General features: G+C 42.5%; 4 protein-coding genes across 10 annotated transcripts in view; 3 read left to right on the top strand and 1 right to left on the bottom strand.

Moving 5' to 3' along the window:
- The first annotated feature begins 3,680 nt into the window (after positions 1–3,680).
- Positions 3,681–31,655, top strand: nherf1a (NHERF family PDZ scaffold protein 1a). Its single transcript, XM_061708554.1, has 6 exons — positions 3,681–4,286; positions 21,896–22,066; positions 26,153–26,306; positions 27,687–27,724; positions 29,653–29,763; positions 30,839–31,655. The coding sequence occupies exons 1-6, from the start codon at positions 3,804–3,806 to the stop codon at positions 31,013–31,015; spliced, it is 1,134 nt and encodes a 377-aa protein (XP_061564538.1). The 5' UTR covers positions 3,681–3,803; the 3' UTR covers positions 31,016–31,655.
- Positions 31,656–34,523: 2,868 nt separating this feature from the next.
- LOC133419391 (caskin-2-like) lies at positions 34,524–111,912 on the bottom strand. 5 transcript variants are annotated; one of them, XM_061708549.1, is made up of 22 exons: positions 111,623–111,912; positions 106,417–106,899; positions 69,585–69,636; positions 67,169–67,266; positions 64,391–64,536; positions 63,848–63,943; positions 61,978–62,111; positions 58,262–58,370; positions 58,057–58,165; positions 57,869–57,963; positions 53,997–54,114; positions 51,699–51,821; positions 51,391–51,468; positions 49,793–49,920; positions 49,649–49,706; positions 42,899–42,972; positions 42,217–42,327; positions 41,310–41,411; positions 41,064–41,202; positions 37,291–39,357; positions 36,976–37,207; positions 34,524–35,629 (listed from the first exon to the last, which is right to left on the bottom strand). In XM_061708549.1, exons 2-22 carry the CDS (start codon positions 106,508–106,510, stop codon positions 35,536–35,538), a joined length of 4,257 nt encoding a protein of 1,418 aa, XP_061564533.1. In that variant the 5' UTR covers positions 106,511–106,899; positions 111,623–111,912; the 3' UTR covers positions 34,524–35,535. The 5 variants fall into 5 exon arrangements, with proteins under 5 accessions (XP_061564533.1, XP_061564532.1, XP_061564536.1 ...); XM_061708548.1 differs by having other exon boundaries at positions 37,285–39,357; XM_061708552.1 differs by lacking the exon at positions 51,699–51,821 and having other exon boundaries at positions 37,285–39,357.
- Positions 111,913–120,146: 8,234 nt separating this feature from the next.
- mettl9 (methyltransferase 9, His-X-His N1-histidine) lies at positions 120,147–127,362 on the top strand. Of its 3 annotated transcripts, none has more exons than XM_061707795.1 (6): positions 120,147–120,436; positions 123,142–123,309; positions 125,470–125,660; positions 125,747–125,956; positions 126,624–126,808; positions 127,094–127,362. In XM_061707795.1, exons 2-6 carry the CDS (start codon positions 123,208–123,210, stop codon positions 127,321–127,323), a joined length of 918 nt encoding a protein of 305 aa, XP_061563779.1. In that variant the 5' UTR covers positions 120,147–120,436; positions 123,142–123,207; the 3' UTR covers positions 127,324–127,362. The 3 variants fall into 3 exon arrangements, with proteins under 3 accessions (XP_061563779.1, XP_061563780.1, XP_061563778.1); XM_061707796.1 differs by lacking the exon at positions 120,147–120,436 and adding an exon at positions 122,869–123,015; XM_061707794.1 differs by lacking the exon at positions 120,147–120,436 and having other exon boundaries at positions 123,127–123,309.
- Positions 127,363–132,599: 5,237 nt separating this feature from the next.
- Positions 132,600–144,179, top strand: part of kdelr2b (KDEL endoplasmic reticulum protein retention receptor 2b) — a 12,368-nt gene continuing 788 nt past the window's right edge. Inside the window, exons 1-5 of the mRNA XM_061708427.1 lie at positions 132,600–132,889; positions 137,959–138,059; positions 139,020–139,178; positions 139,399–139,651; positions 143,669–144,179. The exon at positions 143,669–144,179 is cut by the window's right edge and continues 788 nt beyond it. Coding sequence (XP_061564411.1) covers positions 132,799–132,889; positions 137,959–138,059; positions 139,020–139,178; positions 139,399–139,651; positions 143,669–143,703 — 639 coding nt within the window. The 5' untranslated portion in view covers positions 132,600–132,798 and the 3' untranslated portion in view covers positions 143,704–144,179. The remainder of the gene's footprint in view (positions 132,890–137,958; positions 138,060–139,019; positions 139,179–139,398; positions 139,652–143,668) is intronic.

Here is a 144,179-nt window from a genome sequence, read left to right on the forward strand (position 1 = left end):
AAAATACAAAATACTTACATAAACACAGTCATCAAAGACTGCCAAGATTAAGGTCTAAAGTTGCCACTTATTTTAGACCTTTAAAGTTTTAAAAAAGTCATAGAAAAATGGCAGGAAATAATGAGTCATCACACCTACAGCCAGACTTGGACACAGTCTTTTTTAGACACTTCTTCTTTGGACGCTTCTGAAGAAGACTGCAGCCGAAACATGTAAAATTAAATTAAATCATCTCTCTAAAAGAGTCTTTCAGGGAACCAGAAGCAATACATTACTCATTAATATGTCTCTGACAACATATTATTACCTCCGTCTGAAGGGAAACCTGCCCATGTCAGTTCAGGTGTAAACCCACGTCATTTCTTGCCTTCAACTTGTCAACACGACTAACTAAAACCATCATGATAAAGTTTCAAAGCATTGAAGACTTTAACAATAAGATAACTTTGCTCCCAGTGAAAGTGAAACAGGTCATGACCACAGTATGAGGCTTAGCCTTGGGCATCTTTGCGCTCCTGACGGTAGCAACCACACAACCGTCACTGGTATCTTTGGGGAATATTGAGGTCAGTGTGGATTTGTGCTGAGGGTTCGTTGAAATGAGACCAATTACAGTGCACTTAACAATTTGAAAGAGATTTAAAAACCCTGGTTATGGACCCAGTTTAGATCTCTTTTAGCTCTGAATTGAAAAAAAAGAGAAAAAAAAGCTGCATAAAAGATTTCTAGCACAAAAGACAGAAATAATATTAACCTAATTTATTTATAAAGCAATTTAAGAACATCTATATAGAGCACCAAAATGACTCTTCTCCAGGGGGGTCCGAGCTCTCTCTTAGAGACGGAGAAGACCCAGGTGAGGTGGCTCAGGCATCGGGTGAGGATGCTTCTTGGACACCTCCCAGGTGAGGTCTTCTCTGCACGTCCCACTGGGAGGAAACCCCGAAGAAGACCCGGGATGCACTGGAGGGACTATGTTTCTAAGCTGGTTTGGGAATGCCTTGGGATTCCCCCAGAAGAGCTGGATGAAGTGGGCAGGAGAGGGAGAGGGAGAGGGAGAGGGGGAGGGAGAGGGAGAGGGAGAGGGAGAGGGAGAGGGAGAGGGAGAGGGAGAGGGAGAGGGAGAGGGAGAGGGAGAGGGAGAGGGCTGCTTCGGCTACTGCCCATGCACCTTATCAAGCAAACACCAACTCAAGCTGCTTTACGGACTGAAAACTCAAAATGACAATGTAAACATGCTAAAAGCTAAGAGTTTAAAATCTTACTGCTGCTCTACAAAGACCTGAATGGTCTTGGACCAAAATACATGGTTGATCTGTTAGTTCCTATGAAGCTCCCAGACCCCTGAGGTTCATCTGGATCTGGTTTGTTGTGGTTCCCAAGAACCAGAACCAAGCAAGGTGAGGCAGCGTTCAGTTATTCTGCTCCTCACCGGTGGAACAAACTTCCTGTAGACCTGAGGTCTGCTCCAACTGTAGATCCTTTAAATCAGGCCTAAAAACATTACTGTTTACTGAAGCGTACTCCTAAATTAAATACTTACCTGCTGTACTCTACTGCCCTTATTTTTTAACAACTTGTGCTTTTTATTATTTTACCTCTTTTCTTATTTTATTTCATTTTATTTGTTATTTATTAGGGCCCGAGCACTGACAGTGCGAAGGACCTATTGTATCTGTAGGAATTTTTCTTCCGACGAAATGAGGGCCTTTTTGACCCCCTAAACGTGCCCCAAAAGTCACCAGCCAGTCACCAGCCAGGCCTGGCGAAAAATTTGATATTTAATGGTTTGCATTAATGGGCGTGGCCTAATGGCTCGACAGCGCCCCCTAGAAAACTTCGTGCCTCAAACCCCACAATACGGTTTGACGTACATGCACGAAAATCAGTACACACCTGCGCGAGGGCACGTTCATCGCTGCTTGCAGCTTTAATTCTATTTTATTTCATTATATTGTATTATTATTTCTTATTTCTATTTCTCTTTTTAATTGACTTTTTACTGTTTAATTGTGTCTTGCTGCTTTTAATTTTGATGTAAAGCACTTTGAATTACCTTGTGTTGAATTGTGCTATACAAATAAACTTGCCTTGCCTCTGATGAACTCTCATCACTCACAGAGTCTCAGAGTAATCGATCACTGTGCGATAATAATAATAATAAGAATAAGAATAAGAATAAGAATAAGAATAAGAATAAGAATAAGAATCCAGAATCCAGAATCTGGAATCATTGGCGTATCAGCCTTTATGTAAATATGATGTGATATGTGATTACTGTGGATTTTATCCTTATTTTTTGTACCCTTTGTCTGTTGTCTGTTGTGCTATGGACCCTGTGTCCTTAATAAAGCTTATTATTATTATTATTATTATTATTATTATTATTAATAATAATAATAATAACCACAATCATATGCTGTAACCATGCACCTTTCAAAAACCATGACTACATCATACTGCTGCACCTTTCACTTTTAAATTGTATATATGTTAATAAGAGCCATTAGTCTATTACTGTTTGTAACTATGTTAATCTGGGTTAAGTGAGCGAAAAAAAAAAAAACGAAAACAAATTCCTTTTCTGGCATGTTCATACCTGGCCAATAAAGCTTATTCTGTTCTATTCTATTCTTAATAAACACCAACTCAAGCTGCTTTACAGACTTTAAACTCAAAATGACAATGTAATCATGCTAAAACAATACAAAACATAATGTTGAATATGGTAAATGCGCATTGAAACAATCTGTGTATACAGTACTCGAGTTGTAAAAAAAAATCAGGGGGGATGGTGGATTTTATCATATGGGGACAGATAATTTGTGCTGATTACAAATAATATAATATATTACAAATAATAGCACTGACCAAAACACCTGCAGAAATACTGCAGGAATGACATAGCAGCAGTTAAATGCAGCCTTCTGTAAGCTTTAAATATCCACTGGGCTTACATCAAATACATCAAAACACAACAATAAAAAACAGTTTTCTGAACTTATCAATATGACTCTGTCCTTCACAGGATAAGTAAAATGGATCACTGCAAAAACTCAAAATCTTAACAAGAATATTAACAAGAATATTATTTCTTATTTCTAGTTAAAATGTCTAATTTTAGTAAAAAAAATCTCATTACACTTAAAACAAGACTCATCACTGGAAAAAACAACATTTTCTCGTGTTTCAAGTAGATTTTCACTTAAAATAAGTAGAAAAATCTGCATGTGGAACAAGATTTTATTGCCTGTAATGAGAAGATAAATCTTGTCCCATTGGCTGATTTTTCCTATTTATTTCAAGTGAAAATTTACTTGAAACAGGTGAAAATGGTCAAATAAATTATTTTTCTGGTATTATTTTTCTGGTGATTACTAAATGTTGAAATAGCAGTAAAACCACATTCATTGATGAAATTACATAAGGGATGGAAAGGGGGGATGGCAGTTTTACAGGGGGGATGATTTTGAGCGTTTTTATTTCAACTCGAGTACTGTGTGTATAACAATTGTTTGATATAATTCAATTTGAACAAATTGACCTGAGCTCTTATTTTGAAAATCTTAAGAGACGGGCTGTTCTCTTTGCGGGGATTTGACGGTTTCACCTTCGGGACGCGTCGGATTGGAGGTGAGACACAAGATTGCAACACAGGGGGGAGGATCCGACAGAGAAAGCGCAAATTTAGCGGCGGAAACTTCACTCCGACTCAGTTCAGCGGAAGTGGAGCTCCGGCGCGCAGCAGGTGTGACTTTTCCGCACTGACTGAGTGAAAGTTCACTTGTTGGATCCACGGCAACATGTCGCACCTCCGACCGAGGCTGTGTGTGCTGGAGAAGGGCTCCGCCGGCTACGGCTTCCACCTGCACGGAGACAAGAACCGGAGCGGCCAGTTCATCCGGCTGGTGGAGCCCGACACGCCCGCGGCCGAGGCGGGCGTGCTGGCCGGGGACCGGCTCATGTTCGTCAACGGGGAGAACGTGGAGGGCGCCAGCCACCAGCAGGTGGTTGCTAGGATACGCGCCAGCGCCGGCGCGCTGGAGCTCGTCGTGGTGGACGAGGAGACGGAGCAGCTGCTGAACAAGCACAACCTGCGCTGCCGGACGGAGTACGTCACGGAGGGGATCCCCGTCCCCGGCGGGGACAGCGACTCCGACCGCGGGGACTCGCAGAGCAACGGCACCCCGAGGGGCTCCACGCCGGCCCCGCGGGAGGACCTGCGGGAGAACGGGGACGCTGCCTCGGACAAGTCCGGGAGGCTGAGCGTCAGCTCTTCCACCAAGGTACCACAACTTCACCTAAAATACAATAATGTAAAGTAAAGTAATATACAATAATGTAATATAATATAAAATAATTTAATATAAAATAATTTAATATAATATACAATAATATAGTATATGAAATATCATAATATAATGTAATATAATGATATTATGTCATATAATATAATGTAAAATAATATACGATAATGTAAAATAATGTAATATAATATAGTCTAATATGAAATATTGTAATATAAAATAATATAATATACAATAATATCATATGAAATATCATAATATAATGTAATATAATTATATTATGTCATATAATATAATGTAAAATAAGGTAATGTAATATAAAATATAATATACAATAATGTAATATAATATACAATAAATGTAATATAAAACGATATAATGTAATATAATATACAATAATGTAATATAATATCATATGAAATAATATAATATAAAGTAATGTAATATGATATAATATGAAATATAATGTGATATAATATGGGGTAGAACAGCCAGTGAGGTTGACCTCTTGCCCTCGGAGGAGAAGCTGCATCCCTACTTTCTTATTGGGGTTTTAGCAGAGATAATGCCAACACATTTTATATTTAATTTCTTTCTTTTTTTTTAAAGAGCTATTGAAGTGTACTTTTGGGCTTGACATCCTGGGACCGGATCCTTGCACACTATTGTTATTTCATAGTGGTTCATTTTTAACTGAAACACTTCCTTTTTGGCCAAATGTTCGGTAAGAAATGTTACATTTTGTCTAAGCAGGCACATAATATACATAAAAGTGAACATTATTGGTCACATTATAGCAAAAAAAAAAAAAAAGAGTTTCTGGAAATCCCCTAACCATGTATTGATTTTGTTGTACATCAACTAGATCCAGAAATATTGAAGTGGCACAAAGACACTTTGATGTGTGGACATCACATTTTGGACTGTCTTTACCTGAATAGTTCATTACAGTATCTCTAACAGCGGCCGATGTTCCCTAAACACCAGCCGGCGGTGGGAGTTTCTAGTGCAGCACTTGGCTCCCTCTTGTTTGCTTCTTTGATGTAGCTTAGACATTTCAACTGTGTTATCTTAGATGAGGTGGAGCTGATAAATGTTGAGCAACAGTAACTTTTACTGACATTGCAACAATCTGTTATTATTCTTGAAAGCCACAAAGAACCAGCAGACCAATCACATTTGAGTCATTTGTATCGATGTGGGCTCAGTCTGAACAGTCTGGTCGCTCAAATACGGGATTTTAAATAGTCCGCAGCATCAGCTACGTATACCAGAGTCCTGGAAGTCCGTCATCTACTCTCTGTTGGCTGTTCCGGCCTCCTCCCGAAGACACACAGAACCATCTCCGTCCCCAGTCGGTTGTAACTTCTAGAAAGTTTGCACCGCAGCTGCACATAACCACATGACCATGTGTGACAGTAGCAAAGGCAGTTTTTGGTTTGTTTACATCCCATCCATGTGTGTAGGGTACCATAGCAACCATGTGGATCAGTAAACATCAGCAAGGATGCACAGATCAGCTCTATCAGTTGCACTATTTAACATTGACTGCGAAAAAGTTCAAATTCACGCCTTGTCGATAGGAGAGACGGGTCCACGAGAGCGAGGTGACATTTCATAAGGATTCCTTCAAGTTAAATTGAAACTCATATTTTAACAAGGAGAAAATCTTTTGTGTTTCATTAAAGTTATAAAAGTGCATATTGTGCACGTGTGCCTGTGAAAATGTCTTATTATAGTGTTTTATGTTTCCTATTAGTGAGGATGTTTTACTGTAAAGCACTAAGCTTGGCCCGAGGCTTCATATGTGCGATATAAATAAAGCTGACATGGGAAGTACCTGACAGGTCGCCTCCTCCGGGAAGACGGAGCCGTGACTGACGGGTGACGCAGATCACTGAAACACGTCAGCTGGCAGTCTTTGTCATGCAAATATGTTTTGTTTTCTTAACTTGCTGTCAAGAATTCCCGTCAGGTTTGGCTCGTCGGACGAGACGCTTCTCACGGTTAAAGCAGTCGTGATCAGCACAAAGACCTGGCTGCTTTCTGAAACCATATTGACTTTTACGAACTGATCTGAGGTACCAGAGTTGTTGCACATTGAGTTCATCACCATCTCTGTGCCAGAATATTTCTCAGATTTCTTCCTTTTCTGTCAAATACATTTAATTCACGGTTTGAGGATTTCCACCTACTGAAAATAAGACATGTTTGTCTCTGGTTCACTATAATCCTGCTTGTTTGAACGAGAAAAGCTTTTCTGCTCTGATTTTGGACTATTTTTACGAGGTTAGTCTCTCGCAGGGTAAACAACCCGGGGAGGATTTGGAGGCTATGTAACTGCTTTAGCCAGAGCAAAGTCTGGGCCCTGACTTAAAGGTTGTGTAACAGAAATGCAAACTAGCCTCATTGTGGAGGTGTTTAGTTGCACCGAGCTCTCAGAATGAGAAGTAGTTTTTATTCAGGTCTCAGGGAAATAACAAAACGCTTGAATGTTTTCGACTTGTGTGGTGGGATATTTTGGGTGTTGGATCATCGGCAAACATGTTTCCAACGATCGCAAGTGTGTGAGCTTTGTGCGAGTATGAATGTACAGAGGAATGAACTTTGGCCCTCAGTTATTAACACAATGATTGACTTCTGCTTTTGTAATCATGTTATAACACACACAACACTCTCCTTTCAATAATGACCTCAGAGGCTTCCAATAATCTGAGCGTGGCAGTATTTTCCTTTTAAGTGCAAGTTACGTAAGTCTTGGAAATTGCATCTGTAAATATACAGTATGTTTAGATTTTGATAGTCACTGTGTTGACGTTAACTTCAAACCTTCTAACCTGTTCTGCGGCTAAAAATGAGAATTTTAGGTCTTTGTTCCTGTGTGTTGGGTGGCCTCTTCATTATTACAGTTTCCAGACCTTAAAGTGGGCAGAGATGGATATTTCTGGCTATTTCACAAAAGCACTTCTGTTTGCAGCTGTGTGTCGTCCATCTGGCCCTTATTCTGTTTCTTTCTGAATTCTCAGACTTTTTTATTTCAGGTGCGACCAAGTGCAGATAAGGAATTTAGAATATGTTGAATTGTTTTGAGATGACGCTTGTCATGATTTTGCACGACAGGAATTAATTTAATTATTGAATTGAATTGAAGCTGAGTTAAACAGCATGATGCCCCAAGTGTTTTCTGTATTGGTTGAATGTCTGGAGGTTCTTGTGTGTATCCTGATTGGTTGAATTTCTGCAAGCTTTCCATGAGGGTTGGGGTTCTTCATGAACACAACTCCTCCTTTCGCTGGTCAAGAAACTAACTCAGAACTCCAACTAAGCTACGATAAACAAAGATTTTAGTGATTATTTACGTGCTCAACAACAAGTCCAGATATCCGGCAGCTACACATGTTTAGATCAGAATCAGATCTGGGTTGTAAAAGCTATCAACCAGAGGAACCACGACAACAAACACTACAGACCAGTGTTTCTTTTGGGGAGGCAGCTAAAGCTGGAAGATGATTGATGGGTTCTCACAGAACCTAATCACACCTTCCTCAAGTGGTGTCCAAAACCTTTGTTTTTAAAACGAGCCATCTGTCCGTATATGAATCTTGACACTATGTCGGCTATACTGCAAGTCCCACATTGGCTAGACCGACAACGTCGGAGTTGGAAGATGTCCTTCTCATGTGCGCTAGTAGAATCTGACCGGTCAAGGGAGCCTCCACCGTACCATATGATTTAAAGTCCAAAAATTAAGTCTCATACCAGAGAGTTCACAAGACTTTGATACACTCTTGTTTTTCTTTTCTTTTTTTCATAGAGGTACAACCCCTGTTATATCTTCTTTTTTTTTGAGCTTATGATTAGGTCAAAGGTAAGAGTTGGATAAGACTTGAGATAAGACCAGAAACATGGGGGAGCACGTCAGCTTCACATAGCTCAGAGCTTTTCACAAGGACCTTTTCGCATTTCCATTTAGGTGTAAGGTTCAGGGGAGATAATTAAAATCATGTCGCACACGTCTACGAAGTTCGTGCCTACCTTTTACCTTGGAACGTAGTTGGAACTGAGGTTGCATCAATCTGAGTTTAAATAAATTAGATTAGACAGAACTGTATTAATCCCTTGGCAGGGTTCCTGCAGGGAAATTAGGGATGATATCTGCTGGATTTATAAACGTTAACAGCCATTACTGAGTAAAGCATGACGTTTTTATGAATATTAGCACTTGGGGTGAACGGTGGGGGAAGTCCACCAAACATAAATGAACAGTGCTGCACAACCCACCCCGAAGGTTCAGGTTTGCCCCAACGATAACGTCCTGTTGTTGAGGGTGAAGTCTCTGCCTTGTAACTTTGTTTAGGACCTAAAGGAGGAAAGAAGACGGAAAGAACCACATAAATACCAATTGTTCCTGGAAAGGGTTCCTGTGGTGGAAATGCAGCTTGAGTTTGGAGGCTGTATTGGATGGTTGGCAGCTGCAGACCTCCAGCTACCATCCTACTAACTTGGCATGGCGTCAGTGTTGGTTTGATACTGGCCACTAATGCCAGTGGGATGGACTTGAATGAGCCGGCCAGAGAATCGCATGAAACCATCCCGGCATGGTTAAACAATAGGCTCTTTCATGTTGTTTTTTTTGGTTGGTCGGTCTTTGGCTTGACATGCCATCGCGGTCCAACACTTAGTCCCTAAACCTTTTCATAAAATCATCGGGAAAAAGAAAAACTATCATAAGAGATTGCCTGGGCCTCGCTTCTTCCCCGCACCGAGGGCTGTCTACTGGTCACCATAGAGATCCCCAGCAGCAGGGAGATGCTTTGTCCACAGTGTTTGCCTGTGGAGAAAGACTTCTGGGCCAGATTGGAAAAGAGAGAAGGCTCTCACGCCTCAGAAAACCAGGCCACGGTGACCCTGAAATACATACTCCCTGACTTAACACAGTCCCTGTTAATAATGCTGGAGTGAAGAGGGAATGTAAGTGTTTGTAAGAAGGGGCTGGCCTGGGGATTAGGCAGAAATTTGTTCTGTATTTGTAGATGTGGAAATGTCGCAACACAGAGAGGTCCTGACTCTCTTTCGTCCTCATTTTTATTGTGAAGTAAGCCGTTGTTCCTTCTGTTTGTGTGTGTTGACGAAGCTTCATTATAAGCTTTAATAAAGCATGCTCAGCTCAAAGTGGGCCCTTAAAGTTGATATATTTCACTGCTGTGAGGTATTCAAATAGAATTGAAAAATAACTGAATCCAGAAAATTTGTTTTATTTTTTCAGTCTGAAATGTTGGTAGTTTTTTTTTTTAAAGATCTGGATCACTTTCAGGCTGTCGAGTCCGGAGCTGCATTCGTCACAAAATTAAGCGGTGATGAAAGTAAAACTGCTCACTCTGGTGCTTGCTCAGCACGAATAGGGATCAAGATTTAACCTGCTGGTCTTAACTAAAGCCCAAATGTCTCAGAAATCGTGTTGGTAATCTTACGGACGGCGATGATGTTTCACTTTAAAGGAGACATATTGTGCTGTTTCTCACAAGTTGACACAATTTCCTGAGGTCCTGATGTCTCATGCTTTGGTCAAAATACCACAGGATCACTCTTTTATTCTTCCTTGCTGGTTTTCCGGGTGATTCGACTTTAAGTCCCCCCCCTCGTTTGCAAAGTGGGCCTAATTTGAGTGTGGAAGCAGAAATTACACTCTATTCCCCCTAAAGCACATTGTGATGGTGCACGTTAGCATACAGCAACTACCCTGGGAGAACACATCAGACTGGACTGGACTTGAATTGTGAACCTCGAGTACTTAAGTTATTTCTCTTCTTGTAGTTCAGTCCAGGACAGTTGGTACTGATCCGATTGTTTAGGCACCAACTAACCCTGAGTCATTTGTTGAACTGACCCGTGCAGTTGACACCCTGCAGACGGGAAAGCTTAATTAATGTAACGGAAACCTGCCGGTAGGTGGACAAGTCAAAGACCACCCAAGAGTCTTGATAAATGCAGAACTGAAGATTAAATCAAAGTGAAGATTAGATGCATTAAGTTTCTTTCCTTTGTTTGGCTGCTTTTCATAACGGTTGTATTAAATTGGATTATTTATGTATCACAACAAATTGGATTTATGTGGAGTTTAATTGGACTTTATGTAACTGGAACTTATTGGGTTTTGTTTATTTCTCTCTAAATTGTCCTTGTGAGTCTTTTATTGTGAAATTGTGCCGCACAAATAAACCAGCTGGAGATCAGTGGAGTAAATCTGGTGTCGTACCATTTCTCTGCGTTTTGGTCAAGTTTTTAGATGCTAAAAGTGCGAACTATCATTAATGTACTTCTCACCTGAGACAAACAATAATGGCATCCATGTATTCACCGTGGACCGTAGGAGATCTTCTTTACTGACATGCCAGGTATTTTAACCCTTCATTCATAGAGAAATATTGTTTTGTAGCTAGGATGCTTGTTTCCAGCAGACGGGAATATTGTAGCGTTGTGACCGGCGTCAGGACCTCGATGGGGTTGCCGGGGGAGCGCTTTTCCAGCCCCTGAGTTTCTACATAGATTGATATCCAAAACAAACATCATAAAAGTGCAGCTGGTGTCACCTCACTGAGCTCCTCTTTGCTTTAGTCGTGACACAGTTGAAATAAACATGCACCCGTCTGCAAAATAGCCTCCCGAACTTCCGATGTTGGCTTTCCAGCCTTTTATTGCTGCCCTGAATTAACATGTTGAAGCTTAATTTGATTTCAAGTTTCCAGCGAAGGCTTTATAAATACAACTCCAGATATAAAACAACACACTACATACACCCTGTAATTATTTATTTGACAGCAATTAAGAAAACAAATCTACTGTGCTTGACAGTTGGTACTTTCTGTGCTTTGTTGTCAAACTCGTATCAGATGTTTGTGACGCCGGTCTTGATGTCCAGTCCTGCACGGTCTGACCTTGGGTTGACCTAACCTGGGAAGACTGGCAGCTAGGGCTGGGCGATATGGACCAAAAGTCATATCTCGATATTTTTTTTTTTTTTTTTTTTTTTTTTTTAAGATTTTTTTGGGCTCTAGTGGCCCTTTATTGAAGATGCAGATATGAAAGGGGTAGAGAGAGAGAACGGGGAAGACACGCAGCAAAGGTGCGCAGGCCGGGATTCGAACCTGCGACCGCTGCAGGGAGAGGACTGTAGCCTCAAGTACATGAGCCGCTGCTTAACCCACTGCGCCACCGAGCGGCCCATATCTCGATATTTTCTAGCTAAATGGCGATACTCGATATATATCTTGATATTTTTTCTGTGCCTTAATTGGGGTTTACCCCAAAGCATTATAGCATAGCATCTCTGTTAGCTTCATTTTTTTCTGAGGCAAACCCTGCATATATATAATAAAAATGCTTCTTGAATAAAATAAAACAAATATCCCTTTCCTGCATAACAATTAAATTAAAATACACTGTGCAATTAATACAATGTAGACAGTAACAGGCAGCCTTTTCCACTAAGGTTGACAGTTGTGCAAATAACAAAACATTTGTGCAAATCTCAAATAAAACATTCAAGTCAATTTGTCACAAAATAAGCTATATCAAAATCATAAAAAAAAAAAAAAAAAAAAAATTTCCCCGATATAAACGATATTGTCTCGTACCATATCGTGTTTGAAAATATATCGATATATATTAAAATCTCGATATATTGCCCAGCCCTACTGGCAGCTCTCTTGAACGTCTTCCACTTATGAATAATCTTTCTTACCGTAGAACAATGGAGTCTGATGTCTTTTGAAAATGTCCTTATAACACGTCACAGCAAAAACCGTCTTTCAGAGCTGCTGATATCGTTCCCCCTCGTCACTGTGTTAGCACACACTTTAATGCTCCAGACCAGCAAACTGCCAAAACTTGTGCTTTGCTAGAGATAACCAATCCTCCTCATCAAGTTCATTTGATTACCAGCACATCTCTGTTTGGGTCGGGCATTTAATCAAAAATCAAAGCAGACACACTAATGTGACTTTATTTGACTTCATTACCCTGTCTGCTACGTCCTCTCGTTGTTCATTTATGTAAGGGGCTGCTTACTTTTTCACTTTTTGGCTTGGTTTTTGTTAGATAAATAACGACCTGGAGTAATAACCGGAGGGTCACCTGATCGATCGGGGGGAACGTGGGGAGGGTTGTGTCGGGGAGGGCATCTGAAGTCAAAGCAATCGGACCAGATCAGTGTGCAGAACACGGTGGTTCAGCTGCGGTGATTCCCACAACGAGAGAAGCTGAAAGAAGCTGCTCTGGAGTCGTATGTCGTTAATCCGAGGTCGTCCTTGCGTGTTAAACTGTAGAACTGAAAGAGTGCATCTTTTTCACATCAGCTTAATTGCAGTTAATTATGTGAATGTCTTTGAAGTGTTTGGCCCTCTTAAACCCTGAGTGACATTTTTTGCACCACTAAGTGCATCATAATGACATCTCATCAGGAAGCATGTCTTAAAATCTTTTGCAAAGTAAAAACAACCTTTTGAAGGATGTACGACTAAAATGAGACAACAAACTTAAAGGAGCTTGAGGCTCCTTTTAAGAAATGAGACTTTCTATCGCCACCCTTCACCACGACGGCCGTTGGGGGTACTGCAGCCAACAGTGAAGCCGGCACGGGAGAACGGGGAGAACGCGCATGCAGCGTCATGTGACGTCACATCTGCAGCCCAGCGCGGGAAATTCGGGACCGAATTGCAGCACATTTTGCAGCACACAGCCTGTTCAAGGCAAAGGAGAGATACACTAGAGGGCTCATTCTTTTGGGTTTGGAACGCTTCATCTGACATTATTACTAGAAAACTTAAAATGTATACGGATTTCTTTCATAAATCCTGCCACAATCCGGCCTCAAGCTCCTTTAAACAGACGTTTAAGCATCTGAGCATGACGCTGAGGATGAAGCTGGTATAGCGCTCTGCAGCCCCTGCAACCCCTCACTGCTTAGTGATGACTCTGGATGTTGCTGATTTATAGGTCCTACAAAGTAAATCATACGCTTCACTCATTAATTTGTCTTAAAGAAACATTACAGAGTTAGAAAAACCCGAGTTCTGTTATTATTATATGGGAAGGAGCACAAGTTATTTTGAGGAACCAAAGTGACTGAACTGAAGCAGTTTCAGTTGAGTTCATGACTTATGATGCTATGACAACATAGCAGTGACCAGTCAGAGTCTGCTGATCCTACGGCCTGTTTTAGTCATACAAAGTTAAGATGACTTGGGTTTATCTGCAGAGACCCCCGCCCCCCACACCCCCACTGTGAAATTACACTTTTGGGGCTCCTCCCTTGATACCCTTCCTTTCTTACTCAAAACTCTCACTTTAGTCCTTAAACACTGCACAGTGCTCAAACTTCTGCTCAGAAGCAGAAGTTTGATTTTAAGACGTGCTTGAGCATAATTTGATGAAGCTGCTGCGTTCAGTGTTAGTCGGGACTGAGTAGCAGCTAGAAATATAAGATGTGCAAAGATGATGTATGGTTGAAAAGAAACCTGAGTTTCTCAGTAAAAGACGTTGTAACCGCACACACACACACACACACACACAGAGCTGTTTCTGCTGTCAGAAGTGTTTTCGGGGTGGAACTACTGAGAAAACCACTTCCTGTGCCGTCCTCTTGTTGCTATGGTGCAATAACTTCATGGTTTGGTTTTATCTCAGCGAGTTATTGATCATCTTTGTGTGCAATGTGTAGCTTTAATTGTTGTTGATCTTTGTACGCGAAGAACTGCCTCCGGCAACGCTGAATGTTTGCACTTTAGTCACATGGGCCAACAAGAGCTTATTGGTGTAGCTCAGCAGAACTTGGGACACATGGTCGAGGCGTGGCTTCTCCTCGCCGAATCGTGCTCGTAGGTGGCCATAAAATGCTTTCAGATCATAGAGTCCCTCAGTTCAAGGTCCTCCCAACAACAAGTCATCCTTCATGACAGACTGGTTTGAAGCACAGGATCTGATGTTTGACTGCAGCGAGCTGTAAAACCATTAACCTTTGATATGGAACAAGCTCACAGCATGTTTACTGTGGTTGCTCGATGCCTCTCGTACCGTCACACTTCAACTTTGATGATCACAAAGCAGATGCTTTTTAGTTTTTGAGGCCTGTGGAGGGTGCCAGGGCCCTTCCACATTGTTCTTCATTGGTGTGGGGGTGACGGTGGTTCAGAGTTAGGCAGCTGAAGCAGCGACCAGCCGTCAGGCTTATCCAGCTGCTGCCTCAGCTCTCGGCCAGATGCTGAGAGCCACTGCTCCCCCCCCGAATCCTTCAAGGCCAACCCAGAGCCAGTCCTGGTAGTTTGTTAGTACAGATAAAAGAACAAAAATTCATAGCCTCTGTAAATTAAGAGTAGGGGTGGGCAAAAATATCGATATGGCAATATATCGCGATACTTTTCCAGCCGATTCAATATCGATATTCAAAATTTGAATATCGATTTTTCTTTTCTTTTTTTTCTTTTTTTTTTTTTTATCCCCGATTTTTTTCCCCATTCTATCACCCAGTGCTCCTACCTAAGTGACAGTCCTGGGCATTGCCACTCTCTACCAACCCTGGGAGTTCCTGCACTGATCTCAGGTTTTATTTCACGTTTTATTTCATTTTATAATTTATTTTTTATATAACACAATTGCCTGTCCTTAAAAAATTAAAAATAATGGACAGAGGTTTATTTATTTATGGATTTATATCTATACTGACTGATCACTGTGCCTGTCCTTGGTTTTAGTACCCATCTTTCTTGTGTTTATTATCATTTGCCACATAATTAAAGCAACCTCATACTAAATTTAATGTTAATTTCATATGATGTAAATAATATGAAAAACATATACAAATATGTTGTAACTTTAGCTTGTATAGTTATAATAAAACATTGTTTTGACTCAGTTTGTCCCATGAATTGTCACTATAATCTGATGAACGTGCAACTCGGATTTTAAGATCCATCACTATCATCTGATGTACATTTATACAACTTGGATTTTAAGATGTGTAATGCATTTTTAAATTTTTCGGTGAACTATGTAAAATATAATAATCAGGATATCGCATAATCGGGATATCGCAATGTGTATCGTATCGTGGCTCAAGTATCGTGATGCGTATCGTATCGTGAGGTCCTTCCCAATACCCACCCCTAATTAAGAGTGATTATGATCCCCGTTAAATCTTAATTTACTGCTCAGATGTCAAATTCACCACAAATGCCAACATATCATAAACTCCAGTTGTCACTCAAAAATATGCCCTTATTATGCAAAATTTGTCATTGATGGGAATCATTTGTGCTGCACTGTAAGCCTCTTTAACGCCTCAGAATGATCAATAATGTTTTTCTCCATCTTTGAGCAGCAGAACTGCAAAAACCAACTTGGTACAAGCTTTCCCACCCGCTTCAGAAGTTGTGACATTATGCTGTGCTTCACGGTTCTTTCTGTTTGTCTACTTTTGACACGGTTGAACGCGAGTTCAATCAGCCCGGACTGCAGTGTGTCGTCTTTTTGGTGGATTTCAGACCATTCTTGCCGATAGAGACTGACAAAGGAGACAAGAGTGAAGGAGTGATCGCAGTGTTTGCAACGTAAACCTCAACATTGCATCATTTCGTTGCTTTGAAGGAGCGTCTTTGCACCACAGATATTGAACTGCTGGTTATAAGTTTTCTGTGAGTTGTTGCCAGGATACAAATGCAACACAGCAGTGAATGCGCTGTGCAACAGTGCAAACTGGTGCAGCAGTACTTGATGTCCAGTACAACGTACACCCACTAATCCCACAACAGGACACAAAGAACAACTTATCTTCCTGAAAGAGCTGGGTGTGAAGAAACGTGGTGCCTTGTTGAAAGCTCATCATTATGAGTAAGTGTAAAACATTTTTATGGTTGTCTGACTAATTTTTGCTCGACGTTCTAAAGTTTCGATCATAAACAGATCATCGCCGCCCACGCTGGCGCTTCACCATCAGCAGATACAGTAATCCTTCCCCTGGGATTGATTTTGATGCATATTTGGAACATGCTTTGAACATATGTGACGCGTTTGCACTCGGGGAGATGGAAAGGCCTGACACGAGTCTGTCGTTGCATAGCAAACAAGATGACAATAATATTTTAACATTTTTCATTGTTTTATTGAGTAAATGATTCATCCACCAGGTGAGCAGATAAGGAGGAAGTTAATCAGTGTTGAAAATCCAACTTGGGTAGCTTTAACGAAGACTTTTGCAGGACTTTATCAGCTGGTGGTAATAGTTCAGCTCGCTGGCGGGCTGAAGTTAAACTGTGTGCCCACTTTATCAGAGGAAACCACTGACGGGCTCTCATGCTCAGAAGAATCTGCATGTAGTTTCATGGGCTCCAGATTTGTTATACAGAGACGAAGAAGACAAGAATTACCTTCACAAACTGCACACGCAGACGTGTGTTTACGACCATAGAGTCGCTTCTCCCCTAAAATGAGCTGATGGGAATTTGACACATTCCCTGCAGAAGCGGGATCTGTTTTTTCTGCTGTAAAGGGAGTTTAGCTTGACATTCTTGCCCAGTCGCTATCACTCCTGCGGCGTCCTGCTGGGAGTTGGAGCGGTGCCAGACCTCGGCCCGGTCACGTGTCTTCTAGTCCAGTTTGACAAGAAACAGCAGGGTTGATCCCTCAGGGCTGCAGAGGGAGCTGAGCGGCAGCACATTCCTTACCAGAGATGCTCGACCTGCGGGAATCACGCCGGTGGTGGGACCAGGTTACTCAGAAAGATATGGAGCAAGTGTCCTGTTCTTTCTGTCACAGGGTGAATTGGATGTAAACGTACCTCTGTCACCCTTTTGCTTGATCCCCTGCTCCCTGGGAATTGTGGTGCCATCTCTTCCTGGTTCACGCACTCATCAGCCTGTTCTTGGTCCGTCTGAGCTCCGCTCAACACTGCTGGAACGATTCATACAATGATACCTTATTTATTACAAAAAGGGTCATATTGTTGAATTGTACATTACTTGGGAATATATATATATATATATATATATATATATATATAAACAAAAGTAAAAAGATAAAAGTGTGAAACTTGGATAGTAGGCATGGTTGTAATCTCCAGACAGTGGAGTGTTGCGTTTGTTGCCTGGCAACAGCTGCGCTGAAGATCACACATGCATTAGGTGTCGGCATGAGTGGGGGTGAACATCTGGGGTGCAGAGGTGCTGTTTCACAGCTGCGTGTCCAGGATGAGAGGATCCCTGCCTCATTTCTGTCAGCCTCTCGGCTTCCTGCAGCCTCGTCTCCAGAACAGGATACCCCCGTTGTCTCCTGGCACCGGCTCATCCATCCCACCTCCCAGAGGCCTTGACCTCTGATCCTCAACCCATCTGCAGTGTCTGCTGCATCTGTAAACTTTAGATTTTCCTGGAAAATCAGGAAATCAGTTCACAAACCAGCACTGAAACGATAATAGTTTCAATATAAAAAAAGAAACTTTAGAAAAATCAGAAGAAGATATGAAGAATGACAGTTTGACAGTCGGCCACTCGGGTGGTTCGTATTCTAGAATAAAAGACTTTCATATTGAAAAAGACAGAAAAGTTTGCTGCTGCTGTTTTGTGCTTGTTGGATGGAAACAGTTCAACACCCCGACCTGCGATGGATTGATGGCGTCTTATTTGCAGATGTCTCGTGATGGCGTTGGCGTTTCCTCCTTGGTGTGCCACTAAGCTTTGACATATGTTGGATTTGACGTCACGCTCGTAAAGTTCAGTAACGCGAGTCCAAACTGCTGAACATCTCGCTTTACACCCGCACGGATACAAGACGGGTTTCCTGTCCTCCCATACGTACAACAATGATCGATACTAATAGCAGTGTTGTCATGATAAATAAATAAATAATTCATCATATCAGATGTTTTCCATTCATCCTTTTTCTTTTGCCATGTTTCCAAATTGGCCGGTCAACATTTAAGATAGTGATGCACTGAAATGAAAATTTGTGGCCGAAACCAAAACCGAAAATAATAATAAACACTTGGCCGAATACCGAACAATACCGAACATGGTTCTTCAGCAGTTTTTGATTTATTTTGCCAATTTTTTCACCATTGCATAAATCAAATAAATTAGATTTAGGCATGCTTTTCAAAGAAAAAAATATTTTTCAAAATTACAAGGTAGAAAATATTTATTGAACATAAAAAAATTAAAATGTTTTAATTTCCCAGCATGATGTTTTGGTTCCACCTCCTGGTGAATGTTAGGTAAAATTCTTATGGGGTTAGTTTTTGGTTGGCCAACGATTTATGTAGTGCGCAACGTTACGGGACGGAGCGGCCAGTCTATTTCCTTATTTTACAACGCCGTTATTAATTGTTCGGTTTTTTTCCCCACTTATTCCACCGAACACGAAAGTGTTTTTTTGCCATTTTCGGCCGAACAATTTCGGTTACCGAACAATCGGTGCATCACTAATTTAAGATTTTTAAAGTGTCTTGTTTCTGCAATTCAGCTAATAGTTTCAGGTCCATTTGGGTACTTTGGTCCGCACAGAAGTCCGTCAGCGAGATAACGACAGTGTCATAAATGCTCGGCTCCATCCGAAAGTCCAAGGGCCACCACACCCCGGGTCCTCCCTCCGTCACGGCCCGTGCCAGGTGTCTCAGCAATCATCAACCCGCCCACTTTCTCATAAACCCGCCGATCAGCACGCAGTTGGCTGTGTGGGCCGCTCCGAGGGGGACTTTGTCTCGAGTTTGCGCTGAGGTTGCAGGCCATCATCTTTAAACGGCCACCAGGCAGGGAATCATTGACAGATACCTGCTGATAGCTGGTGATGTTGCTCAGATAGCCCCGGTTTTTATCAGCCGGGGAAGGTGTAGCGAGAGGGCGGGGGGGCCCACCATGTTGGTCTGAAACAAATCTGACCGTAAATAACAGAAAGTAAGGGATAATCAGATTAATACCACCTAATGGTTCATATATTTGCTTTGTTCTTGTGTAATCTACAATGAAATTCTTAAACTGACCGTAACAGTTCAAGTGGGTTAAATATTAATACTCTGTCTATAATAATTTGGCTTAGTTTACATTTTCTCTCCCACGTCACTTACTTTGCAGATACACAAATATTAGATTACACTTTAAGCAGATTTAGTGAGATGTTTAAACGAGGGGGTTTATAAAGTATCCAGCCTCGTCAGAGGCCCAAACCAGAGGCCTTTGGACCTGGACTTGTTTTTCTTGGTTCTGAAGGATGTTTCCAGCTTTCGTTTGTGTCCTGAAAGCAGCAGCAGAAGCACCAATGACCTGGATGACTGAGAAAACCAACACCAGCAGAGTGTTTTTAAACAATTTGGCCTTAAATGTGAGATTTGAATGCATCTGATCACTTAGGTGGTCTCCAAGTCACAACCCTTGGAGTCCATAACCAGGTCTTAAATAAACTATATGCTCATTTCACTTGTGCACTCTCGTGTCTCCAGCATTTGGAGGAGTAATTTTGGTCGATGCCAATGGATCCAATGAAGATGCACTCAACTGGATCGTAACTTATCGTAGGAAACGGCAGAATATGTCGGACATATAAGGATCCTGGTCCTTATCGTGGACGGGTCTAAAGCTTGAGTTATGGTTCTGCGTCAAAACGACGCCGTGCCTACGGCGTGTGGTACGCGTCGACGCGTACCACACGCTGTCACTGACGCGTACCTCCCGAAAATTGTAACTAAGCCAAGCGTCGAGGCGACGCAGACCACACGCAGACCGAGAGGGCTGTGATTGGTTCGCTTGGAAGCAACGCATTTCCGGTTTCCGGTTTGAAGCAGTCGTGAACTTTCAGCGCTCTTTTCTTCGTGTATGTGATTTTTTTTTTTTTTTATTTTTTTTTTTGTTTTGTTTTTTTGCACAATAGTTGTCCTTATCTCTTTGATTCACTGTGACCGGAAAAACCATTCAGGAAAAGATCGCTAACTAGCGGTCACGGGGGGTACTGCACCGCGGCGAAATGGAGTGACGGAGAAGTCCGAAGGGTTCACGACGGCGTCACGGTGTCGATTTGACGCAGAACCATAACTCAAGCTTAAGTAGTTAATGAATAACGACGGCGCGTGTCATGAAGTGGAAGTTTTTCCACTGAGATACCCAAAGTTTACAATTTGTATGACCTATAAGGTCAGAAATCACCCACGGATGAGCAGTTTCTGACGAGTAGAAAAAGAAACATGCCGTCGTCCTGCCGCACCCAGGTCTGCTAGGTCTGCTACAGTAGGTCTCCCGGGTCTGCCAGGTCTTTCAGGTCTCTCAGGTCTGCTAGGTCCTCCAGGTCTGCTAGGTCTCCCATGTCTCCCGTAACACCGATGTGGCTCCTGTTTCAACCGCATGTGTGATTACTTTGTTAAATGGATGAAGCAGCGACCCTTCACCTGAAAATGGATTAGACACTTATCCCGGCGAAGCACCTCTGCAGGACTTAGCTCTGCAACAGACGCTGCTTCACTCAGCTGCTAATCAGCTGAGAAATACCCAGGTTTATTGAGAAGCGTCCGTCTGCAGAGGAGGGAAGTCGCCCATGTGAAGGTTAACGACACTGAGAAGGTGCTAAACTACTGAGATGGCGCCGGTTGAAGAGGCCAGTTGGCGACACGTCCTCAGTGACTCTTCATGTTTGGTTTCTTGCTCCCTGACTGGCTGATTTAAACAAACAAATTATTAACCATTCTTTAATAATTTGCATTAACCAGTCCTTGAGGACAGCAGATCAGATGGTCCTACGTTGTTGATCATCTCACATCAGCCCCTGAGTGTATTTCTTATCTTTCAAACCCTGTAACATTTAATTTATTACACAGGACGTAAGTTAACCCAAGATATCAAACAAAGAAGTGAACCATCTTAAATTAGCCTTCAGCTGCCCACAGTAGCAAAGATCTGATCAAAAATGTCCCAACTGGGGTTCAGGTAAACTGAAAATTAACTTTCTCAGCCTGGTTTCAGTAGATTCAGTGTCCTTGTCACTTGTTTGGTCTGTTTGTTGTCTTCAGAAACCTCTGAGGGACTTTCCCGCTGTTTTTATCTACTTAGTTTAATGAGTGGTGACTTTTTTGTGTTCCTGATTACCTCCAATGATCAGTCCGGTGTTTATTCAGCCTCCCGGAGCAGAATCATGGACGTTTACGGGCCTGTTTAGCTCCGAGTCTTTGTGACAGTTGCACGTCTGTAGCCGGCCGTCCTCTTTTCTAAATGTTGGAGCTGTTTTGAATCTTCTTTGAATAATATTGGCTTTATTTTCATATGTCCTGTCGCTGTCACAGGGGCCTCTGATTAAGACTTGCTGCCAACGAAACTACGAGCTGGCGCTAAGTTTTATGTGCTTACGTTTATGTCGGATAAATGGAGCAAGAGATCAAATCAAATGAATAACATCAAACATAACAGATACATCAACCTGATACGAGTCATAATTGTGAGATGAAGCAGATAATTTGTGTACAACTATTCCCAGTATTCCTGTCATATGCTGTCAGCATGGACACCAGAGAAGTCTGGATGATTTATCTGATTGATCTAATTTAAGTATGTGTGTGTTTCCAGGAGGAGAGAGACGGGCCCCGGCCTCGTCTCTGCCACATGAAGAAGGGCGCCGGCGGCTACGGCTTCAACCTGCACAGCGAGAAGAACAAACCGGGCCAGTTCATCCGAGCCGTGGACGAGGACTCTCCGGCAGACCGGGCCGGCCTCCGGCCGCAGGACAAGATCGCCCAGGTCCGTGTCACACGCTCGCTTATAACGGATCGCTGGCCAAAGCCGTGTTTGTGTCCGTGTGTGTAGCAGATGTAATCCCATTACAATCGCCGGCACACGGGAGATCCCAAGTAAGCAGGTGGAGAGTGTGCAGAGCTGCTGTGTCAATTTGGGATGTCAAGGATGAATCTGCATCACCTTTTCAGCCCCTCTGGCCTCCCGGAGGCCGATCCACTTCCACGCAGCAGAGGATGGAGACGGGTTCATTCCTCATGTGTGGATCCAGGATTCATGCACTGATTAAAGCGTCAGATCTGTCACCTGAATACTTATATAACTTTACTGAGCTGTCTCCGTTAAGTTTAATACTATTGATTTATCCTCCATCTTATCCTTAAAGAGACCAACAACCATTTATCTCAAACTAACATAATAATGACTGTTGTCCCTTTTTTTTTAAAAAGCCTGGATTCAGATTTAGGTGGTGGCGTCATGCGGTCGTCCTGGTGAGAACCAGATCAAAACAGAACCAAATGAAAAGAATCGTTTGTGATGCACCAACCTAACTGCAGACTTTAGTGTCGGTAGGGATAAATCGTCAATAGTCCTGTATGATTAATGCACGGAAAACCCTAAAATGTGCTTAGATTCAAACACACAGCATCTTCTTCATGATGTTTGACCATTAATGCGGTTGGAAGTGTTGCGTTTTGGTACGCTTGGTTTTCTCTCCGTGAAAGAATATGTTGTATATGTTTGCGTTGAGCTTCATCTGAACATAGGACCCCTGGTGGTCATTCAAGGAAGTGCACGTCTACGTTGGCTTCGATCAGGAGATCTGCAGGTTCTTTTGTGGTGAAAAGGAACCAAATAAAGTTTCAAATTCTACAAGTTTCAAACACATGAAATAACTGGGACCAGACACAGGGAGAGCTGACGTCAGTTCTCATTTGCAGATTTTAGAAAGAGAGGAACAGAACGTACTTGAACTCATCACTCAGTCAGGAGAGCGCTTGAAGATTAGGTCAGCGGAAATCTCAGTTTCATGGATACGGCTGGAGACCGATGACACGGACGGTCCCGTCTTTACAAACGCCCCACCCCGTTTATGGAGGTTTCTGCCCAGAGCGGTGGGTCCCACCTGCTGATGCTGGTATCTGTATCTCCAGTCTTCCTCCCACAGGAATTCCTCCCCGGCCTTATCATCGCAGGCAGCTTGAGTCATTCCAGGTCTGGGAGTGTGTTTGTGCACCAGGATGTGCACTTCCAGCATTTCACAACATTGATAGGAGCTAGTAAGGCCCCGTTAGGAGACGTGCCGTGCCGGCATGTGTCTGATATTGATATCGACTCAGAAACCCTCCTTCTGAACAACATGGACCTAAAGTAAAGACACACCCCCATGCAGCATACCTTCTGTGTTGAATCATTTCATGATAATGATTTGACCTTTAGTCGTTTATTGCTCTATTTATCCGTCCATGCATCTATTTTTGACCATTTATTGTCATGCGTTTCCCAATGTGTTAAACATTAACTCTAAACTATCCCCACCTTTACGCTTGCTTTTTGTCCATCCTCTGTAAATAAACTGATAATCTGCTGAAAATGGAGCTGATGGACTTTACAGACTGTTTCCGCTTTGCTACGTTGTTTGTTTGCAGTGTTGAAGGAGAAATCCTTCAACACAGGTCTGACAGTTCTGACACTCGGATGTTGGCCGCTCTCGTTCGTTTCTGCGTAAGGCTGGGCGATATGGACCAAAAGTCATATCTCGATATTTTCTAGCTGAATGGCGATACTCGATATATATCGATATTTTTTCTGTGCCATAATTGGGGTTTCCCCCAAAGCATTATAGCATAGCATCTTTGTTAGCTTCATTTTATTCTGAGGCAAACCCTTGTCTTAAGACAGTCAGTTTTAATACAAAACCTCGTGCCAAATGTCACACAGGTTCCTTTATTAACAGAGGTCTGCACAATATCAAAATGTATAAAACAAATTAAATAAAAATAAACTTCCTGCATATATAGAATAAAAATGCTTCTTGAATAAAATAAAACAAATATCCCTTTCCTGCATAACAATTAAATTAAAATACACTGTGCAATTAATACAATGTAGACAGTAACAGGGAGACTTTTCCACTGAGGTTGACAGTTGTGCAAATAACAAAACATTTGTGAAAATCTCAAATAAAACATTGAAGTCAATGTGTCACAAAATAATATATATCAAAATCATAAAAAAAAAAAAAAAATTTAAAATATTTTTTTTTTAATCGATATAAACGATATTGTCTCATACCATATCGCGTTTGAACATATATCGATATATATTAAAATCTCGATATATCGCCCAGCCCTATTTCTGCGTTTGCCGTCAGAAACATTCGGCTGAGTCTGAGCCCAGACGAGCATCAGCCGGGTGACGGTAGTCAAACGAGCACATTATCAGAAGACTTGACGTCACAGCCTCTTCTCCTGTGACAGAGATCGACTTTTAGAAACGTGCGTAAACAGACAGCAGAGTGTTAAAGCAGTGTCTGTAATCCTGAATCCGTCGTTTGTTTCTCAAAGCCGAAGCCTGCAGAAGTTAAGAAGTTCACCTGCAGCAGCTGCCAGCTTGGCTTCTGGGCCACCAGAGTCTTCAGCCTGCGACGAAGGTGGCGGCTGCTCCTTCAGTGTTGGGCCACCGCTGCAGGGGAACCACCCTGGCTGCCCTCCCAGACCGGCCAGCTGCAGACCGATCGCTGAGCCGCCCGGCCCGGGGTCGGATGACCACAGGGGCTCGGCCGGGCCTGCAGCAGTCCTAGTTTCAGCACTCGTTTCCGTAGAAACATCTGAAACAAAGACATTTGGATGTGATCAGTTCAGTTTAGCGCCGATGACGACAAATGTCTTCTCAAGACATGTCAAGAATGCAGTTCAACTCTCAGCTTTGCCCTGAGCAAGCACCAGGTGAATGTGGGGAAAAAAAGCAGAACCAGACTCAGGAAGGACATCCCACCGCCCGGACGGGTTGGGGGTTGAGAGGACGGGAAAGAGCAGATCAGGAATACCTGCTGGGATGAAGGAAGACTGGCTCATAACAACAACAATGATGTCAGCTGGAGAAGAAGAGAACAGGAAGTGTTGGCATCAGAGTAAAGTTGCTTTAGTCAACGAAAATGATGACTAAATATCGTCGTTAACAAACCTTTATCACCCGAGGAAAACGAGACGCAACAAAAATAATAGTCATGTGACTAAAATGTAGATTACAAAATAAAAACTCTGCTAAAATGTGTCTTCATTTTCTTTGACCAAAACGAGACGAAATGTTCAAACAAAGATTCTTAATGTCCATGTTTTCAGTAGTTTCCTCTGGTCTAGTTCTGCTGCTGGGTGACGTCACGTCCTCAATCAGAATCAGATCCAGAAGATGCAGCTGCAGGTTAGAGGCTGATGCCGTTAACACAGAGATCTAGGGGCTGGGAGAAGAAGAAGAGACCATCTTTGGATATACTTTCCTACATAGACGTGGAAAAGAAAACCCAATGTGTCGTCGGAAAAGAAAAAGATGGGGAGAAATGCGGAAAAATAAATATGTTGTAAACTCAAATTAGAGCGTCTTCTGTATCTGCAATGAATGTATTCTTGAATCTATAAGGTAACAATAATATAATAATATGATAACCTTGTTTGAATTGTAAAATGGGTTTGGCTAAATACAATCTTTGACTAAAACTAGACTAAAATGGTCCTGGACAATTCTGACTAAAATAAGACTTTTAGTCGACTGAAACTTGACACGACTAAAAGGAGAATGAACGTCACGAAACTAATAAAAACTAAAATGATAGCTTGACCCAAAGACTAAACTAAAACTAAAATTGAAACAGTCTAACAAAAACAACACTAGTCACAGGTTGGCAGGAGTTGAGCTAAATCATCTTGTGGTAGTTGAGGTGAGACGGACTCGGTGGTGACGTGTCACGGATGTGCAATGAAGAGAGGATGTCACGTTTCCTTCGCAGCCAAAAGCCTTGAAAAGATATGGGTCAGTCCTGGTGTCACATGACCTGCCTGGTCCTGATCCAGGTCTCTCCTGCTCTCTCCTCAGGTAAACGGCAAGCCGGTGGCCGGGCTGCAGCACTCGGAGGTGGTCGCCGCCATCAAGGCCGGCGGAGACGAGACCACGCTGCTGGTGGTCGACGCCGAGGCCGACGACTTCTTCGCCAGCTGCGGCATCCTCCCCACTGAGGAGCACCTGAGCGGTAAACAGACACGCAGACACCTGCGGCTGTCGTTAATGATGAGCGGCGTGAACATTTGTCGGGGACCAAAAGCATTGAAGACAGCACACGCGCTTGAACGAGTAACCAACACGAAAATAAATCCATATTCCCTCAATTCTGATTCCAGTTGAGTGACGGCTCAGCTAGGATCCCGACTCGCACACCAAAGTATTTACAACCTCGTACAAGTACAGAAAGACAACCGTTTGTGCTGGAGTCTCCCTCCCATTGCGAGACATCATCACAAGTAGGGGTGGGTATTGGGAAGGACCTCACGATACGATACGCATCACGATACTTGAGCCACGATACGATACGCATTGCGATATCCCGATTATGCGATATCCCGATTATTATATTCTACATAGTTCACAGAAAAATTTAAAAATGCATTACACATCTTAAAATCCAAGTTGTATATATGTACATCAGATGATAGTGATGGATCTTAAAATCCGAGTTGCACGTTCATCAGATTATAGTGACAATTCATGGGACAAACTGAGTCAAAACAATGTTTTATTATAACTATACAAGCTAAAGTTACAACATATTTGTATATGTTTTTCATATTATTTACATCATATGAAATTAACATTAAATTTAGTATGAGGTTGCTTTAATTATGTGGCAAATGATAATAAACACAAGAAAGATGGGTACTAAAACCAAGGACAGGCACAGTGATCAGTCAGTATAGATATAAATCCATAAATAAATAAACCTCTGTCCATTATTTTTCATTTTTTAAGGACAGGCAATTGTGTTATATAAAAAATAAATTATAAAATGAAATAAAACGTGAAATAAAACCTGAGCTCAGTGCAGGGCCCTCCCAGGGTTGGTAGAGAGTGGCAATGCCCACGACTGTCACTTAGGTAGGAGCACTGGGTGATATAATGGGAAAAAAATCGGGGATAAAAAAAAAAAAAATCGATATTCAAATTTTGAATATCGATATTGAATCGGCTGGAAAAGTATCGCGATATATTGCCATATCGATATTTTTGCCCACCCCTAATCACAAGTGGACTTCTGAATGAGATCCAAACATGTTGGGTGTCTCTGCTTCTCATACCTGGATATTTAGTCATAAATGCATAGGAGCTGATCCAGTCTGATGAAGCGGTGCTTCAGTACACTTTGGTTTGTCCCCCGGGACTCCGTCGGAGGCTTGAAACACTAACTTAAATCCACATCAGTTCACGTCATTTTGGTCCTCAACAAAAGTTAGATTTTTTTATTTGACTTGGGTTCACTGAACTCCAGGATCTTCCTGTGATCTTTCGCCACCTGGCAGACCGTTATCTCACTGTTATCTCACCGTTATCTCACCGTTGTCTTGTTTCTTCCCTGCAGGACCTCTCCCTGAGCCACGGTCAGCGTCGAGGGTGGAGGTGAGGAACACACAAACACACACACACACACACACACACACACACACACACACACACACACACACACACTCTGTCCTGGTAAGATGGGGAAAGACAAAAGTATCAGTCTGGAAGAAACTCCTCACGCTCCCTGGTGTTCATACGTCTGTCACCGGGACCACCGGGGGAGTATTAACGAGCGCAGTAACTTTAACCATCTTTAAAGGGATGTGAGGACATTTGATCTTATCTCTACTTTTTTCTAAAGCTGTAAAACCTGTAAATATGTTTCATTCCTGAATCGAAGTTGAAAGCTTTCACATAGATGGTCTGTGGATCCACTCACTTTAGCGGCCCGCCCCTAGTGGCCGCTAGGTGAAGTGCAGGCTCCTGCTCTGAGTTGCTTTGATACGACACCCCAACACTAAGATGCTGCATGAGTACCAACATAATCAACATGACCCGTCACGTGGACTGATGGTTTGCAGCTCCAGACACGGGGAGCAAAGATCCTGTAGCTTTTACTTTTTACAAGTTTTTTTTTTTCCTCCAGTTCATTGATCAAACTCTTGATCAAACATGGAGTTGGTTGTTGTTCCTGGAAGAGCAGAATAGCGGACAGCGGCAGGTCAGAGGAGCAGCCAGAGCTGCTCTCTTGTTGTTCACAGGCTGCTTAAATCAGCAGAATGTCCCTTTAATTGGCTCGGAGCAACGAGACTTTATCAGAAAGTAAATAGTCGTGCAGAAGCGCAGCACACACACACACACACACACACAGACACACACACACACACACACACATCGTGGGAGTGAGTGGATTGGCCCCTCTGGTGACATTGGCGCTGACCCCATCGCCATGGCAACGGGAGCCAACCATACAGGGCCTCCCCCCTTCTCCGGCTCTTGGAGTGTCCTGGAGGATCACGGGATTGCGCTGGCTTTAATTTGAGGATTATGCTAATGAGATGACTAACGGAGGCCGCTCACAGGCGGCCTCTCCTCTCCCGCTGCAAAAACAACCCCTCATTCATCAGCCGTTGCGTAACGCAGCCCCGGGCAGGACGGCGGCCTCGGCGGTGCGTGCCACCAGGTTGTTTGCATCCAACGCATCGTCTGTGCAGGACGGACGGCAGCAGGATCTGTGCTGATGCTTGGAGCCGTCAGACGAGCGCTGACGGCAGTGATGAGTGAGACGGGACGTGCTGCAGGCTCAGGCTCTGCTGCCCCCTGCTGCAGCAGCGCGCTTCCAGCTGGACGGACGCAGGGGCGACCTGGGAAGATCACTCACACTTAGTATTTTTCTCATTTACAAAAGGAAAGCATACTTTAGGTCCCGTGGCTGTGAAACGCAGCATTACAGCCAAACAACTCCACTCTGGTGGCATCTGTCCACGGGACAATGTTCCTGAGGTCTCGTAGTTCAGTCTTCTTCAGTCTTGTCCCTCTCTACACTGATGCGCAGCAACAACTGCTTCTCTAGCACCATTTCTTATGTCTTTTCCTTTTGGCACTGAATGTTCCACATCAGAAAGTTGCTTAAACATCTGCTTTTATAGATGTCTGAACATCTGCAAGTCAATTCTTAAACTTAAACTCAACTAAGACTAAATCCTTTGAATGGGGGGGGGCATTTGGGATTTCCCAAATTTTTATTTTGAACTTTTATTTGTTGTTAGATACATTTTGGCATCTTAAAACCATCTAAGATCACAGAGTTAAAACAACCCTCCCTCTGTTAAGGGGACGAGGCGTTTAAGGCTTCTGCTTTTATCAATAAAGAAGGTTATAAATATGGAGGCAGAGGCTGTGAACCCTCCTCCTCCTGCATCTATAGACGGGTTAATAGTCTGATAGAGCTGGGGTTGTTTTAGCTCTCGGACGTTAACTAGTTGGACCTGACTGACCTTTTTAAGCATGAACACTGTGGTCTGCTTGTTTGTGTCTGACAGGAGGAAACGGTAAAGCCTAAAGTGTCTGTGAGCTCTTCAGCCTCCAGCGCCTCGTCCAACTCCTCGTCCCACGCTCCCCAGGCGGCTGCAAAGAGCTCTCCACCTCCAGAGGTAACGCCAAGTCAAGTTTATTTCTAAAGCACAAAAAAAAACCCTCCGTTGACCTTTTATGTCGTACAGGCTACAGGAAAGTAAAAAATCCCCAGATCAACAATAAAATTAGCAAATATATGTAATAAAGCAAAATAACAGCATGAAAACAGAGCAAACATGTCTACTAAAGGGAATTATAAGACGATATGATTTATTTGTATGTATGTATGTATATGTGTGTGTGTGTGTATATGTATATGTATATGTATATGTATATATATATATATATATATATATATATATATATATATATATATATATATATATATATATATATATATATATATATATACATACACATACCCAATAAAATAAATGCCAAATGAACACGCTCAAGTCGGAGGGAAAGGCAGGGCAAAAAGGTGTGTTATTAACAAAGATTTAAAAGGATCAGTCAGATCAATCAATCAGATCTGATCGGCGGATCTCAGAGCTCTGTCAAGACCCTGAAAGTTCAAAAGTTCAGATAAGTAAGACTCTTAAAAATAAACCATAAGACCTGGAAGCCAGCACAAGGGGGACGTGCTCTCGCCATTTCTTCCCTGTCGGGAGGCGAGCTGATGCATTCTGGACAGTCTGAGCACCAGAGTTACAATAATCCAGTCGACAGGTAATGAAGGCATGAATAGCTCTCTAGGTCTTTAGAGGGAAGGCAGGCCTTTACCTTAAGGTGAACCTTCATGAGCATCTTAAACTGACCAAAAACAATTTTCTGCCTCGTTCTTATTCAAACTGAAGAAATGTATCTCCAAACATTAGTGCACATCCTTAAGACAGTTCAGCAAAGGTTGAAGAGACTCTGTCTGTACGGGCGAATAAATATGCAGATCATCAGCATAATGGTGAAAAGTAATGCCATGCTTTTGAAAAAAATCAAGCCCAAAGGAAACGTGTACAATTTAAAAAAAAAAGAACTGGGCCTAGGATGGAGCCTTGTGGTACTCCACAGTTAAGTGGGGTCTGCCTGTAATGTGAGGAGTATCTCTGAAGCTCTGTGTCAAAGACACACAATCCTAACGGTGTTTGTTTGCAGGAAGAGCCCGTGGCCCGAGCGGTGGCCCGAGGGCCGGCCCCGGCCCCGGCGGGCGACAAGCTGGGTCTGGGCATGTCGCTGGCGGAGGCCAAGGAACGAGCCCATCAGAAGCGCTCTGCCAAGAAAGCTCCGCCCATGGACTGGAGCAAGAGGAACGAACTTTTCAGCAACTTATAAACTTCAACTCCACGCGTCCCTGCGCTGCCCTCCGGCGGACGATCCGGACACAATCGTCCTCCGGCCGTCCCCCGTCGGCCGCCGCGGGGATCTCCTCATCTGACGGACACACAGCTCCTTTTTAACTTCCACGTTCAACAGTATTATTCCATGATTTTATTGTTTTAATTTAGGGATTTGCCACTCTTTCTTTTTCGTTTAATGATGTTTGCATGACCCACAGGAATGAATGTTAATATATGCTGCAAACTAGTGATGTACAGTTTATTCAGAGAAGAAACAGAATACTAGGGCAGATTTAAGTCTCGAAGTTAAAGTGTAAGAAGACGTTTCCTCCCGCCGGGACCAGAACAGCGCCGAGAAACTCCGCCGGTCCGTGAGGCCTCTGCGGAGTCAAACGAAGAGATTATTTGTTCTTGTTTCCTTTTGATAAATTTGTACATACATGAATGAGTGATTTAAGAGCAAATTTTACTTGGACCGACTTGAGGGGAAGTCTGGAGCGGTGACGCGTTGATTCTGCTGAAATCATCTGATGTTTTTTTAATTTTTGTTTTAAAAGCTGCGCTTGCCGGCGCGAGTGAAGACGTGGCTCTGTGCTGTACCATCTACCGATGACAAATACAGAATCTGGATCAAATGAGTCTGTGTCGCCTTAATCTATGTCCGACTGCCAAAGCTTCAGTTTCTGAGTCCATCGCAGCACAGAGCTGTAAAAATATTCAGGAATTATAACAAGAGATTTTTCATGTTTAAATGCCAGTTTCTCATATCAAGGGGTGACCTTTGAGCGGGTCATGTAGATGTGGGACTCTGTTAGAGGCCAATCGTGGGATTTCAACAATAAAATGACTTCAAGACTTCCGATTACAAAATTAGTCTTGTAATCTGAACAGCACAGCAACTCTGAGACTGGCGTCAACTGTTTGGAAAAGCTGATGAAAAATCTTAACTTGCCAGCCTGACTAAAAATTATCTGGATCTTGAATGTTTTGAGTTCAGCCCAAACAAATAGAAAGAAATACATTTAATAGTGGAATTAGCCAAAGGGAGATACATGTGTTCACCAGTAAATACATTAATGAGTCAAATATGTTCATGTGAAAATACAGAATATGTATTTGATGAATTTAACAAAGTTTCTGCAGTTTTGTTTTTCTTAGATGTTTGAATCTGCTTCTAATCTGAGCTTTGAAGTACTTCATTTACAAATGAAAATGGGAAAAACTCAAAAACAAAATATTGCAATTTTTTCTGAAGCACTAAATTCATCACAACTAAATTTTTGACAAGTTTATAAAAAGCAACTGTGATGTAAGGGTTAAGGTGTGTTTGAACACACTCTGATCAACGCTCCACTCCCTGAGTACAAATTCTCTTTTTAATACTTTAGAAAACGCCACGATTCATTTGAGAGCAGAAATAAAAAACACAAACATCAAAATAAGACAGAGGAACAAACATAAATCTATGCATATTTTTCTTTTAATGGGTTTCCTTTACTGGCATCTTTGGAGGAGGAACTGCAACCCTATGATATTCAGTAAAAGAAACAGCTAATAAATAGGCTTGTGAAGTGAATCTGTGCCGCATTACCACCTCTGACCACACGGGGGCGTACAGACCTGCGGCGCCACTGCCGGACTCAAAAGAACACTTTTATCCCAAGCTGTTTACAAGTGAGGAACAAAACCAGGCTTCAAAACAGTCAGAGGACAATCTTATAAACCCATTTTGACAAGAGGTGCAGGATTGTGTCTCTCTGTCTTCAAGAAGCTCTTGATGACACCTTTTTTTTTCCCCATCTTCATCTTTTTCTAACAGAACTGACAAAATCCAACATCGCTCTTCTGTATTGAACCTGTTCACCCTAGGGATTTTGGAGATGAATTTCGCCTGAACAGGCCTATCCAAATTCAATCAATATCTCCACAATTATAAGGACAATATGCATAATGTTCTCAATGGATAACTAAGACCTCACAACACTATACACAATACATTTCCAGTGTCAGAAAAATTGTGAATGTTCAAATGCCTGAGCAAATCGTGATAAACCAAAGAAAAATAAATGACATTTTTAACCTTGTCTAATTTTTTTTAGTTTGCACAGTGGAAAACACCATGATAGCAATGCATATAATTATAAAGATACCACTGCCTGGATTCAGCAACTCCTTGACTACAACTGTACCAAGTTACATGAGAATAGCTTAAAGCATATAGATTTTATAAAGGTTTTAGTGTTGATAGTACCAGGCGGACTCTCTATTTGGGCACTTGGATACCTATACTGGGCCAAAATGTGCCAAATGTGTTTTTTACCCTTTTTGAAGAGAATATGGCTATAAAATACTTTGATGATTTGATGATACAATCCTCAGCAGAAATCTTTCTACAAAATGGCAAGATATAAATCTACACTTTTTACACAGAATGGAGAAAACACAGTAGGTTTCGAAATATCTAGCTCCCATCGGTCGTTTATATCGTTGAGGTTATAGTAGGCTACGTGAAAAGGAATTCTTTGTATCTGCACTCGATTGCTCTTCCTCCGGAAGACCCGGATGTCTCGCACAGTAAAATTGAAATTGAATTGCAAGAACTGAATTTGAATTGTGAGAGAATGTAGATTCAGTTTTTCAATGCAATGATTCAAGTTGGCAATTCAAATTCAAATATAAATTATTCAAATTCAATTTCTAGTGGCACATATTTCTGCCCATATACAGGTCCTGGATAGATGGGAGGTTAGTCCCAATTATCCTCTCTGCAGACCTAATTGTCTGTTGCAGTCTGTGCCTGTCTAGTTTGGTGGCCGATCTGAACGGGACAGTGATGGACGTGCAGAGAACAGACTGAATGTAGAGTGTAAAAGAATGTAGAGTAGAAGGTGATCAGCAGCTGCTGTGGCAGGTTAAACTTCCTGAGTTGACGTAGGAAGTACAACCTTGGCTGAGCTTCTTCCTGACAGAGTTGATGTGGGTGGTCCACTTTAGGTCCCGGGAGATTGTGGATCCCAGGAACCTGAAAGTGTCTGAGGATGGTGGGGGGAGGCAAAGTGCATGAAAAAGAGCTAAGTGAATTACACTTTTTTTTCTCCGATAAGTTTGGTTAGTTCATGTATTCATTCCTATATGGAATCCAACAGAATAAAATAAGTAAAACTGTGTCAACTCAACAACCGCCACTTGTGCTTTCCAGACACAGACGGTCATATGATCCGCGTCACCAACATATGTCGGGTGAAATCTGGACACTGACACTCTGACATCATCACACTGAAAACATGACACGCTCAACGGCATAAGAAAATTGTTTTTTTTTTATCCTTGTGGGCGCAATATGAAAAAAAATTGTTTTTGGGCATCTGAGGTGACGACTAAAATTAAAACTTTGAGATAACAAAATCGTTTCTTTGCTCCGACATCGAAGACACCTAAAAAAAAGGCACGTCCCTGTGGCTCCGCCCCCCCAAAAAACACAAACACGTCAGTCAGGAAATACAGACTATTTTTATAAAATATTTTATTATTAATTCAAAAATGTATCAATTTCTTGGAAGACGGTGATTAATACCATCATTTGGAAGTTTCCTTTCCACGTTTTCTTTTTAATCTCAAATAACTTATTTACCGTGGACTTTCATACACGAGTCCTCAAATAGTCTTAAAACTTTGGACACGTTTCAGACGCTGCAGGTACACAATCATTAAGCATTCAGACACTTAAACACACAAAAAACAACATGTTTCTTGAAGAAACACTCCTCTGAAATGCGCTGGCTGCTGTTGAAGTGTACGCAGTGGAAAGGTTATTTCCTGTTCTTTGGAAGTTCACTTCAACGCTCCCTGAGGCGGCTGGATCGTCTCCAGACAACAAGCTCAGCCCGCAGCAACGATGCACGGCGGGTTTCACCGCCGGTGACACAAGTTCAACCTGCTAAAAATCCAACTGGATAAAAGACTTTGGTACAAACATGTCGAGTCTACTTTGCTCTTGTGCTTTTAATACATCAGTGTTCTTCTATATTACAGGAAATAAGCGGAGAAATATACTTTTAACACAGTAATGCTTATATACAGTAGATTGTCTTAAACAGAAGCACAATTTGTTAAAAAACAAACATATAGAAGTATAAATATAGCTGTAAATCAGTATATTCTGGTCAAATATGGACTACACACATACACAGATCTGTATTTATTTAGAAAAAATAAATGTTCCCTTTGGAGATCAAATAGCGAGCAGACATCTGGAAGCTGCAGCTGCTATTTGACGTCGCTCCAACAACTCTCGCAGGTGTTTGTCCTGAGGTGAAGTGCTCGCGTTGAAAAGCTGGACCTCACTGAGACGCTGGGAAGAAACCCAAAGTCAGATATGCTCTCACTGATTGATGTGGAGTCCCGAGGAGGCGCCGAGCTCAAAGGTGCATTAAACTGGTGTCTTCTAGCACCTGACTGTCGGTTTCCCACCGCTTGATCACACACGTGTCCTTCTGCATGAGCCAAGCCGGGACGTCACTCCAACATGGCGTCCAGCTGGTCCGCCAGGTCGTCGAACATGTTGCCGATGTCGTCCAGAATGTTCCCGGCGGACTTCACCGAGCTGGTGCTGAAACAGACACCAGGGATTAAATTTGGCTTTAAAAAACCTCTGGTGAGACGTCTGAGGATGCTGGACTCGTGTTCTTACGCACACTCATCCGCAAAAATTAAAACGCCATTTAATCGTATGTTACTAATTTACTATCATTTGAAAAACCACAAAAATCAACCTCAGACTATGACATATAAAACTCTTTACTCTGCTATTATTTATTAAATGCAACAAAAAGTGGGCAACATTAAGTACCCCCTTACTGCTTGATATCATTGGGGGTGTAGCCCTCTATAAAAGTTGAGCTTTCAGGTATCTGTTAACACAATGCCAAGAGGGGAAGACATACTGTAAGCAAGGATCTTAAATAAGCCACCGTTGATGCTCATCGAAAAGTTATATTCATGAAGAATGAAGTTTCTGAAAAGGTCAGAGTCCGAACCTCAGCCTGACTGAAATGCTCTGGACGGGGGTTCTGTGAACGTCGGAAAGAAGGACGGACGAAAAAGAGCCACGAGAAAGACTGATTTAGTTTAGTTTAGTCACGACTTATGGGGGTACTTAGTGTTGCCATGGATGTATTATAGAAATGGATGGTACATCGATAATGGCCGCGCATTCATTTCAATGCATTTTACTCACTCAGCGCATACGCTGAAAAAGTTCCTGACTTCCAGGTTTACTTCCACATACACGGGCCCATAGAGCATGCGCAGTTGAGTCACCTCCCATCATGCCCCGGGGCAATGACGCAAATATTAATATAATATGTATTAATATAATATATGAATTAATGTATATTATTACATGTATAGTATTACATATATTATTAATGTATTAATATAATATAATTACATAATATATATTAATATAAACATCCGTGGAATGCACGGTCACGGCTGACGTCACAGCCGTGACGTCACGCCAGAAAGAGACTTTTCTTTGACTTTTCTGGCCGTTATAAAACATTTTTGACAGATATAAAGTCCATGACTTAAAAATATAGAATACGAAGATTAGTAATTGCCGGTGATTACAGCTGGAGGTGTCCTGTGAACAGTTTTAGAGGCTTCTCTTTTACTATTGCGGTCTATGGGAAAAAGCTTTCTGGGCCCCATGGGATTTTTTGTTGCAGTACCGCGGCTGGCCACTGGAAAAAAATCGGCGTGCCTTCTGAGCGCGAGATTCGGGGGCTGAGTGTTGCCCATGTTTGCTTTTCGGTTTTATCTTTGAAATAAATTATTAGAGGTTAAAAGCCGCTGGAGGTCGTACGCTCTCCAAACTTCAACCTGCGTTCTCGCTGTAGCGCTTTAACAAAGGGCTCTTGGTCTCAGCGACGCGAGAGCTGCAGGAGTCCTTACCTGTCCACGGTGCTGCCGTGAGCCAGTCTGGTCTCCACCACCTTGAGCGCGGCCTCCAGCGACGTGCTGGTCTGTTCCAGCCTCTTCTGGGCCAGGACCTCCAGCCCGGCCACGCCGGCCGGAGTCGGCGCCGCTTTCCCCGCCTGAGCCGGCGGCGGCGAGGACAGCGAGCAGGGCGTCGGGGAAGACGGAGAAGAGAAGGAGATCCTCTGAACCGCGCAGAGGTTTGGTCCTGAGGAACAGGGAGAGCACATCAGAAATAAGCGCCGGGAACCAGGACGAATGTTTGAACGGGGAACGTCTGCTGACCTTTACCTGCCGGGGCCGTGCTGGGCTGAGGGAGTCGAGGCGCCGCCGCTTTCTGAGGACTCTCCGGCTTGGGCGTCTGCGTCGGTGGGAGCTTCACGGGTTTAGGACTCGGGATGCACGTCCGGGTGTGAATACCGCCGCCAAACGTCGGGGAGACGGTGTGGATCTGCACGCCGGTGAGCCTGGGGATGGACGTCTGCGGACTGGTGGGCGTGGAGCCGGCGGGCTGCTTGTGAGGACTGGCAGGTTTGGAGGACACCGGAGGCTTGGGGCCTTTCCCCAGCGAGCCGAACCGCCTGAAGACGTGCCTGTGCTGCTCCTGCTCCTCCTGGCCGCCGTCCCTGACCTTCTCGTTGGGGGCGGGAGCTTCCTCGGGCGTCCCGGCCTCCCTGTCCTTGGGTCGGTGCCGCCTCTTCACCGTGTCCGACTCCTTCAGGTTGAACTCCGGGAGCTCCAGACCGCCGGGGCTCTGCTCCGACCCCTCTGAGGGGGTCTTGGAGTCGCCGTCCGCCTGAGTGACGGCGCCGGCCCTGGGTCGCTGCTTGATGGTGAGGTTTCCCTCCTCGGCGAAGGGCAGGTGCTCCCCAGAACTCCTGGGGGTTCTCTCGCTCCTCCGAGCTTTCTGCTTCTCCTCAGACGTCGCCGTCGGACCTTCGTGTCTCTCCGAGTCCTTCTCCGGCTGCTCGCCTCCTGCTCTCCTCGGACCTGAGACTGGCGCCGCTCTGGGATGCTGCAGGACGACGTGGGCGGGGACGACGTGGGCGGGGAACCCGTGCGCGATCGGGGAGGAGAGCGGGCTGAAAACAGGCGTGACGGGGATGTGTGTCGGCGGTATGTCTATCCTCCTGGACGGGCTGCTGCCGCTGCCGCCGCTACTGCCACTGCCGCCCTCTAACCTGGCCGCGATGCTCCTCACGCTGCCGGCGGAGTCCGTCTCCACCCCTCCCTCCGCCTCCGCGCCGCCCCTCTGCTGATGCGTGGGGCTGCTGCTCACCGAGCTCATCCTCTTGGGCGGCGGCGGCGGCGGGCCTTTGTGCCGGGAACGGGCGGCGAAAGAGTGGCTGCGGTTGACGTGGCGCTGCGCTCCGCCGGGGCGCCCCGACTTCCGCGACAGGGTGGCGTAGGACGGCATGGCTGCGGAGGACGCCGCGGCGCGGGGGAAGACGGGGTCCTCGTCCTCGTCGGGCTCGCCGTCGGACAGGGCGTAGCGGGTCAGGCTCTGCGTGCGCTTCTTCTGGGCCGCCCGCTCCACCTCCCTCGCCGGGATCTGCGCCGGGGGCGGCCGCAGCACCGGGACGGCGCCGGGCAGGGGCTTGGAGAGCGTCCGCGGAGGACCGGGGACGGCCTTGTGCGTGGGGGACAGGGATGGGGGGGCGGGGGCCTGCTGGGGCTGGTACAGGCGGTGAGGAGACGGGGCGTGTTTGGCCTTGGCTGGGACGGCCGGGTAGGCGAAGCGGGGGCTCCTGCTCGGGGTCAGCGGGGGAGTCCCCGGGGTGCCAGACCAACCCGGGTGCTCCCACGGCTCCATCTTACCCCTGCCAGGACTGCCTCTCCCCCGCTTCCCCTCCTCCCCTCCCCCGCTGCCCAGACTCTCCTCGGACCGCCGCGGCGTCCTAGACGAGTACGGGGCGGCTTGGTGGTCCTGGGAATGTCCCGGATTTGAATTCCCGGAGTTCCCGGAGTTACCGGAGCCCCGCGAGCGCTTGCTGATGCTCTCCTGGCTGACGGACATGGCGGCGAGCACCGCGGACGAAGACACGCCCCTGATGGCGAAGGCCTCGGAGGCCCCGCCTCCCAGCTTGCCCATCATGGCGCTCTGCAGCTCGGCGCTCAGGTCGCTGTCCTGGAAGGAGAGCAGGGCCCTGGGGGTGCGGGGGGAGGGGCAGCAGGGGTCGGGCTGCGCTTCAGCGAGGGGATGAACGCCGCGCGTGGGCGTGTGCTCGATGACCACCAGCTCCAGAGCGGCCGGGGGCTTCCCTCTGGGGGTCTTCGCTCCGTTTCTGTCGCCGTGGTTACGGGAGCGATGGAGGTCACAGAGTCGCTTCACCGCCAACATCAGCTTCTTCTGGTGGCCTGGAACACAGATGATGAGGCGGGTTGATGTCGACACGATCACAGAGACTCAGCTCTTTAAGGAGCATTTCTGCATCTAGTAAACTTTTCTGCTCATCAGAATTAGTTAGAAAATCCAGCTCTTTGCAGGACACTGAGTAAGCTGCTTGCACTTATGACAAGATGACATGATGGTGTCTTTTTAGACGTAGCTTTCTTGTATAAACAGGGTTTATACAGCAATCCTTATGTTAAATTTAATACCAATTTAATACATTTTTCACTACCTTCAGATTTAAAAAAAAAAACTGTCACAACATTAAGTGTTAATCACGGACCTTTTAACATTAATACAGATTTTGACCTATAGAACACTATACAGAACAGATTTATAGACTCATTGATGTTGACCAGATGTTTCACATTTATTTCACTTTGTGAATGACAATAAAATAGACTGATTAAAATGTAAAAGGTAAAAAATAATACCAATTAAAAAAATAATAATACCTCTGACAATGAGTTTAACACTTTTAATGGCCTTAAATTTGGCAATTTTCATTTATCACCTTTTAATACTTTTTAAAACCCCGCGGAAACCCTGATAAAGGAAAAAAAATAAAGATTCTAGCATTAGCATGGCAGCACCCGTGTCCAACTGGACCCTCCTATGTGATTTTGTGCTTGTGTTGTTCTGTCAGATGTGAGTCGCTTTGGATAAAAGCGTCTGCTAAATGACAGTAGTAGTAGTAGCAGTAGTAGCAGTAGTAGTAGTAGTAGTAGTAGTAGTAGTTGTACGATGAAGTGCTCTCAAGGCCACGCAGTGATTCCATCACAGCATCACGTCTGGTTTTAATGCGCTGCTGCCTGACCGCCACCGAGATTCATTTTCAGCCTTTTTCCAGATTCTTGAAATCATGTTTGTTATTATTAATTATTATTATTATTATTATTATTATTATTATTATTATTATTATTATTATTATTATTATCATCATCATGTTCTGTAAGTGCTGGTATTCAAAGTCTTGTGAGCGTAGTTGTCTGTAGGCTGGTGAACCTCTGCACATAGTTACGCTGCAAAAACTCATTTCTAGAAACTTTTTTTAAAGAATCCTGGTTTCAAGACAATTCTTCTTCTTTGTCTCGTGTCCAGCAACTATTTCACTCTTTTAAGATTTCTAGTCAAGAAAAATTGTTAATTCTATTAGCAGAGTGATTTTTGTTCGAAGACATTGTCTAGATTGCTCTTATAGGATTTGTTTTTGCAGTGTAGAGACTCAGGTTTATATTCAACCAAACCAGCTGGATAATGTTTTCTTCATTTTTCCAGCCATTCGTTGCTCATGGCCCAACGTTTTAGTGGGACACGGACGACAAAAGGCTGACAAACAAAAGATCCGCTGCTGCCATCAAATTCAAAATGAGTTAATATTGTTAATGAGAGAACAAAATGTCTCACTAACAAGACTTTGAGTTTTTTTTCTACGTTTTATTGTGTTTTCTTGTGAATAAAATATGGGTTTATTAGATTTACATTCAGTTTTATTTCCATGTTACGTAGCGTGAGAGTTTTCTGAAGTCTTGGTGCAGAAACATGAAGTGTGGTCTCGAGTAAAGCTGTCAGATCTGTTGAAATCCAACTAAACGGTGACGCTTTTAGGATAAATTCATAAAATGCAGAAAATGCAGAACTGAAAGAGGAGACATCTTTGAAATGTTCTCACCCAGCTTGGTGATGCCGATCTCCTGCAGGTCCTCCCAGGTGATGTCTTTGATGATGGGGATGGAGTCGTAGCCGTTGTCACACAGCCTCTTCTGGTACTGAGGTAGTCCGATCACGCTTAGCCACTCCCCCAAGTCCGACTGAAACCACAAAACACACGCAGGCGTGGCCAAGGTTTTTAAAGCTACACAACAAATCAACTGCTAATCACTGCTGATGGTGAGACGGCTGTCGGACGGTTTCTCACTGGAATGTAATCTGGCAGCCACTCGGGGATGCTCAGTTTGGAGATCTCCATGGAGATCTTCTTCCTGTGGCCCGGTTTGGTCACTCCGATGGCCGTGAGGTCCTGCAGAGCACACCACAGTAAAAGAGCTGCTTAAGCGTGAGCCGTCAACGTTTCTGGCGCTGCTGCAGCTGCTGGGGCTAGATGGAGCAACGCTGGAACGTTTCTTACCTATAAACTAACCCTAGATGATGAAAATCCACTTTCACATGACAGACACTTAAATCCAACGCGTCTTTAGATTCAGGTGAACACAATCGAGCCAAAAAAGTAGAGGAAGGCTCGCTTGATTTTAAAGCTCTGAGAACATGAAATACTTTCAAAGGATTGTTTGTTGTATTTTCTGTAAAACAAGTGTATAACTTCATCTATTCAGAGGATGGTTGGGTTTTTGTGATGAACGCTAGATGGACATGAGATTTAATGTTGGGCTTTTGCTCATAATACTGCAAATAAAAGCTGAATAAAGTCATCATGAGCTGGTTTCTGAAGCTGAGGCTTTGGATCTTAGCCTTCGAGTCATCTTTATTGAGCCAGAACTGATCATATTTGGACAAAAATGCACCGCTGGGGAGGAACTGAAGACAAATATCCACTTTTTTATTTAAAACTAGTACCACCGGTGCACCGACAGCTAAAGGACTTATTTAGTTCCAGCGGGAGTATATTGAAGACAGATGTTTTGGTTGTAGTAGCCAGAGTTAGGCCCTAGTGGTCAGTCGAGGAACTGCACTTTCTTGGATGTGAACATGCTCATCACACTTCAACTACAAACAAACTACAAAAACATCTGTACGTCACTTTTCTACATCTGGGTGTTCTGATCTGATTTGAGGTCCCTGTTCCCCCTCAGATGTGCGGCTGGTACCTCGGGCGTCATCCTGCTGATGGTGGGGACGTCATATCCGGCTTTGATGAAGCTGGAGGTGTACTGCTCCAGCTGGAACTCGCGCAGCCACTGGTAGATGGCTTCAGAGTCCTGGAGACACACGAGGAACAGACTTCATTTCATTTTATTCTTTATTTCATTCAAAAAACAAAACAATTTAATACAAACACAAATACAAATGTTCCTAACTTATGAATGAAAAGGGAGCAGAAAGAAGAAAAATCTTATCTGATCTGCCCCTTTCACAAATAACATAAATTAATAATAATTAAAAAAAAAAAAAAAAACTAAGTGAATAAAAACAACTAAAATTAAATTAAAATAACATTAAATAAAATTACCACCGCCTACGGGTATGTCAATCAAACTCAACATTTTTCTTTATATTTCCTTAACATACAGGTTTTAATTGTTCTTTTGAATGTAATGTTTGATTTGGATTCAGATTGTTCCATAAATTGATTCCTTTCACAGAAACACAACGTTCCATCAATTTTGTCCTGCATCTTGGTTTTATAAAAATCTCTGTTCCTTTTAAGTTATACTTGCTTTTTCTTTTTTCAAATCTTTTCTGAATGTTGACTGGTAAAGTTTGTGAACTTGTGACTTGTGAAACGTCTCGCTCACAAACAAAAGCCCGCCCCCCTCCTCCTCCACTCACCTTGCCCTCCAGGAGCTCGTCTGGCCTGACGAAGCCTCTCTGGGGAGTGCTGTTGGCTTGGCGACGGGAACCACCTGAAAGACACACACGGCGGGTGTTAGAGGGCGACGACCTCAGGCGACCTCCAGAAGACGCCCGGACGGAGAGTGGTGTTGCACGGGTCTGATCCGAGCAGCTGTCAGAGTCTGAGCGGGCCATTGAAGGAGTCTTATCTACCTGATCTCAGCAGCCGCCCCACTCATCCCTCACTTATTGCCTCAGATCTCTCAGGAATGCACCTCCTCCTCCCCTCCGGCCCACCTTTGCCTCGGCTTCTGCCCCGAAGCCAAGCGTTCAGCTTTAATCGCTCCCCGCTTTTCTTCCCAGTCCTCCGCCCTGTCAGGAGACGCCCATCCTTTAACTCCTGCAGCCGACCATCACCTTTAACCAGGACGCACATTTCCCCTCACAAAGATAAACGCGAGTACGCAACGGGAGAAATACCGTATTTTCTGGACTATAAACCGCTACTTTCTTCATAGGTTTTGAACCATGCGGCTTATACAAAGGTGCGGCTATTCTGTGGATTTTTCTTCCACCGCTAGGGGGTGTGCTAACCAGAATTAGAATAAAAACTAAGACAAAATAAATGCAAAGAAGAATACGCCACTTCTTCTTTAGCAGATAGAAGTAGAAGCAGATTTCAAACAGATAAATAGATAAATAAATAGTGGTTATTTTCTCTTGGTTCTGTCCAGTTTTAATCAGCAAAGTTGCTGCCGTGTTAAAAGACACTGTTAGTAAAGGATCTATTTAGGTACAAACATGTACATCATTTACAGTTCAAAATCCTTCTGTACATGTAGTAAATATCTAATCTAACAACATAAAAATCTGCGGCTTGCATATCTTTTTTTTTTTTTTAAATAGAGCAGATGCGGCTTATATACAGGTGCGGCTTGTATATCTTTTTTTAATTATTTAAAAAAAAATAGAGCTGATGCGGCTTATAGTCCAGAAAATACGGCACTCGTTTTATGAAATATTATTCTTTTATTTGTCTAGATTAGCTTTTTTTCCCCCACGGAAACATTTGTGAGACTCACAGCCCAGATGCTGCACATGTTACCGTGACGACGCATCTGCCCCAGCATGTGATATTAAGTACTGCAGAGAGCAGGAGAGGCATCTGTCCCCGTTGGAGCACAGACGCTCCCACAAGACCGACATCAAGTAAAATAAAATGCGTGAGGAAAGAAACTCACGATGCAATAACAAATACATGTCTTTTCTGTTCTGATATTGTTCGAGAGCTGATCTAAGTACTGATCATTGATCATTTACACATCCAGGAGCAGAAATAACACGAAATAATCGGAGGAAGACTTCTTACTCTTCAGGAGGAATGTCAGCGGCGAAGCTCTGATGCCTGACCCTTCATCCTTCCTCATGTCTTGTGTTTAAGTCAGCTGCTCACTCCTTTTCCTGCCTTCCACTCTGTCTCTCCTTCCTTTAACTAACATGTTTTACTCCCTCTGCTCCTGATCTTGACTCCACCTTCAGATCCCTCCCATTCAGCCAGAGGTCAGCTGAGGTCAGCAGAGTCCTCGCCTCCTCTCAGGATGACGTCTAAACATCCGTGAGAACTTCTAAGCACACAAGGAAGTTTTCGTTACACCTGACGGCGTTAAACCTCCTCATCTCTGCAGGCGGTGGAGGTTTCTTAGACGAGGATGCTGGGTGAGCGGTGGACAGATAAGGGTTTTTAAATCGCTGAGGTTCCTCTCTCTGCGTCTCAGTTCGGTTTAGACCAGCGGTAAAATGGCCCAGTGTGCAGAACAAGAGCGCTCCAGCTCCTGATAAAAAGGCGGCGCTGTGACGCACCGAGGGATAACATGACGTTAACTCTTAAACGCAACTCTGTTTTTTTCCCAATATTTTCTTTAAACAGTCCAATAAAACTTTAAAATCAATCTGATTCATAATCGTCTGACTTAAAAGGATTAAAGTTATCCAAGTTGATGTCCTACATCATCAGTTTGTCCGTCTTCACAGAGAGATATTGATGGGATTCACTTATATCTGTTATTTTCTTCTCGTTATACATCGTGGTGCTGTTTTCTATTTCACCACTAGATGTCGCTGAAACGACTGAACGAACCAACGCCGGAGACAACTGCTGAAGTGGTTCAGAGCTGGTTTGATGATTCATTTGAACATCGTTACTAAACTGTCTTGTTTTAGGTGAAAATATGTTCACCAATGGGTGAGAAAAATCTTAAAACGAGTAAAATATTCTTCTAATTTTCTTGAAACAAGCCTTGTTGTGAGGGCAGCAGCCTCAGTAGAGGTCCAGACCGACGGTCTCAAGTTGGAGGTACTGATTTATGGGCAGAAATATGTGCCACTAGAAACTGAATTTGAATCATTTATATTTGAATTTGAATTGCTCAACTTGAATAATTGCATTAAAAAACTGAATCTGAATCACATAATTTGAATTTGTATTGTTTAATTTGAATCATTGCATTGAAAAACTGAATCTACATTCCGAAAAACTGAATCTACATTCAGCTCTCACAATTCAAATTCAGTTCTTGAAATTCAATTTCAATTCTACTGTGCCAGACATCCGGGTCCTCTGGAGCCGTGATTCCCAACCCCCGGTCCCCGGACCGGTACCGGTCCGTAGAGCCGTTACTACCGGGCCGTGGAATGGCTTGTGTTCCGATCATAATTAGGGCTGCAACGACGTTGTCGACAAAAAGCGATAATCAAAATTGTCGGCAATTGTCACCAGACGGTTTTTTCCCAATGGAGTGAGGCATCTCACTTCACTTCACCTCATACAATCTCTGCCCAGAGCCGCGTGTCAGCGCAGCTTTTTTTTTTTTTTTTTTTTTCTTTTTTGCGTCTCCCCGCACCAGACAACTGCGCTCACTGATCAATACTCCAGATGCTGATCAATGATGAGCAGGGGTCCGTTTCACAAAGCAGGTTTAGTGAGAACTCTGAGTCTGTTAACCCTGAAATGAGGGAAACTGAGTTTTCCGTTTCACAAAGGGAGGTAACCCAAACCAGAGAAAGAGAGGTAACTCTAGCCTGTTTCACAAAGAGAGGTAACTTAAGCTCTCGGTCAGTTACTGCAGTAACAGACTCTCTGAACCTAACCTGGACCAGGTTTATATCAATGAACCTGGAGTTTCTCTGCGTCTCCGCCTCTTTCAGAGCCGCACGCACATTTGATTTCCTCATTCATTCAGTCAGCAGGCGAGTTTTGGCGAAGTTCTGCCGTCTGTCATTAAAAACAGAGTCAGTATTTTAGAAGTCCATTGTCACGAACATGGCATGTCCTTTTGATGAAGACACAATTGATGAAGGTGCAGAATTAATGCGCAGAAAATTAAATATTCGTCGGGATATGGTTATCAAGACCACGTAATACATGTATATTACAGTACATAGTCTCATTACAGGCAAAGCAATATGTGTTAATCCTTTATTTGTTATAATTTTGATGATTGAATTGTTTATTGATTTCATAATATATTCAAATTTTTTGAGATTTTTTATTTGGGGTTTCATAAACTGTGAGCCATAATCACCAAAATTATAACAAAGGCTTGAAATATCTCACTTTGCATGTAGTGGGAAATAATATTTGTTTCACCTTAAGTTGAATTTACTACGAATGAAGTTTTGCAATATATTCAAATTTTCCGACCTCCACCTGTATATTATTACATGAATAAATAAGAGCATAATACAGGGGTCTCCAACTCCGGTCCTGGAAAGACCTATCCAGCATGTTTTAGGTGTCTCCCTGCATGAATGACAGCAGCAAAGTTGAATAAAATATCTATTTTTCATTGAAGTACCCATCTTTCTCGTGTTTATTATCATTTGCCACATAATTAAAGCAACCTCATACTAAATTTAAGAAAACAATTTTTGCATTTTTTTGTCATATAATTTCATCCAAAACTTGTCGAAATGTGTTTCTTTGAGTGGCAGCCCTGTCATGGCTTGGCGGACAATAAGTTCTGGTACCCGACCGGACTGAACAGCGCCATGCACAGGTGCTGCATGCAGGTTAAGTTCAGTCAGCTGCAGAGATGAGCGGACCTCAGCAAACCTCCATGAGCCGTTTCTTTACTAGTTGTTCGAGTAAAAGAAATAGTGATGAACAAGTGGAAAATCCTACCAAAAAGAAAAGCAAACGCTTTAATCGCAAGTACGACATTATGTATATAAAATACGGATTTGTTGCAACGGGCGATTTGGAGGCGCCAAACACACTTTGTATTTTATGTGGAGAAACGCTCGCCAACGAAGCAAAAGAAGCCATCCAAGCTTCAAAGACACTTAAATACAAAACATCCTTCTCTCAAAGACAAACCAGTGGAAGGAAAAAACGTGACTTAGATTTGCAGAAGCAAGTTTTAAAGGCCACAACATCAGCTAACGTCGCTGATGATAGCCTGCATTTTAAAATGCATTGTTTTTTTCTAAAATGTTTATTAAAATTGACATAAATTGTCAACCGGTCCCTGAGCTTTTTGTTTATACTTCTGCTGGTCCTTGGCACAAAAAAGGTTGGGAACCCCTGCTCTGGAGGAACAGCAATCGAGTGCAGATACAAAGAACTCGGGTATCAGTCACGTGACGTTTTTTGTTGTCAGCGCCATCTTGAGGACCGACCGGGGACATGTGTTTAATGCGTGTGTTTTATAATAGATCCATGGTTTAATGGTGCCTGTACTGCTTAAACAACCTTAACTTGCTCAATTCTCAACAGATTTTCAAACAGTTTGGTTTGTTATGAACGTCAGAGATGTAGTTATGACACTGCATACTTGTGAATAATTATAAACATTGAAAAACGTACTTTTGTATGAAAATAACCAGAAACAGATAGCTATGACATGGTATTTATATTAAATGAACATTTCTATAGTATTCTTAGTAATATTTATATTTACATTATAACACATATATGATTACCTTATAATATATATATATATATATATATATATATATATATATATATATATATATATATATATATATATATATATATATATTATTACTACATTATAACATGTTTATATATTATTACATTATGATGTTTTTATATTATGACAATGTGTGTATTATATGTGTATATGTGTACATTATAACATGTGTGTGTGTGTATATATATATATGTTATAATGTAATAATATAAATACATGTTATGTCATTATATATATATATATATATATATATATATATATATATATATATATATATACATACATGTTATAAGGTAATAATATATGTGATAATGTAAATATAAATATTACTAAGAATACTATAGAAATGTTCATTTAATATAAATACCATGTCATAGCTATCTGTTTCTTGTTATTTTCATACAAAAGTACGTTTTTCAATGTTTATAATTATTCACAAGTATGCAGTGTCATAACTACATCTCCGACGTTCATAACAAACCAAACTGTTTGAAAATCTGTTGAGAATTGAGCAAGTTAAGGTTGTTTAAGCAGTACAGGCACCATTAAACCATGGATCTATTATAAAACACACGCATTAAACACATGTCCCCGGTCGGTCCTCAAGATGGCGCTGACAACAAAAAACGTCACGTGACTGATACCCGAGTTCTTTGTATCTGCACTCGATTGCTGTTCCTCCAGAAGACCCGGATGTCTGGCACAGTAGAATTGAAATTGAATTTCAAGAACTGAATTTGAATTGTGAGAGCTGAATGTAGATTCAGTTTTTCGGAATGTAGATTCAGTTTTTCAATGCTATGATTCAAATTAAACAATACAAATTCAAATTATGTGATTCAGATTCAGTTTTTTAATGCAATTATTCAAGTTGAGCAATTCAAATTCAAATATAAATGATTCAAATTCAGTTTCTATGATTCAAATTCAGTTTCTAGTGGCACATATTTCTGCCCATACTGATTCTCATCCTCGCTGCTTCACACTTCTGTTTAACTAATACTAAATAAAACCTTGCAGTTATGACGCGAGTATCATCCCATCCATCCAACATCTGCCTGCTTTCTACACCTGCTGCACCTTGATCTGGTTCAGAGGAGGCGGGGTGCTACCTGGACAGGCCACCAGGGGGAGTTAGGTATTTGGGGGGGGTTATAATAATAGATGGATGCTAGGAATGGGCGATATTTTACCGTTCACGATAAACCGTCAAAAAAATTCCTCACGGTAAGAATTTGTATCTCGCGGTAAAAATGATAAATTCCCGTTGATGACGTTTTTGTGTAAAACTGGTTTATGGTTCTGTGTTAAATCCACGCACAACGTATGTGAAGGAAGGAAGGAAGGAAGGAAGGAAGGAAGGAAGGAAGGAAGGAAGGAGGAAAGAAGGAAGGAAGGAAGGAGGAAAGAAGGAAGAAAGAAAGAAAGAAAGAAAGAAAGAAAGAAAGAAAGAAAGAAAGAAAGAAAGAAAGAAAGAAAGAAAGAAAGAAAGAAAGAAAGAAAGAAAGAAAGAAAAATTCCTGTTGATACATTTTTGTGTAACAAACATGGCGGATCTGAGAGCGAGATAGATTTATAGTTACAAAGGTGGAGTTGAATTGGTATTTTTTTTTATCGTCATTTTTATCGTTATCGGGATAAATGCCAAAAATTATCGTGATACATTTTTTTAGTCCATACCGCCCATCCCTAATGGATGCACCCCAACTTTTAGCTAAAACAAGAAAAGGAGGAAATGTTCCCGACTGCGACTCACCTGCAGATCCGTCAGCATGTTTACTTTGGTCTCCTGTTTCTCCAGCAGAGGGCGCCATCTGCACACACAAAACACCATCAAGCCCCCCTGAAGAACCATCTCATTCTCCAAGTATTCTTTCACAGATCTATACAAACAGCAGACCTTGCCAGTGTCAGCATTTTGGCGATTGTGAGCGCCGTTCTGTCGGTGGCCGCTCTCCGAGCTCTGGCCGCTGCCGGCGCTGCGACTGCTGCCCACACTCCCGGTGCTGCCCACGCTGCTCCGGTCACCTGAGGGGAGACGGGCAGCGCCATCAAGGACGGGCAGCAGTTCAAATGACAATCAGGGAGAGTTGGAGGGCTGGGAAACAGGGGACATGGGTTAATGTGTGAGGAATTAATTCATATTCCTACTTAAACTCCTTGAACTCTTGCAAATTTAATGAAAATGTCAATTCCAATTTTCTGGTTGTGGACGAGAGACGAGTCTGGCAGGAAAACACGTCCAGCTCACGAACCGCCTGTGATCGCAGCATGTGCTAACAAACCTTCCCCGCTCCCACATCAAACAGAGAGACTTTGTACCCTCAAAAAAGTTATGTTGTCTTTTTAAGAGAACGACTGATGCAACGCCGCGGTAACACATCTGTCTCGGCTCCTGCTGTTGCCGGGATACAGATATAAATGGGACTGGAACCAGACTAAGAGTAATAAAGTACTGCTCACATGCAGAGGCTGCAGGCGTTTGGAGCTTCACAGTCCAGTGCTGGATTTGGTTCAAGCGTCTCTGATTGTTTGTCCTCTACCTCACGGCTTTTACAGAAAAATTTTACTCTTTTGGTCATTAAAAAAAAGCAATATGAGCCCAAATTACACTGTTTTTTCAGTGGAACAGAAGTAAAATTGCGAACTACTTAAAAAAAAAAAGACTTGAATACATTTAAGCAGGTTTAAATGGGTAGAAGGCGACATGAAAGCAGCTTCCTGCAGCTCATTTGTCCACGTCGTCTGTAATCCTCAATAATGAGAGCAGTGAGGGTTTTTTAGTGCTGAATTACACGACATCCAGGTTTGTCACACTTTCTACATTTGTGCGGAGGAGACGGGGTTCGTGAAAAACACCAGGAGAGACAACAAAATGTGCTGTTTTAGCCTGTTTTAAATGCAAAACAGCCAAATGAACAACTACTATTGGAGCAAAAGCGACCAAGAAACAGGCGGGGTGGGGGGGGCATGAGGTTGAAGTTAGTGAGAAAAAAAAAAGATCAGAGATTAAGAAGATTAAAATGTATATATACATATATATGCTTTAAGTTTTACCAAACGTGTATTAACCATTAATATATATGCAGACAAGGTAAAAAAAAGTACTATTATAAACAGGTGAAGACACAATTACATCAAATGCTCTCAACCGACATTAAAAACATACTTTAGTATGAAATTAGAAATTATCTCTTTTTTGTTCAAAACAAAAAAAACAGCAAACAAAAGTTTTATTATTTTGAAGGATTTTGGGAGAAAATGAGCAGGTTTGGGGCAACATGGGGGGCAGAGGAGGCAGACGGGACGTGCCGCTCACTCACCATGGGGGGGCGGGGGTTAGAGCTGCTGGATTACTGGGGGGGGGGGGTAGCAGGGTGGAAGGTCGAGACTTTGGGACAAAAACACATACAGATGGGAAAAGCCTTCCTAAGAAGCTCCAGGGACTGCTGGTGGTCTACAGGTTAGCATGAGGGAGGGGGGGCCACACACTCTTACCAGTGGGGGAGCTCCTGAGGACCCAAATGTCCTGGGGGGGGCTAGGCGGGGCTGACAGCTGACTGCCCAGCGGAGCACCTAACAAAACACACCGGCTTTAGACACACACTCGCCGTCCTGCCTACGCTCCACAGAGCTGGGACCGGTCCTAGCAGGCTGTCCCCAGGCAGCGGGGCACGGATCAGGGGCCTGGGGGGGCCGGGGGGGTCAGGGGGGTCGGGGGGGACCTCGACAGGGTCGCAAAACAACCACAAACCAGGAGGTGTTTTGGGTGCTACGGTGCTAAGGGGGTGAGTGTATGTGTGTACCTGCAGGGTCGTAGCCCAGGATGTACGGGTCGTCGGTGTGGGGGGCGGGGCCTGAGCGAGGGGCTCTGGGCCCGGCGGGGGGCCGCTGGCAGGGCAGCGAGGCCTGGCGCGAGAGCGTGCCCCCTAGGGTCAGGGAGACAGGGGTGTGGGTGAGCGGGGCATGCAGGTCCGTGTGAGAGGAGCAACCACTCCCAATCATGAGTTAGTGGTGTGATTTTAGCTCGGAGAGAATATGGGAAGAGAAGGAAAAATGTAAATCCTCTCCGGAGTTACGTAAGAGCTGCTGAACGGGAGGGTGGGATCTCCGGCGACACTGAGAGGGCTTACTGCTGCTCCGTGTGCTGCTGGTCCATGTTTGCTGACACCGCTGACATTATCACAGAGCAGACACACACACACACACACACACACACACACACACACACACACACACACACACACACACACACACACACACACACACAGCTGAGTTTGCCTCACAAGCAAAGAGTCTTTCAGACTTGGAGTCAAACTCTTTCTCATGTCTCTCCTCCCTCCAGCATCAGCACACACACACACACACACACACACACACACACACACACACACACACACACACACACACACACACACACACACACACACACACACACACACACACACACACACACACACACACACACACACACACACACACAGACACACACACAGACACACACACACACACACACACACACACACAGACACACACACACACACACACACACACACACAATTACCCTGCACAGACTGTGAGGGCTTTAGCACTGAGCTGACACTTTGCAATCTGGCCACAGTAATCCTATTAATGCTCATCTCTGGATGTGACAATATACAGTGTGTGTGTGTGTGTGTGTGTGTGTGTGTGTGTGTGTGTGTGTGTGTGTGTGTAGGCGGCGGGGTTCAGCTCGTGCGTTAGCCTCCATGTCTGCTACTGGACCTCTCACAGCTGCAAAACAAGCATCAAGCCCTGATTCCTTTTATTCACCAGAGATTAAAAGTGAGATGCCTCATGAGCCGTCGAGTGAGTTGGAACTTACTGCAGTAAGTAACGTCGTCCTAATGGAGAAAACTTAGAGGATGATAATCTCCGGGTTTTGTTTTATCCATAAAACCAAGAATTCTTTAAAAGGAACCTGTAATAATGTGACTAATGGCACTTTTCCACTAGTACATACTCAGCCCGGCTCTCCTCCACTCGGTTTGGTTCTTTTCCACTAGGGGTCTAACGTGCGAGTAGATACTTTTCTGAAACTACTCTGCTGAGGTTCTAAGTGGCTGAGTCGGCTGTATCTGACATCATCACACTACAGGACACCAATTGGTCGGGGGTTGGAGTCAGACGTCTGAGTCAGGATGTGACATCAGAGAAAGAGCGACTCTGACGGCTTCTTGTTCATTTTATTTGACCAGCAACGGCAGCAAAAGTCTGTTTGGTGATCCAACTCTGAGGTGCAGATGTTCATAAACATGGTGGTTGAGGAGAGAATTAAAAAGGGATCTAGACGGGGGATAAGGAACGACAACATCTACCAGAAGATGTGTCAGTATATAGCTGCTTGCGGCTCCCAGCGGACTTTTCAGCAGCGCCGAGACAAACAAAAAAAAATTACAAAGCCTCACTGCTTGAAGCTTCTCTCACTCTCATTTTTTAACTTGATATCAAACACAAGCGACAGACCTAGCAGCACATATACATGTATCATCTCCTCCATGTTCTACATCTTTAGTGTTGTTGTCTTCTTTGTTTAGATCTCACAATCAAATACGTCAAAGCAGCTTTGCTCTAACCCGCCTACTTCTGCTCCAGGTGCTGAATTGTTATGGAAAAGAAACCAGGCCGAGTTGAGATGAGTAGAGCCGAGTAGGTACTAGTGGAAAAGTGCCATAAGGTTCTGACTTCATACTTAAAGACACTTTATGTAGCTACGCCACCCCTGACCACAAGGGGGCAGCACGCCACAGGGAGGCTCCCCGTCAGCAGAGCTGCAGTTCATCAATGAACCACCAGGGGGGGGCGGGGCTCCAGAAGTGGGTTCCCCCCCACCCCCGTGGTGACATATCCAACTTTAACTTTAACATATTTACAGGCTAATTCAACATAAACAGATGTGCTCAGCACGCGTGAACATCTCAGGTGTCGTAACAGATCTGTTTATAACGTGAACTTTGAACTTTGCAGGAGCTTCTAACTTTTCAAAACTTGTACCAGTAGTGCTACTAAGTAAGAAAACATAATAATTTCAAGCCCTGATGTAGTCAGCCATCTTCTGGGTGTACCTGCTCTTCTGCTGAGGACCTCCACCACCGAGGGAGGGAAGAAGCCCACCCGGTCCGTCCCCCGCTGGGTGTCGTGGATGTGGCCTTTCCAGCGGCCGTCCGAGTGCTGCTCCAGAACCTGCGGCGACACGGCGCTTCAGTTAATGCTTCTCCCCACCGACGGTGCGCATGCACCGACTCCTTCAGGAGCGCGTTTAACGCCCCGCCGAGCCGCGGCAGGATGGAAAAACCCATCTGTTCATTATGAGCACTGAGAAAACAGCCCGAGGTGACGAAAACAAACAGCTCTCTGATTCCTGTTAAAAGGAGCCCTGGAAGTCCCACTGACTCATGAAGAGATATCAAAATACGCAGCGTGGAGAAGGTAAACACACTCCTGTGTGTGTGTGTGTGTGTGTGTGTGTGTGTGTGTGTGTGTGTGTGTGTGTGTGTGTGTGTGTGTGTGTGTGTGTGTGTGTGTACCGAGGTGCTGCGTGAACAAGCTGCTGATGACAGAGCAACAGCAGCAAGTCTGCTCCTGCTTCTCTGCTGCCGTCTCCTGATCAGGGTTCACTAAATTACCCCAAAACATCCCCCACAAATCCTCAGACCAGGCCCGCGCTCTCACGCCACCTCACCTCCTGATTCTGGTCACCAACAGGCAGCGTTGTGATCCCGTCTCCACTCAGTATCACTCTTAAGATCATTTTGTTTTCCAACTTCCAATTTATTCTATTTTCTGCTCGTGTTCAGACAGACGTATTTGCTCCTGAGGAGAAAGTCTCCAGATTTACTAAAAACAAATGATAGATGAAGAAAAGACAACACTATTGTGGTCTATGGTTGCCCTGCACTAACTTTAGCATCGCGGCATAAACCAGGCTCGGTTACGGCGAAGCGATGAAGTGAAAGCGTTTGACGTGACGCTCTGCAGCTGGAGTTCAGCAACGCGTCACACGTTGATAGGGGACCAAACTGGAAAATGAATAAAAAATATATTGTGAAGAAGGTTTTTGTGTGTTTGAGCTCAATGCAATACATAATGGTTTCTCGGTTGCTCCGGGCTTCCAGACGTGGAGCATTTGCACCGGATTAATATTGCAGACGTCCTGCGTAATCATTTCAGATTACTGTTGTCCCCTGGTAAGACTACACCCGTGGGAATAGGGACTAACACAACGGTCTTTAACCGCCGACTGGCTGCAGGCTGCTCTGACTGGGTGCAGGCTGCTCTGGAGGGGTGCAGGCGGTACGGTCTAAACGTTAGGGGAACCTTTCAGAACTTGACAGCACTCTGATCTCATTTTCTGCTCAGAAATCTGAATCTGAAGGGAGGGTGGTCAAAACGTGAACAATTAAAGACTAAACTGGGAGACAATCATCCATTTAACGGAGTGGTATCATAGCAACACCTGGTTAAGAAATGAAACCCAACAAACCCACAACGGAGAAAGGTCAATGTGGGGTGTCCATGATGAGTATTTAATGAATCCATCTTTTAAACTTCTCAGGAATTTTTACTCGATTACTTTGCTGGGACCTGAGACGTCGCCTCTGCCGTCTTTCCAAGCTGAAGAGTCGATCCAGGGAAAAGCGCAGGGATCAACTCTCTCTCTCTCTGCTACTCGCTGCTGTGTTTGGTATGACTTCTTGGGTTTAACCGTGTGAAACAGAAAGTAGGAGTTGATATTACGAGACACAAGCCGAATGTGCTCAAATGAAAACCAGTGATATTAAACTTGTGTTCATAAACACGTCCAGATCCTGCAGGTGTTAAACTCGACTTTAACACCCAGTGAATTAAATCTACCTGAAAAATTGTTTGCGCGTCCAGAAAATACTACCGACGATGCACATATAGACTTTGAAAACAGAAAAAACTGCACATAAAACGTCTATTTCCTACATTGCGTACAACTACAACATAGCTATAATAGTTTAGTTCCTCGACTGACCGCTAGGGGCCGACTCTAAAAACGACTCAATCTCAATTGTCCTCCACTTTAAAATGTCCAACTTTGCAGCGGCAATAAACATATTTACAGTCTGGAACAACAGTTGTTGTTTCCACATGCATGACAGCTGCACGTGGGGGGGGCGGGGCTTCTGTGCCACATCAGATACGATTATAGAAAGCAACAGATGCGTTTTGGGTTTTGTGAGTGCGAGGACAGAAAGGTCTTTGGAAACTCTTTGGGTGGCATCACAAGGGTTTGTCCAGTTCTTCTCATAAAGTCTCCGGCTGAGAGCAGAGATGAATAAATCCTCTTTTCCAGACGTGCACAAACTTGAATTTGTGAGGCGTATTTTTCACACGCTGGCAAAGCTTGATTAACGAAAACAAGCCACAGAGTCTTATAAACAATCATTTGGTTTTGGGGCTCAGAAGTTATCGGCTTTAATCTGGGGAATTCTGCAACAAGGTCATTTCAGCAAACGTTAGCCCCCCCCCTCCATGTGAAGGGTTGTGATCCCAAGGATCCCACCCTGGCTCACCTACCACCTCCGTACGAGCCCCTCGTATGCAGCTTTCCTGCACGGTGGGGGCTGTTTTGAAACAACTGTGTGGGAGGAAGCTAGCAGTCCACACAGGGACGGAGGATGGGGGGGCGGGCATCAGACTGTATCCACTTCTGTGTGGGGGACACTGTCCCCACCAGGACTGCACGGACCAACCCTCGTATAACGGTTCTCCTTAAAGACTAGAGAGCTCTTAGATCAGGAAACAAGGCGGGGCTGAGAGGAAAGATCCTTAAGTTCTGTGACTGGTAGTGTTGTTTTTGTCAGCCTGTTTCAATTTTAGTTTTAGTCTAGTCTTTGGGTCAAGCTATCCTTTTAGTTTTTATTAGTTTTAGTCACGTTCATTTTCCTTTTAGTCATGTCAAGCTTCAGCCGACTAAAAGTCTGAGCATTCTAGTCTTATTTTAGTCAGAATTTTCCAGGACCATTTTAGCCTCGTTTTAGTCAAAGATTGTATTTAGCCAAACCCATTTTACAATTCAAACAAGGTTATCTTATTGTTATATTATTGTTACCTTATAGACTCAAGAATACATTCATTCCAGATACAGAAGACGCTCTAATTTGAGTTTACAACATATTTATTTTTCCGCATTTCTCCCCGTCTTTTAATTTTTGGAAGACACATTTGGTTTTCTTTTTACACGTCTATGTAGGAAAGTGTATCCAAAGATGGTCTCTTCTTCTTCTCCCAGCCCCAGAGAAGATCCCCGCGTGGCCGGCCATCGGCCCCTTTCTCTATTAGACTCTGTTTTTAATTGACGGGAACCTAGAGCTCTGCGTTAACGGCATCAGCCTCTTCTGGATCTGATTCCCCGCGACTGGGATGGAGGACGTGACGTCACCAGCAGCAGAAATAAACCAGAGGAAACTACTGAAAACATGGAGGATCTTTGTTAGAACATTTCATCTCAAGTTTTTATTTTGTAATCTACATTTTAGTCTCGTTTTTATTCGTTGACGATATTGCATTATATATGTAATTATCGTTATCGACACATGAACAGCATTTTCGTGGCGTCTCGTTTTCCTCAGGTGATAAAGGTTCGTTGACTACGATATTTAGTCATAATTTTCGTTGACGAAAGCAACTTTAGTGACTGGTGAGATGATCTCTACAAGAAAGGACGTTAGACTCTTCCTGCTGAGGAGAGTGTAGGAAGCACTATTAAAAACCTTTAATGTCTCTACGTTGGCAGCAACCATTTATCTTATCTTGTATTTTCTTTAAAACTAGGATCTCCATTGTAATAAAATCCAGAGTACAGTAAATAACAAAAGATGAGACAATGGCACGAGTAACAAAGCAGATGTGTCTCAGCTGGAGGCTGCAACGCGAGGCCTTGGCCTGCTGATCCAGACGGATGGTTTACCATAATAATATCTCCGGCCCGCAGGTTGAGGGCGGTGGGGTCGTGGAGGTTCCAGTAGTCCTTCACCGCTCTGACTTGGAGAGAACTTGACGCCTCTGCAAAAAGAAACGACAGCAAGCGTCATCGAATCGTCACGAGCCGCCTCCAACTGACGTCTCTCTCGACCAAAGATCCCAAGAGCCACCGACCTCTGAGCAGCTGCTTGATCTCCCTGCTGGCCGAGGACGTGGTGAACTGGTTAACGATGTCCAGAGCCGTCTGGTTGTAGGTGTTGCGCATGTTTACGTTGATGCCCGCCTGAACACACACACAGGTCACATTAAAGTGGACCGTACTACCATCCGCACTCGTTTCAGATGCATCTGGTTGGATGGAAACATCGTCTGACATTACATCAAGCAGCAGCCGCACTACTTCCGTCTTGCCGTAGAGGGCAGCCTCGTGCAGAGAAGTGCCCGCCTTGGTGGCCCTGTTGATGTCGATGCCGGCTTTGAGCAGCAGCCTACGGAATCAGAAACAAGCCCGTGAGACCACGAGTGCAGCTCAGAAACAGATTCATGCAGACATCCCCAACATCTCATTAAAGCATCCATCCCTCCCACACGCACAAACAAAACAACAATTACACCCCTGGTTCTGTCAGAGGCCCAGATGTGGGAATGCTGATGCATCTGGACAGAGGTGGAGGAGAGAAAGTTCTCTAAACGCTAGGCGATGCCACGCGTACGCAGGTCCTCGACTGAAGGAACCTTCATCAGGATCTTATCTGGAATTGGGAGCAGGCGTCCTTGTTTTGCTGCTCAGATAATCCCCTCTGGAACCCCCCCCCCTCACACTCAGAACGCCCGTGCTTGCATGTAATCACGCTCCCCAGATCGGCTGCACACAATTGCAATATTATCTTGATCACAGCAGGAATGCTCCCCCGGTTTTAAACGCCAGCGTTTCTGCCGAACGCTGCAGTTCTGCATTAGAGAGTTTTACTGCTGCGGCACATTTCAACTGCAAGACTACTGTGTTGTGTCGCGGTGGAAAGCTCGGCGGCTGCTGGGTAAACCAGAAATGTGCCTAAAACGACAATGATTCCAGGTCGTAGGGAAGGCCCGGAAGGACCGGAGACATTTCAAAGCATCCAGCAATCTTCTGTCAAAGCTGCTCTTTACTGCATTTGAATGATTTAATCTTCCAAGTCAGGAGACGGATCGAGAAGGAGGAGGAGGAGGAGGTGGAGGGAGAGATGAGGGTGAGAGAGATGGTGTCGCAAGATAATTAGGGGAAGACGAGTCATTAGCAGCGCGTCTAAGAGACAGGGCGGGGTTACTTGGCAGACTACATACTTATTTACGCAGACACGCTCACATAAAAACAAAGAGGAGAAAAGACTGTAAAGTCAGTCAGCAGGAACCAGAGCAGCAGCGACAGCATCTGTACTCTGGGAGGAACCGCTGAACTCACAAACAAATAAAAGAAGGGAATAAATTAAAAACACTGAGGTGTCACCATGAATGCACCGGGGCGTTGTGTTGGTGGAGCAGAACAACCGAGCTGGTGATGTCACAACCAACATCAGCCAACGACACCGGTCCCCTCTAACTGGACCGGTCCCTCTAATTCAGGGGTGTCAAACTCATTTTGCTTGGCGGGCCGGATTTGACCAATTTTTTTCTCGCGGGCCGCACGCTCAAAATAACAAGAACGGTGCGAAAAATTTTACTATTGTTATCTAATCCAATATCAGTTTAGTTAATTTTAAAGGAAATGTGCACTTTGTTTACACTCTAATTATGTAAAATATATTTCTTCAGGATCTTTTCTTGAAACTTCTCGTTTTTTTCAAATTATGCAAGATACTTTTAATATCATTTTACAAAGATAAACAGAAACAAGTATGTTTTTTTTATATTTGGCTTTTTTAAATCTTTCTTATTACATCCGAGAGTGTTTCTTTGTGATTTAGAGATTTTTCCAGTACAATTAAGTGTATTTATTTTTTTAAATTGGCGCAAATATTTACGCCAGTGTGCCGAAAAAGTCAGCACTTCTTTCAACTGTTTTACTTTGTCACTATCCTCGTATTCAAAACTGAAATTCTCTGAATAAATATCTTCTATCATCTTTTTAGCAGTGATATTTTTCCTGCGAAAATATATAATAGTAGTCAGTTAATAAAAATAAACGACCGTCTACACGGGCCCACGGGCCGCACATTTGACACCCCTGCTCTAATTGGACCGGTTCTGTTAAAGGGGACCGGTCCCCTCTCACAGGACCGGTTAACAATAAAAATAATAATAACAGTGTTGCAGTAATCCCGGCGAGAAGTGCCAAGGCTGTGAAGGAAGATGGCAGTGGTACGGGGGGTGAGGGAGGGGCGGAGGCGGTTGATGTTACGTAAGTGGAAGTGTGCAAAGAACTGTCGAGGATGACAACCAGACTCTTATACTTATACAATAGTGTTGCTCTTGTACCAGTGAGGAGAATCTGCTTTGTCACTGTTTAGTTTGAGGAAGCTTGAAGAAAACCTTGATTTCTGCCATGCAGTTAGTGAGGGAGGAGGGTGGGAAGTTGGAAGTGGGTTTACTGGTGAGGTAGACGCGAGTGTCGTCCGTATAGCGGTGGAAGTAGGGATGGGCGGTATGGACTAAAAAATGTATCACGATAATTTCTGGCATTTATCCCGATAACGATAAAAATGACGATAAAAAAAATACCAATTCAACTCCACCTTTTTAACTATAAATCTATCACCACATTCAGTCTTTGGAGCCCCCAAAACACTGCTCTAAAAGAATACTAAATGCTACTAAACATCATCTTTCTTTCTTTCTTTCTTTCAGGCTCATTTCTTTCTTTCTTTCTTTCTTTCTTTCTTTCTTTCTTTCTTTCTTTCTTTCTTTCTTTCTTTCTTTCAGGCTCATTTCTTTCTTTCTTTCAGGCTCATTTCTTTCTTTCTTTCAACCATAAATCAGCTTTACACAAAAACGTCATCAACGGGAATTTATCGTTTTTACCGCGAGATGACAAATTCTTATCGTGGGAAATTTTTTTGACGGTTTATCGTGAACGGTCAAATATCACCCATTCCTAGGTGGAAGTGATATTATATTTGCGGAAGATATTGCTGAAGGGAAGGAGGTGATTGATGAAGAGCAGGGACCCCAGGATAGAACCCTGGGGCACGCCTTAAGTGACAGGGAAAGATTTAAGGTGAAAGAAATGTGTGCAGCCTGAGAGACTCTCAGAGGATGCTGTTAGCTTTAAGGGGCCTCAACTGTTGACTAGGTTTTACGCAAGACGTTGGTCTTCGTCTCCTCATCAGCAGGAAAGATGGAAGGAAACGTGTTTAAGCTTCCTCTTTGTTTTCCATTTTGCTTCGGCCCAACATGTGCAATATCTCTTCATGGTTCCTCTCGACTTGGGATCTTTTCCCAGGCATTACTTGGACTTTCCAAAGCTCAATCAGCTGCTCCAGCACTTAAACAGCTTTCCACTTATCATGGTTACTAATCAAACCACCTTAGCAGCAACATAGAATCATGTTTCAAAAACCTGTGTTTCAATTAAATAAAGCTAAAATCTCCAAAAGCAGCATTAATGGTGATCTGATGATTGTTGTAGGAGAAGCTACAGTATTTCTAAATCTCCACAGTGTGATGGAAAATTTAGCCTTGTGCCACGTGATTAAACCAAAACTGCTGAGAGCATCAAAGTATAGCCTTGGCCCAAGAGTGTACAGACTGGTAGTTTGCTCAGAAGATGACCTTAAAGATGTTTTTGTCTACTCAAATTGTAAAAATGAATCATCCTTTATGCCTTAAAATCATTATGCTTCCTTTGTTTCATTGTCATTCTGCATCGAGACGCCCCATGTATGTTTTGACCCTTTTACATGCAATTGTTGAATTAAATCTACTGAAATCTGGATAATTTCTCAAGTCTTATTATTAGTAACTTAGTCCAGTTATTCACCTGGTTGGAAAGAACGTATTAAAGAGCATTTGATAGGTTTTTCCACAACACACAGCATCGTACTTTATAGATACAAACAGAATTATCTTCATAAATATACGTTTAACTTTGCAGACAGATGCATTTGCACGTCGTCTTACGTGATGATGTCTTTGTGTCCGTTCCTGGCGGCCAGGTGGAGGGGTGTGGTGGAGGGAGAGTCCAAGCCGTCGCCTCCCCCTTCTCCTTCTAGCAGCACTGTCACCATGTTACTGCTCAGCAGCAACTGAGCCACCTGAAAATGAAAGATAATGATCTGACGAGGGGGGGCATAGAAAAACCAGCACTTGAAGCTGTCTGCTTAAAAGAGTAAATGATGACATTTATGGGAAAGGTTGCACACAGAGGCGTATCCCCCGTCCCCAGCAGTGGACAGACAACACAGGCTCCACTAAGGCCACATGTCCCACAGCTCTCTGCTCTTCACATCTAAGCTGTAAACTCAAGTCAGACGCAAGCATCTAACAGGCGTGTGTGTGTGTCTAATGCTGAATTAGCATGCCAGCTCTACATCTTGCAGCCCGCCGTATCCGCTGATGTAGCAGGGACAACAGTGTCTTTAAAGAGCCACTGAGGTCTGCTTCGCCTCCACTCAAACAGGCTTAGCTAAGCTGGACCGCCTCATCTCACCCGTGGTTCATGTTTGACATCCTTAAAAAGAAAAGGAGTGCCTTCACATGCAAATAAAGAGATTATATGACTGAAGCAAATCCTTTTATGAGTGGTCACGGCAAAAAAACAACAAGAAAAACAACCAAATGTGCCTCTCGATAGTTATAGTTGTTGTAAATATCTTTTATAGCGCACTGAAGCGCACTGAATTTGACGAGGACTAGCAAGCTTTTAATCAAATTCAGTCATCAGATTAAATCACTTAAATTCATTGTTTGGGTTCATGAAGTGCAGGAATAAAAGGATACCCTTTAATTTTAGCAGTGAATTTCACCGCAAATGGAAAACCACTTATTTTAAGTTCAATACTACCAAAAGATCTGCTGATTACAGGTTCCTTGGCAAATTCATATATTTTACTAGAAGTCTGACCTGCTGATCTTGAGTCAAGATTAAGAATTATAATCAGTCACAGACTGTAGAGTAACATACAACTGAAAGGTAGCAGAGGCTGCAGGTCCGTTAGCAGTTTCCTCCGGACTCTGTCGGATACTGAAGCGTCTTTCAGCTCCTCGGTTGGGTTTTAAGGTCCACTACTTAGGCGTAGCAAAAACGGTGGTGTTTTCACGCATTTTTGCCGTTCGTTTACACGAAAACGAAGTCACCAAAAACTATAATTTCTGAAATCTCCGGCCAAAGTGGAGATTTGCAAAAAACTCTGTTTTCACGTTTGCTTGTAAACAGATGGAAACGGACATTTAGGCTTCAGAACATCACTTTATGCGACAGAAACGTCACCAGCGTCATGTGGGCGACCTGTGTACAATTTGTTTGGCCACTGTAGTTACTCGTGTCATTTGTTGATGTTTTTTTCTAGGATTCCGATTGGCTAGCATGACTTTATGCTTCTCGTTCCACTGCCGCCTGTAGGTTTGGCTGCTCATAGCACCTTAACAGCGTATTTATGCAGGTTTGTGTAAATGAAGAGATTTTGAAAACGATCTGATGTAAATGATGGTATTTTTTCAAAACGTAGAGGTGGAAATATCTGTTTTTGTAAATACACGGCTATGTGTAAACGGGGCCTGAGTGTAAAGTAGATCCATCAAACCTGTCAACGCGGTGCTTTACTCAACTTCCACATCAGACAAACCTCCCTGTGACTGGGTCGTCATGATGCACTTCACCATTTAGCATAAAACACTTCTGGATTTCTTAAAAGTCTTGAAAATGATCATGCACATTATGCCTTTACAACCAGAAATAAAGGATTAAAAACAAGCAGAAGAACCACCGGCTGATGAAAACAGTGCATCTCTTCTGTTCCAGTGCTGAAAGAAGACAGAGATATTCCCCTACCTTCAGTCTGCCGAACTCGCAGGCCAAATCCAGAGGGGTCTTCTTGGCCTTGTTCTTCACACAGGGATTCGACTGATGCTGCAGCAACATCTCAGACTGGGAGCAGAAGGGAGAGAGTTTAACCCGCTGTAACTTCTACCCTCTCATGTATTGTGCACATCCCCTCACATGCCAGTCATCCCCTACAAGCGTTTTGATGTCTTATCCCCCGACAGAGGGAGGAACACATGATAGCTCTGGCTTGTCAGTACTGTGTTTGATGGTGTTCTGCTGGAGACACCGGGCTCCCGTGTGGGTTGTGTTACAGGTGGAGGTGTGTTTGTCCCGCAGAACATTCCAGAAGCCAAGAAATGAGGCACAAGGGGGGGGGAGTGTGGTCTAGCAGAGGACTTGGCGTCGCTGCATTAGTGATATTACTGCTATTGTTGGTGGACAAAAGCTGCCGAAGCACAAAGGGGTTAGATGTCAGAGGAGTGGGAGGCCGAGCGAGGCCCTGAAACGTGGCCTCGGGCGACTCGGCGGTGTCTGTTGGCGTGCACTCACCACCTCGTAGTGTCCGTACTGAGCAGACAGATGTAAGGGTATCTGGCCGTCAGGTGAAGGGGAGTTGACTGATGCGCCGGCTCGCAGCAGCAGCAAGGCGGAGTCGGCCTTGCCCTGCCAGGCTGCGTAGTGGAGGGGGCGCATGCCTGGGGAGGAGAGCAAGGAGATGAGAGGAGGCCAGGAACCACTGGGACCGCCATGATGGTGCAGCCTCATCATGGAAGACCCATAGCAACTTCAACAGCCCTCATCCTGCACAATTTAAAGCCCAATTCATGGCCACGGGAACCCCTGAAGTTGAGCAGGATCTCCCCCATAAGTCCTTCTTTAGCCCGGTCATGTTCGAGCCCGAGCCTGTGACCCCTTTGGCTCTCCCCCTAAACCCAACTTCCCATCTGACTACTCTCAATAAGAGCCAGACGATCTTAACATGAAGCCCAGAAAGCTCGGCAACAACGGGTGCTCGCCAGTCACCACTTGATTAAGCTATCGTAAGACCCGCCCCTCAAACACAGATGAGCCAATGGCTGTTGAGCGTCAGCTCCAGAGGGGTGGGAGCTCAAATCCAAACGTGAGATCAAGTGGTCCGGCAGCAGACGATCAGTCACGTATGTACAACAGTTTGTATACATTTCCAGTTAGCATCTAAAATCCGTCAAATTAAAAATAAAAAATAAAACACAACATCCCGTTGGTGCTGTGGGGTAGTGACCCCTCCTTTAATCGGATCACAATCGTCTGATTACAATTCATCTTTGTACTAAGCAGCTAAAATGTCAGGGGAAGAATAAAGTATAACTTTATTCAAAGGGTAATTATTTAGCAAAGACGAGGGTGGGAAAAACAATCATGGGGCAATACCAAGTACCCCCTTTCACTAGATCTGAGGTGGGGAGTTGCAGCTACTGAACCAAAGAAGTACTTATTTTCACTTTATAGTTTAAGTTTTATTCTTTTCAGCCAGTGGTGTAAAGTACAAGTACTTCGTTATTGTACTTAAGTAAGATTTTTGAGAATTTGTACTTTTATTGATACTTTCATTTTTCTGTACTTTTACTTTTACTTCGTTACATTTTCAAGGAAAAAAAAAAATCGTACTTTTAATCCGCTATACAAATTCTTGGATTCTTCATTTCTTTGCAATCCTTTTGAAAATAATTTTGTACTTTGAATTTTGTACTTTTTACTTTTGTACTTAAGTACATTTTACACCATGTACTTTTGGTACTTTATTATATTTAAGTTGAGGTACTTTTATACTTTTACTTAAGTAATGTTCTTAATGGGTACTTTTTACTTTTACTTAAGTAATTTTCAAGCAGAAAATTTGTACTTTTACTTAAGTACAATATTTTTGTACTTTTTCCACCTCTGTTTTCAGCTTTGTTTTGTTTTTTGGATAAATAATATCACAGAGAAAATAGGCTGTTGTTCCTTTAAGATACGTGTATGTACAACAGCTTCAGGACAGTAAAGTCATGTAGTGTGAACGGCACAACAATCTGCCAATGCTTGAAATTTAAAAAGAACAAAACCATCAGAATGAATCCAACTTTTAATAGAAAATCACCCAGATGCTTAAACAAAAGACAGCCAGTATCTCTGCTATAACTCAGCGAGGTATTCTGTTACTCGTGTGGTTGATTATATTTACTACTGGAACGCTACAACTGGAAACAGTGGACCAATCAGTGCATGTGCAACCCTCAGTGTTTACTTGTGAGTTTTATGACTCGCAAGTAAACGACGGAGACTGTAGAGTTTGTGGATAAGTATGGACTCTCCACAAGGACCGCTAACAACGCAAGCACACGTGCACGTTACTAATCTCTGAGAAGAGAAGAGCGAAGGCACTAATGAAATGAAGGGAGATCAGATCATCATCCACACATGTTGGCAGATGTTCACAGAGATCTGCTGAGTTAGTAGAGTATGGATGCACAATTACTATTACTTTTGTTACTTTTGGTGTTATTTGTAAGAGAGAAGCATAAATCATCTTGGTGAACTAGAAACTTTGGTTCAAAAACAACAAAAACACTGACGAGGAAGCTTGTTGTAAGACTAATTACAGCAGAGTGAAGGCATGATGCCAACAACAACACACCTTCCTCTGCTCCGTCTAGTCTGAACAAGTAGATAAATAAATTAAGTCATACCTGTCTTACCTAAGAAATATGATGCCTGTGAACTTTTACCTCAGAGTGTAGCCTCATATTCACTAATGCAGCTGTAAAACCTCACAGTCTTAGCCCTGGAGCTCTTCCTGTAAAGTGTCCTCACCTCAAGCGTGTGCCTTCTGTCGATGAAGTGTGATGTGTTTCGGGGTTCCTACCCTGACCCAGCTGTGTTTTACTAAATTACATTCCGCTACCTTGACATCTCGTGAGTGAACTGCTTGATGCTACTTGATCTGCAGGTTTATGTCGCTTCAGCTTAAGCTGGATTCAATAAACCCACAAGAGGTCAAAAAGTGCCAAAATTTTAACTTAGCAGGAAAATACTGCACAGCGGACGCTAGAGGCGTCACAAATATGGTTACGTGCACGCCCCGCTTGTGGTTTGGTGTCGTGTTAGTGGTAGAGCTGCCGTCACTTCTTGGCAGACAAACTTCAAAGCGAATCCTATTTCTTCATGAGTCAAACTTAATTCAAGCTGGGTGTCAGAAAGCTCTGGAGGATGTAACCGACTGAGACTGAACTTTAAAAGAAGAGAAAAGACTTCTCTCCCAAGTTGTGAGCAAGCTTGATGAGGGCTGAGAGTGTTCTTCCATGGTACCATTGATATCCTTGATATCCACGGTGGCCTGGGCCTCCAGCAGCAGAGACAGCAGCTCCGTCGTGCCCATCAGAGCAGCGTGGTGCAGCGCCGAGAAGCTGAGAAGAGACGGGGACACGAGAAACGGTGTGAATCAGACTGAGGCGTGTTCAGCAGCCGAGCGATTTTCAACGTCGCTGCAGCCTCAGACAGGAATTCAAATGTGTTTGACAAGTTGCAGCCATCGACACTTCACATTAAGTGTTTTTGTATTTGTGCAAAACTTCAATCGTCATGACTACAGGCTGAGATAAGACATGCATTCATATTTATATATATAATATATTTATCCCACAGTGAAGCCACAGATGTAAGCGCTGCATGTGTGCGAGCTCATCAAAGCTTCAGATTAAAGGCGCGTGATCGTCTCCGGGTTCTGTGAATTCCACAGAGGTGGGAAATTAAAGGCATAAATTCTTTTGCCAACTAGTTCTGCCTCTGCTTGAGGCCATGTAGACATGGTGAGTCTTCAAGGGTTTGCTCAACCGGGGCTGGAGTTATGGCACGTTCTCCTCAGGATGATTTAACACAGCCCCGGGGGGCCTCTGCATGTTCTCCGGGGGGGGTTTGCAACCAGCAGCATCACAAGTGTTGAATTTGACTATTGTGGTTTCAAGTATCTTGCTGTGGACGTGTGAGGGGATTATTGTAGACCAGTAGGTCAAACTAAGACGACCCTACTTCATCTGCATCCCACGCCGCGTGCTTCCTGCCGCCTCACATGAACGCGTCGCCGTGGGGTGGTGCCGACCGGGTGACGAGCAATTATTTGCTCGCCTTTCACAACCCCCCCGTCATCCCACCTGCGCTGATCTCAGATGTCACGGGTGACCCCGTCCTCCGTCTCACGGCGGATGAATACGTTTGATTTCAACACCTGTATTGTGTGTCACTTCCCACAAATTGCATTGACCCTGCGTGTCGACACAAGCAGCGCTGCTCAGTAAACGCGCCGCCGCCCGCCGCACGTAGACCCAAACAATCCAGCTGGATTAACTTTCCTTTTGTTCTTTTTCTTCCCTTCTCCCCTTTCCCTACGTTTGTATAAATTTCCAGTTAGCATCTAAAATCGGTCAAATTAAAAAAGAAAACACAACATCCCGTTGTTGCTGTGGGGTCGTGACCCCTCTTTTAATCTGATCACAATCGTCTGATCACGAATAATCTTTGTAGTAGGCAGCTATGATGTCAGGGGAACAAAAGAGTATAACTTTATTCATAATCATTTAGCAAAGATGAGCGTGGGCAAAAAAATCATGAGGCAATACTAAGTACCCCCTCTCACTAGATCTGAGGTGGTTTAGTTGCAGCCCTGGATGAGTTAATCATCAGCAGGTGTGCAGACGTCTACAAGAGCAAACTGCTCTTGTAGACAATGCTAAGAGGGAAAGACATCAGCAAAGGTCTTAGAGGAGCAATAGGCGATGCATATCCATCTAGAAAGAGTAATGAAGCTCTTTCCAAACACTTTGTAGCTCAGTGTTCTGCACTGAGAACGATTATTCTCAAAGTTTAGCATTTGAGACAGCCACTAAACATCCCAGGGGGAGATGCCCCATCCTTACTTGGAGGTCAGGTTGTGCAATGCTCAGAAGAACACACACCAAAAACTCAAGCCTCATCTGAGACCCTGCAGGCTTCTGTGAGCATGTTGGATGTTGAAGTCCCTTTTCCTCCGTTTGGTATCAACCAAAAGCAGCGTTTCAGGACATAATGGCTCGAAAAGAAAAATCTAAATATTCAGAATCGTCTGTGAAGATTCAGAACTCCACCGGTCTGAAATACTGAGACCGCCGCATACGTCAATGTCCAGAATCCTCCACACGGATCAGGAACGTTGGAAAAGAACTGATTACTTTAACTCACTGCTGCTACAGGTGATCAATAAGCTACTGAACCAAAGAGGTACTTATTTTCACTTTTTATTTGTAATTTTATTCTTTTCAGCTTTGTTTTGTTGGATGAGAAAATAGGCTGTTTATGTGCTTTATGATCAGAGTATTTGTTTGTTGTGCTTTTATACAAAAAAGGGTGAAAAAAAAGGCGGGAACTTGTGCACATGGAGGGATCCTTCGTTAATCGGGTGATCTTTTTCATCAATAACAGGAAAAAAAGTACTTCTTCTCCAACTGTAACATCTGACTGATCCACTGTGCCAAACAAACTCAGCGTTATGTAACTTTCGGGGTGAGATTATGACCGAGGAACACTGTAAGTTGCTTGCACGTCCTGACGTTGAATAACGCTGGAAACGTAGCGGAGGCCCAGAATCTGCGCGTCCACCGACAGACAGTGACTCTATTGTTGTTCTGTCTCGCCTGGCGCTTATCTGACAGGATGTGACACACGGCAGCAGGTCCACGCACGTCCTCCTTACCCCTCGGCGTCTTGGTAGTTGATGTTGAGCCTCTTGTTGGAGCCCAGCAACTCTGGAGAAAGGAGGAGACGGAGGAGAGGTCTGTTAGCATCTGGTGACATTTGACAGCTCCAGCACACCTGAACACTGCGTCTGTTTGTTCAACAGTGTTGTTTTTTCCTCCCACTTCTCCTCATCATCGCTGCTTATCCTGTCAGCCGTGACAGGGCGGAGAGCTTTCCTCACCCCGGCCTCTTTCAGCAAACCTGACACCCTCATGGCAGCCGAGTGACTCATAAACAGATGATTCTGCCTCGCAGAAATGTACCGATCCAGGCGTTTCTGCCACCGCCTCACAGTTCCTCGCAATTGAGATCGACCCGTGACATACGTCGGTTAACAAGACCGAGCTTGTTTTATTTTATTCCTACTCACCTTGAATGTGACACACGGCTATCTGTCCCATGTCTTCAGTTATTCATTCTTTATCCCAGACCCCCACTTCCTCAGCGTCTGCCGGCACCAGCGCTGCAGCCAACATCAACCCCGTTAAATCACCGTCTAAAACTCCAGAACGAGCCTAAAAACCTGCATCACTGCTGCATTGCTTTGTCGAAACGACGCACTGCAGCGAGATGTTTCATCGCACCAGCTTTCTTCTTCACGTGCGTAATCACTTCACCACACCGAACCAAGAACATCCAACTTTTAATGACACTAAACGAGATTCCCAAGCTCCATATCCATCCCTTGCCTCTGTCGAGGGCTAGAAATACTCCTCACGCAGCTAAATATCCCCGGACATCCTACAGAAGAAGCCGCTGTGAAGGCCTGATTGTCCACCTAAACCCATGCAGACCCGGACCGCCCGGACCGCCCAGACCTCGACATACAGCCCCATTCATGGCAGCTGATGACCCTCATTGTTGTCTCCCACACAGGTGTGGAATACCACAGATGTGTGTGTCCGGAGGGGGGAGACGGAGATGCAGATTGACGTCTCTGTTAGAAGGGGCAGCTGTTTCATGATATGTCAAGTATTTCTAAGGATTTCACACTTTTTGAACGGTTGCACATCTCCGACTGAGGGTGGCTGAAGAAGAATCTGAAGACAAATGTGCAAAAACACCCGAATCTTTAATCCTTCTCTTTCAGGGAAAATAAGACGAATAGATGCTCGAGAGCCATCTGGAGTAAATGTTTGATTTGTGTTTATTTTGCAAGCAAACACTAAATACTTCACCAAACAGAATCACTCTTAATGCTGCTAGGGTCACGTTACACATGTCTGCATGAATGAATGAATGCAATGAATGCATGCACGAATGCATAAACAAACAAATGCACAGATGAATGATTGCACCAATGAATGAATGAATGAACGAACTAAAAAATTGCAAAGATGAATGATTTCACCAATGAATGAATGAATGAATGAACTGGCAAATGCAAAGATTAATGATGCATGAATGCATGCACGAATGCATGAATGAATGAATTAACAAATGCACAGATGAACGATTGCAACAATGAATAAATGAATGAATTAACAAATGCACAGATGAATGATTGCACCAATGAATGAATGAATGAATGAACTAAAAAATTGCAAAGATTAATTATTTCACCAATGAATGAATGAATGAATGAATGAACTGGCAAATGCAAAGATTAATGATGCATGAATGCATGCACGAACGCATGAATGAATGAATTAACAAATGCACAGATGAACGATTGCAACAATGAATGAATGAATGAATGAATGAATGAATGAATGAATGAATGAATGAACTAAAAAATTGCAAAGATTAATTATTTCACCAATGAATGAATGAATGGATGGATGAATGAATGAATGAACTGGCAAATGCAAAGATTAACGATGCATGAATGCATGCACGAACGCATGAATGAATGAATTAACAAATGCACAGATGAACGATTGCAACAATGAATAAATGAATGAACTAACAAATGCAAAGATTAATGACTGCACCAATGAATGAATGAATGAATGAATGAATGAATGAATGAATGAATGAATGAATGATGTTGGTTCTATTAGCAGATCAGACCAGAGTTTCATGCCCTACCACGCCCTGTTCTACACCTGATAACAATCAGACAAAAACAAAAAGGAGTCTTTACCAGTTTACGTTCCAAAGGTACAACCAGGTATTCTCCATTTGGATAATTCAAAATAACCCTTAGCAAAAACAAAAAAACAAAAAGGATACTTCTCTCTATGTTGCAACGTACAGTCGTAAATTTGAGCTGTGGAGAACGATCAGACCTCCAATCCCACATCTGGACTCACTACCAGCAACATTCATAGAAAGCAAACGAAGCATAAACACATTATTATCACATTTTCAGACATACAAGTCAAACCAAGTACTGTGGAAGTATTCCCCAACACACAGAGCTTTCTTCGCCCGCCGTCTGAACTCAACCACACAACTTTAAAGCCTCATTGTCAGAGCTGAGTATTTGATCCACAAGGTGTCGATGAGTGTTCCGAAATGGTTCGATCTATTCGTGGGAATACATCCCTCGTTCAAGCAGCGCTGGAGAAGACTCGGACTCTCTTTCCGGATTAAATGAGCTGTCAATCAAAAGCTGAGGATAGCAACCATACTTTGAAATCACCGTATCAGAAACGCTTACATGCAAACTGGACTTATGGGACGAAATACACTGAGGATTAGACGCAGCGACTGAGCTTTCTGAAGTTATGCAAATCATCCGCAGTCTCGTGTGGAGGCGGCCTTGCCGGCACCATAGCTGTTCTTGAAGGCAACATCGCAAGAAAAGCTGCCAAAATTAGCGCGTCCACCCGGGCGGGACGTTTTCATCGCTGCCCACTGAAGCTGCAGTCCATAAATACCTCCGGTGGACTCGTTTGACCCTGGAATCAACCAAGACCAGCCTTTATTCTCCACTGATGACAAAAAAGCCAGAACTTGTGGGGTTTTAACTGAATGTTAACGTGAAAGGGGACTTTGAGAAGCCCCAGACACTTTGATGAAAGTCAGCGCCCAACAATGCAGCTCAAGTTAAATATTAATGCCGAGCAGTGAAGTTCATTTACCAGAACCATTGCAACAAGCAGGAAAAACAGAGAAAAGGAGTTTGGGAATAAATGCTCGGTTATGACTTGGGTTCCTCTCGTTCCTGTTAATTTAACAACAAATATTTGACTCATCTGTGCATTTAGAGCCGTCTAATTAACACTATTGCTCTGAAAAACCTTTGTAAAAGCTAAGAGACTCAGTATGACACTTATGAGTCACAGAATATGAAGAAATTTGCAATTTTATAGCATTTAATTGGGTTTCCCCCGGAGCCATTATCAAATATTCTGTTCCATCTTTCTTTCTGATTTACTGCTGTTTTTTTTGTTGTTTTTCAGTTCAGAAAAAATAAGAAGGGGAAAAATATTTTTTGATTTACAATGCAGTTGGGCTCTTTGAATAAAAAAATCATTAAACCACCAATAAAAGCCCAAGACATCTCCCAGAGTTCCTGGGAGCCGCCTGTGAAACTGGAGATTCATTATTTATATTCCTGACAATTCCAACATTTAAAGACTTTATGAGGAGAATTACTCTTTGATTTTCTGGAGGAATGGATGATGTCAACCGCTTCCTCCAGAGCTCAGAGGAATTAAATGAGCAGAGAGGAGGAAAGTTCTCATGGAGGGAAAGTTGGAGGAAGTTCTGCACCAAAACACGAATGTCTTTGTGCAAAAAAAGATTTGCAGTCATTGTCGGCACATTTATATTCAAAATATTAATCAGTTCATTCAATAATACCAGATATACCCACATTGGCTGGGGATTACTGTTAAAAACCTTCTACATACACAAATGTCCCTCAGCCACTCGGTGTCGCAATACCACTCCTGACCACATGGGGGCAGATGGATCTGCCGCCAACAATGCCATGCTTAAAAAATGCTAAAGATCCGGCACTTTGTCGTGTCTCACACCACTAACTTATATTTTCTTGCGATGCGCTTCCCTGAACTTGTCGAAGTGGCTTCACAACTTTGTTTATCTTGTGAAGATGCGGCACCAACGTCTCTGGGCTCGGAGGAACTTGATGGGCCCTCACACAGAGGAAATGTGTGTCGTGGTCAGACAGATCAGTATTCTGGATCTTTTTTAGTAAGAAATAGGAACCATGTGGTCCAGATGAAAGATAAAAAGGTGCATCCACATGTGATGGTATGGAGTTGTACTCTTATATCTTAGAGCAACATGTGCTGCTTTCAAGACATCTTTTTCCAGGGACATCCGAGGCTTGAGTCCTGATCTGTCCCTAATGTTTGCAGAAATTTGAAATAAAACATTTTACTTGTTTTTTTTCCTCACATTTGGCAGCATTGAACAGACACGGCATACCGTATTTTCCGGACTATAAGTCGCACCAGCCATAAAATACATAATAAAGAAGGAAAAAACATATGTAAGTTGCACTGGAGTATAAGTCGCATTTTTGGGGGAAATTTATTTTATAAAATCCAACACCAAGAATAGACATCTCATCTTGAAAGGCAATTTAAAATAAAAATAGAATAGAGGCAACAACAGGCTGAATAACTGTACGGTCACATGCCACAACTGAGAACGTGCCTGGTATGTTAACACAACATATTAAGAGTTATTCAGATAACTATAGCAACAATATGCTAAGAAGTTTACCAAACCATCAGTGTCACTCCAAATAACTAAATTCCAATGAAATCACTTTTAAACAACTCTGCTAACTCCGGAGGTAGAAGATGCAGCGCTTCCTCTTCTGCGTCGCTTACGTCAGACTCATCGTCAGTTGCAGTTCGTCCTCTTGCGGTTTAGTTTGAAAATAACATATGAAATGATATACCGGTAATAATGTGTTAATAATTTCACACATAAGTCGCTCCACAGTATAAGTATAAGGGAGAGTGAGTGAGGGGAAGGTTTTATATCATGTAAATGCAATATTGCATTATTGTATTGTTGAATTGTATGGTCTTTTTAATTGATGTATATGAATTTTATATTGTACTGCAATGCTGTGGAAGAGCCCAACTGGGGACTGGAGTAGGAATGGGCGATATTTTACCGTTCACGATATACCGTCAAAAAAATTCCTCACGATAAGAATTTGTATCTCGCGGTAAAAACGATAAATTCCCGTTGATGACGTTTTTGTGTAAAGCTGATTTATAGTTCTGTGTTAAATCCACGCACAACGTACGTGAAGGAAGGAAGGAAGGAAGGAAGGAAGGAAGGAAGGAAGGAAGGAAGGAAGGAGAGAGCAGGAGGAAGGAAGGAAATGAGCCTGAAAGAAAGAAAGAAAGAAAGAAAGAAAGAAAGAAAGAAAGAAAGAAAGAAAGAAAGAAAGAAAGAAAGAAAGAAAGAAAGAAAGAAAGAAAGAAAGAAAGAAAGAAAGAAAGAAAGAAAGAAAGAAAGAAAGATAAATTCCCGTTGATGACGTTTTTGTGTAACAAACGTGGCGGATCTGAGAGCGAGATAGATTCATAGTTGAAATGTGTCAGTTGAATTGGTATTTTTTTTTATCGTCATTTTTATCGTTATCGGGATAAAGGCCAGAAATTATCGTGATACATTTTTTAGTCCATACCGCCCATCCCTAGACTGGAGTTGAGAATTAGCACTAACTATAAACTCTACATGCATCACATCAGCTGCAAGCTTGTATCTATGTTTGACTCAAACCTGTCCCTGTCAAATAAATAAATACAAAGTCGCACCCCGGGCCAAACTATGAAAAAAAACGCAACTTATAGTCCGGAAAATACGGCTACTATTTGAAAAGGACAAAACACGCCGGAGTTGAACTGATTTCAGGACATCCCATTCGAGTTACGGTGCAGGTCTTTTGTAGAGCTGCTGCTGCTAGTCACAATTGTTAGAAAACAACAACAAAACAAGAGCTTGAAGGCACAGAAAGAGGCTGATTTATAATTAGGCAGATAAGAGGGTGGGGCGTTGGGCTGCTCGCCAAGCGGGGTCTAAGCTGTCCCGGCAGCATGGAAAGAACAGGGCCATTGAGGAGTTCTAGTTACAACATGAGCCGACATTCCTGGCATAGCGCGCCCACCCTGCTATCCTACACACCCGCCGCCTCCACGCGTCTGAGCCGCACACAGAAGCAACACAGGGCTCCTCCTCATGTCAGGACCTTGCAGACTTGCACACCGCCATGTAAATCTCAGGTGGCACGCTGTGGTGCAGAGGCAGGGAAATGACACGGCTGGCTCTCTGCTGGAACGTGACGTCCACATTCAGCGCTGGGAGCTTTAGGCTTGTGTTTTTGGAGGTCCTCCATTGTTCTCTGGCGCCGCCGCTGTCAGAGGCGTGAGCACTGCTCTGAACTGCCTCTGTTATTCTCCCCTTCGCATCTTTCGCACAACAGTTTAAAAATCCATGACAGAAGAAAGAAAAGGGAGCTTTGATGCTGAGAAGAACAATAAAAAGAGAACATGAAGAAGATGTTAGGTTCAGATGAGCATGCAGGAGGCTGTGGGGGAACTCAAGCAGGCCAACGTGAATAAAAAATAAAAGACAACAGAGAAAGATGCTTGCAGCTGGCAGGAGCCTGTTTTAAAATGTCTTTGGTTGTGATTTACACGTGTTAATGAATAGTAAAAGGAAACCCCATGACAATACGCCCGGTAGCTCTCTGAGCTACATTCCTCTTACTGTAAAGCAAAGCCGTCGCGACAGACAACCGTGACGAGAATCAAGAGTTGCTTTTGGTGATTTCTGCTCAGGGAAGAGCCAAACGAAACGTCCTAAAATTAATAACATATTCCATCAACTGCATCTCAATCGTCAGGATCTGAATCAGATCTGAATCACCCTACAAGTCAAACGAAAAGTTGGTTTGTGCGTCAGCATTTTTGTGAATGAGAAACTTTAATTCACAGCTTTGCCCTTCGATTAGCAGCAGTCTTTTTTAATTCCATTATCGAGACACACTGGCGTCCTGAAAGCGGTGCAATAGGGACGGTGTTACTTTATTACCAGTGACGAAATGTAGAACAAGTAACACGGACTTTGTCTAAATATTTTGTGATTTATGCCAATAAAATGTCTATTTTTAATGATTAAGAAAAAAGAAAAGAGAGGCCTGGTGTATTGGATCTTAACTACAGCGTGGTATGAAACCATTTTGGTTGGTGCATCTGTCTGATATTTGCTCTTAATTTTCAAAATGAAAGCATATATGCGATATCTTACTTAAAGAGCTCAAAGCTTTTTCTTTTTATGATCAAAATACATTTCTGTTTCTTTCGAAGTAATGATTGATTGTTTTTGGAAGCGTTATCTATCTCTTGGGGTCTCCCACTCCTTCTAAAAGCCAAAGTAATTTAGCATTTCCATCCTACACCTGCGTATCACTTCATGTTGGTGCAGTTTATCATAAATCAACAAAATAAAGGAGCTCACAGGACTCCAGCGGACGTCATCGTAGAGACGACCAAAAGACTCAAGAAAGTAACGATGGAAGAAAAGATGAGAGCGACTGAGCAAGAGAACAAAAAATGTAGGAAAACTACTTTTGTAAAGCAATTTTAAACAATTGTTTTATAAAAAAACTAAACAGAAAGGCCTTTCGACCAAATGTTCAGACATCACGACACTCCATAAATCACTATGGCGACTTGAAGGCTCCGCTCTGCAGATGCTACTTCAGCATATCTTGGGGTTATCCCACGGGGAACGCAAACCCACTTCCACCCACTCTGGCTTCATCTTAACAATGGAAAAACAGTCCACTTGAGACGTGGGCTGGAACTAACCTCCAGGATGTGATGGGGAGAAGGTAAGAGGCATGTGAGCTGCAACAGAGCTGCTGCCTGGGGCGAAGCCAAAATACAGGGGAGCGCAGAGAGAGGTGCTTTGAGGTCATCATTTGACTGCAATAAAAGCTCTGTGGTCAGGTAAAGGCCTCTTCAAGGGAAACACTTATCTGTAGCACACATCTATCCAGCTGCACCGATTACTGAGGGTAAACACAGCTCCTCAGAGCAAAGGACTCCACTCCAGCTGTCCCTCAGTTCCTAAAAAGGCTGCAAAAGGACACTTTGCACTTCCTGCGGGCAACATGTGACGAGGTCTTACACAAAACCTTTGACGATAAATAATGATTTCAAATATAGACAAACTGAGACTCGGTCTTGGGAAGTATGGAGGTGTTTAATTTACACCCTTAAATTAACCTTGCATGAAGCAAACTACAGCATCAGCAGCGCTGGTCCCTGGAAGGTGGTGATCCAGTCCTCGGAGGAGAGTTTGAATATGAGTTTAAAACTATACGTCCAAAACTGTAGGTGTCGGTGCAGCTGGGAGCCATCAGCCATCCTCAAGCGGTGGTGAGGGTTAGCAAGGCTGCTGCGACCGCATCTTTTCACTTAAAGAGAAGAGGAGTCAATCAGCTAAAGATTACAGAAGCAAAAGATTTGCCTGATTATACACCCACAAACGAAAACAGAAGTCGCTAGCTAGAGGTCCCATCTGTTTTGTTTACTTTTTATGTTTATCTCATGTGTTTTTAGGGAGTAATCAGCCCTAAGAGTCCAAACCTCCGAGCAAAGCGGAGTACACAACAGGCAAAAGGAAATTACCGCTTTTAATCTGAAAATACCCAAAGGGGGAAAAAAAAGGTTTGGCTAAAAGCCTGGAGCCGGAGTTAGCAGGTACTTTACATGCTACAGAGCAAGTTGAGCGTAATGTCATCTTAACTTAGAGGTGTTCACACATAAGGATTTTCGGTTGTAAATATCCAACATGTTGCATATTTACATTTTGAAACTGGTGGTGCTGCAATGTTCTTTCATCTACTGTAGGACTGGTGGAAGTAGGGTTGCCACCTTTCAGAAATAGAAATAAGGGACACCCGACTTCAGCAGCGCAGGAGCCAAAAAAGAAAAAAAAATCCCCAAAACTTCTAAACTGCATAAAAAAGTGTTTATTTTATATGAAAAAACAAAATGCTTTGATTTAAAGTTTAAAGTGCTTTAATAGCATTGAACTTGCATGACTAGTGTACAGACAGCCAACCATGCTAGCAACTGAAATATCCTCCTATGCAATGTATGTCCACATCAGCCCCGATGTAGAATATAGATACAGGTGAAGAATATGGTGTAAAAGTTGATTTATTTCAATAATTCAACTAGAATATGGGGCAAAAGTTAATTTATTTCAATAATTCCAACTAGAAAATAGTGTGAAAGTTAACTTATTTCAACTATAATATACAGAGCGCAGCAGGTCCTGTTGTCCTGCCACAAAGATTTTGCTGGCCTTAATGTTTCCTGTGTTTTATTTTGTTCAGTATTGTTAAATTTAGTGTTGATGTGTGTGTGTGTGTGTGTGTGTGACCGATGTGTGTATGGGACGTTAATGAAAATACGGGACAAATCGCGTCCCGTATTAGTTCAATACGGGACGCAACATTTTTTTCTCAAATAAAGGACAATTCCGTATTTTACGGGACGGGTGGCAACCCTAGGTGGAAGAGAAGCGTTGGGACTTTTGGTGTAAAGTAAAGACCTTCTGATACAGATTTTTTTATTTCCGATACCAATTCAGACGCAGAGGATTTGGGAACCTCAGATAAATAATAACTATGAGATAAAGAGCCGTTTTAGAGACGTATTTCCGCTCCGGGAAATGTGTTAACTGACACGGTGAAACTCGACATCTTTAATGATCTACAGGAGCTGGTCGCCTCGGGCACTTAATCCTGCCGTTCTGCGCCTCATTGATCCCGTTTTAGTCTGGAAACCACAGCCGTGCATGAGGAGCGTGTCACAGTTGTCTTGGCAGGACTTTTTCAGACTAAAATAAGGCGATAAATGGGTTTCGGATGGCACGTAGACATAAATACCCACAGATACCGTCAGCTTTAGATTTCCCAAGACTGCACTGTAGATGTAGAGGAATCGCATTGTTTAGACGGCCACAGTCTTTGATGGATGCTCTTCATGGGTGTTAAATACAGACACCCCCCCACAACCCCACCTACTCTTTCAGACTATGAGAGAGCCCATCCAGCACAAAGGCTAATTGTGTATGACATACATGAATGCAGCGTGCAGAAAACGTCCGAACCGTTTCCGGTGTTGGTTCAAAACTCTTCACAAGTCACCTTTGAAGTTGTAATGTTTAACCCAGGATTCGATTCCTGGTGAAGCTTGGTGGGACACTGGCGTCTCAACAACATGTCTGGCTGTTTTGAAATGCTTTAAGAGACATCAAGGTGTAACCACATATAACAGAGGCTGGTACACCTGCCTGCAGAGTAGGAATGGGTGATATTTTACCGTTCACGATATACCGTCCAAAAAATTCCTCACGATAAGAATTTGTCATATCACGGTAAAAACGATAAATTCCCTTTGATAAAGTTTTTGTGTAAAAATGATTTATGGTTCTGCTTTAAATCCATAACGTACGGGAAGGAAGGAAGGAAGGAAGGAAGGAAGGAAGGAAGGAAGGAAGGAAGGAAGGAAGGAAGGAAGGAAGGAAGGAAGGAAGGAAGGAAGGAAGGAAGGAAGGAAGGAAGGGGAGAAGGGAGAAAACAAGGAAAGGAGGAAAGGAGGAAGGAAGAAAAGGGGAGAAGGGAGAAAACAAGGAAAGGAGGAAAGGAGGAAGGAAGGGAGAAAAGAGGAAGGGAAGGAGAGAGCAGGAGGAAAGAAGGTAGGAAGGAAGGAAGGAGATGAGCCTGAAAGAAAGAAAGAAAGAAAGAAAGAAAGAAAGAAAGAAAGAAAGAAAGAAAGAAAGAAAGAAAGAAAGAAAGAAAGAAAGAAAGAAAGAAAGAAAGAAAGAAAGAAAGAAAGAAAGAAAGAAAGAAAGAAAGAAAGAAAGAAAGAAAGAATAAATTCCCGTTGATGACGATTTGTGTAACAAACATGGCGGATCTGAGAGCGAGATAGATTTATAGTTGAAAAGGTGGAGTTGAATTGGTATTTTTTAATCATTATCGGGATAAATGCCAGAAATGATCGTGATACATTTTTTAGTCCATACCGCCCATCCCTACTGCAGAGACACACACGCTCTGGAGCAGCCTCTGAACAGGTGAGTAACAGGTTAAGGCCGGGGTTCCCTTAACAGACTCCCCACCTGCTTAACTTCTACTTTCATAAAGTAACAGATGGGTGATGCTGCACATTCATTCAACAGAACTGACAGTTTCCTTGTTTAAAACCACATAATTAAAGCAGGATAGAGAACATCACACACCCTGGAGCAGACAAACAACACTACACTTGCAAAGTGACACACTTCATTAATTCTTCATCAGTCGCTCGAGCACTGCATCGTTACTTTTAGAGCAACTGGGTCTTGAGAATTAAAAAAAAAAGACACCCTTTATATCACAACACTTCCAGGCTGCATTATCCAATAATTTGCTCCACAGTTGAAAATGAAGAAAGTAATCTCCCATGGTGCAACTGGGAACTAGGTCAGACGCATTCGATATAAGCTGACAACAAGCCAATGTGGAAATGAAAACACAGTCTCTGCCGAGTGGCGCTGCACATGTGGGCCGGCCTTCCGACATGTGTTCACTTACCTCGGAAACACACGACAGCGGCCATAAACACACCTGCAGGCCTCGTGTTGCGTAACACGTCTCAACTCTGCACCTTTGGGACCAAACACTTTACATACCATTCAAATCATCTGTTTACTCTGTATGCCCGACTCCCTGCACGGCCCCTCCCTCCACCTCCCTGCCCTCCTTCTGCAGCTATGAAGCACCAGTACTCAGTGCAGGAGTACTACGCTCTCCTATCCCACAACATTGGCCATAGAGGACAAATAATGACTAAGTTACACATCAGAAAAATGTTTTTCTTCCACATCCAGTCAGGAAAAGGGTGTCCGGTGGTTAAAAGTTCAACTTTGCACCACATTGCCACTGACTTGCCATATGTCTGGAAACAGCCACTTGTGTTATCTTAACAGGAAGAAGAAAAATACCTATCATGGACAAATATGCAAAAGCTTGTCAAAGAGGCTCTAATGGGCCTCAGAATGTACTGATAGTTACACAAATATACGTGACTGGAGGACAGATGCACATCATCCACACCTTCAGCTCGCATGAGACCAGTTTTGTGACTCAAAAGGACAAAACTTCAGTTTACATCAGATGGTCATTAGCAGCTACTTTTGACCCATCTAGGGTACTTCCCAAATTAACCCCTACCCAGCCTAAAAGTGATAAAGAAAACTCAAAGTTTCACGATGACATTTATGGAGGATATTAAAGGTTTTCTGATTGGTTGAATTTGGCAGATTTTAAATCAGCGGAGGAGTTGCCCCAGATAGCAAGAGATGTTAAATCAATGTTGAATTATGGTCAAAAAGGTTGATTTTTGGTTAAGATCGACAATTGACGGTGGATCAACCAACAATCAATCATCCAATTCTAATGGTAACGTGTAATAAATGTTGAATCAACGTATTCTGTTTGTTGCAGACCAGGTTTCAACATGGCTTCAATGTTTCTGCTTAACCATATTTCAATGTTGAGTTTTGCTATCAGGGGCTTCATGAATGCATGAACACACACAACTCCTGTTGCCGCTCAGAAATCAAACTACGATCAAAAACAACCTTGCAATATTACTAAAGTCACAACAACAACACAACTTCAACGCCAACTTGAGAAATGCAGCCGCCCACGTTTGAGCCGGAATGGAAACAGAAACCAAACAGTTTGAACAGACCACTCCCTCTTTAGGTTGCGGTTTAAAACTGCCGCCGCTAAGATGGACACAGTAAATCCATATAAATCTCTACTGTGGTAAAGATTGGACAACCTTTCGCTTTGGACCATTTCAGGAAACTTCCAGGTCATCGCTGTGGCGGTGCTCATATTGATTTATTCAGACGAAAAAGAAAAGTAATATCAGTTATTGGTCAGCAAGAGCATAGCCAACCAGGATACCCAGCTTGTGAGCTAGGGTATATGTATGTATATATATATATATATATATATATATATATATATATATATTTTAGGGCTGCACGATTAATCGTTAAAAAAATCGCGATCTCGATTCATGCTTGAACGCAATCTCATTTCCAAATGACGACGATTTAAAAAAAAAAAAATAATAATATTTTTTTTTTTTTTTTAAGATGGCTGCATAAAAAAAGGACTAGGCCTATGTTCTAGGTTGTTGTAGTCCTGTCATGGTCAACTATCATGTTGTCATGTTTGTTATATTTTGTTAATGATTGTGGATTACATTTGGAGAAACATCTACCTTTCTCATCACCTGACACATATTGCACATAAATATTGTTAAAATTATTATTGTTAAAATTATTTAAAGACAAGAGAGATGTTTATTGTTTTTATGTTCAATGTCAGCTGTTACAGCAAAAAGCAGCCAGAGGAATAATTTGTTGCCTCAGAACTACAGGATCTGTTACAAGTCCCCTTTCTGAAAGGGTGTTCAACTCAGGGAGGAACAAATATTGTTCAAAATTGTTGTTATTGTTTAAATTATTCAAAGGTTTGTGTAAAGAAGACAAGAGATGTTTATTGTTATTATATTTTTGTTCAGCTGTTGCAAAGTTAAAGTAATAAGTGCAATAGATTTTATATTGGAAAAAAATCGTGAGAGAATCGTGATCTCAATTCTAAGCAAAAAAATCGTGATTCTCATTTTGTCCAGAATCGTGCAGCCCTAATATATATATATATATATATATATATATATATATATATATATATATATATATATATATAGATATGTGTGTGTGTGTGTGTGTGTGTGTGTACAGTACATGATGGATCCATTGTTGCAACACCTAAGAAAAGTGCTAAATCAGAGGACAGCGAGCCAAATCCACATTTAAGGCTTTGACTTCTCCAGTGTCTGGTGTCTGCAGTTCACCAGACTTTTATTCTTCAATTACTTGGTTTACGATCTTGTGAAGGAAGTCAAGCTCGCCTCCTTCCCTGGTATGTCTCGCCGTTCAGCGCGAGTGGATCCCTAAAGCAGCTTTAATAAACAATCAATAGCTCCCTCCAGCTAGGTAATGTCATGTGAAGACTGAACTTTCCCCAAACATTAGGGCTGCAACGATTTGTCGACATTGCCGACAAAAATCGATAATCAAAATTCTCGACAATTGTCGCCAGACATGTTTTTCCAACGGAGTGAGGCATCCACTTTAATACAATCTCTGCGTGTCAGCCGAGCAGGTAGCGGTTAAACAAAAATGACGGCGTCCTGTACAGCAGCTGCATGTAACAAAACTTAAAAAGTTTGGGAGCATTTTAGCCTCGATACGGCGAATAAAAAGATTACTTGCAAGGTTTGCAAAGCCGACCTTACTTATCACGAGAGCACATCGGTAACGCACGAGCACTTAAAGAGAAAGCACGTCGGACAGTTGAACAAAACGTATTCTCCTTGGTAAGATATTAAGCGTATTTTGGCTTTAAAGGGGACCTATTATGAAAAACACGTTTTTTCTTGCTTTAACATATATAAAGTGTTCTCCCCTCAGCCTGCCAACACAGAGAAGGAGTAAAGCAACCAAATTTTGCAGTGTCTGTACAGCCGCCCGGATGATCCTTCCAGTGTCATGTGACTTTTACGAGCCGTTCAGATTCTGCTCCTGTCGTTACGTAACGACAGGAGCGATTTCCATAGGTCGGCCTCCGCTGCATGAAACCACGCCCACAACTAACTCCGCTGGCCAGAGCGTCCGCCATTGTTCCGAAGCGAACATTCGTGTGGCTGTTTCAACAACGAGGGACAGTAAAAATTTGGTTTTGCATCAACATTTACCCTCATAAAAGGATCAGTACCAACAGCACAGACCCGGCAACTGCACACGGGTCAGCGGTAAGTGACGTTATTTTTTATGTTATTAATATTTGTCTACAAGTATGATCTTTGCATGGGCTAAATACTTACTATTAGTAATACATTTTTTCTATCTATGGTTTCAGATCTTCCAAGCATCTGAAGCTGTTCAACGACACCTTCAGAAGATGCACGGCCCTTCCTTGAGCCAGCAATAGTGCATAAATGTTATTTATATACAACTTATGTTATTTTATTTTTTTAACAATAAAGTTGCCATTTGTGAACATTCAGTGTTGTGATTTCTTTACAGTTAACATTCATTTGTCTTGTAACATAAGAAATGAAATGATGAGGAATCGGAGTATTCAATTAAATTCAATTAAATCTTCCTGTGTGAAGATGAGGTGACCCGGTCCCCCTTCAGGTAACTAAAGGCTGATTTATGGTTCCGCGTTACACCAACGCAGAGCCTACGGCGTAAGGTACGCGTCGATTTAACGCAGAACCGTAATTCAGGCTTTAAGATCCCAGGGAGTCGTTTACACCGTGTCATAAATGCATGCGAGCGTCCGACTATCGCGTCGAGCTGCGTGACAGCAGACGCTCTCTGTCCACACTGAAACTCGCGGCCAGTTAGGACAGTCCAATAGAAAATAAAGCAATGGAACTGATTTTGTCGCTGAAGCTCGCATCGGCCATGCTTTAATAGTGCACGGAGCCGGCCATTCTGCCCGGAGCGAGGCTTTGTGCCCTCCCTGCTACATACGTCATTCAAGCAGCCAATCAGCGCAGAGCCTCATTATCATAGCCTCCCCTCCCCCTGAGAATCCCTCATAGAGAAGGAGGTTAGAAACGGTAAAAATAAAGACATGGCCCAGACCAGTTCAACCCAGAGTACGTCCTGCCATCCTGAACCCATTTCACCCACTTGATGGAAAAAAATATGAGACGTTTTATTTTATTTTATAATTTATTTTTTATATAACACAATTGCCTGTCCTTAAAAAATGAAAAATAATGGACAGAGGTTTATTTATTTATGGATTTATATCTATACTGACTGATCACTGTGCCTGTCCTTGGTTTTAGACATTTTATTTACTTTTTGTATGAACAGCAGCAAAGTTGAATAAAATATCTATTTTTCATTGAAGTACCCATCTTTCTTGTGTTTATTATCATTTGCCACATAATTAAAGCAACCTCATACTAAATTTAAGAAAAGATTACTAATTATCCGATTAGTCGACTAATCGTTTCAATAGTCGGTGACTAGTCAACTATTAAAATAGCCGTTAGTTGCAGCCCTACCAAACATGAGCAGAAGTTCACTCTCCTACGTAGCTGGGAAAGTCAGTACTTTCCTCACTGAGCTTAGGCTAAATAAATATCTCCTTTTCCCAACATATTGATTATTAGATTCTGAAATGTGCCTCGCCCTGAACTGGTGACCCGTCCCAGGACACTTCTTTAGAAAAATGTAAATAAAACGAGACGTAAGACTCCTCAGAAGGTGGAACCTCTTCATGAACCAGTCAAATTTGGAAACCCACGTGCCTTCGGTTGAGGTTTTTTAGGAACTCAACACCATCACTAAAATACTGACGTAAGGTCAGTGGTTGTCCGTGTAAAAAGACTAACCGTGATGGAGGACAAGATGTCTCCTGAGAAAATGAGGAATGCATCGTTACTCATGAAACGCTGGATTAAAGGAGATAAAACTCCAACATTGACAACTTAAAAGCTGCAGTTTTGCAGCTGCTGGATGCGTCACCTCCTATAAACCATCAACAAAACCTTTGCCTTGGGGGAAGTTGAGATAATTAAAGAAAAGTTGCACTAAAAAGCAGAAAATATCAGTTCCTCCCATGTTAGACATTTGCTTGATACAAATTTGTCGCTTGTTGTCGACAACAGTGTTCCTACAATCTGTTTGATCCTGTTCTTGTTAATGAAAAGAGAAAAATTAGGATGGATTAAATGTAGATTAACGAACAATCTCAATTAAAAGAAGTTAGCATGCTGTGTTCAAATCTCATCAACTCATTTTAATCCCAGTAGTACACATAAATGATCAACGGTCGGATATTTAACCATTTCATGAAAAATATGAGCTCATTTTGAGGTTGATGGAAGCAGAAAGTCAAGGAAAGAGAAACAAAAACTGGAGCATGGGACCATAAAAGGCTGAGAAAGTGAGTGGTACTCAAAAGAAACAACGGGAGCAACAACAATTCTGGACAAATCTGCTGTCTTTGAATATCTCCTCATCTACAGTTCATAGTATCAAACAATTCAGAGACTCTGGACCAAGCTCTGTGTCGAGGGACAACCAAACACACTCGATACTCATGACCTTCAGGCCTTCAGGTGGCACCGAAGGAAAAAACCAGGCATGATTGTGAAAGGGACAACTACGAATGCAGGTTAAAGTTCTGCCATGCAGAGGAAAAGCCATCTGAGGACATGATGCAGAAATACTGGAGTCTTTTCTCTGCCAAAGCTCATTGAAGTGGACTGAGGCAAAGTGGAAAACTGTCATGCGGTCAGAGCAATCAAAGCTCGATTGTTGGTCGGATCGTTTTCAGCGCTCAGGTCCAAAGCGTGAATCCGGAGAAGGGTGAGTGTCTGTGGAACGGGCATCGTTTCAATTTCAGAGCCTTTTTAAAACACATTTCCTCCCATGCAGAACGCATCTCTTTCAGGGAAGGACTTGCATTTTCAGCAAGACGATGTCGAACCATGCAGCCATTGTGGGGGCCAGACAGATCAGTTGTGAAGCAAACATGGATTCATGAGTTGCAGATCAGTGCAAGCAATTGTTTAACAGACAGAGAGACAGAGAGACAGAGAGACAGAAAGACAGAGACAGAGACAGAGAGAGAGAGAGAAAATCACAACTGCAGCCTCTCCTAGAGATTCAGATTACGGGTAAATACTGACACAACCCACAACAAAATACATTCACACGCACAGAAAACGCACACGTCAGGGGATCTTTGTCTGTATAATCACAAACTCTTTTTTTGTAGCTTCCTAGAACCAAAATCCACGAGCGTGAAAACCTCTGAAAACGTGCAGCGGCAGGCCGAGTTCAGTGTGCGGCAGGTCTGACAGTCGCTGCTCAAAGCTCGTGCACCTGGCTGACTTCTACTGTCACGGAGATAAAAAGCTGCCGGAGAGAGCAGCAAAGTGAAGACGAGCTCCAACTATGTGCAGCCTCGAGCCACCGATAAACGGGGCAGATTAAACGATGCTGTCAAGTGCAACCGCGCACGCACTCGCAGACAAAGTAAGTAATTCCTTGGGTAAATTCCTTAACAACCCTCGACAGGCCGCCCCATCTGTCACGGGAAGAAAGGTTCGGGATTAGTGTGTGTGAGTGCGTGTGTGGGAGATAAAGTGCACGGTGCAGGTAAACCCCAAAGCCGTTCGCAGACGACTTGGCTGCTACCGAGCCGTCGGAGCGGTACAGTAGGAGTCTGATTAGCCGAGTTAGTCAGTGACCACTCATTAGGTGAGACAACTAAAAAGGGAGGCAAGAAATGAATCCCGCCGCTAACGGTCCCAAACACGCCTCCTCCTAGGTCAAGGGTCCGCAACCTTTATTATCAAAAGAGCCATTTAGCCCCCACTTCTACAAAAAATATTTTCGGGAGCCGCAAGAAATAACAGAGATTTTAAAAGTTTTCATCTTTTATTTATTGTAGCTGTTACAACCGCTAAATATAACAACAGAAGTGCAGTGTGCATTTGTAGGCGTACTTTGAAATAAATTAAACTGTGAACTGTAGGCCTATATCAGTCTATATTTGTGTAAAAGTAAAATAAAAACTACCCCACTTTAATATAAATAAAAAATGTAGCTGCAGCTTAGCAGCTTTAAAAATAAATATACAAATATAGAAATAAAAAATATTTCTTTTAAAATTAGATGGCATCAACTCAAACTCCAAGATAACTGCCCAACAAAAAAAACTAATAATATGGCTAAAAATGAATTCAGAAATATCATTTATTTATGTTTGGGGTTTTTTTCAAGGCCAAAGGGAACTGCTACAATGAGGATGAAGAGCCGCATGTGGCTCCGGAGCCGCAGGTTGCAGACCCCTGTCCTAGGTACTCCTAAATCTAACAGACGTGTAATCTGACATTAGGCCGGATGGGCCGGCGCTAATTCGAGGTGCAGGACGGAGGGAGGTGACGGTGGGGGCTGATGAGGCGAAGGCGGGGGTCAGCGCAGCTCGCCACTAATTGGATGCAGCAGTAAGCAGCAAGCCTACACTTCTAAACACTTGTAATCATCATGGTGTATATCATCGATTTAATGTGTAAACAAACACCCAACTAGTAACAAAAACACGACTACTATTTCCAGACTGACAACAGTTGGTCTTTCTGAAGCGGCATGTCTGTGAAAGGGCTGGGGCGGTAATTACTGTTTACTGGGACGGTGGTTCTCTCTAGAAACCCACAGGGTTTCCTCACGGTTCCGTTTCTGGCAGGATTGACCAGTAAAAACAAACAGTACATCCTCAAAGCATTGATTTTCAGTTTTCCTCCAACGTGAGATTTACAGCCTGGAATATGAGCTCAGAGAGAAATTATGTCGTTTCTTGAATATTAGGACTCAAGATGGAGGCGGGGGGTCCAACTGTTGACCTCACCTGTGACCGGAGTGGTTGGCATCCAGGTGTGAGGTGGATCTGTGGGTGATGACTACATCTGGACGCCCCCTCAGAGATTAGAGAAGTTCGGCCTGGTTTAGGCGTCTAGCTAATGGCGCTTTTCCACTAGTACCTACTCAGCCCGGCTCTCCTCCACTTGGTTTGGTTCTTTTCCACTAGGGGTCTAACCGTGCAGAGTAGATACTTTTTCTGTAACTACTCTGCCGAGGTTCTAAGCGGCTGAGTCGGCTGTATCTGACGTCATCACACTACAGGCCACCGATTGGTCGGGGGGTTGGAGTCAGACGTCTGAGTCGGGATGTGACATCAGCAAAAGAGCGACTCTGACGGCGGCTTCTCGTGCATTTTAATCAACCAGCAACGGCAGCGCAAAAGTCTGTTTCATGATCCATCTCTGAGGTGCAGATGTTCATAAACCTGGTGGCTGGGGAGAGAATTAAAAATGGATCTAGACGGGCGATAAGGAACGACCAGATCTACCAGGAGCTCTGTCACTTCATAGCTGCTCGCGGCTACCAATGGACTTTTCAGCAGCGCCGAGACAAAATAAAAAAAAAAAAGGTAAAAAGCCTCGTCGCTTGAAGCTTCTTTCACTCTCATTTTTTAACTTGATATCGAACACAAGTCACAGACCCAGCAGCACATCTATCATCTCCTCCAGGTTCTACATCTGTAGTGTTGTTGTCTTCTTCCTTTAGATCACACAATCAAATACTTCACAGCAGCTTCGCTCCAACGCTCCTACTTCTGCTCCAGGTGCTGAATTGTTATGGAAAAGAAACCAGACCAAGTTGAGATGAGTAGAGCCGAGTGGCTACTAGTGGAAAAGTGCCATATGATCCCTCCCAGGCACCGGCAGCGAAGGACGTTTCTGACAGCTTCTCAGGTGGGGGGGGTGCTTCGGTATTCCTTTGGAAAAGCTGGAAGAGGTAGCTAGGGTAGGGAAGGGGGGGGTTTGGGCTTCTTTACTTAGGCGTCCGCCCCGTGACCTGAACACAGATAAGCAGTGTTTTTGTTTAGGGCCTTTTTACTGTAATCAGCTGTGACATGCTTGCGTGGAGTGGAGAGTGTCGGCTGAGCCCGATGCGTTTATGGTACGCAAACACAGTAAACAATGGTAGAAGCTAATACTGTATGAGTTGCAGCCATGAAATAGAGCTCAACGATTTGCACTCATAGCAGATTCATCCTTCTGTTATCCAAGACTTTGAGTCACTTTAAAACGAGGAATAAAAGTTTAGACTGGGCCGTGAAACAGAGAGGGAGTTGTGTCAGGAGGACAGGACAGGAGGGATATGATTGTAGCATTTTCCCTCAGTCTGCATGTTGTCCAGCCTGCAACGATAACTGGTCAAGACCAGTTTACAAAGAATTACAATCATCCGAACGACATGTAATAAAAGCATGGTCAACTTCACCTGACTGATCTAATCCTAGAGCCACACGTAGTTCTTGTTTTCACCTTTGTTCTGTTTCTAACTTCTGCTGAAGGATGACCCGTCTTTTGCTTCGTCATGAGACGGAAAAGTTCCCAGAAACAGACAACCGTGGTATAAACCGTGGTATAAATGTTTCATGTGTCATGTAAACCCGTGTACTTGTGAGTTCACACCTGGTACTGCAGGTATGACCCGGGAGAATGTACTTCAGAGACCCAAAGCACACATCAGTCTTCCTGCAGCAGATCTGCCCACCTGATGACATCACAGCTAACATGGACTCAGTATGGACCAGTCCTCTGTTAAACTTTTTACAACTGTTACCTAATATGAAGTTTTTTTAACGTCTTTCATACTTTTACACGTAAAAAAAAAAAAAAAAAAAAAAAAAAAAAAAAAATGTCCGTTTAGATTTCAAGACTTTGATGACTTAATGACAGACATAAAGGAAGAACAACTATGATATGGCATGAAAACATCTTAAAACTATATTCTGTTAAATAATAGAGTTACAACTAAGAATGGGTGATATTTTACCGTTCTCGATAAACCGTCAAAAAAAATCCCCACGGTAAGAATTTGTCATCTCGCGGTAAAAATGATAAATTCCTGTTGATCACGTTTTTGTGTAAAGCTGATTTATGGTTCTGCGTTAAATCCACGCACAACATACGTGTGCGGGAAGGAAGGAAGGAAGGAAGGAAGGAAGGAAGGAAGGAAGGAAGGAAGGAAGGAAGGAAGGAAGGAAGGAAGGAAGGAAGGAAGGAAGGAAGGAAATATATGAGCCTGAAAGAAAGAAAGAAAGAAAGAAAGAAAGAAAGAAAGAAAGAAAGAAAGAAAGAAAGAAAGAAAGAAAGAAAGAAAGAAAGAAAGAAAGAAAGAAAGAAAGAAAGATTTGGGGGCTACAAAGACTGAATGTGGTGATAGATTTATCGTTAAAGAGGTGGAGTTGAATTGGTATTTTTTTTATCGTCATTCATATCATTATCAGGATAAATGCCAGAAATTATCGTGATAATTTTTTTAGTCCATATCGCCCATCCCAAGTTACAACTTTATTTTTCTCTTCCCCTGTTACTTCTGCTTGCTGGTTCGAAATGCATTATGGGATGCTTCACCCTCTCAAGTCTGCAGATGATGATGTTTCACTGGTATGTAAGAACAGCAGCTCAGGCGAGCACGTGGATCCAGAAACAACTCTAAAACCGGTCTATAGCTCTTAGCATCGCCGCTTCCTGTCCAGACGTGCGAGCTGTTCATTGCATCGGCACTGATGCACCTCCGACCGGTCAGAGATGCAGGCTTTGGAAATGAGCTGATGATGGTAACGAGTTTCTTTGCATGATAGAGCTTTAACGGGCACAACTGTGGCACTGTGCAAGAAAAAACTGTGTTTTCAGACTGTGAATGCCAGATTTATCAAGAAATCACAGCCATTATTTGAAGCCATTGTATTTTCTAAAGTTCATATCTCCCAACCTCCGAGCTAAAATCACAATAATACAGCGGTGATGACAGCAGCAGTGTTGGCTACTGTTGTGCGTCGCCCATGTGAAATCTGGACTTATAAATGTATGAATATTTTGTGATTTTGAGGACCTGTAAAACCAGACTTTGCCCCTTCTTCCTGAAGTCCTGCGACCCCCTGCTGCTAACTCCTGGTTATCTCGGCCTGGGTCGAGATAGTCCGTTTACGACCCCACTGCATGGCCGGAGATCAAAACAAGGACCCAGCAGGGTTTCTGCCAGGGAAAACAGACTTCCTTGGGGTTTTATGACACCTAAGCAGGGGTCGGGAAGCAGCGGAGCCCTAAAACCAGGCCTCTTTGGACAGACACAAAACCTACCAGCAACCCCCCCAGCCTGGAACTGGCTTTAATGTGCCTCATAAAATGGCGACCGTGCCATGAACCACAATCCCAGCATGCCTTGCGGGATGGGGCGGCGCCTGAAAGCGCGCGCATCCAATCGCAATGAGGCACCGATGACGTCACTGCAGCGCGCGTAGGATCAAAACCCCTGCCGCTGCTTCTTTTTCTCTGCTCTTCCGACCACCCTCTCATCCGAGCTGGATCGTTTGGCTCTGGGCCAAGATCCCATCTCCCTTTCTCCCCCCGGCTGGGGGGAGGTGTAAGGCCCCATCGGGCCGCTCCGCTAAGGTGGACCTGCAGCCCGTTGAAGCCGCGGTCCCCCGGGAGGCTCCGATTTCTCACTAAACTCTGTTCCTCTTTAAGTTCACAGATCCAGGCTTCCGACGCCCACGCGCTCCCGGCAACCAGATCGGGACACAGCTGCGATTGAGTTCTCTGACTGAACCCCCCTCCCCGCTCCGAGCCCCTGTCTGCGAACCGGCGCAGGGATCGGGGACGGACGGCCGGCGTCTCGCCCGGCGTGAGCTCTCCCGGGGCCCGGACGGCCGCGCGTCGGCGACCGGCGCAGAGAGGGAAGCACGGCAGGAGAAGACCGGTCCCCCCGCCGCGCCTAGGAATGCGTGTGAGCCTCCGTTTGGTCCGGAACCACGGCCCGGCACGAGGCGGCCCCGCCGCTGTCTAATCCGTTTCAGGGGAAGGGACGGGATGCGATAGCCTGACTGCGAAACCCCAGCAGGATCGCGAACCCAGTCAACAAGCCCGCATGCACCCGATTCAGGATCCCAGAGGAGACGTGAGCCTGCGTAGCAGTGATCAGTAGGATTTAAGAGTGTTCAGAACTGTGTGTGAGATTGTGAGACCTGGGTTATCAGTAACTTAAGAGTGTTACAGAGCTAAATCTGTGTTCAGAGCTGAGATTACATCATCATTGTTATCATTATCATGCTTGATTATTTGGTAGTCGTTGTTTTCTGCCGTAGGCACGTTTTAAATGCTGCGTTCGCCATCCGGTCCGATTGCACGTGGCCCAGAGGGCGCGTCCATCTTTAAAAGACCACAGAAGCCCCGTTTGAACTGTAGATGTTCTGTATCTTCGTTATTATTGCTTGATTTCTCTTTTTTGTTTTCATTCCATGCCTTTAACGTTTATGTTTCATTTTATTGATTGTTGTTTTTCTTGTTAGTTAATGGTTTTATAATAATGTCGTGTGCCATCAGATTTATTTGGGTGTTGCGTTTATCATCTTTTGACACCCGTATGTAAATAAATTCTGATTGATTTCTTTATGAGTGGTTGTGTTGTTTCATGCAAGATTTGGTCACAAATTGATTTGTTTAAGCAGAGCCTAGTGTTCGGATATCACGCCTTCACTGTTATTCTGTAAGATTTGCTGTTCTGCAGGATAATTCAAATCATAATGAGACTGATTTTCTGCTGTTAGTTATCGAATCCCACCGGAAGTAAGGCCCCGGCGGTGGTGCCCCTACGAGAATTATCATTTTTGATAATACAATTTGATAAATAGTCAACTTTATTAATTATTAATAATTCTTTAATAGAATTATCATTAGCCTTGATAACTGGACAGCCAAGCTACCTATGAGTCTCGAAACATAAATGGCGCCCCAGCGTGAGGCTCTCTCGAAACGATATTTGTGACCAGTTTGTATGAAATAACAGAACATTAATTTTGATCGGGAAAGAAAATATTTTTATTTTTCTTCCCCCCTCATTATCTGATTCCTACGGTTATTTTAAAACATCCCTGTTCTAATGGCAACCTCGCCTCACTAAAGGGTGATTGCTTTGTTAAGTTCGTTAATTTTATTAATTTGAACTTTTATTTTTCATCACACGATTATTAATCTTGTGATTGATTTCCTCTGCAACCTTACTTCACTGAAGGTAATGCTACTGCTTCACTGAAGGTAATGGTTGGGTTTGCTTTAAGTTCTGTTAATTTTATTAACCTGAACTTTTTCTACCACTCAATTTTTGTGAATCTGTTTGAGTAATTTCCTTTTGCAACCAGGTTCCATGGAAACTAATGGTTGGCTCGCTGTAAGTTCCTGATTTTATTAACCTGAATTTTTATTGATGGATCACTATTTTATTAATCTCTGATTAATCCCCTTTTGCAACCATACTTAACTGAAGGTAATGGTTGACTTAATTTCTTTAATTCTATTAATTGAACTGTTGCTGATTACCCCATGTGAGTTATTAATCTTCTCAGATTAATCTCTACTGTGTTTTAAGTTGAATCTTTAATTTAAAGTTATTTAAAGATTCCTCCCTTTTTATTCACTTTATTAATTCCTTTCAGTTGGTTCTTGCTTCTAAGGTTATAACCAATACCCCAGTCTCTCAGGGTTTGTTATCGGTTTAATTTCTTCTAATCTGGGTGATAACGTGAGCTGACTTCGTTAATAAGTGTAATCTCTTGCCAGAATCCCAAGCGAAGCGCTGGGGCCTGGACCGTGAGCTGAGGTGTGGTTATTAATGGCAGAGAGCTCATCGCAGTGGACGGAGAACCAGCAGAGGTGGACATGCAGGCTGATAGAGATCGACCGACAGGCAAGTCTGTTCTTAGGCTGGACCCAAAAGTGGTGAGCCCGGTCATCTCATCCCCTGAGCCCCCTGGTCAGACGCCACCATGAGTAAGCCAAAAATTAATTACCCGAAAGGAGCTGCGGCCCTTCCCAGTTTTCACTGTTACTGACGCTGAAGAAGCAGCTCAGCGTCTTCTTAAAGTAAACCAGAGGAGAACAGATCACGATTAACAACCAAGGCGCAGACGCCGTACCTCAGAGCGAGGGGGGTCCCACGTTTGACCTTTTTTAGCAAAAGAACACTGAACAGCTGCATTACCTTGTATGCAGCGGCCCCCTCACAATTTTTCTGACCCAGAAGTGGAAGCCCGCTCCACACCTGAAAGGGGGGTAGGATACTTTGGGGCGTTAAAAAAAATTCACGCCTACACACAATTTCCAGGCTTCCATAGCCGGCATAAGTTAATTTGTGTGTTTTTGTCGCCTAGCAATTAATCAAAGAGTGGTTAAATTGTTGGTTTTTGATTTTAGGTACAGTGTACATACTGAAACCTAACTAACCCCTCCTTTTATCTTTCATCTACCGCACTTTAAGAGTGATATCACTGTGTTAGGTAAATGAATGATGTTATTGCTTTGAATATGTTTTTCTTTTCATATTTTTGTGCATTGCTCGCCTAGTGGACTAACCAGGCTAGCCTCACGCCCCCAACCAGAGTTTATGACCACATGGACTGGTGCACCGTTGTTAGATTCGACAACCAGACCCTGCATTCCGGTTTTCGATTCGAAGGGGGGATGTTGTGCGTCGCCCATGTGAAATCTGGACTTATAAATGTATGAATATTTTGTGATTTTGAGGACCTGTAAAACCAGACTTTGCCCCTTCTTCCTGAAGTCCTGCGACCCCCTGCTGCTAACTCCTGGTTATCTCGGCCTGGGTCGAGATAGTCCGTTTACGACCCCACTGCATGGCCGGAGATCAAAACAAGGACCCAGCAGGGTTTCTGCCAGGGAAAACAGACTTCCTTGGGGTTTTATGACACCTAAGCAGGGGTCGGGAAGCAGCGGAGCCCTAAAACCAGGCCTCTTTGGACAGACACAAAACCTACCAGCAACCCCCCCAGCCTGGAACTGGCTTTAATGTGCCTCATAAAATGGCGACCGTGCCATGAACCACAATCCCAGCATGCCTTGCGGGATGGGGCGGCGCCTGAAAGCGCGCGCATCCAATCGCAATGAGGCACCGATGACGTCACTGCAGCGCGCGTAGGATCAAAACCCCTGCCGCTGCTTCTTTTTCTCTGCTCTTCCGACCACCCTCTCATCCGAGCTGGATCGTTTGGCTCTGGGCCAAGATCCCATCTCCCTTTCTCCCCCCGGCTGGGGGGAGGTGTAAGGCCCCATCGGGCCGCTCCGCTAAGGTGGACCTGCAGCCCGTTGAAGCCGCGGTCCCCCGGGAGGCTCCGATTTCTCACTAAACTCTGTTCCTCTTTAAGTTCACAGATCCAGGCTTCCGACGCCCACGCGCTCCCGGCAACCAGATCGGGACACAGCTGCGATTGAGTTCTCTGACTGAACCCCCCTCCCCGCTCCGAGCCCCTGTCTGCGAACCGGCGCAGGGATCGGGGACGGACGGCCGGCGTCTCGCCCGGCGTGAGCTCTCCCGGGGCCCGGACGGCCGCGCGTCGGCGACCGGCGCAGAGAGGGAAGCACGGCAGGAGAAGACCGGTCCCCCCGCCGCGCCTAGGAATGCGTGTGAGCCTCCGTTTGGTCCGGAACCACGGCCCGGCACGAGGCGGCCCCGCCGCTGTCTAATCCGTTTCAGGGGAAGGGACGGGATGCGATAGCCTGACTGCGAAACCCCAGCAGGATCGCGAACCCAGTCAACAAGCCCGCATGCACCCGATTCAGGATCCCAGAGGAGACGTGAGCCCGCGTAGCAGTGATCAGTAGGATTTAAGAGTGTTCAGAACTGTGTGTGAGATTGTGAGACCTGGGTTATCAGTAACTTAAGAGTGTTACAGAGCTAAATCTGTGTTCAGAGCTGAGATTACATCATCATTGTTATCATTATCATGCTTGATTATTTGGTAGTCGTTGTTTTCTGCCGTAGGCACGTTTTAAATGCTGCGTTCGCCATCCGGTCCGATTGCACGTGGCCCAGAGGGCGCGTCCATCTTTAAAAGACCACAGAAGCCCCGTTTGAACTGTAGATGTTCTGTATCTTCGTTATTATTGCTTGATTTCTCTTTTTTGTTTTCATTCCATGCCTTTAACGTTTATGTTTCATTTTATTGATTGTTGTTTTTCTTGTTAGTTAATGGTTTTATAATAATGTCGTGTGCCATCAGATTTATTTGGGTGTTGCGTTTATCATCTTTTGACACCCGTATGTAAATAAATTCTGATTGATTTCTTTATGAGTGGTTGTGTTGTTTCATGCAAGATTTGGTCACAAATTGATTTGTTTAAGCAGAGCCTAGTGTTCGGATATCACGCCTTCACTGTTATTCTGTAAGATTTGCTGTTCTGCAGGATAATTCAAATCATAATGAGACTGATTTTCTGCTGTTAGTTATCGAATCCCACCGGAAGTAAGGCCCCGGCGGTGGTGCCCCTACGAGAATTATCATTTTTGATAATACAATTTGATAAATAGTCAACTTTATTAATTATTAATAATTCTTTAATAGAATTATCATTAGCCTTGATAACTGGACAGCCAAGCTACCTATGAGTTGCACAACACTACACTACCTGTTGTGGATTTGTATAAACTGTCATCCTCCAGACTTCCAGTCGTCAAAGACTTTTAGGCGTCTGAGTCATCGACAATAGTCAAATGTGATGTTTGGAGCGTAGCCCAGGAGATTTGTATTTGGGACGACAGAGGACAGGGTGGTGTCATCAGCCAAGATGAAAGCGTGCTCGAACAAAAACAATAGTAAAACACAAAGACCTTTGAAGAGCTTTTAGTCTCTGAAAGCCACCACAACTCCACTCCCAGGTAGTTCTTTGGGTGGGGATGACTTTACAACCCCCCCCCCCCACACACACACACACACACACACACACACACACACACACACACACACACACACACACACACACACACACACACACACACACACACACACACACACACACACACACACACACACACACACACACACACACACACACACACACACACACACACACACACACACAGACACACACGGAATGGGCGATATTTTACCGTTCACGATAAACCGTCAAAAGAATTCCCCACGGTAAGAATTTGTCATCTCACGGTAAAAACGATAAATTGAGGAAATGAGCCTGAAAGAAAGAAAGAAAGAAAGAAATGAGCCTGAAAGAAAGAAAGAAAGAAAGAAAGAAAGAAAGAAAGAAAGAAAGAAAGAAAGAAAGAAAGAAAGAAAGAAATGAGCCTGAAAGAAAGAAAGAAAGAAAGAAATGAGCCTGAAAGAAAGAAAGAAAGAAATGAGCCTGAAAGAAATGAGCCTGAAAGAAAGAAATGAGCCTGAAAAGAAAGAAAGAAAGAAAGAAAGAAAGAAAGAAAGAAAGAAAGAAAGAAAGAAAGAAAGAAAGAAAGAAAGAAAGAAATGAGCATGAAAGAAAGAAAGAAAGAAAGAAAGAAAGAAAGAAAGAAAGAAAGAAAGAAAGAAAGAAAGAAAGAAAGAAAGAAAGAAAGAAAGAAAGAAAGAAAGAAAGAAAGAAAGAAAGAAAGAAAGAAAGAAAGAAAGATTCCTGTTGATGACACTTTTTGTATTGGTATTTTTTTTATCGTTATTGGGTTAAATGCCAGAAATTATCGTGATACATTTTTTTGTCCATACCGCCCATCCCTAACACACACACAAGAGTGAGAGGTGCTGGACACTGACTGCAGCCTTCAGTGTCTCTATTAAGACTGCACTTGCAAACACTAAGCAAAACGATGGAGGCTGAGAGTCGGCGTAAACTGCCAGAGCACCCGACCGACCTGATGTCAGCAGACGGCTGATTGGAGAAGAAACCTCCCGCCTCAGCTGGCTGTCCATCAAGCCGGGCCCGGTGTCACGGATAATCCCCTCAGGACACATCTGGCAGCTCCAAGATTTACCAGGAGGTTGCTCCGCCTGAAGAAAGCTACACTTGGAGGGATAGAAGCCCTTAAAGCCGTACGGACGCTACGTAAAACAAAGGTTTTCAGAGTCTGTTGGTGCCTCTCTAATAGGGATGGGCGGTATGGACTAAAAAAATTATCACAATAATTTCTGGCATTTATCCCGATAACGATAAAAATGACGATAAAAAAAAAACAATTCAACTCCCATTTTTGTAACTATAAATCTATCACCACATTCTTTCTTTCTTTCTTTCTTTCTTTCTTTCTTTCTTTCAGGCTCATTTCTTTCTTTCTTTCTTTCTTTCTTTCTTTCTTTCTTTCTTTCAGGCTCATATCTTTCTTTTTTCATTTGAGGCTCATTTCTTTCTTTCAGGCTCATTTCTTTCTTTCTTTCTTTCTTTCTTTCTTTCTTTCTTTCTTTCTTTCAGGCTCATTTCTTTCTTTCTTTCTTTCTTTCTTTCAGGCTCATTTCTTTCTTTCTTTCTTTCAGGCTCATATCTTTCTTTTTTTCATTTGAGGCTCATTTCTTTCTTTCTTTCTTTCTTTCAGGCTCATTTATTTCTTTCTTTCTTTCTTTCTTTCTTTCAGGCTCATTTCTTTCTTTCTGGCCCATTTCTTTCTTTCTTTCTTTCTTTCTTTCTTTCTTTCTTTCAGGCTCATTTCTTTCTTTCTTTCTTTCAGGCTCATTTCTTTCTTTCTTTCTTTCAGGCTCATTTCTTTCTTTCTTTCTTTCTTTCAGGCTCATTTCTTTCTTTCTTTCTTTCTTTCTTTCTTTCAGGCTCATTTCTTTCTTTCTTTCTTTCTTTCTTTCTGGCTCATATCTATCTTTCTTTTTTTCATCTCATTTCCTTCCTTCCTTCCTTCCTTCCTTCCTTCCTTCCTTCCTTCCTTCCTTCCTTCCTTCCTTCCTTCCTTCCTTCCTTCCTTCCTTCCTTCCTTCCTTCCTTCCTTCCTTCCTTCCTTCCTTCCTTCCTTCCTTCCTTCCTTCCTTCCTTCCTTCCGCTTTACACAAAAACGTAATCAACGGGAATTTATCGTTTTTGCCATGGGGAATGTTTTTGACGGTTTATCGTGAACGATAAAATATCGCCCATTCCTACTCTCTAACATCTGAAAGAAGCCGTGCAGGCGCTGAGAACTGGTTTGAAACCTCCACACAGAAAATAATATTGTTTCCTGAAAGCAGAAGAACCGATTTACCAAAACCTGATTCATGACACCGCAGGCTTCATAAACTAGCATCTATTCCCAACCACACCGGGCTGGATCTCTTCATCAGCCATGTGAACGAGAGCACGGATATTTTAGGAAAGAACATCTTGTGCTCGTGCCCCGACACTCACTCATCTGACGGCACAAGTGTTCAGTTGGTGGGCAGCGCCCGGATGATGCAGCTGATGCTGCAACTTCTATGACACATGACAAGAAAAACGGGTTTATTTGGTTCAAAAGTCATCGATAGCAGTTCTGAGATTATAAGGAACTGCTGTAATGTACAATGATTACATAGTTGTAGCACAACTGCAGCTTATAAATGAGCCCAGAAACAGCTGGAGACTTGATATCGATGGCGTTGGACTGACCGGATGTCTCATCCGCTGATGCTGGAGATAAACTGGACTATGGACACATCTGCAACCACGTCACGAAAGCATAAGAAGGATTTCACCATATTTGACAGGTGTTTTAAATTCTAAGCTTTTCCATTACAGGTTTTTCTTTGCGATATTTACGTTTTGTACAGTTCTAGTATTGATGGAAACTATTCTTGTACAAATCCCTGTAGATCCAGGAGGACCAGATGCCTTTATTTTGTTATCCACCGCAAGCTTCCTTCCTGCAGGACCCTCAACAATGTTACTTCACCATCTCTGAGCATTTAGCTGATTTGCAGGTTATCCCTTTCTCCACGCGGTAAAAACCTGACGTGGTACATGGATGCTGCAGTTCCAGTGCTTAGACGCCCCACTCTTACGTGTTAAGAAGCATCTGACCCCTCCAGAGGTTTTACATGAATGGACAAGTTCTGTTTGCCATCACATTAGCGCTGAAATTCACCGAGATGTCACTGAAGCGTCTGTGTGAAAGTGTGAGAAGTCACACTTATATCAGTCCTCAGACAGAGATGGCTCTGAATATGTGCTCGGTTTAAGTTCTCCGGGGCCAGGAAAGTAAAGGGAAAGGTTTTTAAAGATTTATAAGTTCATTTTTACATCTTTACTCTTAATTGAGTACAAGTAGGAGAGGAGGAAAGAGAAAGGGAGTTGATATACAGCAAAAGGACGCAATACATCGGTATAACCTCATCTCCTTGTCCTGTTACACAACCTCATTAGCTGATGTCATACCGGACTATCATCAACACAAAGACGCCGCCCACTTCTTCCTTACGACTAGGGCTGTTCGATTAATCGATTTTAAATCGTGATCGCGATTATGTAATTAGAACGATGTTAAAACGTGAAACTCGTAAAATCGATTTTTCACTTTTTTTTTTTTTTTTACCTTGTCTGCACACATATTAATGATTGATACCATATTAATGATTGATGGAAATACCTCTCAATACCTGTGACAAGTGCCCCATCGGAGAGGCTCTTTAGTGTAGGAGGGGGCGTTGTAACATGCCACCGGGCATCCCTCAAGCCAGATGCGGTAGACCGGCTCGTGTTCCTTGCAAAAAACTTGCAAATGTGAATAGCAAATGTAATGACTGACATTACACACCTCTACCTCCTTCATGGGTTGCATTATTATTTAGCATGCAAAGACCCAGTTTAGTTTAATTAGAAAATGTCTTGTTTTATTTAATTGGAAATATAACTTACTGTATGTTTGCAAGTGCTGATTTGCTGATTTTGTTTTTCAGAGATAAAACTTTATATTTTATTATATTTTTTAAAACTTTTTTTCGACTTATTTTACAGAGTTTTGCACTTTATTCATTCATTTTTGGTTTAATAAGAGCAAAGTTTGCACTTAAAGCCCAATGGGGCAAATGTTCAATAAAAAAGCTGCATATTTGAAATCATTTCTTTGCCTTTTGTCAATTCACAAAATAATCGTAATCGTAATCGAAAATCGGATTTTGAGAGAAAAAAAATCGAGATTTTATTTTTGGGCAAAATCAACAGCCCTACTTACGACCCTTCTTATTCTCGGTTACCAAGTCAAGAACGAAGTGTAGGCTACACAATGAGACCCCGCGAGCCCCCCCAGTCATCCATTTAGAAATGTGTAAAGTAGAATTGTCATTAATGTTGCATTGTAACTGGCTGAACGGTATACGCAGTCGTAGGACATCTGACAATCGGACAATCTGCGGCCACAAGATCTTTGAGACAGCCATCGCCGAAGAGCTCACCACTGTTCAGCTACAAGAAGAAACATTGCCACGATTCTTTCAGGATGGTAATCTTTATTCTACATCGGCCCAAAATCAGGCAATCGAGACCCGGCATTTAAGAGAAGAAGTCATGGACTGCAGATTTGTGGCAGCGTGCTGTCATGAATGTTTCTGTAATCAAGCTCTGACAGGATTTCCTGGAGCATCCATCGCTGGGGAGACTGATAACTGTCCTAAATGCTTTCAGCTCGAGAATATTCTTTCTTAATGTACAATGATGGACTCCAACCTGTTTGCACATGGCCTTCTAACCCTTCCCAGATGAATGGAAGCACAACGGTTGTTTCCTTTAAGATTATTTCTGATGTCAAACTACCAAAACGGCTGCTTTCACATTGGCACTTATCTATCTTTTCATAAAAAAGGTATCTCCTGTGGTTCTTGAGATCTATGCTAACAGGAAATATCAGTGACTTAAGCCGTTTTTTTCAAAAACATATAGTTTAATCATTTTTTTAATTCCTTTCAAAGTCTTACTGAAGCAAAACACAGCAATTCTGACAACGACAGCTCCAAACCTAGAATTAACACGAGAGAATATTCAAATCAACTGCTGGAGAGACACTAATAACTTCAGAGAGAAATGAAAATAATGAAGGTTAATAAGAAGTGATTGGATAGAAGCACTAGTCTTGTCATGACTTACATTAGTAAAAACTGTCCTCCCAATCATCACGAGCCTCAGTGTTAACACTAACATGGCACAACAAACCAAAAGGTCAGAGCCTAAATAAGCAAATAGCTACCGGTGGTACTTTAAACGTATTTTTGGGCCAGCTGGTTCTCCGCCTTTTCAAAGCAGGTCACTGCAAACCAATCAATCTGAGCTCATCCACAGCGCTCTGTAAACGGGAGACACTGGAGGTCATCAGCAGAGCCGTCACGGCCAGCTGGAGCATCTGTTGAGCTGCTGTCAGACGTCGGCCACTCTGACTTAAGAGACAAACCCCCACATCGCTGACATTGCTCTGCAGTATCGTCAGTGGTCGGAGGTCGAGAGGGAAGCGTAAGCATGTGACGGCAGACATAATTTACCATCTTTGATGGTGCATTTCCACACTTTCTTCCACAATTTTGAGAAATATTGTTTCAATTCTGTTGATTTGCAGATAAAAACCAACAAAATAATAGTGCCAGTAAAAACAAAGCCAGTAAAGCCTCTTTTTTTTTCTTCTTTTAAACACATGACAAAGATCTAATTTCTTTTTAAGGTTCCTGTCGGATCTGGATCCCGTTCAGGTCTGGTCTTTTCTCCTGCCAGCAGATCTGCAGGGATCATTGTCCTGCTGCATTGCTCACGGCTGATTTAATGTCTGCAAAGTTCAAAGTACCAAATCATCACCCCTCCACCACCAGTAGCTGTTTTCACCAAACTTGCACATTTATGTGTTCTAGTCTTTTTTAGGTGGGCTTTTCATGGACAACCCATTAAAACCAGGCCATATTTGATGGATCTAACGTACCATCAAGATATCTAACATCTAAAGTAGGGCTGCACGATTCTGGACAAAATGAGAATCACGATTTTTTTGCTTAGAATTGAGATCACGATTCTCTCACGATTTTTTTCCAATATAAAATTTATTGCACTTATTACTTTAACTTTGCAACAGCTGAACAAAAATATAATAACAATAAACATCTCTTGTCTTGTTTACACAAACATTTGAATAACTTAAACAATAATAACAATTTTGAACAATATTTGTTCCTCCCTGAGTTGAACACCCTTTCAGAAAGGGGACTTGTAACAGATCCTGTAGTTCTGAGGCAACAAATTATTCCTCTGGCTGGGATGAACCCCCCATTGCCTTTTGCTGCTATTAAGAAGCTGCCGATACAAAAGGTAAACGTCACAAAAAATATGATGGTGCCTGATAAAAGACTGGCATCAACTTTGTAACAGCTGACATTGAACATAAAACCGATAAACATCAAAAAAAAAAAAAAAAAAAAAAAAAATTTTTAAATCGTCGTCATTTGGAAATGAGATTGCGTTCACGCATGAATCGAGATTGCGACTTTTTAACGATTAATCGTGCAGCCCTAATCTAAAGTTATTTTGTCCCACTTTTCCTGCACACCAGGCCTGAGGTCCTTATTCCTACGTACGGTACTGTAGATGTTTCCATCCAACACACATTATTAAAATGGATGGGTCTTTCACAGACTTGTGCCATCCTTGATCACTCGCCGATGGACAGGCCTTGTATGTTTCATGCCGCTGTAATGTGTATAAGATCATTTTTTACAGTTTTGTTGGGAAGATAAAAGTTTCATTGATGCCTGAATATTTTGCTCTAATGTCTTTGTGTATCAATTCTGCCATCACAGGTGTGTAAATTGTCCTTGCAGAGCTGATTTCCATTGTATGATGGTTCATTCCAGGTGTTTCCAGGCCCAGAGAAGTCAATGCCACCACTAGATAAGGTTAACCTAAACTATGTTTTTGTACAGGAACATTGTGCAGCTTTGGAGATGGCATGGTTCACTTCAGGAATTATTATTGTGTACTAATCCCCACAGAGAAACATGGTGGGGGAAGAATCATGCTGTGGGAATGTTGTCTTTTCCATCAGCAGTGCCTAGGGAAATTTCTCAGAACTGAAGGAATGACACATGGTACTAAATGTAAGCAAGTTTGTAAGGAGAAAATCCGTAAAACGGCTTTCAGAAAAGTTCAATTTGTATTTAGGCTCACCTTTCAGCACTACAACAGTCTCAAACCAACCTGCAGAAGCATTTAAACATACTAAAAGTCAAAGCCTAGACCAGGGGTTGCCTAACTCTGGCTTAGACCCTGAAACATTGGTGCACATGAGCTGCAGGAGCTTTTCCTTGACGAAAGGCCAGGAGTCCCAGTGGCTACACGCGCCAAACAGGAGATATAAGGCATTTACTGATAGGAAAGGAGGTCTTTAAATAAAGTCTTACTGTTGAAAATGATAAAAAGATGTTGACAAATACCCCCCTCCTCCAATGGGTCTGTATACAGATTACGTCTTTCTAAAGTAGCGCGATGGCTCTTGAGATGTGCTCCAGCCATTCCTGTGACTCTGAAGAGGAAGAAGTGAGTGTACAAAATGGATGGATATAACCACAAATGAATGAAAATGAATATGTCATTTTTCAACCTCAATAATTGTGTCTTGCAAACTCGCCAGGACATCAACAACTTTGTGTTAGGTTCCAGAGCTGATCTGCCATAACAGATGCAGCGTCGTCCTGCGGGGTGCTTCTGTCGCAGCGGAGAACACTTTCTTCCCCCTCAGACAGTGTAACCATCCCAGATATTCACAGCAGCACAAGTACCGGCAAAAATCACTTAATATTCCCCGCCAAGAAGAGCCCGCTGCCTGTGTGGCGTATGAAGAATGGAACAGGCTTTTTCCTGATAGCTTTGTTCCCGCAGCTTGTCACCGAGCAGCCGGCACATCCTGATGAAAGCCCAGAGCAGATAATGCCACAAAGAGAGGCAGCGTCAACTTCACAGGCTGCGAGGCCTCGACTTTCCCTGGGTCTGAGTAAAGAACAACTCAACGCTAACGTACAGAGCGCCCGCTTGTTGCCTGCCGAGGAATCTGTGCAGATAAGAAAAGTATGAAAAAAGCTTAATTGAGCCTCCTGAAACCCACACGGCGAGATGCAAGAGCCGCAGGAGTCTGTATTTAGGAGATTAGCTTGTGTTGCGCCGCAGTTTGGATCCACTTAGTTTCAAATGACAGCCGAACTGGATGCTGTTGTTATTTCACAGAGAGCGTACACGGCCGACGGCAGCAGCTCCGGCTCTGGGGAACAGGTTTCATTTCACCGTGGAGATGATCACACTCGCGGGCCCTGACCACAGAACACCACAACACAGCGTATAAATCACTCACAGAGGCTTACCCTCCTTTGTCAGCTCTGTACTCACTGGTTTTGTTGCACTTGACTTTGGCGAGGAGCTTGTGAGCCTGCAGTAGATCTCCATTCTTCACCGCCACCAGCAGATCCAGTTCCTTCCCCATGATTAGAGATTACAGACGTAACCGCAGACGGACAAACCCGCTCGCAGCTGACAAACAATGCAGCCTGTTTGCCCGTCTCCTCAATGCACCTTTGGGTGCGGGGTTTCAGCAAACTCTTGTCAGCACATCAACAGTTAGCCAGGCATGAGAAGATGCCAGTTTATCGGGGGTTTAAAGCCTCTAGAGGGACGACGGTTCGGGTGAAATGTCCGAGGAGGTATTCTCCCTCCAGTTGGTCGAGGTTTGCTCCATTATCGCTGACGGTCGCCTGACTGTTGGATGAGAAGGGATCAGTTTCCTGCAGGGCTGAGTGTATGTTCATAGTTGGTCTCCATCAGCCTGGCAGCGGCAGCAGCAGCTTGACCTGCCATTACGCTGCAATGGGAACGCTAGAAAAACACACAGAAATCACACTGAGTTGGCCGTTTTAAAAATACACACAACGTAAAGATATCCATCGTATATTTCTATGCCTCCTGCAAACAATATCAAATACAATGAAGCACCAACGTTTAGCATCCAGACTCCACGGAGGAGCCAGCCAGGGTTCAAACAGGGATTTTACTCGCCACACTACGCTAACTGCCACACCACCTTTCTGAGTAGGGGTGGGCAAAAATATCGATATGGCAATATATCGCGATACTTTTCCAGCCGATTCAATATCGATATTACAAATTTGAATATCGATTTTTATTTTATTTTTTTTATCCCTGATTTTTTTCCCATTATATCACCCAGTGCTTCTACCTAAGTGACAGTCCTGGGCATTGCCACTCTCTACCAACCCTGGGAGGTCCCTGCACTGAGCTCAGGTTTTATTTCACGTTTTATTTCATTTTATAATTTATTTTTTATATAACACAATTGCCTGTCCTTAAAAAATGAAAAATAATGGACAGAGGTTTATTTATTTATGGATTTATATCTATACTGACTGATCACTGTGCCTGTCCTTGGTTTTAGTACCCATCTTTCTTGTGTTTATTATCATTTGCCACATAATTAAAGCAACCTCATACTAAATTTAATGTTAATTTCATATGATGTAAATAATATGAAAAACATATACAAATAAGTTGTAACTTTAGCTTGTATAGTTATAATAAAACATTATTTTGACTCAGTTTGTCCCATGAATTGTCACTATAATCTGATGAACGTGCAACTCGGATTTTAAGATCCATCACTATCATCTGATGTACATATATACAACTTGGATTTTAAGATGTGTAATGCATTTTTAAATTTTTCGGTGAACTATGTAGAATATAATAATCAGATATCGCATAATCGGAATATCGCAATGTGTATCGTATCGTGGCTCAAGTATCGTGATGTGTATCGTATCGTGAGGTCCTTCCCAATACCCACCCCTATTTCTGAGTGTAACGTGCGCTAGTTGATTGTTTGGTGATCAGACTCGGATCGATTGGGACTGATCATCGGTTGATCGAGTAGTCCATTCAAGGACTAAACCATGTTGTTTTTCCTGTCAGCTAAGGCATCAAGTCCACAGCACTTTTGATGAAACCACTTAAAGCAGCTCCAAGAAATATGAGCAATTATTAACTCGATGGCACCGTCTAAGGTTTACTCTTGTTTGGTCACTCTTTCATTTTCTTTTTCTGTCGTTACCTTGTGACATCTTTTAAAAGCCTCTCCCAAGATGTTCCCTTTTATTATTGTTAAAGGTATTGTGACATCATTTTTAACATGCTTTTAACACTATTAAAAGTCTTGGGCAACATCCCTCAAATGTGTCTAAAAGAGTGTAACAAGAAAAACTTCACTCTAGTAATCTTTTCCTGGCTTTTTATTACAGTGTTTTTTTGCGCCGTGAAAAATGCTTCCTTTCCCCCCTTTCCTGTCAATCATTGCTCCGCTCCTCCTCCAAACCTCCTCCTCCTCCAGCCATACGCTCACAGCGGCGTCGGAGCGACAGGCGAAGCATGCACGGAAAAGCAGGAGGGCGAACCACAGCAAACAATCATAAAAATAAAGGCATGCAAGCAGCACTGTCCCCTTATCTTAAGTCCAGTCAGTGGCCGCGGGTCTTCTTAGCAGTTTTCCTCCGGTGATTAGAACAGAAGAGGCGTGTTAAGCCTCATTTATGGTTCCGCGTTAAATCGACGCAGAGCCTACGCCGTAGGGTTCAGCGTATGGTGGGCGTCGCCGCGTAACCCTACGCCGTAGGGTCTGCGTCGGTGTAACGCGGAACCATAAATCAGCCTTTATGGTGCGCTGGAGAGGAGAGGAGGCAGGAGCTGGGTGGAGGGGGCGGTGATTTAGCGGATCGTTACGTAACGATCCGCCACCAAACCACATGCGCCGTTTTTGCATAGTTATGCGGAAAATCCCAGAAAGCACACAATACACTGAATGTTAAAAGTTCGTTGTTTTTTGGGTGTAATTGATGTCAAGACACCCAACAAAACACAAAAAATCAAGAAAAATGTGTTTTTCATGTCACAATCCCTTTAAGGTCTGACGCTGCGATAAAAGCATTACGCAGGTGACACTAAATGACCAAAGTTACACTGGCTGGTTCTGCCAGTTACAGGGATGGGAACCTGCAACTGCGAGACCACACATCCTAAAAGTGAGGAGATATTCCTTCAGATTATATTGAAACTGATATTTTAACACAACAATACTATTTCATGCTGCTTTAATAACAGAAAACAAGGTTTGGGGAATCAAGTTATAAGACACAACTATTTCAAAGGTTTTCTGAAGAGTATTTTTGAAACAGAAATGAGTGAAATGAACCGGTCTGGGAAGCCGGGTGGAAAACGCCCACGTTCTGTCAACCACGGTTAGCTGCTTTAGCTTGACTGACTCAGCTCATGCTAACCTATGAAAGTCACTCCCATTTCAAATGTTCAAATGATGTTCTAGTAAATCCCAAATATAGCTGAGCTTCATCCACAGACCCTCCCAGGCCAACACACAGGCTGTCACGTGGTCTGCTGGTAAAATTAACCCCACAATGAAACATATTCCCTTTAAAATATGAATGATTACTCTCTGTTAGTTCTTTACTCACAGCTCAGAAGTCAATACAGTGCTGGGCGCTAAGTAGCAAAAGTGATGACAGCTAGCCGCTGGCTATACCCGCCGCCAATCAATTGCACACCATTTTTCCTACTTAGTTTAGTTTATTTTATTTTCGGTCATGACACAAAAAAAAAAAAGAATAAAAATGACAACAAGAAAACAAATACACTGTTCAAAGAAAAAATTACAAAAAAGTTTCCAATATACAAATAACATCTACTAGGTCATTGATTGAGGTTCATTGATGGCCTCAACCTGGAGGTCAGTGCAGGCTGCTGTTATTGAACATCTATAAACTAAGATATGCTTCATTAGATCTGTTTCCATGTCTGCCATCCATAAAGGAAGTGAACAAAAAGAAGCTCTGGAATGCGGCTACAGCGCTGCAGAAAAGAACCTGCAAGTATAAACTATGGCACGGGTCCTGAACGTAGGCTACATGTGCAATTAATACATATAACACTAAATCACTCTTTATTTCAAGATGGCTTTTCAAACATCCTTTAATATGCAGGTAAATATTGTAGTTAAAACAGGAAAGTTATTATTAAAAACAACATAAAAAGTTTTGGAAGAAAGCAACAAAACAGAATAATTGAACCAGAGGGAAAATGTGTGTATTCTTCTTATTTTTTTAAGCTAGAGGTGATTAACAAACAGCTCTCAGTAGAAAAACACTGTCAGGATTAGATGTGAGACTTCAACTTTTGTTTGTTTTCTCTAAATCAGGAAGCTCCGTCCCTCAGGAGCCCCAAGCTAATCTGCTTTTCTTTCCATGCAGGAATAATGTCTCACTCCATTGATAACAACTTTAAGGAAGCATCTTCTCAGCCAGGCATTCTGCCAGCTTATGCCTTTAGGGGGGGGGGGGGTATTTTTTTGTGTCAAGAAGGAAAGTGAAGCTGTGAACTGGCTGCGACTTCAGAACAAATTTGACTGAATTTCCAATCACAGGGTGTTCTCAGAGGGATAAAAACAATCCGTTTTTCCTTTTCTGCCACTGCCGCTACATTAAACAAGCTTCATCACTCCAATTACAATGCAAGTCCTTCATGCGAGCAACAAAAAACCTTAGAAACAACATGTTTAAAATCTAGAGTAGTTTCTCTGATCTGGCAAAGTTCAGTTTGTCCTATGGAGTACCACGGTATGATCGTACAGCAGTGTAGCTCTGCAGCAGATGCCAGTGCATGCATGTCTTTGCACTGACTGATGATCTAAAACTAGCCAGGGAGCAAACAACTGCACAAAGCATGTGCCGAAATGTAAACAAGGGGTCATAATTTGGTTGGGTAACCCAAGTGTCAGTTCATACACCACTAATACATTTGGATTACTGCATATATATATATATATATATATATATATATATATATATATATATATATATATATATATATATATATATATATATATTAGGGCTGGGCGATTTTGGACAAAAATAAAATCCCGATTTTTTTCCTCTGAAAACCGATTTTCGATTTCGATTTTTTTGGTAAAACTACAAAAGACAATGGAATAAATTGTTTCAAATATTTTATCTTTATTTTTAAATAAAAATAGCAAACAAATTTCCCTATTGGGAATGAAGTGCAATTGAAAGATACTGTAAATCCTCCTTGAGTTTAGTAAAGTGACAACATTTACAATTTTTTTGACCAAACAAAGATGACTAGACGAGCTCTGTCTGTAATGCAGCCAGCTGCAAGAAAGGAAAATCGATTTTCCGATTTTCCTTTTTTTAACATCGATTGTGATGAATAAATATCCGTTTTTCCCTGGTTTCAGTTCAGTTTTTGCTTTATTTCCAAAACTTGTCCGTTTATAATATCAGAAAATCTTAAATTGTATTTTTGTGGTAAGTTAAACATATGTTTACTTTACTTGCTCAGGTTCCATCAACTTTAAGGACTAGGGTAACTAGGTTTCCAATAAAAATGCCCCTAAAAAAAACTACAAACAGCTCTGTCAATACACATGTCTAGTGCTCTAACAAGTACACTAACTATCAGTTTCTTAATAATAACATTATTATTATTATTTAAAACATACTTGCCTGTTTTCCTGCCTTCTCCCACTGAAATGAGAGCATAAAGCGGCTGTGTCTCCGCAGGTGTCTGAACAGATTTACCGCAGGTCGGCAGCCTTCACCATGGAAATCCTCCTCCGTAGCTCTCGTCTCCTGTTGTTTCTAAACTTGTCGCTTTTAAACAGATAGCTGATCCGACAAAAGGAAAGAAATGAACGTATATCCACATAATACACGGAGTTTCCCTTGGATTCAGTCAGTCAAATAAAGTTGTTTGATTCCTGGTAGTTGCAGAGCCAGCTCTCACCTGACACGGACGGGACTCACTGAGGGATGAGCGGCAACTCACCGCGCTAATATACACCGCTTCCGGTAGGGACTTTTAAAATAAAATGTAAAGAAAATGTAACGTTCCTAAAAAAAAATCTAAAAATGTGTTTTCTCCCTTTTTTAGTATTTCAAAGTAGTTTTTTACACAGTATTAATAAACTGTGTACATTGGAGTTATTACGTGGTGAATATCAGAAACAAATGAGTTATAATACTTTCTGTAGCCGTGGCCTCCGAATGCGCAGGGTTTTATTTTGAAGAAACACCGAATACCCTTTTCCGTGATGGATAACAGAAACTTTCTTCTGACCCATTAATTTAACAAACGTGAGTGGATTGACTAGACTCAGTCTTCCCTTGTGAACAGGGTTACAGCGAATAACAAAAGTCTCAAAACAAAGGAAAAACTAACTAACATACAAAAACCCACGAATTTTAAAGTTCTTATAGGTAAAAGATTTTGTTCATTGGATTACATTCAAATAAGAGTTTGATAGCGGCTCAACTGAAAACTAATCTTTTCTCATTTATTATTATTTATATTTAGTTCTTTTTGTTGGAATTGTGTTGCTGGAGGTGCTGGTTTTAGAGTCTACCTGGAGATTTGAGCTTTAATGTCACAGATACTTGCAGATGATAAAGGGTGCGTCCCAATACTCCCCCTCGCCCTCCTTTTCTTCCCTAACCCTAACTTTTGCGCGTTCCCGTGAAGGTAGTGGTGTCCCAATTCCTCTTTTCACCTAGGGGGAGGGGGCATAACGAGGGCTAGGGGCTGAGAATAGCCCCTTCAAATCGAGGGATTTCAGATGCTGACTTGGCGAGCGAGGGGGTATGAAAAAAAGAGGCTCTGCGTCGATTTGACTCGCCGACCGAAGGAAAACAGGCAGACTGGTCTCAGAGAAATAGAGAGAAATAATCCTGTGACTCGTCAGATTTGTTTTGGATGTTTCTGATATAATAGTCTTCAGAAACCACAAAGTAATCCAGCTGTTATCTGGGTAATTTACACACTTTCAGATAAAGTTGCGGAAGATCACGCCAGAATAAAGGGATTTATGGTTCCGCGTTACACCAACGCAGATCCTACGGCGGAGGTTACGCAACCTACGCCGTAGGCTCTGCGTCGATTTAACGCGGACCCAAGCTCCGGACCCGGCAGACAGAAATCTCTAAATTTCGGAGCAAATTTCTTAACAGGCGTAGCTACAACTGTTAGATTTCATCTATTAAACCAACATATTCCTAAATGATTTATTTCAGCCGGCGTGATTCTCAACAGAGCTGCGTCCCGGGAGAGAGTGTCTCTCCCGGGGCTGACGGAGCAGCCTGACCCGGCGGAGACGTCTCTTCTCGGGCTGTGAGCTGAGGCTGCTCCCCGGGGCCGGCGGCTCTTCTCATCTCCGAAAACATCGGGTCAAATTTCTTAACAGGCGTTATTTGGATAAACTGAGCCCCGGTTGGGGATCTTAAGGTTACCATTATACCTGAAAAAATATTAAAACTTAATAAAGTGCCATATTAACAGCGCTACAGCTGAAATTAAAACAGCTTTTGGCTCTCAGCTTCCTGATCAGGGAAGGGATGAAAACGAGGGGTAGGGGGAGAATTGGGACAGGCACCTGGGCCAAGTGCCCTAGATCTCAAGTGCCCTAAAATCTCCCCCTTCTTTTTTAGGGCTTAGGGAAGAAAAGAAGTGCGAGTGGAGAAAAGAAGGGCGAGTGAAGGAGAATTGGGATTGGGCCAAAGACTCCACAGGCCAGCACTTGTTTAGCAGCGCCATCTGCTGGTTGAACCGTGTTACTGCTATTAAACTTTATTATAGCCCAGGTAGAGTTCTTTTTCTTTTTTGGAGATTTCATTTAAACTTTAAGACAATTTTCACGAGCTCAAACATCAAAATTATAACTAAAGTCAAAATTATGATATAAAATCTTATTTTCATTTCGTAATTGTAAACATACGAAAACAAATCCATATGAAGAGTGGGATTTTAAAAATAACACATTTGATTTATTTGGTTTCAAACATAAAAATCTAAGGTCAAGATGGAGAAATGAAACATGAGAAAAACGTATCCTAAACTTTTGACCCGTCTGCTTAATCACCTTGTGTAAAAAACATAAATGTAAAATTGTGTATAGTTATATAATTTTTAGAAGGTATGTGACATTGTGTTTTAGCTTTGATGGAGTTTTAGTCATTTTAATTGATATAAAATAACATTTTGGTTTATCCCAGAAGAGGATCAACTTACAAAATAACCGACTGCTTTCTAACCCCTTTTTTTTGCACCATTACACTGATATGAATATAATTTTTTCTCTAAGATCTTCAAATATAACATGATAACTCTTACATCTTTAGTACTTAAGCATTGTGTCTATTAAATCCTTTTTTTTAAGGTTAAGAATCTTCTGCCCTGGGCTTCTGGCTATGTCAAAAAACATTTTCCTCCGTTTTTTCTAACTAAATATAGTTACATCTGGCTGTATTGTTTCACGAATCTGGATAAAGTACTATTAAATTCATTGTGCCAGTCGACCATACCACCTCTCCTCTCTTGATTATTTACATACATTTTATCTCTGCTACTACTCTGCTTTTGACATCTTTCTTTCTGTTTCTGTTTTATGATCGTTTAGATGTTTTATTTATTTCTGCAAGACAGAGTACTCTTGCAATGACAATGAAAGACTGCTTGAAGCACCAGGGGACGATACCCTGTGAGAAGGAGAGGTTAAATATGCTGGTAAACACTGGAGCTAGCTGGTCAGCACAGCCTCTGAGGACATGTCTGGTAATCCCATCTGGTCCTGCAGCCTTGCTGGTGTTCACTAGTGATGTGCAGATCAATACTGAAACATTAATACTTCCAATACCAGATCTGTATGCTCTAAAATCGATGCTCAACCTAAAATATTGATACTTTTGATACTTCAGTCATTTGTGGTAATGTATATCATTAACAGGAATACGGTGCAAAGTAGATAGTATATAAATAGTAGAACTATTCAGATTTTGTCTGAATGACACACTGCTGGTAGGAACTACTTTTTTTTTATTTTCATTTTTATAGTAGTTATACTTATTTATTTTAATGGTGTTATTATTTTACTTAGGATCTTTTTTAGTGATGGAAATGCCTTTTTCAAACACTGGTTTTTCAGTTGTTGTAACAGCTCGGCTGTATTGTGAATGAGGCCGCCACCAGTAGGCTATACTTTTGACTTTAAAATAAATTGCTAAATAAGGGACTGATGTCTTGTATTCTTAAACTATCTAAAATAGACCAATTGTTTTAGATTTACAGGGCACATTAAGTGTATTTGCACAATGTATGGGTATCGGATCAGTATCGCCAATACCAGCCCGAATTTTACTCAATATTGGATCGGAAAGGAAATCGGTGTTATCGAACATCACTAGTGAAATCCCGCCTGAAGTTGTGCTGTCCCAGTGAGCACCGCCTCCTCTCCGCCGGGTCGTATGTCCCGTTGAGAAGCTGCAGCTCCAACTTTTCCCCGTAGCGACACTTGGCCTCTCTCACTGCCCTACGGACGCTGCAGTGACATAACCGGTAAGAAATCGTATTTGTATCAGTTTGTTGGTTTGTTATCTAATAATTTTGATGAGTTTGGTTCCACACATAAAAATGTTTCAGTGAAGGTCTCTACATCAGTAGAACAACTATCTGACACCTTCCATGAAAAGTGAAACCATATAATGCATAAGTGTCATGTAGGTTTGATTGTGAATTTAATGTTAAAACAGATTTGTGGAACAAGCCCATATTACATGTTTTTATCTCAAAATAAATTCAAATATTGTATTGTAAAGCAGAACACCAAAATGCATGGACCAGACCAACTTGTTTCTTTTTTTCTTTTTTTTTTTCCAACTTTGTTTATTAGGAATTCACAGATGAGATGATACAGTTTCACAAATGGTACTTACAGTGGTCTGCGTTTTCTTTTTTTTTTTTTTTAATATACGACAAATAAATACAAATAGACATACAAACAGAGAAGGACGGAACCCAAGACAAAGCGTAACAGAATAAGACACGAGAACTGAAAGTATTGACGTTGTGCAATTGGCATATTAGAGTTGGATCTAGGTTCCACTCGAGAAAAGATAAATAGATTTAAAAAAAAAAAAAAGAAAAAAAGACGGGGGATAAATAAGCAATAATCCATCCCAGACACAGACATTACATATATACAAAAATACGCGCACAGAGATGACGTCATGCAGGTCAGAGGTCTTGTTTACAAACTGATTTCTTTGTTACACACACAGCCCCGGATGTAGACAACAGGTCCTGGAAGATGCACAGAAGCAGATCTAGTGATTCATAAAAGAAATTAACGAGTTTCGCGGCAATAATGTGTTATTTAGACACTGCATCGTCTGTGTCCCGCTGTGCCCCATTTGCTACCATTATATGGAGAAGCGGCTGGCACAAAACTCCTAATATCTTCCGAAGGACTCCAAATGACACCAAACTTTTCTGGGTGAGTATACGACCATAAAAAATGCCAGAAATAAGGTCCAGGTTGTAAAAAACGGAACTTTCCCTTTAAAGGCTTCCAAGGAACCCCGACGGGAGAACCTAATCTTCTCCAGCTTAATGCAGTATAGGATTTCATGTTTCCACCTATTGTGCGTGGGCGGAAGCATATGTGTCCATTTGAGGAGGATGAGCCTTCTAGTGAGTAAAGTTGTGAAGGCTATAACTCGTTTCGCAGTGTTAGGCATCCCAGTGTGTCGTGGTACTCCAAAGAGGGCAGTGAGGGGGTCGGGGTCTATTGTCCTACCCAAAACCCTCCCCAGCGTATCAAACATCTCCAACCAAAATAAAGACAATTTTGGACATGACCAAAACATATGCATGTAATCTGCCGGTGATAGTTTACATCTGTTACATGAGTCAGCCCTATCTGGGTAAATCTTCGCTAATCTTGCATTGGTGTAGTGGCTCCTGTGTAGGATTTTGCATTGAAGTAGACAGTGTCTTCCACATATAAAAGATGTGTATACCAGATCTAACATATGATCCCACTGATCATCAGTGATATCATTTCCAAAGTCCTGACTCCACACAGCTTGATGTGAGTCCAGTCTGGTTGGATTAACCGCAAAAATTTTACTATAAATGATAGAAATCAACCTCTTAGAGTCTGTCTTCAGAGATAGAAACGGGTCTAAACTAGAGTTTGGGGGCTAATTAGGGAATTGCAGGTATTGATTCTGAACAAAATGTCTAACCTGAAAATAATGAAACCGATGGGAGTTTGGGAGAGTGAATTTAGCAGCCAGATCAGAAAATTGAGGGAAAATCCCATCAATGTATAGGCTACTGACAGAATGTAGACCTTTCTCATGCCAATCCCGAAATGTTGGATCTGAGTAGAAGGGGACAAAACAATGATTGCGGTGAATAGGAGCCAGACCTAACGATACATGTAAACCAAAGTGCTTTCTGAATTGGCTCCAGATTTTTAAAGTGTTAGTCACAATCGGGTTAATGGAGACCTTGAGCGGCAGAGGTAATTGTGCACAAACCACTGACCCCAGTGAGTGCCTGGATGAGGATATCTCCATTTGAGCCCATTGAGGTAACCCAGCTTGTGCAATTTTGGAGTTCCAAAAGAGGAGTTTATTAATATTACACGCCCAGTAATAATGACGGAAGCTTGGTAGCGCCAGGCCACCCTCTGCCCGGACTTGTTTTTTACACAAAGGTTGATAGATGTGCTGGTGTTTTTCCATTAAAGAAACAAAAACCCACAATGATCACTGAAATAACTTGAAACTTACAAAAGTAATCATAAATAATAATTCACTGACAAATGGAAATCAGACATTATGTTTGAATTGTGGTTCAACAGCATCATATATATATATATATTTTTTTTTTAATGTTCTGGGTTTCTGGAAATCGCCTATAGACAACTTCTGTTGTAATAGATGCTATATAGATACAATTTGAATGAAATCTTAATTAAAAACAGGTCTGTACAAATTATTTGGAACCACTAGAAAGGATGTAAAATAATGTGACCATAGAGACATGTTCAACTTAAGTGTGTACTTTAATTAACATCACTCATCTTTGAACTTGGTGAAAGTTGAATGTTTCCAATTCATCATATTTATTTACTTCCATAAAACCCCGATGAGATTGCATCACAAAAGACAGTAAAATCCTGACCCTTAGCAGCAGAAGTCTCTCTCCTTCTGGGCCTGATTAAGTCTGTGTGTCTAGACTTCAACAAGGCTGTGGCTAATTCTGGTGTACTGGTATGCACAGCAGACTCTGAGAGTTCAGTGGGGAAGCTCTGTATCTGCTCCATTCCATGTTACCAATGGTGTTCGGCAGGGAGGGATTTTGTCACCGGTCCTGTTTAATTTTTATATGGAGGACCTTTTTGTGCAGCTGAATAAGTGTGGAACAGTATGATAGGTGATGTACTTGTCAACCACTTAATGTATGCGGATGATCTGGTTATTTTCAGTCCATATAGTGCTGGCCTCCAGCAGCTGCTGAGGACATGTTCTCAGTACGGGTCTGAATATGACATTAAATATAACACAAAGAAGACTAATGTGATGATTGTCCGTAGCCGGGGAGATAGAAAGTTAGCTCTTCCTGACTTCTTTCTGGCAGACTCTGCCCTCACCGAGTGTGACGAGGTGAAATACCTCGGTCATTTTATGACTAAGGATCTCTCTGATGACAGAGATATTTACAGACAGTGTCGAAGGATGTATGCCCAAGCTAATATGCTGCTGCGCAAATTCAGCATGTGCTCGGTGGATATTAAAATGTTTTTGTTTAAAACATATTGTACATCCCTTTACACTGGCCACTTGTGGTGTCGGTACAAGAAAAGCAGCATGCAGAGGCTCACTGTGGCTTATAATGACTGCATGAGGCTGCTTCTTAAGTCCCAAGGAGCTGTAGTGCTAGTCATCTGTTTGTTATTGTTGGAGTACCAACCTGTGCTGCTGTGCTACGGAAGTTGATGTACAAATTTATATGTAGAGTATCTAACTCTTTAAATAACATTATCACCTGCTTAACGAATCCTGCACTCAGCTCAGTCAGGTTCACATCTACGTGACACATATTAGAGGCCATTCCTATGAAACATTTTGTGCCAAAAAAAAAAGTCTGTCAAAGGCCACATTTGTAAAACTGTTTGTACCAGAGGATCTATAATGGCGCTTTTGCACTAGTACCACATCAGCCCGGCGCGATATATACATATGTACACATATATACATATATATACACGTGTATATATACACATATATACATATACATATGTATATATGTCTATGGTTTTGTCCCCGTTTGTTTTTCCACAGCCAGGTGAGAAGTTGGGTTGGGGTGAAGCTGCTGTGATCAGCGCCGACATGAACAAAGCGGTTGCGCAATCGAGTACGTCACCGCAGCCTCACCCCAACCTGCCCACTTCTCCCCTGGCTGTGGAAAAACAAAGGGGACAAAACGGGTGGAGCCGCGACGAGCCGCGCCGCGCCGTGTCGGGCTGATGCGGTACTAGTGCGAAAGCGCCATTAGAACCTCGCCAGAATGGTTACAGAAAAAGTATCTGCTTGGAGCGGCTCCACCCGCCTCAGCCCCTAGTGCAAAAGCGCAGGACGGGGCCGTGGCGGGTAGAAGCGAGCTGATGCGATTTTATTATACAGCACAAACGTCTGTTTGGTGATCCAACTCTGAGGTGCAGATGTTCATAAACCTGGTGGCTGACAAGAGAATTAAAAAAGGGATGTAGACGGGCTGTTTTTTTCTCAGCCGCTCGCGGCTCCAGCTGATTTCTCATCAGCGCCCACATGAACAAAGGTGTTGCGCAATCGAGTACGTCACAGCAGCTTCACCCCAACCCAACTTCTCACCTGGCTGTGGAAAAACAAATGGGGACAAAACCATAGACATATGTATATATGTGTATATATACACGTGTATATATATGTATATATGTGTACATATGTATACATATGTATATATATCTCTGGACAAAACGGGTGGAGCCGCGACAAGCCGTGCCGAGCCGGGCTGATGCTAGAGGTCACACCCCCTGGAGATGTTATCTCAGAAGAAACTCCTTCCGAGGCCACACCTGTTGTACATCTTGATCCAACAGGTATTTCAAAGATCAAATCTTTGCAACTATTTGTACCAGATCTGTTAGAGGTCACACCTATTGAAGACTTTATTCCAGAAGAATGTCCCTCAGAGGCCACACCTGTTGATCTTGAACCAAAAGTTATTTCAAAGATCAAAACTTTACTTTTCGTACCAGAGGATCTGTCCGAGGTCATATCTTAGCAAGTCTTAGTACCAGAAGATCTGTGCGAGGTTTCATCTGTGGAGGACTCCGTGTTTCAGCAGCAGTCAACAGAGGATCGTTGATGAAGCATTTGTTCCTGAAGTGAATGATTCAGTTGAAGTCATCACAAATGACGGAAAATTTGAACAGGTTGGTCCCTTTTATAGTTAAAACATTACACAGAGGATCCTTTTTTTTTTGGTAGACATTTTAGATTCATTTTAAAAACATATTTAATTACAATTTTAACATTTTATTTACTTTTTTTTTTTTTTTACATTTTAAAAAATATTTAAAAATTCAAACATCTGTCTGAGCTTTGAGTAGCCAGAGTTTCAGTCATTTTGTCTTTCAAAATGTCTTCAAAAGAAGGGAGGAATATGAACAAGTCAGCCATCACAACATTAAAAAAAATCTCCACAGTATTTAATTCATATACATTTTAAACCCCAGAGTAGATTCAACTGATTTAAATTAAAAATTGTAATTTGTGTTAATCTCATCAATTTCCAATGGCCGTTTTTTTACAATCTTTTTTATGCTGATATGTCTTTTTCAGCATTTCATTTAAGAAAATACAGGAGGGTAAATTATTCTTCTGAAAGTCCTAAATCCATGTTTTTTCGTGTGGAAGGATCACGTTATTCCGTGCAGATCCTCCCCACCCCATCTGGCGCCCCGACTGGCCAGAGGGGACATGTGTAGCCCAGGACTGTGTGCATGTTTTTGTGAGGGTAGCTCACATTAGCTACCAAGGGAGAACATGCAAACTCCACACAGAAAGGCCCTTTCACCAACCCCACCCAGGGTGTGGTGCTGAAGTCATGGGGGAACTAACACACGCACTTCAGCGCCCACAGCGTCCCCTGCAGGAATCGAACCTGGGTAGCTGTGAGACGGCTGCACTACCAGATGCGCCACCGTGCCCCCCTTTGTTGTTGTTTTTTAACAAAAAACTGGACTGTGCAATAACTGTGCAATATTACATAACACTTATTTATTTTCTATCCATATAATTCTATTTATGGCACTGCACTTTTTATTTTTTTATTTCTATTTTTGTTTTTATTTTCATCTTTATTTTTAATTTTGTATCTTTTTATCTTTATATGGGTGTTTGGTTTCTGGGGTTTCGGTAAATGACAGTGCTGTGTGAGTGAGATGGAGATGTCAATTTCCCCGAGGGAACCTCCCAAAGGGATAAATAAAGTCGACTGAATCTGAATCTGATAAACGTACCTGTTATTTCTGTTGTTTTGTTTGTTTGTTTGTTGTTTTTTACTCGTCATATGCTTGCCCTTTTTTACTTACAGACGTGGCACATTCAATCTTATTGTAATAGTTGTTCAAAGACATAAAGACCACCTTCTACTCTGCCATCATTCAGTCTGTTCTCTGCACGTCCATCACTGTCTGGTTCAGATCGGCCACCAAACTAGACAGGCACAGACTGTAACGGACAATTAGGTCTGCAGAGAGGATAATTGGGACTAACCTCCCATCTATCCAGGACCTGTACCGGTCCAGGACCAGGAAACGGGCAGGTAACATCTCTGCAGACCCCTCACACCAGGACACAGTCTGTTTGAACTCCTCCCCTCTGGACGGCGCTACAGAGCACTCAGTGTACGCCAAAACCTCCAGACTCAGAGACAGTTTCTTCCCCCAAACTGTTGCTCTGATGAATTCTCATCACTCATAGAGTCTCAGAATAATCAATCACTGTGCAATAATAATAATAACCACAATCATATGCTGTAACAATGCACCTTTCAATAACCATGTCTACCTCATACTGCTGCACCTTTCACTTTTTTTTAAATTGTATATATTTATTTATTTCGTGCATGGTGGTCAATCTACACACCCATGACCGAAAAGGAGCAGGATGAAGACAAGTCTTATGTTACCTGCCCCTTATTAAATACCAAAACAAAAGAACAGTCAATGTAACCAATATTTACAAAAATATACACTTAAATAGAACCAACCACAGATATTAATAATACTGCTTAATTCCCAGTCTATTCATGATCATATAACTTAAATATTTTATCTTTATACATTTTTTTGAACCTAAGTGAATTTGTGCATTCCTTTAAATCATTCTGTAGAGAGTTCCACAGTTTTACTCCCACAACCGATGTACACATCTGCTTAAGAGTGGTCCTTGCATGCTGATGTTTGAAATTATATTTCCTTCTATGTTCTATATCTTCTGGATTTGAAAAAACAAACAACTGCTGTAGATTACTTGGTAATAGTTTTCTTTTTGCCCTATGCATAACTAATAACGTCTGTAACTCAACTATTTCTTTAAATTTAATAAGTCCTGAATTAATAAATAATATGTTGGTGTGTTCTCTGTAATTTGCTTTATGAATTATCCTCACTATATGTTAATAGGAGCTGTCATTTGCCTATTTACTGCACAGTGAGTGAAATAACCAGAGTTAAATTCCCTGCCTTGGCCAATAAACGTGATTGTGATAAAGACCTTGGTGACCCTGGAGAGGATTTGAGTGTAATCGTCCTCCAGAGCAGGAGCTGGCGCTGATGCGCCTCCATCTCGATGCTGTCCGCAGTAAAACAACAGAAGAGGAGTCATTTGTTTAGTTTATTTGTTTGTAGGTAGTTCCGCCTGTGTTGTATTTCAGAGAGATAATGCGACAATGGTTTCTTAGACTTGTGGACAGCTGGCTGTCTTAAATCCACCGCGCCCTCCTCAGGTTGGTTTATCGTCTGGGCAGCAGCAGAAGCAGAGCTGCTGAGAGAGACTTTCAGAGACTCCTGCACTCCTGCACCACCTCTGCTCACGTGTCCTGCTCAGCTTGTCGGTTATGTGTCCCCCACAGCTGAGGACGCTGGTGTTCGTGGCCTGGCTGCTCGGCTACGTGTTCTTCCTGCTGTCGGCCCGCAGGATGTGGACGGGCAAGTACGTGCGCGGCCCGCTGGCCCGGGCGCTGCTGCAGAACATCGGGAACGAGAGCGACGCGGCCTCAGCTGAGGCGCATGCGCAGGAGGTAGGAGCCATGGAGGCATTTAGGGTACCAGCAAGGTGGGCCAGATGTGGCTCGGGGTCACCAGCTGGGTGTTACTTCCATGATTGCAAACTGGTCCTAAACAAGGTCCAGATCAGAATTTTCTATTTGTCCCTTTATGGTCTCAACAAGTTGTGTTTCTCAAGGTGAGTGTGACAGCCTGAACTGAGCCACATGTCCACCAGATGTGGCCCAGAAAGGTCGTGAGTTGGTTTTGACAGGTGCTGTCAGGTCAGGCATGGCCCAAATCTGCATTTCTAACCTGAGCTAAATGTATCAGATGGGTTTCAGAGTAGATTGTCACATGTGGGGGTAATCTGAGCAACCATAGCTTCATTGCACCATGATACAAGTGACTGTGTCATCAACACAACTATCCAGACTTTGATGACAAGCTGGTGACGATGATTAATTAGAATCAGGTGTGTTAAAGCAGTGAAACATCTAAAACATGCAGGACACCGGCCCTTCTGGGATTCAGTTTGACACCTGTCTGTGCATTAAGGGTACCAACAAGAAGGGCCAGATGTGGCCATGAGCTGGGTGTTACTTCCCTGATGGCAAACTGGTCCTAAAACATGGTCCAGATCTGAATTTTCCATTTACTACTACTGTCATTTAGCAGATGCTTTTATCCAAAGCGACTTGCATCTGAGGGAATTTTGCCCAGGGAGCAATTAGGGTTAAGGGCCTTGCTCAGGGGCCCAGCATGGTTCATCTTGGTTGCCATTCTTGGTTTTGAACCTGGGAACCAAGCCCACCTCTGTAGCCACTAGACTACCACTCTCCATTTGTCCCTCTATGGTCTCAACAGGTTGTGTTAACTCAAGGTGAGTGTGACTGCCTGAGCTGAGCCACATGTCCACCAGATGTGGCCCAAATCTGCACTTTTTAGAGGCTGTGGGTCACGACTGACCCTTCCAACGCTTTCTGTCACTGATGTCGGAGTGGGTTCATGACATTTGTGCTCCCTCTGGTTCATATTATACAGCTACAACTGAAGTTTGGTCCTGCTCATGGATTATGGGCCGTGTTTGGACCCACAAAGCACCGAGCAGTGCCATGACTGAGGCATAAGTGCCCAAATGATCCCAGATTAAGCCAGAATTCCACCCAAAAGTAGAAGAAGAAGGGATGGTGCTGCTGTTCTCACTTTATTTATTTATTCAAGTTTTTATGATTGTTTTTACAATCTACCTTTCAAAAGGTATGTTTTTTTTTTTTTATGCCAGCAGATATTGATGTCTATGTACGAGTTTAAAATACTTTGGTAATTTGAAGTTGGAAAAGAAGATTTTACATAGACATTGTGCATTTCTTTCTTTCTTGAGCAAAGTATGTTCATTTAGTGAACATTGTCAACAAGAACAATAGAGTTGTAGGGTGGTACCTGAAATGTAAGTACCGGTAGATGTAAGCTGCAGGACAAACTGCTTATATAAACAAGGATATATGAGCTGTTTTACTGAGTGTAGAGTAACCAAACCCACACTAACGGTGCTATAGGAAGGTTTATGATGGACTTTGCTGCTTTATTGATCTATTAAAACACCTGCTGTGACTTGAACTGCAAAGATCAGGAAGAACAAAGGTGACATAACGTTGAAAGTTCTTGTGAAGTCGATTGTTTGGGAGTAACGTTTTTTCTCCCCACTTTTGATGGATTTTCAGGCCAATGATCTTGACACAAGTTTCCTCTGAAAGTATTCACCTAATGTGCTATAGCTAAGGCTTTTTTTTAACAAACTATTACACTTATGGGGGTGTTTATCATTTTTATGTCTGTTTTCTTTTTACTTAATGTTTGCTGAAGCATCTGTCACAGGTGGACCCATATTTCCAGACGTATATTAAGGAATTCAGGCAAAACACTTGTTGTGAATTAACCAAATGTAAAACCTGTAAAAACGAAATACTAATAGATACCGGTACATTTTTATTTTGTCATTGGTGTTGAATGAGTTTCATATTAGTTCATTGTATTGATTCAGCTACTTTAGTGACATCTAGAAGAGAAATTTAGTTTCTTGTATAAACATGCAGGGAAACAGCGTAGTAAGAGTCCCCTATTCAAGTCGATAAAAGCTATAAAATTCCTCTTTTTCTAGTAATTTTTTCTCTCCTATGTGTTAATCATTTTAGTGGTACCGTTGCTGCCCCGACCTGCTGGGGGAATCAGTGCGACCTCTATTCATCCAGAGCCACCTGGACTCGGGCACCAAAGCTTTTCTCAAGCGGAGTGCAGAGAAGTCTGGCTGGCTGTTCACGCAGCTGTACCACTCCCTCGTATCCACGGTGCTGAGTCCTCTCGTGTCACGGACCTCCATCAATGGGTGAGTGCCACGACCGATCTCTGCCTCACCTGGAGTGTCACCATGGTCTTGATGCACGCCGTCTCTTGGTTTGCTCTCTGTCTCAGGTTTCTGAGTCGGGGATCAATGTTTGTGTTTTCAGCCGAACAGTTCAGACAGCTGCTCCGCGTTGAGCTGGACTGGAACGCCGAGAGGCTCCTGGACCTCGGAGCTGGGGACGGGGGGGTCACAGAGGTGATGGGGAACCACTTCAGACAGGTCTACACAACTGAAGTCTCCGGGCCCATGAAGTGGCATCTCCAGAGGAAGAACTACAAGTGAGTCAAAGTTTTGGAAAACTGTGTATCATGATATTTGTATAAAGTTGACAGTTTGTTGTCATGGTGGGACTAATGCCTGATGTAGACTGTTAACTGTTGTCTTTGAAATGATCTCATTTCGGCCTCGTTTTGACAATGTCCTTCCAAGAATTTGGCCGACTTAACTAGCGCCGAGTGGGGATGTGTGTGTCTGGCTTTTGCGTTCAGAAACCAACAGTCTTTATCAAATTAGTTACCCCCTCTATTAAATAATGTACTCTTATAACAACAATCATAAACTCTAAAATCTAAAACTGGCTGAGTTTCTGAACAGTCACTAAGAAACGGCGTCACTTGTGCTTCTTTTTCATACATTTTATTAACTGTATTTCCTGGAGTTAGAGTAGGATTTTAGGGAGTAGTCCGAGTGAAATGAATGAAATAAACTCCAGTGTGTTAGGGATGTTATTATTACATAATGTGGCTTTAATAGGTTTTGTGTTGATTTTTTTTTTTAACTTTTGCCGTTAGTTCACCAACTTCCTGTTGTTTTTTCTTTCTTTAAATCCAGGATTTATTGATTTACCTAGTCTTTAAGTGAATAAATACAATTCTCTCCATCTGCAAGTTCCTTCTGTGACTAAACTGTTGTCCTTCTTTCCCTCTGTCCACTCCTTCTGTGCAGAGTGCTGGACATCGATGAGTGGCAGCATGTTGGTCTCCAGTACGACGTGATCAGTTGCCTGAATCTGCTGGACCGCTGCGAGGATCCTCTCCAACTCCTGCGGGACATCAAGAGATCCTTGGTTCCCAAAACGGGACGAGTCATTCTGGCTGCTGTTCTTCCCTTCCAGCCTTATGTAGAAATCGGTCAGTGAGATATATGAGTTGCATGTGGGGACAGAATATTGGCTTGTGGCACCATTAGCATATTTGGGATGTTCCCCTGCTTTAAACAAACCCTGATACAAATGATGGCATCATTAATAGACTCATGCAGACCTGGATGACGAGCTGATGATCCAGTGAGTTGAATCCAGTGTGTTTCTGCACAGAAACATCCCAAACATGCAGGACAGCAGCATTTGAAGACCAGCGTTCAACACCTGACCCCTTAACAAATAAGAGCACTTTTTTTCTCTTTCATTTTCATAGGAGGAAAATGGGAGCGTCCGAAAGAACACCTCAAAGTGAAAGGAAAGACGTGGGAGGAGCAGGTCACGTCGATGTCCAAGAAGGTCTTCCGGAAGGTGGGCTTGGAGGTGGAAGCTGTGACCCGGCTGCCTTATCTCTGTGAAGGAGATATGTATAACGATTACTACGTGCTTGACGATGCCGTTTTTGTTCTGAAAGCTTCAGACGAGAGCGAGGAATCTGATCACTAAATGCCGAACGTACTGTGGGAATGTGGGAACTTCTTCTTGTGGGAACTTCTTACTTTGCTGTCTAAGCTTTATCTCTGTCTGTTGCCTCTGGGGTGAGTATGTATAATTTATAAATGCGTTGGTCTTTGACTCATGTAGAAACTGTGAGTCAGGGGTGAAGCTCAGGTACGGGAGTTCCTACTTTAACCAGCCATCCTGTGTGACAGTGATACCTCATCTTTTCATGCAAAAAGCCTGTTGGCCTGAATGACAATTGAACAGACAATTAGTTCTTCTGAAGCATTTCCCCAAGTTTTGGGTGTCTGTTCTCCAAAGTCTGTGACTTGTGTTAACTAGGAGGATTTAACAGCCAATATTTTTGTCTTCAGTGATGGCAAAACCCATACAAGGTATTTTTAGAGTGTGTTTTGTTACTTAAACAGTAACTACTGACAGGTGGCAAGGACGGTATGATGTTTAAATGTATTATTATGAACTGGTTTTGGACACGAGGAGAACCGCTCTAAAATCATACTGTATCTTTGGGGCAGCTGTGGCGCCGGGGAAGAGTCTTCATTTTCCAGTTGGAAGATTATTGGGTCCAATTATCAGCCCCTTATGTGTCAAAGTGTCCTTGAGCAAGACTCTGAACCCCCCACAGTATCCCCAGAGAACAAAAGTGGTACTTCATTTCCTCATTTAAGCCCTTGCTCACAAAACAAAAACCAATTAGCACAGCTTTAGCGCTAATACATAACATAAGAGTGAATTTCTGGGGTGGTCTGACTTCAACTTGGGCTTTGTTGATTTTTTTTTTATACATATATATATATATATATATATATATATATACATATATATATATAATATAAGCATTTAGTTAATTCTTTTAAATGTCCTCTGGTGCTGTATCTCCTTAAAACATTGTTGGGTGCTCAAGAATATGGTGCACAACAGAGTATTCATAAAAATGTGCCGTCATTCGTGCAGTATGTGTTACATCTTCCTTAATAAAAGCTGCACAGTTTTACATTTATTGGCTCCATCTTTTTTTTTTTTTTTTTTTTCCCCTTTCACTGAAGGATACATACCTATTTCACACACGTTTGCACCATCAGGCGCATTAGTGAAACATCCGGGACGTGTTATCGTCCAAACACCAAAAGACTTCAGAACAGAAGCACCCTTTTCAAACATGCTCATATAACTTCATAGCAGGATTCCATGTTTTTAAATCTGCATGGCGACTAAAGAGATAAAGAAAGTGCAGCACGATGTGTAAAACTAAACTGATGAAAGCAACACATGTGGGTGCTTTGCCTATGTAGAATTTCCCCCACTCTGTATTGCTGGAAAACATGGTCTCTCTCTAATATGAATTGTTGTAAGTAGCCTACGACAGTTGAGATGTTTTCTAGTGTAAAGGGGTTAAATGAGACTACAGCATTACTTTAAGGTGCTTGAATCACATAACCTGCCAAGTAAACTATTTTATAATGTAGCTGTGAACCAGGTATCATCTTTATTTGATCCCACCATGAGACCAGAGGTCACACTCAGACATGTTTTGGAATTCCCAGGTAAAGTATGTCTGATACCTTTTGCTTTTTCATTTCAGAGTCACTCACTTTTTCTGATTTTTCTCTCCACATTGCAGTGTGTCAATTCATGGAACTTCTTCATGTCCTGTAGACTTTCCTTTCAGTGACATTTCATATTTGACCATTATGGCTTTTAAAATCAAAACAAATGACTACCTTATAATTCAATTAAAATACTTTATTCATCTCCAAAGGGAATTTAATTGTTAATTATTAACTTATTAGAACTGATTACAGTCTTATCAATGAAAATGACAAAAAGCCTGCAGTTTGCTAAGGGAAGAACTATGAGACAGGATGGTGAGAAATCCAGTGAAGAATAGCTAATAGTATGAAATCACACATACATCATACACAGGGGCAGCCTCTGATCCGAACCCGTTTACGGGCCAGTTGGAACGATGATGTGATGCCATGTGCATTCAAAAATCTCTTCAACTGGAACAATTTCTGAGGTCTGAGAAACATAATCTACCTTGACTTAATCCAGCATGGCTGCTAGTCGCATGTCAGTAAATATTATTTATTTTATTACTTTATTTTATCAATTATAACTGTTCTGTCTTATTTTACTCAAATCAAGACAGACTTGCACATAATACTGTTTACTTCTCATCAATGGACATGTGCTACTACACTGTTTGGATATGTGAAACACCATGCGTAGTGCTGTTAGGAAGTAGTATTGCAGTGGTTAGCAGCAGTGATGGTCAGTACAACATTAGGAACGATTCATGGTGTTCATGTTGAATGAAAAAGTTCAACGCAACCTTCCTGTGAGCCTCCTTGCTTTCTCTAACTTGTAGGCAGGCAGAGGTGGGTAGTAACGAGTTACTTTTACTCCGTTACATTAACTTGAGTAAGTTTTGGGAAATCTTGTACTTTTAGGAGTAGTTTTGAATCACTATACTTTTTACTTTTACTTGAGTAGATTTGTGAAGGAGAAACTGTTACTCTTACTCCGCTACATTAGGCTACATTGAGCTGTTACTTTTCTTTTATCCCTTTTATCTGCGTCAATCTCATGACATCACTGAGTGATTCTTTGGGAAAAATGTTTGTTTTTGCATGTTTTGTCACATTTACACAGACTCAAACACACACAGAGTTACTATGAGTTCATGGGCTTGTTCTAGTTCTGCCTGGTTTAAAAAAAGAAAAGTACAAAGGCTTGGAATTTTGTGCTACTTGTGCTTAATTTATTTTTTTATTCTGTTATTTTATTTATTATTTATTAAAGTACTTGAATTTACTTTAAGATTATTTTAATTTAAGCTATTTTTTATTTTTATTACTTTTAATTTATTTTATTATTTTATTGATTTAATTTGCCTGAAGATGATAATTTTGTACTTTTGTCTGTTTGAATGGTTGTGTTAAATAAATCAGACGTTACTCAACAGTTACTCAGTACTTGAGTAGTTTTTTCACCAAGTACTTTTTTACTTTTACTCAAGTCATTATTTGGATGACTACTTTTTACTTCTACTTGAGTCATATTATTCTGAAGTAACTGTACTTTTACTTGAGTACAATTTGTGGCTACTCTACCCAGCTCTGTAGGCAGGTATATTGTTATCCCTCTCAACTGTCCAGATAAATTAATTGCACAAGCGCCAACAATTTTCACTTCCAGAATGAAGCCAATTGCAGTTCCTTGACTGACCACTGGGGCATGGCTGCAAAAGTGAGTCAATATCCTTTGATCCTTTTGTTAAAATGTCCAACTTTCCAGCAGAATTAAATATATTTATAGCCTCGTTCACAAAATGCTGTTAGTCTTCATGACTAGATTTCACATTCCAGTCAAATGTACGACGGATGCTTTTTTTTTGTGCCACATCAGGGAATATTATATATTGCTCTATATAATATTATATATTTATAAATATAATTATATAGCCTAATATATAAATATAATTATGGGCGTGGATTTTTTGATTTGCAGCTGTCTCAGTCAATGGTCATCTTTCATCGCTTCCTCATCTGTCATCGCGTTTGAAACAAAGCTTGGTCAAAGAGCCAGCAGCTTGTGATAACCTGGCATCTGCGAGACTAAATAAAGGGATATTCTGTAGCAGAAGTTTAACAGCTAGCTAATTTTGATTGACATAAGGTTGGCGTGTTCCAGTCAGCTTCCTTAGCTCATTCATTTGGTGCCATATTATGGTAAAAGGGGAAAAAAATTCTTCCAAACCCTCTTTATGAATCTTATCGGTGAAGCCATGGAGGATTTGTCTAATAAGGCCACAGTATATAGGAACCCTGCATAGTTCTACTCCAGCAGTGGGCAAATCTGGCCCTCGAGGGTTGCTGCTATCCTGTTTGTTTTAGATGTTTCCCTGCTTTAACACACCAGATGTAAATTAACCCTCTTTATCAGCTTGGTACCAAGGTCGGCTCAAATCTGTCATTTTTATCAGTGTGTGTTGAAGCAGGGAAACATCTAAAACATGAAGGGCAGTGGGTAGCCCTTGTTCTACTCTGATTGGTGTCTGTGACGTCATAGCTACTTTACAAATTTGAAGGACTCGTATCACTGAGTTACATATTTTAAGACTCGTGTAGCTGCAAACATTAATGTTTTAATATGGTTGTAACTTTTTACCCACAATAAAGGAAAGAAGGAAAACAAATCCTAATAATTTACATTTTACACCAGGAAACTGGACCACATTACACCGGTCATGAAATCACTACACTGGCTTCCAGTGAGTCAAAGGATAGAGTTTAAAATCTTACTGCTGGTCTACAAAGACCTGAATGGTCTTGGACCAAAATACATGGTTGATCTGTTAGTTCCTATGAAGCTCCCAGACCCCTGAGGTTCTCTAGATCTGGTTTGTTGTGGTTCCCAAGAACCAGAACCAAGCAAGGTGAGGCAGCGTTCAGTTATTCTGCTTCTCACCGGTGGAACAAACTTCCTGTAGACCTGAGGTCTGCTCCAACTGTCAGCTCCTTTAAATCAGGCTTAAAAACATAGTTTACTGAAGCGTACTCTTAAATTAAATACTTACCTGCTGTACTCTACTGCCCTTACTTTTTAACTACTCGTGCTTTTTATCATTTTACCTCTTTTCTTATCATTTTATTTGTTATTTACTGTTTAATTGTCTCTTGCTGCTTTTAATGTTGACATAAACACTTTGAATTACCTTGTGTTGAATTGTGCTATACAAATAAACTTGCCTTGCCTTGCTTTGCCTTTAAGAGGATAATATTTGTGGTCACACAAGTTTAAAAAAAAAAAGTTTAATAAATCGACCGATACAGGACATGTGTCCTTTACATCGGTATCAAGAATAACTTACAATAAATACATAGGACTAAAATTTACATTCAAAACATTTCATAAAATCACACACAGATTAATTGATTCCATTTTGCATCACCTATCAGCTCTAAAATCATACAAAAAGTCTTTGTTTGACCAGAACCTATCCAGCCTGTTCTTGTTATTACAAGATTGTGTTTTTGGAAAGACTAGTCATGGTCATTTCCTGACACATCGCTTCTACACTTTTCCATAAACTGCCGCTGGAAAAATGACAATTTAGCGCTGAAAAACGAAACTTGGATTTCCTACATTTCCGCCTTAACAGGAAGTAAGCGTTGTCACAGCATAATATATGCAAATGAAGGATCCGGCGCCTCTGATTGGTCGAATCCCAACCGTGTGGCGTTTTGCATTGGATATTGTAGTCTTGGCCACGTCCCCGAGCCACGTCGCTCTCTACTCGCCATTTTCCCCATCTTCTGGAGCTAGAATCGTACAATTTAGTGTCACGTTGTTACCTAAAACCGAGGAATAAACATTTAATCGTCACCGGAGACGAACAGAAGCCTTCGAAAGAGCCTCGGGTCGGTTTGAGAGTGAAGTCGCTCCCCCAGAAACATGAACGTTTTCAGGCTGACCGGCGATCTGTCCCACCTCGCAGCCATCATCATCCTGCTGCTGAAAATATGGAAAACCCGGTCCTGTGCTGGTGAGTATCCACATTATTTCATTCAGAGTGTGAAATAAGGAGCATCCCTCGCTAAAAGTATCCCCTTGTGTAATTGGGTGACGATGTAAAAGATGTTTTAACTTAACCAGTCCAGGTGCTAATGGTAGCTCTAACTTGACGTGGCCCAGTTTTCAATTATTAACCCCATTATTGAGGCTGTCATTGCAAGAAACCTGGGAAGTTGTAAAGTTGAGCTCATGTTACGAACATGAACATGTTATGATCATTGACATAGAGGGGCCACTGTGTTTTCATTTAAAAAACATTTCATTGTTTGAATTTAAATTCCCCCACTGACACAGAACTAGTTTCCAGCGTGTTGTTGTCCACCTGGTCTGGCGTGACCTCTGTGACCTCTGTGACGTGGCAGCAGCCACAGAGCTGCAGGGGGTTAAGTATACTTACATGAAGTGCAACCATGAAGCTCTACTCTTCTGTTGTAAGCTTTCTGCAACGTCAAAGGTCAAAGGTTGCATCGTGTTTATAGGAAATACAAACATAGACATGCAGGTGAGATTAATTGAAGATCCTGCCATCTCAACAGGTGTTTACCTGTATGTTATCGGGACTAAAAGGCAAGGCAAGTTTATTTGTATAGCACAATTCAACACAAGGTAATTCAAAGTGCTTTACGTCAACATTGAAAGCGGCAAGACACAATTAAACAGTAAATAACAAATAAAATGATAAGAAAAGAGGTAAAATAATAAAAAGCATAGGTTGTTAAAAAGTAAGGGCAGTAGAGTACAGCAGGTAACTATTTAATTTAAGAGTACGCTTCAGTAAACAGTAGGAATGGGCGATATTTTACCGTTCACGATATACCGTCAAAAAAATTTCCCATGGTAAGAATTTGTCATTTTGCTGTAAAAACGATAAATTCCCGTTGATGACGTTTTTGTGTAAAGCTGATTTATGGTTCTGCATTAAATCCACGCACAACGTACGTGAAGGAAGGAAGGAAGGAAGGAAGGAAGGAAGGAAGGAAGGAAGGAAGGAAGGAAGGAAGGAAGGAAGGAAGGAAGGAAGGAAGGAAGGAAGGAAAGGGGAGAAAACAAGGAAAGGAGGAAGGAAGGGAGAAAAGAGGAAGGGAAGAAGGAAGGAAGGAAGGAAGGAAGGAAAGAAGGAAGGAAATGAGCCTGAAAGAAAGAAAGAAAGATAAATAAATAAATTCCCGTTGATGATGTTTTTGTGTAACAAACATGGCGGATCTGAGAGCGAGATAGATTTATAGTTGAAAAGGTGGAGTTGAATTGGTATTTCTTTTATCGTCATTTTTATCGTTATCGGGATAAATGCCAGAAATTATCGTGATACTTTTTTTAGTCCATATCGCCCATCCCTAGTAAACAGTAATGTTTTTAGGCCTGATTTAAAGGATCTACAGTTGGAGCAGACCTCAGGTCTACAGGAAGTTTGTTCCACCGGTGAGGAGCAGAATAACTGAACGCTGCCTCACCTTGCTTGGTTCTGGTTCTTAGGAACCACAACAAACCAGATCCAGATGAACCTCAGGGGTCTGGGAGCTTCATAGGAACTAACAGATCAACCATGTGTTTTGGTTCAAGACCATTCAGGTCTTTGTAAACCAGCAGTAAGATTTTAAACTCTATCCTGTGACTCACTGGAAGCCAGTGTAGTGATTTCATGACCGGTGTAATGTGGTCCAGTCTCCTGGTGTCTGTACGGACTCTACAATGCGACCAAAGTCCTATTAATGGACATATTATTACAAATGTGACTTTTGCAATTATTACGTTATACATGCCCAAAGTCAAATTATATTATTGTAATGTAAAATCGTTCATTTTCTTAACCTGCTTCCTCACTGCTATTGGATGAGGCTGCAGCTGTGCACGCTCACATTTACATGCCAGATAACATTGATTTGTAATGTACATACTTTTATTCAACATAAACATCTTCATCTATATTTGTCATAAAAATTCACAATTTTGTACCATCTCAGCTTTACATGTTACATTTTACAGGTGAAAGTAAAAGCGCTATAAACTGTCCTCTGTGAGATGATGTGTTTTTAGAGTGTATAGCCTGTAACTGACAGGACACCTGTCTTACAATAAATGCGTCTCTCCTTCACAGGTAGCTTGTCACTGTATCTGGATTTCCTTACTGATAAATTACCAGCAGTTTTTAAATAACAATTTGTCATTCTGCAGTATTAGATTATGTCTTCTTCTCTGCACTTCTTCACCTGTCGTCAAAATACTTCCACTTGCAAACTCACTTTGTAAAGAAGTCTGTCATTTTAGACATGTCTGTAAAAAGAGCACCAATGAGATGTGAAGTTAATGCATAAAAAACATCAAGAAGCTGTATTGTTATGTGTGTAAACCGGATTAAGCCATATTATTTGTTTCAAGGGGGTCACAAAGTCAGGGTGCTATCAGAAACATTCACCAGGTCACTTATAACTTTGGAAGTGTATAGAAAGTGTATAAAAAGGATTGTTTGTACAGGAATGTCCTGGAGGAGAGTTCAAAGTCTATAGAAGCCATGACCTTGAACTCTTCATCTCATTTTGTGTCTTTTGACAGTCGTATATCGGACATTTGGTAGTCGATTTATATGTAGTGAATAAGATGGCAAAGCAAATAGAAGGACATTCCTGTGCAAACATTTATTTTTTTAATATACCTTCTTTACACTCAAAAAATGGAAATGACCTTGGTTCATCTGGAGGGACCCTGCAGACAAGTCTTTTAATGATACACCAAGTGCCTGCAAAAATATCAATTTGTAGAAAAGGGATGTTTCCGAAGGAGTTGTCAGCCTGTTTTTCAACTGTGCACACAAGCGAAGTGAGCGTGGATATCTGTGTGATATGCATTTACCATGGACTGATGTGGATGGAGATGTTTTACGACACGGAGGTTAAGTACTAGAGTGGACGTGGATCATTTTAGTTCTAAAGTGGTCTTTTAAAACAAATATGCATTAACCTGGCCGTTACATTACTACCCTGTCTGCAGTCTCTTAAGATATTCCATCTGCACTTGGGAGTTGGAACTTGGGATCAGTGAAAACTGAGGTTGACGCATGCCATGACAAGATAGATAACATCCAGTAGATTACGAGACTAACTGATAACTAACAGATCATTCAGTATTTTCATCCTTAACACCACCATGGCAACATGCATATCAGCAACAGAAACAGAGCATCGTGTACATGGGTACATGTACTCTAAAGCACAGATTTCACATAGCGTTTTTGCTCTTTACAAGCATCTTGATTACTGAACATGCAGTCCCCATGTGTCATTTCCATCCTCGGAAGTCGGAAAATGAGCTCGGATTGCAACACAAGTCTGTCTAGCAGAGGTGTTAGAGCTGGGTAGAAAGGTGTTGGAGCTCGAGCTATGTACCTGTAGTAGAGGTGGGTGCAATTCATCGATGTGTCGATGCATCGCGATGCGTCACGTGACGATTTGGAATCGATAAATTTTTAATTATCCTATCCAGATTCCAGACTGAATAAGCTGCTGAATCATTTCATTTTCAAGAATGCACATTTGTTATTGTTCACTTGAAATATGGCAGATATGTTTACACTAAATAAATTTGATGGAAGTACATATCTTGTTTACTTGAATTAATGAACTCATTAAATCCAGGGCTTGACCGTTTTCAGTGTTTTCCGCCAATAGAGGGCGCTCTCATGCAAGTGCAGCTTTCCTTGGTCAAAGTTAAGTAAGTCAAAGAGCAAATGTTTACATAGTCATAAAATAAATTATTTTGTGTCTTTGAAAAATACATGTCAAATGTTCAAAAAACCTTGTTATTTACTTAATGAGTGTTATTAGAGGAACTGAGTTAATTGATAGGCTATTTATTTACAAATGTAGCCACAGATGAAGACAAAATCAATCTTGTATGGAAAAAAGCATTAAAAATCACAATAATCGAAGAATCGTGGCACCAATAATCGAATCGACAATCGTTAGAATCGAAGAATCGAAGCTCCAATAATCGAAATCGAATCGAATCGTGAGGTACCCTTGTTTGCACACCCCTAACCTGTAGTCATGTCTCGCCTGTGAAACCCGTAAGACTTTATTCTCAGTATTCTCGCTGTGTCTTCATGAGTCCTCCCCACCATGACCAGAGGGAAGGAATGTTTTAAACGTCTTCCTCTTTACTCTCCATGTTGCTCCTACCCAACATCCTCAGTGTCTCTTCATCCTGTTGAGATCTGAGCTCTTACCCTGGGTGTAAGTTCTGCTTTTGGATGACTGGGTAATAGTCATTACAAGTTTTTCTTGGAGGTTTAATCTTTTGCTTCAACTTTGCCTGTGGCTTATCTTATCGGTGTGTCACTTCCATGTAGTCAGACCATTTACTACTTCTTAAGATGTTTGATGGGCATATTACGAGCATTACTGGGTATTAAAAAGTGCTGTTATTACCAGCAGATATCCCTTTAACAGCACAACCTTCAAAGCAGTGATGATTATTTAAAAAATATTCTAGCAGAAAAAAATGCCAAGTATAAACTTTCAAGGGGATCCAAAGGAGGCACAAAATGCCACTTTGGAGCAAAAGCTTTCTGCTTGGCTTATAACATTGGAGAGCTCAATGATAATAGATCATGCTCTTAGTCTGAAGGAGGGTGTGACCAGCAACTAGACCTTGCCACTTTCAAGAGCATCAGATAAATAAAGAGTGTAAGGATGTAAATTCAGGTGAGAGTGGAGGGTGCAGAGCTGCTCCCGACAGCACATTTACAGAGCTACTTTATAACATCACTTGTTCCTACATTTTCCAAATGAAGCTTTGCGCTGCTGTTCTCGTCTCTGGTGTGAACGGCATGAAGGGGACAGTGCTGAATGGATGCGTTGTTGTCGCGCTGGCTTTCAGATCAAGTTGGCGGATCTACATTTGAAAGTAAAATGCGATAATTTGGAATTCAATCACAATATACAGTATGAGATCTGAGGGATGGGCCATAGCTGTACCTGCAAATGCGCTTTAAATGAGAATGCCTTCTGCCTACGGTCCTTTCATGCTTTGATTTCTCCTTCTTAGGTATTTCTGGGAAGAGCCAGGTTCTGTTTGCCTTGGTGTTCACCACCCGCTACCTGGACCTGCTCACATCCTTCATCTCCCTCTACAACACCACCATGAAGGTAACCCCCCTCTTCCTACATGCTCCTCACACGTGTAGTATATAGGGCTGTTCGATTAATCGATTTTAAATCGTAATCGCGATTCGCGATTATGTAATTAGAACGATGTTAAAATGTGAAAATCGTAAAATCGATTTAAAATTTTTTTATTTATTTATTTATTTTTTTAACCTTGTCTGCACACATATTAATGATTGATACCATATTAATGATTGATGGAAATACCTCTCAATACCTGCGACAAGTGCCCCATCGGAGAGGCTCTTTAGTGTAGGAGGGGGCGTTGTAACATGCCACCGGGCATCCCTCAAGCCAGATGCGGTAGACCGGCTCGTGTTCCTTGCAAAAAACTTGCAAATGTGAATAACAAATGTAATGACTGACATTACACACCTCTACCTCCTTCATGGGTTGCATTATTATTTAGCATGCAAAGACCCAGTTTAGTTTAATTAGAAAATGTCTTGTTTTATTTAATTGGAAATATAACTTACTGTATGTTTGCAAGTGCTGATTTGCTGATTTTTTTTTTTTTTTTCAGAGATAAAACTTTATATTTTATTATATTTTTTTCAACTTTTTTTTCAACTTATTTTACAGAGTTTTGCACTTTATTCATTCATTTTTGGTTTAATAAGAGCAAAGCTTGCACTTAAAGCCCAATGGGGCAAATGTTCAATAAAAAAACAGCATATTTGAAATCATTTCTTTGCCTTTTGTCAATTCACAAAATAATCGTAATCGAAAATCGGATTTTGAGAGAAAAAAATCGAGATTTTATTTTTGGGCAAAATCGAACAGCCCTAGTAGTATATGAGCCTCAGTGTCTGAGCACACACCACACTGACACACCTGTGTTTGCTAAAGAATAACACTGTCATGCTAAATCCAACCGGCGCTTTGATGCCGCGCTTCCAACATCACAAGATTATATGAGACGCTGTTTGGTTAATCTTCCAGGTCATCTACATCGGATGTGCGTATGCCACCGTGTACCTGATCTACATGAAGTTCAAGGCCACGTACGACGGGAACCATGACACGTTCAGGGTGGAGTTCCTGGTGGTTCCGGTCGGCGGACTGGCTTTCTTGGTCAACCACGACTTCTCTCCTCTGGAGGTGAGACCTTCTAATGCACTCCGACTTACACAGATGGCAAAAACATGCAGAGCTGAGCATATTCAAATGTATGGTTTGAGTTTCAGTCTGTCTCTTTTAAAAAGAGGTGATACGACTTTTATTTGGTCTCTAGCCAAACGATGCAAATAGGCAAGTTCAGTCTTCATATTGGAGGTGTCACTGCTGACGTGCTGCCCTCCCCCCTTCCCCCCCGACACAGATCCTGTGGACGTTTTCCATCTACTTGGAGTCTGTGGCCATTCTCCCTCAGCTCTTCATGATCAGCAAAACCGGTGAGGCGGAGACCATCACCACCCACTACCTGTTCTTCCTGGGACTCTACAGAGCCCTCTACCTCTTCAACTGGATATGGAGGTTCTACTTTGAGGGATTCTTTGACATGATCGCCATTGTGGCCGGAGTAGTGCAGACCATCCTCTACTGCGACTTCTTCTATTTGTATGTAACAAAAGGTGAGTGCTGCTGCGGATTGCCCGCCCCTTTTATGGAGCACTTAAACGGTAACGTTGCAGGTTTTACAGCGGGGAAGCTGCACACGGGAAACCCAAAATGTTCTTGAGGGGCTTTTGGAGGTCAGCACTTTCCAATCTTATGTATTTTAGGATCAGCTTTGCCTCATTGAAACCACTATTGGAACAAGTTCAAATGAACACGTTAGTTTCTGTGAGAACGTTGAACTGAACGCAACATATTTGCAAATAAAGAACGAACGTGAACTTGTTCACATCTGCAGATCGTGAACTGGAATTTGAACTGTTCAGATTATGTGAGTTTCAGCTTCACTGTTTAGGTCCAATTATTACGGAATAATCCTCCTTCTCATTTCACAAATGCGCACACATTTAAAATACTCGAGGAGACGACCACTTCACACTACATTACCCACAATGCAGTGCACACACTAGCATAACAACGGGCACCAGCTCCATGGCAATGGCGGCCCGAGCCCGGTGCAGTCTTTACGAATTGGTGAAGAGAGACACGTTGTGGACGCAGCGTCAGCGAGCCGTCAGATTATGATTATCCGCGGGAATTTTACACATTGTTTCCCAAAGAGTCAGACGGTAAAAATCTAACTTTTCTGTGCAAATTATTTCCACCTGCGCTGAGAAAACAAGTCTGAGCGTCTGCCTCGTCAACTTCACATTTGCAACGTCATGTGGAGTTAAAGCATCCGTCCAGTGTGAGAAAATATCTGCAAGTCCTTGACAATCAAAAAAAGTCATCAGGAAAGACCCCAATAGCCCCAAACGACCCCAGTCCCACTGCTGCACCTTCAGGGGTTTGATTTCCCAGCAATAGGGAGACACATTGATAATGGACTACATTGTTGGAGATTTACAGCCTCTGAGTAAAGTTGAAACGCCACCAGAACAATACATGATTGTATACAGTTTTAGGATAGGGTGGCGTTTCACTTCTCACCTAAAAATATTGAAATTAATTGAATTTGAACTAGTTCAAAGTGAAAATGGTGAACTATGAACGTGAACTATTCATTTTTAAACTATGTGAACTGGACGTTGAACTATTTCATGAGAAGTATGAACTTGCACAACATTGGTGCTAGTATCTTTAAAGTGGTGTAGAATTAAAGGGGACCTATTATGAAAAAGACATTTTTTCTTTCTTTAACATATATAAAGTGGTCTCCCGTCAGCCTGCCAACTCAGAGAAGGAGGAAAGTAACCAAATTCTGCAGTGTCTGTACAGCCGCCCAGATGAGCCGTCCAGTGTGATGTGGCTTCTACGAGCCGTTCAGATTCTGCTCCCTTTTGTTACGTAACCAAAATGCAATTTACATAGGTTGGCCTCCGATGCGTGAAACCACGCCCACAACTAACTCTGCCGCCTGGAGCTTCCTCCATTTTTTCGTAGCGGTGTATCGTGTCATTCAGGCAGCCAATCAGCACAGTGCCTCATTATCATAGCCCCGCCCACTCAGAATCCTGCATAGATAATGAGGTTAGAGAATGAGATGCTAAAGACATGGATCAGAGGCTGAATTTCTCATTTATTTAGCAAAAACAATCAAAAGCTTGTTTTTAAGACATTCAAATGGGTATTAGATGCCATAATAGGTCCCCTTTAAAGGAAGTTTGTTGAAGAGGCACAAAGACGGAGCAAGCATAAGGATGTGAGGAAGTTTGACCAGAGATAAACTGATTGGGTCAGATCATCTCCAAAAACGTCAAGCTGGCAGGTTCTTTTAGTGAGTTTCAAAAAATGAAACCTAATGAAAACATCAAGTTTGCAAAAACTCCCAATAACAAAGAAAAACACTTAGATGAAGTGGTTAAATATTTGGCAAAACTACAGTTTGTTTTTTGCCTTCAAGAGGTCATATAATGTACCAGGAAGAGTCACATTAACCTTTCTGAAGGAAACGTCTCTCTTGGATATGATGTAGCAGGTGTTCACGAAGTTATTGACTTCTATAACTCCTTGAAGTTGCACAAGTTACCCTGAAGTTTTGACTCCACTGCTCCTCAGCGATGACCTCCCGGGATGACTTCAGACGTGGCAGTTCCACGTACAAGAGGCCTGCCTCGCGACAAAATCACTGCATGTGTCTGAATCGTTTCTTGATTAAAAACGATTACGGATAGAAAGGTTGCGGAAATTGAAATGAACCTGTCAGAATTAAGGAGGCTCTCATCCATCACCATTATTGTTAGATGGGCTCATCATCAGAGGAGCAAAAAGAAACCAACTTAACACAACTGTGAAGGAAAAAGTTTTATTTCTTATGTCACAGTTGAGTTTTAATCAACATTTTTTTTTAAAGTTGATCAAACTTTGCGCCAAAAACAGTAATGGAGCCACAGCTTGTGTGATGGTCTTTGATACGTGGAACCTAAACACCACCTGACACTCTGTGATGGAAAAAGCTGCTTATTCTGCAAACATCATTCAGGCCTCGACGGTAAGCTGTCGTGTCGAACTTGTTCATCACCCAACTCTATCTATGCCACCACTCAATTCAAGTCTTAGAGGCTTAAAATAATAATTTATTGCGACTTGCTTGTCAGCTTTGTGCAGAAACTCCCTGCAGGTGAAGAGCCACATTGCTACCATCTCCTCGTCATCACAGAAAGGGGAACATTTATGGTACAATCTTGGAATAAACCTCCTTTAAAGTTTATTTCATAGCTTCATTTCGTTTCCTCACTATCCATTTGGTTCTGCTCTCATTTTGTTTCCTATTATTTCGGTGGCTGGAAGAACATATTCATCGAGATGATGTATACTATAGAGCTCAGCTGATACGCTGTGAGCGTCAGCCCTCTGATTGGTTGGCAGAATCCAAAGTATCAGGCCTCCTTTTATTTTTCATTTGCCAAACTCAGCAAGTGCGTCAGCCATCCCACTAACTCAGAAACAGCTCACTGGTCCCGGGCGAGCATTAATATTGAGTCTTTAATGGTCCGACCTGTAAATTCAGATATTCTAAGAACTATAATCAACAACGTGACATAACTTAAGGAAGCCGCAGAGGCTGCAGGCGCCTGGCTTTGTTAGCTTCATGCTCAGCAGGTTTATGCTCCAAGTCTTAGTTGATGTTTCCGCAGGGCATATTTTTATTTTATCTTGCAGACTACGGAGAAAAAAATTCAAATTTAAAAAAAAAAAAAAAAAAAAAAAAAAAAAAAAAAACCTCTTTTCTGATGCATTTAATGCCGCTGTCACTTTTTCCTCACGCAGCCTGTAAAATAATTTTCTCATGAAGTAGTTAAAGCATTCATTGGTCTCCATCACTAAACATTTACAGGTCCGATTTAAGAAAACGAGCAGAATTGAACTTTGAAAGGGATTCATTTGTCTGTCAAAATAAATGATAATAACTTAATAATAAAACCCAGAAAAACCTGGACTTGCGCCTGTTTTTTTCTGCTCTCGGCTATTGGGAAACATTTTGCCAGAGCCTATCTCAGCCGTCGTCAGGTGAAACTGACAAGTGATAACATTTGGAAGACTTGACACAATATTACACTGACTGGTGCAGGTTTTTTTCTCGTTTTGTGTTTGTGTGATTTTTGGAGATGTTGAATAACTCCATCAGTATAGACAGCTGAGGATTATATGTTGCTGGATTGAATTCTTGACAGCAGAAGCATCAAAACTGAAATCCAAAACAAGCTTTTTCTTGTTGACAGACTTATCTGGGATTGTCCACATGAGTCTGGTCATCTTGGTCCAGGAGTTGTTCACGTAATCTCCAGAGAACTGATAAAACTTGCTTTGGTTTGGGCTTTTAAAGGGGTGTTTCATAAATGTGTCTTTGTCTCTCCTCTCCCGTCAGACCGTCAACTCAAAACAGTTAACATGTGACAAATGTGACACATTTCTCAACGAGACACCTGTAAAGACTTGACCGAGATGTTTCAGGTTCTGGTGTTAGTTGTAGTCGGAGCAAGAAACGATCAATGCGTCCTGATGTTTTTAACGTGCATCTGCTCTGATTTCAGTACTGAAAGGAAAGAAGCTGAGTCTGCCAGCCTAAGTGCCAAAGAGGAACGTTTCTGCAAACTCGAGACGGGGGACTGGAGGGGAAGAGGAACAGTCGCGGACGCCTCTGAAACCAACCACCCCTCCCTCTGCATCACCACTTTCTCCTCTTCCCCTCCAAACCCGAGTAAGATGCCTGAGACAGAGAGCGAGCAGGAGCCGCCGGCTGCACCTTCATCTGATCCCGAATCAGTGGAATCAGAACTCCTGCAGAGGCTGGTCCATGCCTTTGGGATTTCTGTTTGATGCATCTTGCCTTAACTTTTTTTTATTGCTCTGTATAAAGTCAAATATGAGTGCAGAAGATTTTCTACATAAAAATGTGTAACTCTTAAGATTCGACACATTGAAAAGAATAAGAGCCGAAGATGTAAAACTGCCTGTGATTTGGCACTGTGCGATATTGAAGCGGACTTCATGTGGTGGGTTAGTGTTGAGCGTTTGTATTAGTATTTGCAATCAAAATACATG

The sequence above is a fragment of the Cololabis saira genome, chromosome 19, assembly GCF_033807715.1.
Source record: "Cololabis saira isolate AMF1-May2022 chromosome 19, fColSai1.1, whole genome shotgun sequence".
NCBI classification, from domain to species: Eukaryota; Metazoa; Chordata; class Actinopteri; order Beloniformes; family Belonidae; genus Cololabis; species Cololabis saira.

Bases quoted from the DNA above. Each gene is read 5' to 3' on its own strand.
- nherf1a (XM_061708554.1), top strand. From the start codon at position 3,804: ATGTCGCACCTCCGACCGAGGCTGTGTGTGCTGGAGAAGGGCTCCGCC. The intron at 4,287-21,895 runs GTACCACAACTT...GTGTGTTTCCAG, and splicing joins GCGTCAGCTCTTCCACCAAG to GAGGAGAGAGACGGGCCCCG. The intron at 27,725-29,652 runs GTGAGGAACACA...TGTGTCTGACAG, and splicing joins GGTCAGCGTCGAGGGTGGAG to GAGGAAACGGTAAAGCCTAA.
- LOC133419391 (XM_061708548.1), bottom strand. From the start codon at position 106,510: ATGGGGAAGGAACTGGATCTGCTGGTGGCGGTGAAGAATGGAGATCTA. The intron at 69,637-106,416 runs GTGAGTACAGAG...TCCTTTCTCCAG, and splicing joins AGTCAAGTGCAACAAAACCA to AGTTGCTGGGCTCCAACAAG. The intron at 41,412-42,216 runs GTACCAGCCGCA...TGTGCTCTGCAG, and splicing joins TCAGCAGGATGACGCCCGAG to GACCTCACGGCCATCGGAGT.
- mettl9 (XM_061707794.1), top strand. From the start codon at position 123,127: ATGTGTCCCCCACAGCTGAGGACGCTGGTGTTCGTGGCCTGGCTGCTC. The intron at 125,661-125,746 runs GTGAGTGCCACG...TCTCTGTCTCAG, and splicing joins TCACGGACCTCCATCAATGG to GTTTCTGAGTCGGGGATCAA. The intron at 126,809-127,093 runs GTCAGTGAGATA...TCATTTTCATAG, and splicing joins CCAGCCTTATGTAGAAATCG to GAGGAAAATGGGAGCGTCCG.